The following is a 130,182-nucleotide window of genomic DNA, read 5'->3' on the forward strand; positions in this document are numbered from 1 at the left end:
CACAAGCTAAAAAGGAGGAGAAAGAGAAAGGGAGAAGAAAAGAAGGTAGAAAAAGAAAGTGATTTGCTTCTTTCAAGGATTAAAGAGGAAGCCATGACAGTATCATAAGAGATGATGTACCAGGAGATCCAACACAAAGAATGAAAAGACCCAACAAAGCGCCATGCCCTCCCTCACATATCCACAGACCATTTACCTGACGCCACTGAGCAGCATCCATGCGATCCGGATGAAGCTGAGAGAAGAAGAGGAAGAAAAAACGGCAGCTGCCCCTGGAGAAGGAACGCTTATGGACGGCGGTGGAATCGCGGTGCGGTGGTGCCTCTCATGGCATCGAGAAAGTAAGAATGAGATGGCTGCGGTGAGAGGACGCGAGTCCGCCAAAGCTTACCATTTGTGCGGGCGGTCTTGTCCATTGCTGCCCGTTCGCCGTGTGTGATTCGAGTGCACGAGCGAGACGGCAAGGTGGGGCCGTGACGCAAGTGCGGACGCTGACGTGGTACGTTCCTGCGATGGAGAGCTGTTGTGTGGGGCCGGCGACATGAGTTGTCCACAGACGGGATTCCGCCAAGCGGGGCCCCACTTCTCGTGCCGATGGGAGGAGAATTGCGGGTACAAAACCATCGAGATCTTGCACTCCCTGCCACGTGGCGCACTCCCGTGCCTTGCGATTGGAAGATAGATCAGATGATGCATTTTTGGGCTTTTTGATGAATCAGCTGTTGGTGGCGGGGGAAAGGAGGAGTTTTGACCCGATCGGGATCGGATCGACATGGTCGACGGGTTGGGTTGAGCCGATTTAAGTTATCGGATCGATATTTACGTGGATCCACATCCGATTCGTGGACAGGTTAAAAGTCTCCATCCAATTGATGATCTTATGGGTGCCATTGATTTGAACGAGCTTTATGCTTATGCAGACCGTAGGATGACGTTATGAACATAAAACACGAAAGTTAACTCGTACCGTACGATGACTTTACATCCAAATAACGCCCCCGAAACAGTTCGGGGGGGAAACAATGGCCACCGTTCGAAGCAACAATCAAGTACGCACACGAATCTCAAAGCGGCGTTATCAACTCAAATAGGCAGGATTCGTTTTGTTCGGGCGCTTAACGGTGGTGACGCGAGTCGTGACTGAAGCGGCTGCGAGTGGTCGGCACGGCTATAATTGCTCATTACGATGCCGCTCGATAACATCATGGTCCGAAGGCCCCCCCGGCACCGTGCACCACGAGAGATGCCACGAGTCGGGCCCAGACGAGCATGTGTTGTCTGGTGAAAGCGACGCCCTCGGCTGACAAGCCACGTACTGAACTCCGAGGGTGATCGCAGATGTCGGGTAAAGCGCGAAACGCATACAGTGCGTATCGGATCAAAAGAACAGGAGAACGATTCCGAGTGTCGACCATCCATGTCCGCTGTGCCCTCTTCCTCCCCTCTCTCTCTCCCCGCCTCGTCAAGTCGATCGTTGTGCGTGCACTTTGGCTCCCAAGGCAAGCAAAGAATGGCTGTGGACTCCATGAACACTCCACGATGTCGTCCTGGTGGGATCTGCTGCCGCTGTCAATAGATTTAATATGATACAAAATATTGAAGTGCTCTTGTGATGTTCCTCTTTGTCTTCCACTGGCTTCGTCGTCCTATCATTTTACACTAAACGACAAGCTGCGTTGCTGTGCTTTGATGCTCTCGCTGTTCCCTTTTGTCCGCAGGCAACACAGATAGATGGTTAAGCAGACAATTTGCCTTTCTATTACAGGTGTATGGCTTAAGGCAGCCATTCACTCATCAAATCTAAATGTGTATGTATTGGTTGAGAGACAAGTCTCTTGTGGGAACTATTCGCTGGTCGTTTCCCAGTCTTCTCCACTTGCAGAAAAGGATGGACGGCGGAATTTATTCTCGTGCGCAGAAAGCTGCGGCGCAATGAATGATGACGATCTGAGTTAAGCTGCTGGGTTCTCACATCCGAGACAAGTTTCCACGTTATATGTATTTAATATCTCAAGACAGAACTACTAATTTCGGCAGATTGGTTTTAATTTTCGATTCCCTATGTCTCGAGTGGCCGACGCACAAAAGGATAAAATATAGCTTTTGTTTTACAACAAAAAGAAATACTGATTGATGTCTTTCATTTTTTTTCATTACGGGCAGACCTCACATCGACAAAGTACTCGATGCACAAAACATCACAACAAGGAATAAAATAGAACGTGAAGCTCGAGATTGCAGCCACTATGTGGGGGGCCAGAAAGAGATAGAGACTGTGTGTGTGTGTGTGTATCGGATGGGAGTCTTACCCAATCCCACCTACAAACCTGTCACCCAACATGCCCCTTTTCTCTCTCAAGAAATTGACAGTTTACACTGTTCAGACGAAATGCATTGATCGAACAAGGCTATGACAGAATTCTCTACTCAACCAACAACAAAAGTAAAAGCACATAGGCTAACATGTTAAAAGCATCTGTGTCAGATCTACTAAGAGAATAGTTGACAAAATGGAAAAAGAATGGGCATAAAGGTCAATCTCAGCCCTCTGTCTTCTCTGCAGATGGGAGGCCATAAACGCATTCATTTTTCCCTCACTAAGGCCAGATTAGGTTACCAACGATATCTTCAAATGAAACGAACAGTATGTTTTCTTGGTTGGCGAAGTTGTACCAGAAGACATGAAGTTGGAAGGTGAGACGGTTCAGTCTTCTCTGTCTTCTCTGCAGATGGTAGGCCATGAACGCATTCATTTTTCCCTCACCAAGGCCAGATTAGGTTACAAAAGATATCTTCAAATATTCTTACAACAACAGAATCAAGGTGGAAGCCATGCAGAAAGCCTGAAACGAACAGTAGGTTTTCTTGGTTTGATGAAGTTGGAAGGAGAGAAGGTTCAGTCGTTCAACTTGCAAACTGCCACAAATTTCTGTACTGCATTGTGATACTGGGTTCCCTGTAAAGTGGAGACAACACTGTTAAATAATCTGGGATAAGATGTATAATTTGAAACAATTTGGTTTCTATGAACTGAATATTTGTTAGGGTACCAAGCTGAATCAAATGATTATCACAATTTGTAACAATATGGGCTAAATTATTGAGGGTTTGAAGAGGATAATTTATCCAAAACTAATCAGTCTTTCAGAATATTGAAGTACACAGCTGCAATGATTATAGTGGATATATGGCTTTTCAACTTTGGATTGAAAACTAGGACATGGTCATATCTTGAGAAAAGAAAACATTAGACTGTCCGAAAACAAAGATATCATCAGGCCAGTTTAACATATAACGGAACCAAGACAACAACGTCAGCAAGCAGGTTGAGACATTACCTCCCAGTAGAGTTGTTTGCAGTCAGTGCATTGCCAGAACTCAAGATTTCGGTCAAAAAGGCAGTCAGGAATGACCTGGAATCCCCTAGAAGCTGCAATAGCTTCTTCAATTGTCAGAGGCTTCTGAATGAAGTTTCCGTTGCATTTTGTACATCTTGACATGAGTTGTTCCTCGGAAATTTTCAACTGGAAGGTCTCAATGACCTGTCAGAACTAAACAAATCAAAACTGGCACAGAATGTAATAGTCATAATAATTCTTTTAGTGAACATAAATGTTACGACCATTGACCAGTGTATCTTTTTAGTTCGAGAACATGATTTCCTAGTCGGATTTGTTTTGTAGATCTAATTTTGTGAAAACTACACACATAACCGAGATTGCTTCTTTGAGATGTTATAACTCATTAAACGACACAGGCAAAATAACATAACAAAAAGAACTTTTCTCAAAAGAATCAGGTCTTACTGACTGACACAACGAGAAGATGAAAATGAAAAGGAAAAGGTCAAGTGGCCAAGATGAACCAGAGCACCAATTTGAGGTACTGATCTGAAAGAGAATGGGTTCGGATTTCACTCCTGATACTTAAGATATAAGATATTTAATAATAATAAGTGGAATGAAGTGCATACTGCACCTAATATGGGTGATTTAATGGATATGTTTAATGCTTCATATAAAGTAGCAAAATAGAAATCTAAAAGTTCTAAAAATGACTGAGATGTTGTAGTTGGTTGTTCAAGTGATTTTGGATTCCAAGATGACAGTTAAATTAGTAAACAACTGCATCATTCAATTACACTAAGAGCACATTTATATTACTATAAGTAAACCACTGAAGTGAATTTATAGTCAAAGTGATCTGAGTTCTTGTGTTAATTCACCAAAAATAAGATGCAATTATGAAGTGAAGTTCCAAGAGGCCAAAAAAATTGAAGGTGGTCTTTTGTGCAAAGAGCTCCAGAATCATTTTAGGGGAAATGGGAACAGGAGATTTCGTTATTTCATTTGAATTTTGTAGAGCTCAATTTTGGTGCTTTTCTGAAAACCAAATACTACTTGTGATTGATTGGAAAAAAAATCAGAGCTCACTTCCCCCTTAATTATGTAGTTAGGCTTTTATATAGCTAATTTCACCTTGAGCCTGAACCATGGAAGTCCTAGGTCATCTGAAGTGCATTCCACTAGATATTTTTAGCCTGCAATTTAGTTGATTGTGAAGCCAACCACAGGCTACTAGTTATTTTTGCGGACCATCAAGTAGCTAGCAATGGCAATGAATCAGCAATCAAGATTTGTCGAGAGCAACCTATGATAACCAACTGCGGCTCTACGGATTGTTTACCAATCTAATAACAGATGGTAATACCAACTATGTTAAATGATGAGTGATCACCCTCCAATGTCCTAACAAAGGCGACAATCTGTCAGCAAATGAAATTGGGGTTTACAATGGGCTAACAATTTGCCTGCAATCACTGATAAACTAATATGGTGTGTTGATTGACTAAAAATTGGCTCACTAAAAATGTTGATTGATTAAAGATCCTCAATTGTTTGTCCCTAAAGAAGGGAAAGACAACTATGAGCAATCGCTATGTAGTAAGAGGACTGATTGACAAAATGTGCATGGTCATTGATTAGCAGTTTGTTAGTGATGGCCAGCCTGTAATCTACCAGTGGTCCACAATCATCAAATGGTGCGCTCTACCAGAGGCTAACAATCTAACAGTGGTTTCAATTGTAATCAATGGAATACAACCAATAACAGCAGTTTACAACTCTCAACAAATCCACTGAGCAACCTTCATGCTATCCATGACAACAAGGTAGTGAGTGAACTGGAGATTATCTTAATAAGAGATGTCTGATATATACTGAACAAATATTCCATGCAATTACCTCAAGTAGTTGGTCATTCTTGAGTGAACTCTTCACCTTGTATACTTGATTCCTCACCAAATATTGATATCTCAAAAGCTTGGCATCTCGTGTTAACAGGACCCTTTTCTCTTTGTATGCTTGATTCAGTAGCTGCCTACAGAAAATAGAGGTTGGATAAGAATCATATGTTTCTGTTAAAAAGAATGTGACATACACATGGTTAAGAAGAGGTACTAAAAGTCCAAATGTGTTTTCACAAACTAACCTTGGATCAGGCTTCCTTAAAAAAGGAATAGCAGCATCAATGCCAACACATCGTAGATGTTTTGCTAACCCCTCTATCTATGGATCCAAAACTGTATCTAGTTAGATTTAGTAGAATTTCCAAAATGCACATGATAAATTAAAGAAAATACACAATCAAATAACACTAACAAAAGCCTGAGTGATGCATGAAAAATAGGTCAAATATAGAAAGTAAACACGAAAGTTTTGGATAAATGTTTATACTAATTGTGCTAAAAAATAGTATAAAAACATATAAGAAAATATATATAGACCATCTGTTAAAGATCAAGAAAGCAATTAATAAGAAAATATAAGTTTTCAGGACAATATCATAAGGACCTAGTACTGGACTTCCCGCTATATTTGTTGAATTCATATGTGATCCAATTTTAGATCAAGCTCTGATTTGAAAGCCAAATGTGATTATATAATTTATATGCATCTTATGTAAACCATCATTAAATACAGTTCTAAATTCATCTGATAGTGAATACATTATTTCATGATACTCGACATACCATACATTCTTTCGTTGTCTCCTACGAAACAAGCTTCATAATATTATTCCTTGTTTATACTGTAAAATTGGTTAATTTAGTAAAGTAATCTCTAGTAGCAATCTTTAGGAGGCCTATTCTTTCAAATTGGAGAATACTCCAACAGCAATTGGTTGCTTCCAAATCATGACCAACCAATTTTAAACAATATGACTTGATCCGATCCAATCCAATAGTTGAATTACAAGTTCATTATCTAGGTGAAAATCAAACCTTCATTTTGGAAGCCTGAAGTTTGTAAAAATCAAAGTTATAGTTTATATAACCTGAACCGAGCAAATCCAATTATAGTCAAACTTCATAATGTTAGTTCAGATTTCAGGCCCTGACTATCATGATTTTATTCTAACATTATGCTTTTGGATACTATCTTGCAACCATTAGATTTAAGATTCAAATGTAAATGAAGGTGGTACTAATAGTAAAATTAACAATCCACAAACCAAAGAATATTTGACTGAATTGGTTCATAATTGACTAAATTTTGATCGGATTGAGGTCAATCTGGATCTTATCAATCTAGAATGAGCAAGATTCTGCTTAGGAAAGTAAATGCTTATTTTAGCATTGTTAGGGTGAAATCAGTTCATAATCAGGTATATAGAATAATACAACTATTAGTTTGAGTTTTTAGTTAAAAATCTGATAAATGTAATTTTGAGGTCATGAATTAACAAGCACACATTCGTCGAATACAGTGATGCCTATTTTGGGCAGTATTTCAGGTGGGCAAGCCTTGATACAAATGATAAGAATCTTAATTCATGACCTAGATGACTATAATTCAACTCGCAAAAATAAGCTCTCTGCTTGTAGGGGTAGGACTGTGTGCCTGCCTAACTTTTCTGTCACTTGTCAGCTTTAGCCCCCTTTTGAATTAGTTCTATGGCCTGAACTTTTGAATATCAAACCCCCAATCTTGATGCATGCTAAATGATTCAACACCTCAACTGATGCTGAAGAGAGATCCCATATTAGACGGAAGCCTTATGTACTAGGCTCACTTTAGGGATGTCTATTTTCCCTAATGACATAAAAAGTAATAAGAACACACGAGAAAGCCTCACTACAAAGTCAATGACCATAAGCAATCAAAACTAGCAGCAGCGATACAAATATTAAGCAGTGCACAAAGAAAAGTCTCATACCATCACATCACATAAAAACTTTGGGCTTCCATCCCCACCGAAGGATACATCCCATGGTGGAGGGCCTTGCCAATCTTCATCACAAGTCAATTTCTCTTTGTTCTTTGCATTTCCAGATGACTGCTTTTTCTCTTTTCGTCTTGAGGTCCGAGGTATTTTGTCTGATTCCTTCAACATAATTTTTTCGCCATGTCTCCTGACATTGTTCGAGAGACAATCATCAAGCTGAAATATATATATCAACAAGAAGGCCATAAGGTGGGTATAACTGCAAAATGTCTCAAAAGAGAAAATTTTAAAATCACGTGATCTGACCATATCAGATGATTCACAACATTCAGTAAACAATTTGTTGGAGCCTGATTCTGGGATGATTTCCTTTTCTATAACAGTGGCAATGAAATTCTGTCCAGGAGGACTAGGTTGTGATTTGGCTGCTGCTACAATCATTCAAAGTTAACAAAAGAAATTGAACAGCATTTCAAAGGATCTGTTCTGCAAGAAAATTTAAGAAATAAAAATCCTAACTAATCATTATCTAGCAAAAAATCTAGTGATAAGACCCAAAAGACTTTTATAAGATAGAAAATTACCATGAAAATAAAATGAATCAGAAAGATTATATGAAGGTAGGAAATCCTGATAGAGTTGTCATGCTAGATATAACTTACAAAATTACAGCTAAGAATTTCAGTATCATATAATCATGACATGCTACCATCGTACAAGATAGCAGGTGCCAAGGCATGTGTTCTCCCAATTATTACACCTGGGACTCAACAAGTGTGTTCACATAATTCCAGTATGATATGACCAGGGCAACTAAGCATTCCTTTAAAGAGGCGTCCAATTACAGAAGGCTCTGCAAATGAAAATAGAAGACTGGTGGGATGCAATAATTGCTTAGAACAAAAGTCAGATCTAGCAATGGGAAAACATCATGTGATGAGATTAAAGGCTACCAAAATTTTGTAGCTATTGGTATTGGTGAAGTTGGCTCAACCCAAGCAGAAGGCTTGATAAAGACTATAAAGTGAATTTGAGGTCTCCAAAGAGACTTGTTTTTAGGGTACTGAAATCAGTGGCTATTATAATAAGTCCAATACTTTAATAATTTTAGTACCGATTATTTCTTGAATCGATCATCATGAGGCAGGATAATAACCTCATGCAATTGTCCATCAGCTCTTAATGATCTTAACTTTCACTTTCATGTTAAAATATAACCGTTGAACCTCATGAACTACGGGATTTATAACACACCAGAAGTCCATTCGTATAGGCTATTCTATTGACCATAAGAGAAGGCCAGTGAAAAATTAGAAAAAGAAGGCAGAAGCACTTCAAGAATATTCCCGTCACCACTGTCACTTTTACATCTATTTTCTTTGTTCTTTTTTCTTTTCTGTTCTTATCAGCATCAAAAGATTTTTTTTCTAAATACCTATTTGATTAAGGCAGTCACCGCAAATATAAGAGAGAGTATATTTTGTATCAATATCCTGAATTTGGCTTTGCTACTATACTTGTGAGCTGTGAAATGAATGTCAGCTTAGTGAATTTGGGGAATAGAGAGGCAAAAGAATGATGGCTAAACCAATATCACTAGCTCAGAAGACACTAGGCTAAGCCATAGGCATTGATACACAAGACTGCTAAGTCCCCAGACTTCTAAAACTTGTCACATAACCAACAAAAAAAATTGATATGGAAAATTTCGTCATTGTCCATCACACCACAAGTTCAACAAAAAGAATGTACTATGGAAATTTGATCAGGACATATACATATAATAATAGTTCCAAGCTTACAGAGTATATACCTTTGGTGATTATTTTTTGCTGGAAGACATCAAATATTTCAAGCAAGTAATACGCATCAGCTGCAGCATATAATATCTGCTGTTCACTTAGAGGACGGCATGACCAGTCACTGCATTGGAGTTCCTGTAGAAAGAAATTGTTGAGCAATAACTCCAGGTGATGTTTGAAGTCCAATATAGAAAATTATATGATGCTTCAGGTCATTTTTAAATTCTACTTTAGTCAACTCATACAAAATGAAGAATAGAAAAGGATATACAAAATAGGAAGGGTACTTGCAGACATGGAAGAACACATGATATGGAGCGATTTGTGGTATTTTGATGGAGTACTAAGGCCTTTAATGAAAGCCAACGAAAGCCACTATCCATTAGATATATTACATATTAACATGAAAAAGAAATCCAGAAGTCTATAAGAAACCTCATGCAACAACCAACCTTTGATAAAGAGACATTAAGAACTTCCTTGCAGATAGCTGCTAAGCTTTTAGTATCCTTTGGATGTTTTTTACCCATGGTTGGATTCTTTAGGTGATGGTAAATGCTGGTGATATCCATAAAAGGCTCCACCTGTCCCAGAAAGACATAGTTATCATTTCAAAGAAGTGAGAACCATTAAATTAACATTAAAGAAAAGGTCCCAGATTCAAAGAAAGACTAGCATTACAAACTTCAACATTCCATTGTAGTTCCTACTTGTAGGCCACCAATTATATAAGAACCTAAAACAAACATTCCATATCTTTCCCAATTGACACTGTTGTCATCATTTTCCATAGATCAATAAGTCCATCGAAAAAATTCGAATTGATCAGAGACTGTAACTTCACATATGGGGAGAAAGGCAAGCCTGCTGAGAGTGCCACCGACGACCTAAGCAAACCCTTATACTGTTCTCAATCTTATTTAAAGGATCTTGTGGTGATTGTAGATAGATCTCCTTTAACTTCATGCTGTCCGCTGCATGTAAAATGGAAAGATGACCAAAAAGACGGCCGTGCATCCAATAATCCGCACAATGTTTGGCCCAATTTTCAATATATATCGAAATTAAAAGTCCTAAAACAATGCAACGCCAAAGAGCACAACGTGTACAGAGTATGCGGAGGAAGATTACTCTATCGAAGCCAGGATCGCATCCGTTGGCGGAGAAGGTGGAGGAGAGGTATACGAGATCCTGTTTGAACTTAAAACCAAGCTTGATTACCGACGACGACTCGAACATATCCCTTAGCGGATCCCACAGGGCAACGAGCGGGACGGAGAGTAGGTCCACCAAGAAAACCGGCGAGTCTCCGACCACCGGATCCGACGGGCGCCGACGGACACGGCAGGCGATTTGGAGGAGGGACACGGTGGGGAACGACCGAGCGGGGAGGTCGGCGGTGGGGGCGGAGTCCCCGCCGCCGACGGTGTCCTGGTGGTGGAGCCGGATGGTCCGGTTGGGCTTCCACTCGGCGTCGAGGCCGACGACGGGGGAGCTGCGGAGGGCCCAGCAGAGGAGCGAAAACTCGGGCGAGTCCGCGGCCGCCACCATGTGGATCTCCATCATCGGCGGAGGCGGTCGCTCGGGTTGGATCGGCTCCATCGCGTCCGGACCGGATCGTGTCGTGTTAATGGCGCCGGGCTCTTATCTACGACCCAGCTCGGGTCGGAAGAAGTTGGTGGGACCACCACATGATTAATTGGTTGTTACTTAACCCAGTCGGTCCATTAAAGCCCAAAAAGTATTGGGCTGGTGACACCAACGTCATGTGTGGTCCAATCTATTATATTACATATTGGATCTCTTAAATCTTTGAGATGCATGATGATTCAATCAAAATCTTGATCATTGTATCAAGTTATCTGATACAAAGAATGAGATCTAATGGAGGATTTGTCAGAAGGTTACTGGAAATTGCCACGTAAGTGCAGAGTTCAGCTTCAGTCACCAACTTTTTCCCTATGTGAACGTTCGTACGTTTGAGTAATCAAACATAGTTTATTGGAAAACAAATCATCGGCGTGGTAGTAGTCATTACTTCGATAGGACTGATGACAAGGCTTGGCATGTACTCTCTCAGGCTCTATGCTGTCCAGATATCTAATCGTCTACGTCAAGTAATCCCACGACAAGTCCATCAGCTCAAGATTTGAAAGTTCCAATCTTGCCATCATCTGGAAAGAAACAAAAAACCTGTGAAGGATATGTTTGGTGTTAAGATACCACAGAAGCAGTTCAAAATGGTACAACAAACTCACCTAAATACTTGATGATAAGCTTCACATTCCTAAGATCCAGTTCACCTACTGGGAGAGCTAACGTCGTAGGAACACGAAGAAGTTGGAGAACCGGTCAACAAGTCACTACTTTGACTTTGACTTGTGTTTTGGTCACATAATGCGAGCGTTTGAAGCTTACCCACGCGAACAAGTTGTCTTTTATTAATCTACCCCTCCTTTTCTATATATATATATATATATATATATAATCTCTTCTTGTGTCAAAAGTTAGACTGACAAAATTTTTGTTATTGTCATTAAGGCCGAACCACGAGCCGGAAAGGTAGAGACTCAATCTTATGGAGGAATGACATCCTCTAAGACATCCATATCCGAGCACCTGGTAAGCACCAAACGTTTCTCGAGAATCATAACCAATAGCTTCAAGCTTCCGTCTGACTTTTCTAAGAATTGCCGTGGAATCAGTAAGAGTTTACACGGCACAAACTTCTAGGTTTTCATCTCCTATTTATTAGAACCCAATTAAATGCGTGTGGGTGTCCACTCTCAAAATGGCCTCATTGTTTAGGAGATCCTGGGGGAACGATCCTGGATAAGGTTCCTCATCTCAGATCGATGTACTTACTGTTCATTGCACCTCCATATCTTTTCTTTCTTCCTCCGCTTCTGGATCTGTCTTACAGTCTTATAATACCCGACACAAATCTCTCTCTCTCTCTCTCTCTCTCTCTCTCTCTCTCTCTCACTCATACATGCAGAAGAAGAAACGGAAGAGATCAACAGGTCCTTAGAAAATGAAAGGACTACTAGGGGACGGCAATAACTTGTAAACGAAGACTCAACGTAACGAGTGAACGAGGGAATCATGCATGTGGGCAGCAACATGCCCACGTACTGTGGTTCGACAAGCTCTACAAATTACTGGCTTCAATTCTTGGCTATTGCTAAATCCCCGAATCTTACAATAGTGCTGGTCACAGTCATTACCAACATGAAATGCTCGTCTCCATTATGCATAAATACATTTTTCTCCATTATATTCTGCCACCAACTTTGCTCTTGAGTGGCATAATCATCATGTACTGTGTATTAAGTCCAAATGTAGGAGGTTTATTTGTTATTATTCGAACCGTGCAAGGATGTTTCAGGATATGCACTAAGAAAGATGAAGCTTTGAACGAAGTGTGAGGAAGCGAGGAAGGTGCGATGTTGCATCAGATGGGACTTTGTGTGGAAAAGAGGCACGACGTTTACCCAACAATAGTTGATTAGACCGGGAGACAAGGAAATGGACCGGAAAGATCGAATGATACTTTGACCGTGGAATCAAAGTCAATGGAACACCTAATTATGCGTGCCTCCCGTGATTTCTCTTTTGTCTGGAAAAATCATAAGATGAGAACCCAAATAAAATCATAGGACTCTTAAAATTGATAGAAGATAAGATTTCTCCAACTATTTGAGAAAATCTTCCTATTTTGTTGAGAAAAAATTTTTATTATGTGAAAATTTTTTCTTCTAATTTATATAAATAGAAGAGAGAACATGATAATGTATTGAAGCATTTTTATTTTTTCAATAAAACTTCTTCAATAATTATTCTTATCGAAGTTTCGTTTTTGTATTTAACCAACGACTAACGTCGTTGACAAAAGTGAAGCTTCACCCTTGTCTTCGGCGACCAACGTCGTCAGTATAGCCACATTCGTAAGAGGCTCTACGAAACATTTTTATTTCTTCAATAAAACTTCTTCAATAATTATTCTTTATCTTCTATTATTTTTATCAAAATTTATTAATATATGATCAAATTGATAGAAAAACATATTTAATTATATATTTAATTGCTAAATAATTCAAAAGAGATTTGTAACTACCCAAGAAACACCCAATTGGCTCTTTCACCACCGACCCAAAATAGTACCAAAGCGTCACGACCACCGACGCCTTTTCCGTCGCTCGTGATCTCATATTCTCGCCATCGATCTGCTAACGGACGGCGATCCGCGTTCACTCAAGTCGTCCGAAGGCCCCCACAATGATGTAATAACACCAGCTCGGATGCCGCGTGAGCCGTTTGAGTTACGTTGTCTCGGAAACGACCGATGCCGTGGTGGGGGCCATATATCGAACGGTGGATATGCGTCGTCGATTGGGGCAAATAGAGTGAGCCAATAGAATAGCTAAAAAGAAGAAGTTATTTTCCGTGATATGATAATAATATTCTGAACGTTATTTTTGTGCAATGAAAAGTTCCCATTATAATTAACTTTCATGAAGTCAAACGCGTTGACTCCGTGCCAACCTTCCCCAGTCGTGCACTGACGGCGGACCCACCATCCCCAGATGGGAAAATAAGGGCTTGGAGACTGGTCCTGTTATAATTTCCGCGTGTTCTTCAAGCTAAATATCTTACGACCGCCCATTGACGAACGGTGTTCGGAAGTCAACACCACGTGGACTTTTTTCTTCCCTCCTAAAATATTCAGAGAGAATGCACGGGTGGTGCGAGAGGACGAGTGATTTGAGATCCACGCATGATCTTGATGAACGTTGTCGAGGTGTATATCATACGCTAGCAAAGAGAGAGAGAGAGAGAGAGAGAGAGAGAGAGAGAGAGAGAGAGAGCGAGAGAGAGAGAAATCATTGATTTAAAAGAATGTATATAATCGAATAATTTACCAAAGAAAAATCCAAGTTTTGGACCTTTACAAGAGAAATATGGGAACATCCCTTTAATGTAAATATTATGTTTGTCTCCTCATCGGTCCACACCATGGCTGACCTCTTCCTCTATCTCTTCCTTCTTGGTTGATGATGCCGGTTGCACTCGTGTCCTCCCCCCTTTTGTTTGATCATACTTGCTCTTTCTCCTTTTTCCTCTTTTCTCTCTCATCCATTAACAATCTCAACTCTAACCTCAGTATCACAACCTTCAACTTCCACTACTAACCCATTCCCCTCTTCCTTGTAGTAAAAATATTAATTACAAAAAATATTTCTAGATAAATTAGCAAAAAAAATCCTATTGGATTAAAACTCAAAACCTAATATTTTTTAATAAAATAATTATATATTTATTAACATAGTTTATGTTATTGATATGTTCTTGGGTATCGATTGATTAACGATATGATACATATCAAATTGTACTGATATATATTGATAAATTGATATGTATCACTCAGTATCATTCTCTTGTCGTATTGGTATATATTGCTCGTATCAAACGATATATTATAATACAATAAACCTTGCTTATTAATAAACTCTTAAATTCATGTTTATACTAAGATACTTAGTTAATGCTCTTCAAATATATTCATCCCCTTTAAAATATTAGGAAGAGGGATCGAATTCTAAGCAGTTTGTGAAGATTCGACTATAAAATATAAATATAAAATATGATTTCGAATGTCAAACTTCCTCTCTCCACTAAGTCCATTTCTAAAGTTTAGATTAAACGTTAGAGGATCACATCGAGTGCCCCATTCGACAGTCATGGTCGAGGAAACATTCCTCCATAATGCTAAAGCAACTGTCATATGCGTTAAAGGCATCATATCGAGCATTAAAAGATTCCTCGCTCAGATCGATCGGGATCAGAGTGTTCATCGTTGATGTAGTTATCGTGTGCTCCGTATCAAAGCAAACATTCCTCCTATCAGCCACTAAAGTTTGTCATGCAAAAGGTTTACTCCATAATGCTCATTTTAATGGAATTATGAGGGCATTCCGTTGGTTTTAATCGTACAAAGCTAATGATAATATGGTAGACACTAAGGATAATTATTCTAATATTATCAACGGGATAAGTATTAGCCTTATCGAAAGTTTCAATGGTCAGAACTCAACCTGCATGTTAAAAGGTCATTTAAATGATGCTCAATATACTAATCATAAACTGATTGGTTAGTCAATAACACACTTAGCATATTAGTACAATTATATAATAACTAGTTTCACTCCATACTCTTTCCTGTAGTGAATAGTTGTCATGTGTAGAGGGATAAGAAGAACACAACTTTGAGTTAGACCTGAAATGATGTTTTCGGTAAGATATGACTCTACAATCCTTGGTAGAAGCTCTTACTATTTGTATTTGACTGTGATAAGAAACTTGGGTAATCGTTAAATAATTAAGACATCACCCGAGATGATAAACATGTAATCATGTGAATGATTATTCTATGCTTTGTTGACAATAACTTAAATCTAGATTAAAGCAACATAGTGAATCTTATAAAGACACTTCATCCAACGGATCTTATAAACATTGAGCAGCATCTTTCATTTTGTTTGTTTAGAAATTTTGAGCTTTGTGTTGTTACAACTTTGATTTTAAAAACGAAAACCTCGATTTTTTTTTACTTTCTATTTTTTATTTTTCTTACTTTTAAATCTATTTCCTTGCCCTTCTTTAATTACGTGTTATTTTTTGTCAATCAATTTAGATTCTTAAATTGGATTTATGGTTTGCAATTACATCTTAGCAATTATACTTATTATTTTTCTAAAGAAATGATATATATATAAAGAAGATTTGTCGTTTGCTTTACATAATGTTAGCGCAGGATTATTCGAGATGTTTTTTAGGTGAAAACGTCGAACTCCTTATGTATCACCTACACAAAGATCAAGATCAAAAGAGATTTTTCGATCAAATCCTTTTAACGCTCAAGTTAGTAACTCAAGATTTATGAGTATGAACGTGAATAGTCAGAGGAAGTCTCCTAATCAAATGAAATCCTCACAAAGATAAACTTTTATACTTGATCATAGAGAGCATGAAGGAAGTTTGTGATTATTTTTATCCTCATATGTAACGAGAAAGAAGCTTACGATTGTCTTTCTTATATATAAAAAAAAGTTTAATCTTATCCTTATGTTGTCAATGATTAACCGACAATATATCCTTTTTATCACATAACTAAAGATATTATTTTGGACACAACCAAGAATTTATCTCTAAGAAAATATTTTTCAAGATTTTGCACATAACATTCTCAATTCCCTTAACATTTTTGCTGCTGAAAAAGCTACCAACCACATCACGTCGGCAAAGTTACGAGAGGAATGTCAGAAACTACCTTTGGGGAATGGATTCAATCATATGCATGCACGAAGAGACACACTCATTCCTTGGAAGTGGCGTGTAAAATAAAAGGGATCGGACGAGAGTCTCACAACCTCATACATTTTTTTTTTTTTTAATCTTTTATTGATTTCCTTCCCCTTCTTTAATTTCTTGTGTTATTTTTCCTCAATTAATTTAGAAAAATTTCCATTACATTTTGGCCGTTATTATTTGAAATAAGAAGACAAATTGCTGATTGTTTTACGTGGAAAAAGATTAATATTATTTGGATGCAACCGAGAGTAAATCTTCTTCGGGATTTTCCACGTATTATTCTCGGCAAATGGACCCAATTCTCTTTATTCGCTTACGTTGGAACATTACTGCAAAAATAAATAAATAAATAAATAAATAATGCTTACGTTGGAACATTTGTTTGTACGCATCGAGTGGCAATTAAGTTGTTATTCTACCTACGTTTGGTTGATGCCAAAATGCTTCTATATTTAAATTAATCATATTATTATTATTTGTCGACGTACTTTCAAAAGGGTATACCCATAGTCAACGTAGCTAATGCAGGGCGCAAACGTCAAACGAGCCCTAATTCCGCTACCTGCCTCGTTTGACGTGGGCTCGGGGCGTCCGGAATGGGTCTCGTAGAAATGTCGTATTGGCATTCAGCAGGCGATTTCGGTCTTTTGGTCGCGCGCCAGGGGTAGAAACTCATCGACATGTTGGCAGCAAAAGCAGAGGATGGGAGAGAGAGAGCAGAGACGGCGGCGGCGGCGTGAGCAGGAGAGAACGGTGCAATAAAAAGCAGTAGTACTCACGCGGGGAATTGAGAGAACCTGAGAGAGAGAGAGAGAGATAGAGAGAGAGAGAGAGAGGAGCACACAGCCAAAATCCTCGTAGTCTCGCAACTCGAGGTTTGTGGCCTCTGCTTTTTTATTCCAAAGATCGAATTTTTATTGCCGGGGAGCAGAGGCTTTTGCTCTCTCCGTTCTTCGGATTGGACGAGGGACGGAGGGAGGAGAACGGAGTGCTGTGGATTGCCGTGGAAGATTAGCCGCTGCTGATGGGAGTCCAGGTGAGCCTGCTCCTGTTCCATTCTCCACTTTTGGGTCCAGAATTTGTGGTGGATTATTTCTTTTTATTCGTCAGATTCTATTCTTTTTGCCTTCATGAGAAGAAACAAAACTTGTTCGCTTCGTCTGATTTGCTGTTCCTTTTCATCAAAATCGAATTTTGATCCCTGTCGAGATTTGGGCTCGGAGACTCCTTGAATAGCGTCGGAGATCGAGGCCTTCTCGTGGACTTTTCCCCCCTTATTAAACAATTGTTTCCTATTCAAATGCAATCCGACTGCCCTTGGATCGAGGATCGTTTCCTCTGGTTCGACTTGAGACCTGACTTGCAATCCAAGGCAATCCCAATTGCTGTTCTCGTGGAGATTTTGAGTGCTTAGTTTGATCTCTCCTCGTCTCTTTTCCCGGAGAGGAAACTGAGGGGCTTTCTTGCCGACCTGCCAGTGCATTGGAATCCTTTGTTATGCTTTTCCTGAGATGGGTTTCTGTTTGAAGGTTTTGAAGTGGGGAATAATGGCCGAGAGTTGCGTGTTTCAGGAAGAAGAGGAGGATCTGTTCTTCGACTCGCGTGAAGACGTCTCGTCGGTGTTCGACTCGTGTCCTGGCAGCCCCGCAAAGAATGATTCGCTCCCGGAAGAACAATTCACCGGTCCCCAGTTCGAGTTTTGGCTCAAGAGTCCTCACGGCGTGAGGGAACGCCGAGACAAGTTCATGCAATGGATGGGCAAGGATCTCATGAACTGCTCCCTTCCCAGCTCCTCTGGTTTGGATGGACAGGTTCAGATCGACGACGACATCCTGCCAGGGACCAACAGGAGCACGTCAAACTGTTGTGATGCGGGGAACAAGTGTCCGATGTGCAGCTGGTCTAGCCAGGATGCGAGCACATCTTGCAACGAGGCCTTGGAAGAGAACATGGTGTACAGAATCAATAATTTGGATGATGGTGCTGTTTTCACGGTGGATGAGTTGGGAAAAGATGGTAGCTTGAGAAGCCTTCGCAAAGCCGGTTCGAATCAGATGGCAGCGCTCAATGAGCCTGAGAAAAGTTTGGGTCCGTCGTCTTCGATCCCACGGCATATGCAGCAAGAAGATAACACATCAAAGAAATCTGGCAATTCAGTGAGGAGGAAGTGGAAACGGTGGCTACAGAGACTAAGTGCTGTGGCTTGCATTGTAGATAGACATTCCTTTAGAAATGGAATTGCCAAGTCTGGGAGAGTGGAAGTCAGGCAACACAGAAAGCAGTCAAAAGAACTGTCTGCAGTCTACAAGGGGCAAGACATCAAAGCACATGATGGTGCAATCTTGGCCATGAAGTTTAGCCCTGATGGCCGGTATTTAGCTACTGGTGGCGCTGATGGCATTGTACGTGTGTGGCATGCCATGGAATGTGAGAGGAAAGATGAATTTAGCATTCCTGATGATGATCCTTCGTGTTTATACTTCACAGTGAATCATAACGCCGAATTAACTCCTGTTCGAGCTGATAAGGAGAAAAAGCCCAATTCTAAGCGAACAAGGAGAACTGCAGATTCAGCTTGTGTTGTAATTCCTCCTCATGTTTTCCGGTTATCCGAAAAACCAGTGCACGAATTCTGTGGGCATGATGCAGATGTATTGGACCTTTCATGGTCAATGAATCAGGTTCGTGCCTTCTTTAACAGCTCAATTTTATTCTCATACTTCTCACTATTATTTCCAAGTACCGACACTTCTTTTATTTGCATTCAGCTTCTATTGTCATCTTCCAAGGACAAAACTGTTCGCCTATGGCAAGTTGGATCTGATCGCTGCCTCAAAGTTTTCTCCCATACCAACTATGGTTGTTTCTTGTTGTAATGTGCTTATGTTATGGTTTGCCAATCCTTTTTGCTTCAATAATTCTGACGTATTCCTATATTGTCTGATATATAATGCAGTGACATGTGTTCAATTTAATCCCATGAATGAGAATTACTTCGTAAGCGGATCTATAGATGGAAAAATTCGTATCTGGGATGTTTCTGGATGTCAAGTTGTGGATTGGGTTTATATTAGAGAAATAGTCACCGCAATTGGTTACCATCCCAAAGGAAAGGTATGTCAGTTACTTTGTGATTGTTTCTAAGGATCAATGCTTAAGAAAATCCATTTTAAAAAGTGATGTTTTTTTTGGTCCTTGTAGAGACTGGCCATTGGCACCTTGAAAGGCAATTGTCGCTTTTATGATGCGTCGGGTAAGTATAAACATAACAACTCCTATCAAATTTACAAATACATTTGTTTGCATTTTGCACATCATTGCATGAGTGGTTATTGGACCTGCTCTACGGATTCCTTGTCGTAACTTAAGAATTTTTCCCCTTGATGGTTATACTATTGTTCTAAAGGTAGATGAGTACTTCAAAAAAAATCTGTATATCTGCAGATTTTTTTTTTTGAGTAGTTTTTTTGGCAACCTTTACTTACAAGCTATCCTTTTATAGGATCTGCCCAATATGTTTTTATGGTTGCCATCGAAACCATTATCATTGAAAATATTTGTCCAGATGGCCGCACATCTATATTTGGTATAACAACATATCTTCTGAAGATGTCTATGAACCAGAAGATGCAACAGTAAAATCTTACGAAGACAAATATATGAGTTTGGAGCTTTTTCTTTAATATGATCACTCTTGGAGTATTGCAACAGTTTCTTTATGATACCGTAAAATAACTACCATTGATTCTGGAATATATTTCTGTAATTTCTTGCATGGATTGAGCAAATAGAAATTTTTACTCTGGAATAGATTTCTTCTGTAATTTCCTGTGTGGTTTGAAACCTGTGCTAATGCCACCACAGGTGATACATGGAGACACAATTTGTATCTAGCTTTGCATGTGAATAACTTAGTGCTTCCATTTTCTGTTTGACAGATACTCATCTGCAAAGAGAAGCTCAGGTCTTTTTGCAAGGCAAAAAGAAGTCTGGTAACAAGCAGATAACTGGATTTCAGGTAGCTTGCAAGGGATATCGATCTTTCATGATTGGCATATATTTTTATGTGCTTCATGTGATTTCTTTTCTTACTTTGTAATGTGGCTTTGACATCCAGTTTTGCCCAGTGGACCCTAAAAAATTGATGGTCACCTCTGCTGACTCACAAATACAAATTTTTGATGGGACTAATGTGGTCTCCAGATACAAGGGTATGCATTCACCTCATCTTCTTGATCTCATCCATTAATGCTCATCATCCATCTGTCCTCACAGATCTTACTTTGACAATCTTATTTCAGGTTTTTGTGGTGCTGGAAGTCAGATGTATGCATCTTTCACCGCAGACGGGCAGCATATCGTCTCTGCCAGTGATGATTCAAATGTCTATTTCTGGAACCGTGCTAGCCATAACACCTCCACGTCCAACCATGTTAAGAGCACACGGTCTTGCGAGCATTTCTTCTCCAGAAACACTACTATCGCGATACCTTGGCACGGTTTGGAATCCGGTGATCGGATCTCTGTGACCTCTGAGGTTATCCATTCCCAACAAGGTAACAGTGACGAAGCTGGAGTCCCAGAGATCGATTTGAAATGCCACTCAGGAGATTCTTACGGCAACAACGCACTGTATCTTTCGCCTTCTGGTAGTTTCACTCTGAGTCATGAATTCTTCTCAGAGTTTTCGCCAAAGGGATCGGTGACATGGCCCGAGGAGAAACTTCCCTCGAGCTCTGCCGCATCTACCTTGTCCAAAGCCCACCACAAGTTCTTGAAGACATCTTTCCAGAACACCTCCCATGCCTGGGGTCAAGTGATACTGACTGCTGGATGGGATGGATCGATCAGATCCTACCAGAATTATGGTTTGCCAGTGTGCATCGATGACCAGTTTGGCCTTTACACGGCTGGCATCAGTCTCTTCCAGTGGGCATTGCCAACGAATGATCACCGCACCGAAGTTGAGTGACCAGCAAAGATGATGCAGCCGATCCAGTTGGAGACAGACCTACACATATAGAGTTCCATGCTCGGTGCTCCTTCCTTATCGAGCATGGACCCGTGCTGTTAACATGTGCTGGTGGTCCTTGAATGTCTTAGCAGCACCATCATCGAGCCATGGAAGAAGGCCCAGAGAGGTCGAAGATCTTCTGGGTTTGTGCAGTGCAGGTGAGATTTTGAAGTCTCGAGTGTTTCTTTCAGATCCTATGGGTTTCGGAGACATACTGCAAGCAGGTTGTGCCGAAAACCAGGGTAGAAGAAGGAGTCATTGTTGCATGTAGAAATTTGATGTAGTTATTACTCAATTCTTTCATTTATTCAATGTTAGGTGTTCATAGTTTTTGCCCTTCAAAGAGATTGATTTGTTCATGTGGGGGAAGTCATGTTTGCACTTTATGGTTAGATATATTCCTTTACAAATAAGAATCCGCGGACTTGTCAATCTTCCGAATTACTTACTGCCTACATGTAACTTGAGCGGAGAGCTTTGTTTATGGAGTGATTAATTGGACAAGGGGGTCGACTTGATCAATTAAAACATTTCAAATTTTAATCAAATAATTCAAAATTATATATACTATTATTTTGTAAATATCATAATTAATGAAAAATGAATATAAAGAAAAATAAAACTATAATCACATAGACAAGAATGTTTAACTGAAATAAATAAATAAAAAGAGGAAAGATGTAAGAGAGAAATGATTGTAACGAAGAAAAATAGAGAGAGAAAAATGATATATTAGAAAAATTGGTACCCACATTAGGTTTTAATTAATTTACCTGATATATTTTTATTATTGGATAACATAACAGCAAATCACCTTTATTTTTTTAATTTATAAAAAAATAATGTTCTTCTAATTTGTTGAAATTAAAATTGGAAATTCGAATGAGAGAAATATGATCCTGTGGTTGTCCTTCTAGTACATGAATTCTATGAGAATTATTTGGAACACCTAAAAAGATTTTGATTTAGCAGAATCAGTTAATAGTAGAGAGACGATAGGAATGTTTATTGTCCATTTCAAAAGAAAAATAAAAGAAATATTAAAATAACACACTGCACAGACTATTTCTCTTGGCTGAACCGGCTATCATCAGATTCGCAACTGCGATCGGAGAATTAAGAGACAGTAATTATATCCCGCAACTGCGAACTCAGAGAAAAGAGGATGACGCTTACCACCAGTAGTACAAAACTCGAACTAGGAAAAAGAACCAAAGAAGAAAGAAAGTTAAACAGCACCAACAGATCGATTGCTTGCACTTCTTTTCTTACTCGGTGTGGTGTTGGCGTCTCGCTGAGCAATCTGGGAAGCTCCTGCTTCTCCAGCTTTCATTTTGTGTGAAGTAATCCCGTCGTCTGGCTTTGCGCTTCCAAGCTGTGTGTGCAACCAAGTCAGAGGAATAGGCATACATTATTATAACTTTAAAGAACAAGTTCAATTTCACACGCTAAACTAACCAAAGAATATGAGTAACCCAAATTGAAGTGAACCAGAAAAAGAAAGAATAGTGCCTATAAAAAGCAATAGTAAAACAATCATATTGACCAAAGCAAACAATAATGCAAACATATGTCGTTTTATATGCTTTAGTGAGTCCATCTCTGGGATCTCATCGATCATTCAAATGTGTTTCTTTCGAGCAGCAGCAGGCTTATAACGTGTTGGGTGCCAACTCCCATAGATCACACAACATTAGCTAAACCTGATCCAAAATACTCGAAGAAACATGGGCCAGAAACACTAGCTAAACCTGATCCAAAACATTAGCTAAACCTGATGTTGACAATGTGCAAGGTGGGGAGAGGCAAGTCTTCAAACACTCACACCTCTTCTCTCTCTCTCTCTCTCTCTCTCTCTCTCTCTCTTCTCCATGGATCCTTTTTTTGGAGTTGGTACCCAGAATCTGACTTGCATTATGGGGCCTCTACAAATTTAAAGTAAACAATATATTCTGCATTTGTTCCATAAAGAAAATTCTATAGGGTAAGATCTAACTGTGACATCCGGAAGATAAAATTTAGAGGGGGGAATTTGAAATATCAAAAGTATTTAATTAAAAAACCTAAAATTTGGAAATTTATTAAACCAGAGCTTTTCCACCGATTTGGATCTTCCAAGCTACAGCCTGCTGGTTGGCCCACGCTACAGGACAAACCCATTAATTATCAGACAATACAGGTCACGACATGGCCACCGGTAAATCGTGATGTGACTTCATGTCACAGATGTCCTCGTCCCCGGATAACACCGAATAACAGAGTCCTCGGCACCATTGCCACCTCGTCACGTTTTGATTTGGACAATTATATTTTACGGAAAAAAAAAAGAGAGAAAAAGAATGTGCTTTAGATCGACTCAAGAGTCAGGTCCATATACCTCATGTTATCCATGTGTCGACTACTCGAGAAACCAAGTCTCTTACTCCAATTAGATGACGTGAAGCTTTTGAAGGTGACGACGACCATGACCCCGAAGATGTTCTAATATCTGCGGTAGATATCGACGAGTCTTCGTTATCAAGATTATCCATATCTTTTTATAAGCTTGGATAATCTCGAACTAGGAAGAAAGAAAGGCCATAATAGAAATTTGGTGCCCCATACATACTTCTGTACGTGCAACAACACACGAAAGCCTCGACCTAAAATTTCTCAGCTGAATTACCTAACACAATTCGATCTTTTTTCCTACGAGTTTGAAACCAATATTGGCGGTATTTATTAAAAACTTCTAACGATGCTTAATATCTTCGAGGCTTCGATGCTTCGTGTCCACACAAAAAACATAAAAATACAAAAACTTGCCGACAAAAGGTACATGCGGTAGCGTACCACCCCCGACCCCACCGGTTCTCCGCCATACGTGCACCGCATCATGCACAGTCGTGACACGAACCATTTGAAAGCAGCGTTGAAACTAGCAGGACACTTAAAAATCTGCCCAGTACTTGCGGTGTTGGCAACAGAGCCACAATCTGCTTTATGTGTACCTACCTAATCACCTTCCGTCGACGGACTTGGGTCCTCTCCAAACTCGTTCCTTCCTGCCATGACGACGGGTGGAAGACGCGAGTTACGAGATTACACACCCGAGGCTTCACAAGCTTAAAACCCACCGTAAGCCGAGAGGGGCGTCCTCCTAATGGGCAATCCGAGGCACCCACGGTTCCGTACAAGAAATCCATCGAGCACTTTTCATGCAGTATTTTTATCATTTTGTGCCAGGTTTTACGGCATTTTATTGCTTCCTACTCCTGCCACTGCTTCCCGTTCTAGCCTTCCCAGTTGGTGCACCGGGTTGTACCTCACACCAAGCTAATGTGTTGCAGGACCATGAAAGAACTTGAGAACGCTATAAATTAATGCATGTGCCTAAATCGATTTATACAGCAGCATATTAATGGATGAAAGCGTTGTGTAGCTGTTATAACGAGTTTCACTAATCTATGCTTCGACGATCTGTTTTCCGTATGTAACTCATCCATAGAAATGTAAGACTAATAAAAAAAAAAAGAAAGCCAAAGCCAATTCATCTATTTTTAAATCCATCTCCATCTACTCACTTGCCATTTGAAAAACTAGAATTACTGTTATGTCCTTCTCAATTTAATGGTTTATGTTTTCACTCTTATTGTTTCTATGTAAAGAAAAACAACAATAATATTGTATATATATATATATATATATATATATATATATATATATATATATATATATATATATATATATATATAAAGAAAGTAACAACAGTAATGGAAAACTAACAGATGAGAAAAATGATATTATTCAAGAAAACAAATAAGATAGACTGAAACACATACACATGAAATGAAATTTACCTGATCCTTCAGGCACTTGTGCTTTGAGAGAAGTGGTTGTGGCTTCCTTTTCCTGTGACGACTTGTCACGACTGACTCCCCTTCTTCTTCTTCTTCTTCTGAGGAGAAAAAAAGGAAAAAGAGCAAATAAATAAAACGAAGAACGATCACCCACGACCAATTTAAATAATATTAAAAGAGTTAAAAAATAAATTTAATATATTAAAGAGTCCTCATGCTTCTATTTCTTGCGCTATACTGTGCAGCTACCGAACAGGTTAGTGCAACGACTGTAACGGGAAGGAGCAGCAAAATATACGACTTATCCCAACAAACTCCATCCCCAACAACCCTTTCCAATAAAGGCAAGCATCGCAACAACGCCAAAAATATCTAAGGGTAATTTCGTCATTTCATCACCGACAGCGACCATCCTCGTAGACCCGCCCACCGGAAAAATGACGCGATCGCAACACCTCCCATCACCATACCGCAACCACGGAAGCGAAGAACAGGCAGACGTGTGCCCGCGGGGACGATGAGAATGGTCAGAAACCGTACCTGGCTCCTCCGCCTCCACGGCCGTCGTCGCCGATCGCCGTGTCCGGGCCGGCCTGGCGGGCCTCCCAGTGTTGCGGTTTGACTCGGTGGCGCTGTCGGGGAGGAAGCGGTCGAGTGGGAGCGGCGGCGGGAGCCAACCGGAGGCCCCGAGCTTGACGTCGAAGTCCAGGTAGGGGCTAGGGTCGTTGCCGCGGGCGGCGAGCACCCGGCGGACGAAGGACTCCTCTACCCAGTTGAGGAAGGCGGAGTGGCGCTCTTCCGTCCACGACCCGCCGCAGCCGTCCATCATCTCCTCGAGGTCCATAGATCGGACGCCAGAGATTGCAGCTCTCTCTCGCTCGCTCGGGAACTCTTAAGGCGTGGCGGTTGCGCGACTTCTCTTTTAATTTCCGCCCTCGTGCCTCTTAAGGGGGAGAGAGAGAGGAAATATCTAGGAGTATGTTGCCACGTGTCCCAAAGATTTTTTTTTCTTCCTCGTCCATGTGGGACCTCAACGTGGGACGAAGACGACGGCGAACAGAGATAACCTGATTCCCAAAAGTAAAGGAAAAGACGAAGATAAAAAGAGAGACGCATTGGAAGAAATCCAACAAGGAATCGAGGAGAACGAGTCTTGTCACGTCATCAGTGAATCGCGAGCAAGCAGTCTTAATCTCCAACCGAACATTGCAGCATATCATTAATGTTTATGATGGGTAAATGTTCATCATTCTTCGGTAATTTATGATATCACATTTAGTCAGGGTGTTCTTCGCACGAATCTTCACCGTCGTTTTCTGTTGTCACGTGATTCCTTTCGCTGGAGCTGGTGACCATATCAGTGAGCACGCGCGGCATTTGGTTTTGGGTTTGGAACCGTCTGGAATCAGCTACATTCCCACGTCACGTGAGTATTAAGTCAGTTATTGGGCCGAAGAACGCTGATGCCCGTCACAGAAACCCAGAGTTTGTTGGTCCGCCGTCCATTTGAAAGGGCTTCTCCCTCCCGTTCTCTCTCTCTCTCTCTCTCTCGCTGCTTTGTTCGGAGTTCTCTTCTTTTTACCCTCTTTCGATTTTCTCAGTCTTCTTGACCTCTCTGGGGTTCCCAAGATTCTCATTCGTTGATCCATTTCCGTCCCTCCCGATCCTTGAACGACCATCTCCTCGGAGAAACTGGAGGCCCAGAAACGCCGGTTTCTGGAGGAGGACCACTCCTGATCGCCAGCTCAAGCTGATGGAGGAGATATTGTGAGAAGCTAGGATAATGTTATTTCTTATCCTAATTTATCGTTCGGATCTTTTTTTCTAGCTTCCCTTCTCTTTTGGTTCTTGATTGGGTTTGGCGAGTCTGCTTCTTGGATTCTTTTCTTTGTTCGTTGATTCAGTTTTTCTGGGGCTTCTTTGGTTTTGGCTATCGATTTCCATCTTGATCATGAGAGTCTGGTTCAACCAAGAAAAGACGATTTCATCTTGATTATGGTGGGACTTTGATGCAGCCAAGAAGATGCAGCAGCGGGAGGCGAGGACTGCAAGAATTCAAAGAAGGAAGATGACGTGGACCCAAGCGCAGGTGAGCCCAAAAATCTTCGACGGCAAGGAACCTTCGATTTTGTTCTTGATGTTTCCCTAGATCTCTAAACTTCTGCAATGATGAAAAATCATCGTCCTTGAATAGAGAACCTTCCTTTGTTCTTTCAATGGTTGCAGTCAAATTCCAAGAAATTGTTTCTTGATATTCTTGTCAAAGTTTCGTAAATATGTTAAAATAAATAATAAATTGAAGAATAGGATCGAGACACTGGTACAGAAAAATGCTTTGAATTGAAAAAATCTTGAGAAATCGACTCCACAAGCATTTCTTTTTCTACTCCTTTTAATATATATGTCAATCTTGCTAGGTTTCTTGATCATCTTACCAACTGACTGCCATATAAATCTTACATGATCGTCCTATGATTCTAAACACATATCTTATGCATTTACCCTATCATTAGAAATTGACTCCACGAGTATTTCTTTGTCTACTCCTGTTATCAGATGAATATATATGAAAATATTGCTAGGTTTCTTGATCATCATACCAGGAGACTGCCATATAAATCTTACATGATTGTCCTATGATTCTGTATACATATCTGCATTTACTCTATTTGTAAAAATTCATATTTTTATTTCCCCTGAAGTGCATAAAAGAGATTCCAATGCTAAGAATGTTTCTGTAAATTATTTCTTACGTTGATGTGCATGTATGATTTTTCTTACTTGTGCCATAATCACACTTTTTAATTTAAAGTATTGGTTGATATTATCCTTCTATAAAAGAAATATGTGTTATTACACGAGAAAACAACTAGTTAAATTCCTAAATAGTGCAAGTGCTTTATCCATGTTATCCATGTTACCACAGCATTTGATTAATAATCTGTTGATGTTGATAGGAAGAGGGGATAGAGATATAAAACAGAGGAAAGAGTAGGACAAGCTTTCAATCTTCTATATTTCTCTCAAGAAAAACACTTTTACAATTTCAGAAACTCTATTTTTTACTCATGACCCAACATATGGGGTTTATATAGTCCCCAAATTTTACTCATGACCCAACATATGGGGTTTATATAGTCCACAAAGATACATTATATTAATTGTATTCAAGATGAATCATTCTCTTTCAAGAAACCCTTTCAAGAACCAATAACCAATTTGACTTATCCTTCTATAGACTTCTAATCCATTTTTTCTTCTTGATGTAATGATTCTCCCACTTGATGCAATGAACCTTTTTTATGACACTTGAAAAAGTTTAATTCCAACATTCTCCCATCTTAAACTTGTTCCATCCAGCATGCCAAGTTTTCTTCGAAGTTGTTGAAATATTTCAAATTTAAGAGGCTTTGTGAGTATATCAGCCACTTGTTCACTTGTCTTGACATGATGTATCTCCACTTCTTTATTTTTGATATGATCTCTTATGAAATGAAATCTTGTATCGATATGCTTTGATCTTTCATGATATACTGGATTCTTGGCTAAGGCAATAGCTGATTTGTTATCAACATAAATCTTGGTTGACTTCTCCTGTAGAATATGAAGCTCTTGGAGTAATCTTCTTAGCCATATTGCATGACAAACACTAGAAGAAGTTGCTATATATTCTGCTTCACAACTTGATAGAGCAACGATTTGTTGCTTTTTTGAAGACCAAGTGAATGTAGCTTCACCAAAATAAAATACAAATCCAGTTGTACTCTTCCGATCATCGTAGCTTCCGGCCCAATCACTGTCACTATATCCAATGAGCTCTAACTTTTTAGATGATGAATAGAACATTCCATACTCAATTGTTCCTTTGATATATCGCAAAATTCTTTTAGCGACATTTAAATGAGATGTCTTTGGAACTTCCATAAATCTACTTATTAAACCAACTCCAAATAGTATATCAGGTCGAGTGCATGTCAAATACCTTAAACATCCAACTAGACTTTTATAATAAGTTGGATTAATGTATGTACCTTCACCTTCCTTGGTCAACTTGGTGCCATATTCAACAGGTGTATCTGTAGGATGACAATTTTCCATAGAAAACTTCTTTAAAACCTCCTTTGCATAATTTTCTTGTGAGATAAAAATTCCTCCTTTATCTTGTATAATTTCGATACCAAGGAAATAACTTATTAAGCCCAAGTCGATCATCTCAAACTCCTTTTTCATAGAGTGCTTAAAATCTATAATCATGGAGCTACTATTGCCCGTAAATATTAAATCATCTACGTACAGGCATACAAACAAGATATCTCCATTAGAGTTAGATTTCGTATAGAGAGCATGTTCATGTGGACATTTAGAAAAATCATTTTGAATAAAATAAGTATCTTTTCGAGAATTCCATGCCCGTGGGGCTTGTTTAAGCCCATAAAGAGCTCTCTTTAACTTGTATACTTTGTCTTCTTGTTCTTGAATAATAAAACCAGGGGGTTGTTGAATATATACCTCTTCTTCAAGAACTCCATTAAGAAATGCTGATTTGATATCCATTTGTAAAATCTTCCATTTCATTTGAGCTGCTAGAGAGATAAGTAATCTTACTGTCTCCAATCGAGCAACTGGCGCAAATACTTCTTCATAATCAATTCCATATTGTTGTTTATATCCCTTCGCAACCAATCTGGCCATGTATTTCTCCACCTCTCATTTTGCATTTCTTTTTGTTTTGAAGATCCACCTAACACCGATAGCTTGGTGGTCTTCTGGAAGTGTAGTAAGCTCCCATGTATTATTTTTGTTAATGGCATGAATCTCTTCATTCATAGCTTGTCGCCATTTTTCATCTCTATAAGCTTCTTCGAAGGTTAATGGATCATATCCAGCAAAAAGACAAAATAAAGAAAGTTCATCATTGTTAGTATCAATCCTTCGAGTCACATCATATAGGTCCTGAATATGTATTATCCTTCTTATAATTAGACTTCTTGAATCATGTAACCTAGCTGATCTAGGTGATGATTCCGGCAAAGTCACTTCGGTGCTTGCTTGTATTATATCATCTTCTTATGAAACTACAGCATTCTTATGCTGCTCATCACTTTTCCAGTTCCAAATATGTTGTTCATCAAACTCAACATCTCTTGACATCACAACTTTATTTGTGATAGGATTGTAGAGTTTGTAACCACTGGAATTCTCCGGATAACCTAGCAAAATGCATTTTTGACTTTTATCCTCCAATTTTGTTATCTTCTCTTATGGTATCTTAGCAAATGCAACACTTCCAAAAATCCTCAAATGATCAACTCTTGGTTTTTGTAAGCTCCATGCTTCTTCTAGTGTAACATTACCAATTCGCTTTGTCGGAAACCTGTTAAGCAAATAAACTACACAAGCAACAGCATCACCCCAAAATTCTTTTGAAATTTTTCTTTCCTTTAACATACATCGGACCATATTAAGGATAGTCCTATTTTTTCTTTCCGAAACACCATTTTGTTGAGGTGTGTATGGCATGGTGAATTGATGTAGAATTCCATTATTTCTACAAAAACTTTTAAATTCATTTGATATATATTCACCACCTCTATCTGTTCTTAAACATTTAATCTTACAACAACTTTGTCTTTCAACCAAATCCTTAAATTCTTTGAATTTGCTTAAAACTTCTTTCTTTTCTTTTAACATGTAAACCCAAGTTTTGCCACTATGATCATTAGTAAATGTAAGAAAATACTTGCTTCCTCCAAGTGTTATTGGATTGATAGGGCCACAAACATCTGAGTGCACCAGATCGAGTTGATGCCATGCTCTTTTTGTTCTTCTCACTTTGAAAGACTTTCTTTCTTGTTTACCCATGACACATACTTCACATAGTTTTGCTGGGCGATCAATTTTTGGCATTCCTATCACCATATTATACTTTTCTAGAAGTTTCAAAGCCTCAAAATTTAAATGAGCATATCTAAGATACCAAAGTGTAGAAATATCCTCAATATCAGCTTTAAAACAATTTGATTGATCAAAAATACTCAAATGTAGAGGAAACATTCTATTCCTTGCCATTTTCATATGTGATATCAATGTTTTATTCTTGTCACGAATTGAGAGAGCCCTATCTTTCATCTCAATTTCATAACCTTTTTCAAGTAATTGTCCCAAGCTTAGAATATTATTTTTCATATCAGGAACATAATAAACATCTGAAATGCATAATTCCTTGCCATTATTAAGTTCAAGGAGAATTTTACCTTTGCCTCTTACTGGTCTTTGAGACAAATCACTAAATGTAATATTCCCAGAATAATTTGTATCCATTTCTGAAAATAGCTCTTTGATGCCACACATATGATTTGAGGCTCCTGTAACTAGATACCATGTCATAGACTAGTCATTTTTCAAATTTTCATAACTCATTAGCAAAACTTGATTTTCCTTCTTTTCTTCCTCAACAAAATTTGCCTTATCACCTTGATTGTTAGGATTATAATAACATTCATAAGAGTAATGTCCATACCTTTTGCAAACATAGCATTGCATTTCAGACCTTTTAGAGTTTCTGCCACGTCCTCGACCGTAACCTCGGCCTCTTTGGCTATAATTTTCTCCAACATCTTCACTGTTTGGAGATTCTTAATTGGTCTGATTTCTGCCTCCTCTTCCTCTTTGTCCTCGTCCTCTTCCTCTTTGAGAATTTGATTCTCTTTTATTTTCAAGAGCAAACTTAGCTTGTAGTGCTTGCTCCATAGTTTTCTCTTCTCCTCTTTTTGTAATCCTTTGTTCATGAACTTGAAGGGAACCCATAAGTTCTTCTAAAGAAATTTTTTCCAAATCTTTAGATTCTTCAATCGCAACAACAATAAAATCAAATTTCGGATCTAGAGATCTCAATATTTTTTTTATTACTCTCTGATCATTTACTTGTTCACCATTTCGTCTCATTTAATGAACAATAGAAATGATTTTTGAGAAGTAATCAGAAATAGTTTCAGAAGTACCTTGTTGTAGTTTTTCAAACTCGGCTCGTAAAACTTGTAGACGAAGTTTCTTTACCTTATTAACACCACCAAATGCTTTTTGAAGCATTTCCCAAGCCTCCTTTGAAGTATTTGCTGGAGCGATGATCTCGAACATTGTATCATCAAGGCCTTGGTAGATTGTGAACAAAGCCTTTTTCTCCTTCTTCCTTCTTTCTTTGAGTTGTTTTCTTCCTTCTGCATTCATTGCTCCTTCTTCTGCTGGACTTGGTTCAGCAAATCCATCTTCTATAAACTCTCATACATCTTGGGAGCCTAGAAGAACCTTCATTTGGATGCATCATATGTCATAATTTTCTTTTGTCAATCTGGGGATCTGGAGTTGGATGACACTTGAGGAAGAGGTCATAGCTTAACCTATGCTCTGATACCAAATGTTGATGTTGATATGAAGAGAGGATAGAGATATCAAATAGAGGAAGAGTATGACAAGCTTTCAATCTTCTATATTTCTCTCAAGAAAAACACTTTTACAATTTCAGAAACTCTATTTTTTACTCATGACCCAACATATGGGGTTTATATAGTCCCCAAAGATACATTATATTAATTGTATTCAAGATGAATCATTCTCTTTCAAGAAACCCTTTCAATAACCAATAATCAATTTGACTTATTCTTCTATAGGCTTCTAATCCATTTTTTCTTTTTGATGTAATGATTCTCCCAATTGATGCAATGAACATTTTTTATGACACTTGAACAAGTTTAATTCCAACATAATCTTTTAAGAAGTACCACAGATTCAAATTGTATTAATGGTCTATTATTTTTCTCAAGGATAGTTTTATACTTTTATGTACATCATCTGGAAATGAATTTACAAAAGATTTTGTTGAATAGCAATGCTTCCTAGTGTTCCTTAAAAAGCATTTTAACCATTCCTCACAATTTGAGTAATTATATAGTTAAAATTCAATCAGTCCTTTGGTCTACTTGTATAAAAGTTTAAACAAAGATCTGGATGTTTAGGCAGTAGTTAACATGGATAGTCGATTTATGAATGAACAATTTTGATATGTTCAATCCATGAAATACTTGTTGGTTGTATAACCAATATGTAATATGAAGAGAAACAATGAATGTGAATTATGTAATCAGAATGCCAGCAGATTGGGAAATTTCACTTATTCAATAAACCCCAAGTACTTGTTAAATGGGTGCAGCCTTGTCATGAGGAACCACTGTTAATACCATAATAATGAAACTATCAAGTAGGCAATTACTTCATTCGCCAATTCTTGATCAATGATAGTGCAGAAGTCTGTTGTTAGTGGTGGCCAATCTGGATTTGTTATAGAAATCATGAAAATTGTAATCATTTGAAGACATTTCAGGTTCACTGTAAATTGTATGCTCCCTCAATATACGTCAACACTTACAGAAGATGAGATGGGTTATAGATGGATTGGAACTTGTAGTCTCTTGACTTTGTGCCTTTGATCAGTCCATCAGATATCTGGTTAGTACAGTCAACATGTGGGAAATATAGTCAAATTATCTCCATGAGTATCTGTTGTCCGAGATAATCTCTGTTATGTTCATTCTAATATTTCTTTAATTGCATGTTCATTTGGAGAAAGATGTTTAATTTTTTAGGGAAATTTAAATGAAATGAGATTATTTTGCTTTATATTAATAATAAGGTGCTTGGTCTCAGGTGGACTTCTATTGTTTACTGTTCTGATTAGGGGGGCTACCATCCTGCTTCGGTTGAATCAAACGAAAGGCTCGGTCAAGCTTCGCGTGAGTTGCTCATTGTCATTTAGTTTTTTCTTTTCATATTTGATTATTGATAATATCCAATATTGCCATTCAGAGACTGATCTGCTCAACTTTGAACTTCTTTGATGTCGGACGGTGTATTGGCATTCAATGTTGGGCATTTTTACTATTTACGCTTGTCTTTTTAATATATCAATGAATTGGATCTGTCGTCTGCTTTATTTATTTGCATGAAAAATTAAAAAGTGATGAGCTGCCTAGCCCAGTAGCTAACACGAAGGATCGTCGACCCGTTTCAGCGATCTGGTCGGATCGATACATATCGATGTATCATATGTTGGTTTACTGGTACGTGTTGGTGTTCCAGAGAGGAAGAAAAAGGGGGAGAAAAGGAAGAAGGAAAAAGAAAGAGTTGTGAAGGAGAGATAAATAAGTGGGGAGAAATGGGTGGACTAGTGGTTTATTTCTTTTTATATATGATTTAACCCGTGCCATAACGGCAACATGAGAAGTGGGTCACAAGCCCTAATCGGGGGTGGCACCACACAATGTTATATTTATTTTAGGGTTTGTTTCTATTTATATATGATGTGGATCGGACTGCCCAAAACGAGAGAAGTGATGGAAACCAGGGTGTTCAAACCGAGTAAAATAAAATAGTCTAAATCGATTTGAATCTACCAATTCAAAATCAATTAATTCAGTTCAGTTAATCGATTTATAATTTTAAATAATTTAAAAAATATATATATTTCAAATGAACTGATTCCAATTCAATTCAATTGAATCGAAGATATGATAAAATTTGCTAAATTAAGTCTTGGTTGGTAAAATTAGGTTTAGAATAATGAAGTTTAATATCCTTTTAAATTAAGATTGATTTGATTCAATTCGAATCGTTTAATAAAATCAAATAAGTGTATCCCAAATTAAAATTATTTATAGCGTGAAGCATAGATTCAATTTAAATAACCTTATCCCAAAGATTAAAAATACTAAATATATGTGAATGTGAAATCAAAAGTCCATCGGTGTTTGTATCATTTTGGGTAGACCTATAAACGAATCACCCGCTATCGGATAGTTCCGTTGCTAGCCTCGTATCGAATGATACGAGGTTATATCGGGTAATAACGATCGATTTCGATCATCATCGCTCGTAACCGGGCGGTATCAACCTGGTTGCGACCTGGCTATGGCGAGGGAAGAAGAAGCATTGAGAGAAAAGAGAGAGAAGGCACTCGAAGAAGAGGAAGAATCGGGAAAACCTCGACGATCCCAATCTAGGGGTAACAAAGAGGTGACAACTTAGCTTCTTCTTTGTTGCGTTCTTTTGCTGAAGGTGGGAGACGCCTATAGTCTTTGTCTTGTTCTTCGTCGAATGTCGGGGATGTATGTGGCCTTTGACGTTTTCGTTGAACGTCACAAATGAGGAGAAGACTATGTTCTTTTTCTCGTCTGACACGATAAGGAGAAGAAAAGGAGGCGATGTCACTGAGATAGTATACGTCTTCTTTTTTTAAAATATTTTTTATATATTTTTATATTATATATAGACATACCAAGTGATACATGTCTTGACGTATTGCTCGATATGCCCGTACTACGTGTACCGTATTGAGCAAAGCTCGATATGTCGATACAATATGAAAATATAACGATGGCCCTTGGTTAACACAACCTATTTAAATGGATCTAAGTTATCAAATTTATCATATGAAGCCACTAGAGGTGCAAGTATTTTTGTAATAATTTCATTTAGCAAATCATGTGCAATAATAAGGTAACTAATAGCCACAATCATTTTGCGGACCATGACCCAACAAGAGATGATATAGGGTTATCCTTAGTGTTTATGAGGTAATAATTCATAACTTTTGTTTTTGTTGGATGCTTGTTTGGACTTCACAACGTCTCCGTTATAACATCGTCTTGTTGTTTCTTGTATACACTTGGTGGCTTCTCATAACAAAATCTTACTTTTGTTATCAGAGATCTATTGACCCATAATCAAGCAAGCTTATGCCGTCTACGAAGATAATTAAAGAGAAATTACCAAGAAAAAAAATATATATATAAAATAAAATAAAGCAAGAAGCACCTCATTGCATATTTATCTATCATCAGACAAAACTTCAAACTTGCCAAAAATTAACAACCAGTTCAATAGGGACAATAAAGAAAATAGGTTCACCATCTACAGGTAATAAATAATAGTACATGTATTCATGGTGAGCAAAGGTAAAAAGCTTTCACTGTTTGAGAAAGTAAACTTACTGCAGCTACATCACCAATATATGTCTGTCCAAATCAGGACGTCGCTGAGATGTTTTCATCTTAACCGCAGGTGCCAGGTGCAATTAGCACAGTCCAAAAAGTTCAGGTCTTGAGAGACTAAAATAAATGCTTCATGATGATAAAATGATATAACAACAATATAGTTTAGAATTCAACATGAAGTCTCTCACCTGTAGATATAACAACAAAACCAAGACAAGTTACATGCATCATCATCATATCAACGAAATCACCGTTCTGATGAACAGTCTTCTAAGGTCTCTGCAAGAGAAAAACAATAGTTTATGACAGTGCATAAAATGTGGAGGAAGCCAAACTAATAACTAATAGGGAAAGAGAAATGAACATATCTGAGAATGGTCCATTAATGCATGCCGTACTGTGCCTTTGCGTGATATCAGTACAAAAGAAGCACTGAAGATTGATTGTCAGCATTACATTTCGGGTGTCAACCATAACTCCAACAACCAAAACCAAAGCAGCAACATAAAAGAATCAAGAAAACAGAAGCTCATCTGAAGTGGTTCACCGGACTCTACGTGTTCAAGAACGTCGCCGGCGTAGATTATATCCGAGTCGACGACAGCCGAACATCCAATAATCCAACCCTTCGAAGGTACTCCCGAGGTATCCGAATCTTTACCTGAAAGCCACTCCGAGAGGCGCTTCAAGAACAAAAGCGGAAGCAGCAGCATCAAAATGATAGCACACCGAAAGGGAGATCAAGAACCAAAAGGAAAGCCGCGACGCGACGTCAAGGAATCAAGAAAACAAAAGCATCGCAGAAAGGTACCGGGCTGAAAGCATTCAAGAACGAAGTCGGTGAGGAGATAGCACCCAAGTCGGCGCCAACCGAGTCCCGGAGCTCGATGGAGATCCATCGAGAGGAGGCAGGAGATGAGCTTACGTAGATCATTGCCGCTGCAGAAGAAGAAAGGATCCCATCTGCGGATACGAGACGGCGCGGAGAAGACAACATGCTCGAAGAAATGCTTTGGGCCCCTGGAGCGGCCGCGTAGATGAAACGAATTCTTGGATGGAGCAGAATAAATACTGCCGTGAACGGGACCCGGTTTGGTTCTCCTAATCAAGTCCGTACCCAACAAATCCCGAGTCATTAGCCCATCAAATGAGGCTTGTTCGGTCGAAGACCTCATCTTAACCCGAAGTATTTTTATTCAGCAGACTTTACGCTGCACCACACGAAGAAAACTCAAATCCATGGATTGATCGAATCAAATCGAGCATAGTTCGTTCGTTCTTGCACATCTCAAGCCCGATAAATCTGAGGAAGCATGAACCATTGAAAGTATATACGTAGTATAAATGTGTTTAGTGAAACGGCACGACGTGGGCAGAGACCCCTCTCACCGAAGGGTTCCTACATCAAAGGTTCGCCATCTCAAAGCATGATGAGTGCAGATCATGTGTCTGAATAAATTATATGGAGAGAGGATTTGAACTCTTTATGTGAAGGGGACAGATAATAGAGCAACATTTCCCGAGTCCAACAGGAGCATCAGGCTTATGAACAACATTTTCATGTTGGGCAACAATTTTTTTGTATGCTACATATGTCCACCAACATAGGCCACAAATTACAATAGTCCATGAGGAGGCCTACCACCACCAGCAGCAGAAGCAGTAAAAGTTCGCTCACGTCGTGATCTCTTTACACATAATAATCACATCTTTTAGGTGGCCAGAGGATCTACACCTCCTCCGTTCCGTGGTGGTTGCTTTTTAATATGTTGAACTTGCAGAGTGGGCATGTAGCATTTATACGCAGCCATTTATCTATGCAGCTGCAATGGAAATGGTGACCACAAGGCAGTTCACGCAGCTCCACACCATCGTCATACGGAGACAGGCAAATGCAGCATTCCTGCAGGTAAGAAAGACACATATGATTGCAAGTAAACTAGATTTGGTTGCTTCGAGTTCATGGAAGGTGATAAAAAGGACAATAAAATCTATCAGATCAACATACAGGGAATAACCCTGTTAACATTTAGCAATAAAAAAGAAAAAGGCAGATAACAAACAAACAGGTCCATGAGTTGATTCATTTGTCGGTATGCTCAGTCTGACAAAAATGAACCTTTTTCATGCCACTTTGATATCTAGTTAGCTTTGGGATGGCTAGAATCTGCTTTAAAATGATATTGATTTGGAGATAGGCAATTGAGTCAAAGTGAATTTTGTCCTGAACTGAAGATTGTAAAAAACATGAGATTCTCAAAAAATTTCCAACAGCTGCCTCGTTGCTGGAAAGATCTGATGTTGCATAGCAAAATGAAACGAAACCTATCTTGGTTAAAGCATCTATACTAGCATCTTTCAATAACAATTATAAGCATCTACATTGAATCGGTGGTGACATCTTTCCTATTCATTGAATTACACTGAGAGAGCTAGGTCATCTGGAAAAAATTGCTCTGCCTGTTCAGTAAATATCAAGCTCCCTATCGCCTTGCAACTTTTTTTCCTGTCAAGCCCAGTGAAAAGTTACTCATGAAAAATTAGATTGCTCAAGCACAATTGGACTCGTGCATACTGATATGACTTCATCAAACATTACACTGGAAGATCTTATGTTGATTGTTTTCTATAAAATGCATTAAGCAGATTACCATCTTAGCCATGGAGAACTCATGTGGAATCTCTATAAAGGCTGAGCACGTTTTCATTAAAGTGTCAATTATCTGTGACCAGAAAGCCATCAACTAGAAGCCCACCTTGCACTAGAAAGAAAAGTATAAAAATACTCTGGTCAAGTGGTGAAAGGCACAATTGTTTCATTAAAAGGGTTAGACTGCCATGGGAGTAATGGTAGAGAAGAAGAATTAATTTAAAACAAATAAACTTACAACCAAAGAAGATAACCTCAAAAAGTAAGAAAAACCAAATCAACATGAAAATTAGATATAAAACTGATTTTCTTCAACGCCTTGACATGAGGGAAGAGGGATAACACAGTGGTTTAGAAAAACAAGGGGACATAAAAGCAATCTTCATAGATGGACCAAATGATGTTTAAGACTAGATATGGACCAAATGATGTTCAAGATCTTTAAATTTAGACTAAGTATAAAACCAGGTAGTGGGCTTCGTTTGATAAATAGATTATCAATATATTTAACAGATCTCCACCAGGAAGCCATCATTTGGCACTTACAACTCCAATCATGCCTTTAAGTGATTTAGAGAAAATTTTCTTGCTTACTGTTCCTGGGTGTCTGCCTATGATCATACCACGCAAGACAACAGTGACATGTAAAGATCCATAAAAGGAAAATAAAATTAAACACAAACTAAAGCCTAAAGAGAAAAACAAGAACTAAAGCTTAAAGATAAGTCAAACTGAAAAGCTTACAGCATCCTCGGCTGAAAGAGTGTGCTCCACGGGTGGATCACTGCCACACTCTATCATGATTCCACCAAAAGGTCCGGATATCTCAAGTTTTTCAGGATCTCCAACCTTATGAAATTTGTACTTTGAAAGTTGGTGTATATCTTCTTCAGACGCTCCTTCCTGCTTAAATGGTGAAATGAATGCATCACATACTTGATATTATACAAATCATAGATAGAAGTCCCATATGACTGCAATATATGACATGCCAACCCATAAGATTCAAGCACTGCATTGACAGAAAGCAACAGCATGCATTAAGTACCATGGCACAAACTGCACAAGTGGCCAGCCAAAATAGACGCCATGTGACATACTAACCCTTGATGCAAGCTCTTACCATGTCTTATTAGGATCCAGTAAAAGAAATATTTCCAGACATTCAAAAATAACTAAAGAACCCACTTATACCATGAATGAAGAGAGAAGACCTACATTTAACCAACAAATTTCAATGCACATAAATGTGAAATATCTGTGATAATTTAACCAAAATGAACAGATAGAAGTACAAAGGTTTTAAGCAAAAGGTCACTATAAAGCAAAATATTGTCCTTAGCAAATCAGATTAATGAAATGAAACTAAAAATACCAGAGTTCAGCTAGCATAATATAAACAAATACATTATCATCAAAGGAAGTACTAGATAGGGTTGGTATTCTAAAAGATCAGCTCAGGTGTGTACAATTGCATAAACTCATATAAATTTATTTCCCATATTTTAGCTAGAGAAAAGTTTATACATCTTTGATAAGCACCCTCTTACACACCGCTGTTGATAACAATTGCATCAACTTCAAGAGCAAAATGTCAGACAAAACGTTACTCAAGTTAGTAATACTCCATATAAAAAGATCAACCCAGAAGAAAATTACCAAAAAAGATTTACCAAGTTGTGACATGGAATGATTGTTTTCTCAACCCTTATCTGGAAAGAATATAAAACCCAGTCTAGCGAATTGCTTCAAATATCAAAATAATCAAGAAAAGAAGGAATAGCTACAGGATAACAACATGACATGGATATACTAACACTTGAGGTGGCATACCTGGTCTGCAACAGCATATAAAATGGCAATGATGCATGGCAGACAGCAGCAAACAGCAATACCGACCACACAAGCCAAAGCAACACAGAAAACAACAAAGAACACATCAAACGCCAGAAAGACTATGCACAGCCTGCAAAAAAAGAAAGGTTCAAACTTAATTCTGGAGTTCATCATGGTTCAAACTTTACTATGCAACAAAATACTTGATCTATATCTTAGTCAAACCAGTAAAGTTGGGGTGCATCATGGGTCAATTCTTGGCCTCCGGCAGATACCCAGTAAAATCCAATGATCCACCATATGAATGAGAACATAGTGTTTGCAGACTCCAGATGCTTTACAACACTGCCAAAAAAGGGAACAGATGAAAAAAGGTAGAAACTTGGTATCCATGATAAATAAAGGTAGAAACTTTAGTAATCTTATGTTCCTATAGTATACAAAGGGTATTATATAGAGAAAAGAGGAAAAAAAAAAAATAAACCTACACAGAGATCAACACATAATTATTTATAAACATGGTCATGGCCCTTTCCAGAATTATGGCATCTTAATACAGAAGAAATTTTGCACCATGCATACAAGTAAAATGTTGATTAAAGATAAATTTCACAATGTGACTAGATATGTAAAAATCATGAAGTCTATAATCGGTGGTTCATATACATAAAGTCCTTTTAAACTAAAATGGCCCATTTGCAGCAGTTGTATTTAATAGAAAGGTATGGCTACAAAGAAGCAAATATATATAGTATATTTTATTGCCTCTGAAGTTTATGTTAAAGGAAGCAACAACAGAAAGAAAAACATACAAAGACAGCCAGTTCAAGAGGTCCTAACCACTTTGGAGATAATAATATGATTTGAACCATCACACATCTTAAATGTAACAGAAGTTTCAATAAAGGATCTCCGTCCATAATTGGCATGTTCATAGGATCTGTGATGGGTAACACAAGCCAAAAAGAAACAAGACGACCTGTCAGTATTCCCTCAATGCAGCACAAACTGTATGCCAATCCTGTGCCTGTACAGTTCAACACTTGTCAAAGTCCGAATAAAAACCTAGCCCACAGACACGTAAGATTAACCCCAGGAACATTTTTAAATAATTATACTTGACAAAAGAACTCGTGCGTCATCCATTTAAATAACCCCCAAATCCAAAGTATACAGTATATTGATAAAGCAATCACTACTAATGTTACAATTTATCTCCCTGGCCAGTACTTCTCTAGTTCAAGGATGTGAAAAACCCTCCCAAAGAGAATTGGAAGAGAAAAAGGAAGGTTGTATAGCTGAAAATTTTGGAGAAACTGCAAATGAGATAATTGAAGTGTCCCTTACAAGATTTATTCGAAGGATATTATTGCTGAGCTCTAAATTATTAGAGAAAGAACAAGAAAAACCATGTCTCCTTAATTTGTTTCTATTGTTGAATGCGCTCAATCAGGGGTTTTCGGCTGATCACTGCTCGTCAAAGGTTTAAGAGAGGTCACCAACCCTTCTCCTCAACCTGGTAGGACTTGGTGAACTATTTTGCGAGTAGGGTAAAGGAACCCTTTCAGTCACAGGAAAAGGGTTGCCGGACCAGATAGTTGGCTGCACATGTCTGTTGAGCCTTGCTTAATGAGAAACCATGGCCACTGGGCTTCTAATGCTGCTGCTTTTGTATATACTGCCTGTTAGATTTCTCAAAGTTAATTTTTGTAAAGAAGAAGAAATACCAAACATGCCCTTAACTTTTACATTTAAATTTGATACAGTCACAAGTCAACCCTTCTCCTTTCTAATAACTTCCTTTTCTTTCACTATGCTCTAATCACCAAACATCAAACATCAAAGCAATCAGCATTGTTTATGATATTATTTTCTTTCTAGATAATCTGCTGATTTCAAACAATTACCAGCAGACTTTTATATGCTTCCATTTATAAATAATTAGGTGTAATCCTGATAGAGATCAAATGAGGCCTATAGATGTTGTCATTAGGTGATATGAGTTAAATATGATTAGTGGTGTATGGAGGAAGGTCGCAAGACTTCAATAAAAATAATGATAATAATAAAAACCTTAATGCTCTTGAATTAACGAGAGATATTGCATTACACAAGGGACAATGGTGAAAAAAAATCCATGCGGCCAGGCCAAATGGTTTGGTATGGCTTATTATTCGTATTGTTATGAACAGAAATCCCAGAAAAAGGGTGGTTGATATTTGTTAACTTTTTTCTAAACAGAGACCGGGAGAATGCATGGTTTTCCCCCATTGTTATCGGAAACAAAAGCTCTTCTGCATACATGGATTATCTCCTTTACCATAGAAGTCCATTCCATTTTCCAGATATTTAAGTAGGGTATGGCATCATTCTCATTCAGTTATTTTTTTCAGATCAAATATTATATCTCATAGCCCAGGATAATTGCTACATTGAATAGGAACATCATGCATTCAGAGATCAACAGAGAACTATTGTGACAAATAGTAAATCTACATGCATGTGAATATCAAGAAGAGGAACGAGCAACAGCGGAATTTTGTTAGTGTTGTAAAAGATGACTAGTAGAATGCAGGATAACAAAATCCTTACCCATTACTATCTTCGTCTTGGTGCTGCGCATCATCCGCAGATTCACCGATCTCCCTTGGTGAATTCGAGCCCGAGCTCCTCCCACTACTGCCCTCTTCCACGTCCAGAATATCCTCCTCGGTCGGGTGCCTCCGCCGGTACTCGATGCACACACAGACCATATGCAGCAGGCACTGGAACGCGTATCCCACGATCCACAATCGAAGAGGCATCGACGGCGTCTCATCACGGCTCAAGATCAGCACGCCGACAGCGACCCCCACGAAGGCCAGGTTCCACAGGATATCGAGGAACACGACGGGCTTAGAATAGGCCCAGTCGTTCTGCCGCTCCTCCAGATGCTCCGCCGCCGTCTCCCGCACCATCATCGACGGCTCCCTCATCATCCGCCGGCCGCTCGCCCGGCGGAGGAACCAAGCGGCACTGCGGAGGCTGGGGCCTCGCCCGGACCGGCCCGCGCCGCCGAGGAGCGGGGCCGGGTCTATGCTGCCTTCCCCGCCCGGGCTCGGAGGCCTCGTCGTCGTCGTCGTCGTCGACATCCCCAATATCGAAGATCTGAAATCGGATGCAACTCTCGTCCTTGCGCCGACCCTAATCGATCCTATCGCTTCCGATCGTGGCGATCCCCAAACGAAGATCCTCGACGAGGAAACCCTTGGTGTGACGGAATCGGAGCCACTTTTCGTCGTCTCTTGATGAATCCCCACAAACGATGATGAGGGCGGGGCCAAACGCGTACAGTCTCGACGCGTAACCGCGTCAGTTTGCATGTGCTACCTCTAACGGTGTAAATTTGTCACACGGTACTCTTTTAAATCTTGGAAACCTCTCTTATAATTAATTCTAAAAAGTATCAATAATTAATTAATAATGCAGAATGATCTTTAAATTATTTATGTAGATATATTATACTTCTAACAGTCATCAATAATAATTAACCACGTAGAAAGATCTTTGAACTATCTCAGGGGAAGTCAAGACATGGAAATAAATAACAGGATTAAGTCTAAATGACCTAAAATATATGATTAACTCGCTCATTAATTTCATTGGATTTGAATCACTTGTCAAAAAATTTTGAAGTTAAATAAATTAACAATAATATCTATAAGACTTTTATATATTAATCTAATATTAAAAACTATACCAAGGAAGAACAAATTCTTTCAATTCTAGGATAAGACAGAGACGCTCTTCCAAAGGATTCTGTCTACCTACCGTCTCCATTAAGCTGGCCCGAGCGAAAAAGATATCCATCAAGCACCAGAAATCATACACATCTTTTCTGATTTCCACCTCTGACCAGCAGACAAATGTATGCCCGTGGATGTCAATCCCATTCTGATTCCTTCTCTAACGCAGACGAAACCTTTCCCAGCATCCATTACCCGAAAGATATCATTAACAAAGGCGAAAGGTCCACTCCTCCGTGCGTAGACTTTGTGAAGTTGTTCAATCAGTGCTCCAGTTTATGATGATTTCAATCCTCCCATCATCTGTCCTCTCGACACCTCACGGCACGAGAATATCTCTTTTTGATCTCCGTGGCCAGCTTGCACTACTCCTTCCCTCTATAAACCCTACCGGCTCCGAAGCAGGAGCCACAAACTTGTCTGCACCTTCTCATTTAGAAGCTTGCAGCTTTCTTCGAGTTCTTTCGATCTCGCTGACACGATGACCAAAACGTTGGGTCCACTCGCAGTGGGGAGAGTGATAGGAGATGTGTTGGATTCCTTCGTCCCTGAAATGAAGCTGGAGGTTGCTTACGGTCATAACAAGCAAGTCTACAATGGCCATGAGCTCATGCCTTCTGCGGTGTGTGGAAGACCCCGGGTTGAGATCGGTGGTGATGACATGAGGAGCTTTTATACGCTTGTACGTAACGTATGATTCTATCAACTTTGATCAGGCGAAACGGTCAAATATATGGAGTTAATTTATAAGAGCATTCGTAGGTTTTGACAGACCCAGACGCTCCGAGCCCCAGTGACCCTCACTCGCGAGAACATCTCCACTGGTTAGCATGCAGCGTAACATTTCTATTACGGTCTGTAAAGTTGGTATTCGGTGCATAAACAATCTGGGTTTGGTTTCTTCAGGATTGTTACTGACATTCCCGGCACGACTAATGCATCGTTTGGTGAGTAGTAGGACTCGAACACATTCTTCCGATGCTCATCTTTTCATGGTTGATGCAAGTGATGAAGTGCCGGTTAGTGTGGACGATGCAGGTAGAGAGATAGTTAGCTACGAGGCACCGAAGCCTTCCATCGGCATCCACAGGTACGTGTTCGTCCTCTTCAAGCAGAAAGGGAGGCGAACGGTGTGCGTGCCGCCGGCTTCGAGAGACCACTTCAACACGCGAAGCTTCTCCGAGGAAAGCGGCCTCGGACTGCCTGTGGCTGCGGTCTACTTCAACGCACAAAGAGAAACAGCTGCAAGAAGAAGATGAATCGTGATTGTGATGATCAGCCACGAGTTTCATCTATGGAAGCGTTCTTACCATGAAGAAATGAGCAAGAAAATTATATGTAACATTATTATCTTAGTGGTAAGTTTGTTTGAATAAGTATGTCCAATGCTTGTTAAATCAGACAATTATAGCTAATAAAGAACTTATCAAGATTCTGATAACTCTTTTTTGAGGAAACAAAACACCTTCGATGAGTATATAAGTTTCCATTGAAATGTAGATTAATTCCACAAATTATCATTCATTCTATTCTGTATCCATCGGTCGTCGTGACAAGTCAACGTCATCTCGGCCATGCACCAAAGATTCCCTCGATATTAATAGTGTGCAGCATCTACTTTACCGAGCAGTAATGACCAATAAATCAACGCCATCAACAATCTTTATCACGGGATATAAAGAAAAATAACTTTTGTATATGAATAAAATATTAATCTTTTTAAATATTTTATATATATATATAATCAAACTGTTTAGGATATATTTAATTTAAAATCAACGAATAATCAAATCGATTTAATTTCGAGTCCAATCGAATCGATGATCAGAACGAACTATCAGAGTCTCCCTACGTAAGAGTAATGGGGTTGTCAAGATAACGTCTGGTGCCAGTAGGACGTGACCTCTGAGTAAGGCTTGACAGGAAATGGTGTGAGGATTGTGGCTGGCGATAGGAGGTGCGTTTGGCAAGGAAAAGATGCAGAGGGTGACTACAAGATCGATTAGTTGCTCGGTGATGTGTATGGTCTAATGTAACATTGTCTTTCGTTGGATTGAGATGCACTGATGTGGAAGAGATGTCATCATCACCACATGACGTTTACGACGTTGATATATATATGCAGGTGATGTTGTCTCTGTCAACATCCAAATCTAATAACTAGAAGAAATCCACCATTTTCTCAAACAAATAATAACTTGGAGCAGTTTAGTTACCATGTAATCATTTCAAACAATTCAATCGAATATGACTTTTAGGTTAAAATTGTACCAATAAAATGTAAGTAGAATATTCATCTACGCCCCCAAAACATTAATAGAGTGAGCCACTTTATTATTGAAATATTACTATTTGTATTTCCCATTTTATGATTTTACAATTTTATAAATTTTTAAAAATATTTTTAACTATCATTTTATAAATAATTATAAAAATATATATATATTTTCCCTCCTACTCATCTTCCTTTTTCTCGTCGTCCTTCTCCTCCTCTTCTCTTTCCCCTTCTTTTTATTATATGTTTATTGTCTTTAAAGTTTTTCATGAACAACATAATGTTGATAACATCAGAATGATGAGCATTAGTAAATACTATTTTGATCCTTAATTACAAAAAGTGTGTCAACCAACTTTTGGTGGTGTCTTTTTCTATATTAGCTGTTCTTGCCATATTTTAAATTTATATGTAAAAGAAATCTAGATTTTAAAGATTAAAATGCTCCTATAGATGAAACTTTACATATTAATTGCTTAATAAAAGTTTTGAGTAAAACAAATTATTATATACTTTTGTTACAAATAGCATTAAACAAGTAAGTTTAATTTATCCACCACATTGGAATGTCTGCATACCTTATTCAGTGTTTAGTATCCTACCACTCATATATTTTTAATTATATGTATTAATATTGTTGGTGCTTCAAAAGAATATCAACATGATCATGACTTAAATATAACTATTATGACAATGAAAACAAAATGGATGGATAAATTATTTTCTCGTTATTCCATTGATTTATCCTCATAGATGGTTTGAGTGATTATTTATATATTTATTATGAAAATTTAGGATTATAAGTTAATATTGGGAAGAAAATTAGAGTGATAAAAAAAATTGGTCATTAACTTAGACTATTATAGTGTATATTTTAATAGACAACAAACTACTTTTAAAACTTCTCCATTTTTGGATTAAGTTAGCAAGAGTAGTATAATTAGTAAGGGAGCAAAATTATTATTGCAAAGATAAACAAAAATTTGAGGAGATTATTAGGCTCAAACTTGGAGCTTAAATTTAGTTTGGTAACAATAAGTATAGAATTTTTAATTCTTCAAAGGTGGATGCCAAAGACAATAACTTTTCTTATTTTGACAATGATAACAAGATAAATATTAGTAATTACAGTAACTATAGAGCAAGTTTTCAATATATGTTTAAGCTCAAACATGTATCAATGATTAGACTAAGATGGAGGAAAAAAAAAAAAAGAGATCAGAACAATGACTACTTATATACCGTATCAACCGAAGGAACAATCGAAACATCCGAAACAAAAAATGATTGAAAATTTTATGATTTTAATTTTTATATAATTTTTTTATTATTAGACTCATTATACACCCATTTTTTAAGCTTACAAATAAAATTATAAAGTTTTTATATTTTAAGTTATTTTTAACTAATATTCTTAAAAAAAATTAATGATTCAAATCGGAATTAAAATCATCAGAATTAGAATTATCGATTCCAATTCTAAATCAAGAACTGGCGATTTTGGAACCTTATGACTTAGAATATCTAATCATTTTCAATCTCTATTATTTTCGATTTTGGAACATTATTATTTTCGATCTTGAATTCAAGTGATCAGCAAAATAATCAGCTTATCATGTTACATAGCTGATTATTTTCGATCTCTATTGAGATATTTAAGTTGATTAAAAATCTTGAGACACAAAATGTACTCATAAGAATAAATCCTCTAATTAAATTTTAATTTTAATACATCAAAAAGTTTGAATTTAATTTAAAACCCTTATCAAGTAGATAGACACATCTAAATACAGCAGTTTATTTATCCTGAATTGTAGACTACCGATTATGTTTTTCATGTATACCATAGAATTCTTAGATCAAATATGTAGCATGGCCTGTGTGAGATGCATGTCACATAGTCATGGAAATGAATCAAGGAGGAAGAAGAGTATGACTTCCTTACCATCGCCAACATTTATTGAACTTGCTACAACTCAACCATCTCGTTCTTAGATGAAACCCAATACTCGTGAAGCAAGCGTACAACATAGTCTTCCACACACGAAACAAAAGCCACACGACAACATCAATTGAATAACGCAGCAGGCGGTGGAGCGACGGCATTTAGAGACAGAGTCAATGCCCGAACCACCACCATCGCTCGGTGCTAGGGATCTTTGTTCGCGCGGTTCGTTCTTGACTCAACCCATGCCATGGCACTCTCCCCTACACTGCTGCTTCGTCAAGGCTCGCAGTTGAGCGCCGCCTTTATCTTTTGGACGGTGCAGGAGATTAGGTTGTTGACGGTCTCCACCGACTCCACCGTCAGCTTCGCAGTTGGCTGGCTGTTCACTAGGATCTGGAACGCCACGGTCAGCAGAGAGCCACCGGCCTTGCGCGCTCCACCGACGCTGCCGCTGGGTAGGCCGTCCGGGAGGACAGCGAAGCCGGAGGGAAGGAGAGCGACGTAGGCGGAGTCACCGCCGCTCATGACGAGGTGAATGGCCGGGATGTCCACCGGCGCGTACACCACCAGCGACCCCGACGCGTCCGTGCACGTCTCCTGCAGTATCAGCATGCTGCTCTGATTCGCGTTCATGGCCTGCAGATACAACTCAAATGCTGAGGCGCCACATTGCTTCAAGAAGCAGCAATGCAACCACATAATGATAAAAGTATGGATTGAGCATGAGGGAAGGTTACTATGATGTCAGGGGTGAAGAAGAAAGGACAGCTATGAGCCAGTCATGCTTCTCATGTCAAGTCTAATGTCACTAGTACGTTTGTACGCTGAGGAGAAGGAAGAGCTATGGAAGTGAGGTAAAAAGATACTCACGCTGGCTCGGAGGAGGGAGACGGCGTTGCCGGTGTTCTGGCCCTTAGCGATGTGGGCCATCTCCTGCATGGGCCCGCCGTTGGAGAGGATGTCCCACTGGCTGCGGAGCTGCTCGTTGCGGAGGAAGTCGAACAGGCGCTGCGGTGAAACTGGGAGCCACACCGAGGTGGCGGCGCTGAGCACCACCCCCGGCGGTTCCCCGGGGTCGGCCACGCTCTGCCTCGTCATCACCCGCACGTCCTCCCCGATGTTGATCCCGCCGCCAAGCTTTTTCCACTCGCGGGCCGACGACGCGCAGACGCCGGCGCAGAAGTTGTCGGTCATCCGCTGCGCCAGCTTCAGCATGCTCCTCCGTCCGCTCGGCGTTATCGCTGTCATGGCAATACGACCATTTCTGCTGTAAACAACTATTGCACTTATACGTGTTCGTTCTTCGCCAAGAAGCTTACCGGTGTTGTCATCAGGAGGGAGGGAGGAGGACACGAGGATGGCGAGAGACTGGCACTGGCGTTGGAGCGAGGCCACCCAGCGGCGGGCACCGAGGGCCAACCCGGAGAGCAGCAGCGGGCGGTACAGCGGCGGGACTGCCGCCTCGTCGTACTCGGCATGCTCCACCCATGTGACCTGCGCACCAACGTCGTCGTTAGTTCATTGAATCTCCCTTCTCTCTCTCTCTCTCTCTGCTAGGACGACGCTACAGTGCACGTTGTCACTAGGAGACACAGTTCACTCATCCGTATGCAAGCTTGATACTGCACACGACTTGGGCTCTGATGGACGCCAAAAGCTTTGACTATGAGGACCAGTGACTGCATCGATCCAAAACACATGAACAGAAGCAGTATATACTACTGAACCCTCTTAAGAATAGGCATCGAGCTATTGCACAGGTGTTAGCTTAGATGACTAATTAAAGCTAAGACCTGGAATAGAAATGGGATTAGAAACAGCAGACTCCTTGCGACTAAACCAATCTAGATGTAAACTAAGTCAACGTAATCCATGTTCGAAGAAAGCGACGCACAGCTCACGAGGGACGCGACATTTTAATGTTTATTTGCAGGAGATGAGGACAGGAAGAGAAGAGACTTCCATGTCCTGACTAAACAATACATACTGTGATCGAAAGACATGGGCGAACCCGGCGGCGGAGCCCCAACTTAGGGCTTTGAGAGCCCGGAGAGAGAGGCGAGATAGGTTGCATAAACAAGACAGCAGGCAATCTTAGGGTGACGCTCTCGATGGGGAAGAAGAAGCATCTAAACCTCTAAAGAAAGACGCACGAGAAGTCAGCGTGGGGAGACGTGCAACTCCAATGGAAATGCACGAAACGGAACGAAGTGGGGAAGGACAGTGATCAATTACCTTAGAATAGCCAGTAGGCGTATCTTGCACCACACATCCGGAAGGAAGCCTGCGGCATTGCGTCTTAGCTGGTGAGGCAGATGGGGTGCCTCTAATTCCGTCTATGGAGACGTCAACTATGGCCCAAGCGCCCTCAGTCAACTGCTTGCAGAACCTAAGGAAACAGACTTCTCGAACAGGAACCAAGGGAGACAGAACTTGGAGCTCCGCATGCATCTGGTGGCACCGAAAGCAACAGGCATCAGATTCGGTATAGATGAATGAATCAATAGCTCATGAGTGATGCTTGGACTCACAAGCTGGAGTGCACCATTGTTAGTCCCACCCAGGCCGCTGGAGATCACGTCCGCAGGGCTCGCTCTTGCGATCACAGACGGGAACATGTCTGCCCATCGAGCCTGCTCATGAATCAGACGTGAATTCATAAGAACCTTGATGGATTCCAATACAGTGCCTGTAACGCAAATAGATAAACGCTTACAGCATCCATGAGAGTGTCAACAAGGGAAGAGCTGTTGATGATGACCACCCCGGTCTCCCTCGTGGCCTCGGAAACGAAGCCGGTGGGCCTGGGGCCGATGCACCGGGAGAAGCACCGGTCGTATTCGACGTGGTTCAGGGTTTCTCTGCCGGCGTCCAAGCTCGGAATCCACAGGGGCTCCTCCAACTGGGCCATCTTCACCAACTCGTCCATGGCTACGAGTGCAAGCTCCAAGAACACGAACCTGTCCGGCGATTTGTCCACGCCGCCTACGGCCCGCGAGGGAGTAATGACGGTGTCCAGAGGGCTTGATGCCCCAGAAGGGAGATCAGTCAGCGGAGGCAACGTCGCGGCGGCCACCGTGCCGACGGAGGCAAAACCATTCGTTCCGACCGCGAGCTCCAGCGACGAGTTCGGCAACGGGAGAGGGAGCGAGCCGGCCAAGGCGGAGACGGGCTTTCCGAGAAATTTCCCGGCGAGGGCGCGGACGCGGTCGAGGTCGTCTTTGAGGCGAGCGTTATCGATTCTCAGGTGCTGCTCCTCGAGGGAGATCTCGCTGAGTACCGCCGGGCCACCACAGTTGCAGCACATGGGGTTCCTCATGGCCTCTCTGATGGATAGGTTCTCCGCTCGAAGCTTGTCGTTCTCTTGCCTTAGGATCATGTTCTCGTGCCGTTCCATCTGGGTCTGGTTTCCACGATTTGCAAGCACGTGAGAGATAAAGATCGAACTTTTAGGGGAGGGATGGCCTCAGGAAGAACAAACACCTTCATCTGCGTTCGTCTGTTCTGGAACCAAAACTTGACCTGGCGAACCTCCAAGCAAAGCCGGTTGCTGAGCTCCATCCTTTGTTTCTCGTCGGGGTGAGGGCACTCCTTGAAAAGACTAGAAACAGGGGGTCAAAATGTACTTTTCCTTCGGGCGATGCGAGTAGAATCAAAAGGTACGAGCTCGACGCAGATGGATCCCTTACGCTTCCAGTTCCTGGATCTGCTGAGGGGTGTGGCGGTGGTATCTCTTCTTCTTCCGAGGGTTTTCTTGCTCCAAATCGTCTCCAGATCCGCCTTCCAAGTTATCGCTCCCCGATCTGCTCCCGTTCTCATCTTCCTTGCTCCGACGAGCAGAATCCAGCTGCCCTCCACCGCCGCCAACCACCGGGGCCAAGTTCCGAACTCCGTGCGCGTCCAAATTCGTTTGCTGCGGAAAGTAACCCAAACAAGTATACCAAAACCGCTCCAAGAACGTGTGGGAGAAGGAAAGAAGAAATGGTGGGTTACCAGGGCGAGGGAGAGACCAGGAGAGCTGAACATGGACTTGTGGAGCGAGGACGAAAGAAGGCGCGGGTGGGAGACGGCGCCGGCAGGGTTGCCGAACGGCATGTCGCCTACGAGACGAGCGCCGCCGCCAGAGCCGCCGTCGTACAAACTCCCAAAACTCATCAAAGATCCCTTGGTTGTTCTTCTCAACGTCGCTTCGTTCTCCTTCGAAGACGCCTTCTTTTCCTCCGAGTAGCAGTGACGGCAGTGGCAGATCTACCGAGTGCACTCGCCTCCCACACGATTCTTCTCGATTCCGCAAGGACATGCAGCAGCACCTCGAGGGGATCGAGCCGAAATCTAACGAAAAATGAAAGAAACGGAAGAGAAAAATGGGGAAAACACACTAAGAAAGCAAAGAGCAGAAGGGAGAGATCTGAAGCAGAGGCGAGAGGAGGCAAAAGCATCAGCTGTGGGATGAACAAAAGCCTTCAACACCCTCTCTCCCTGTCCCAAAGTCAAGGGAGAAAGACAGAGACGTAAGCCAAGCAAGAAACGCTAGCGCCTCGTTCTCTGTCCCGCTCCCTGTTCCTCGCCTAACCTCTCGAACCCCATAACCCCAGCGTACCCCCTCCAACATATAAAAAGCAAGAGAAAGGGAAGCCACAGAGCCCGAGCTTTCCTCCCCCCTTCTCTCTACTTCTGTTGCATGGCTCTGAACTCTTTTTAGTAGCTAAGCACAAAGATCGAACCTTTAGAAGCTCAGAGACCGTGGGAGATGGAGTACAGTGGGCGAGGCGAAGGCAGGCGGGAAGATCTTTATACGCGGCCGCTTCGAGGCTGCAGAAATCAAACAAAAAGGTGATCTTTTTAGAAAGATCGGGAAAGGGAGAGCTCAGTACAGAGAGAAAGAACAGGGTCGGTTGGCCAAAAAAAAAAAAGGAAGAACAGGGTTGGTTGACTGTCCCGTCCGTCTTTCTCGTAAAAGCTAAAGCTAAAGTCCACACCGTATCACCTTCAAGATGGAAATTTTCCTCATTGTAAAACAAAAAGGAGAAATTTTCCACCAAAATATTAAGTTATCGATTTGAATCAGAGATATCAAAATAAAAAAATGCATATTTCTGTGCTAAAATTAAAGTATAATTAGAATATTCATATATACAAATTTAAAATATAATATTTATGTACTTATATCTAATTTTTTTTACTTGATACAAAAATAAATTATAATATTAATATATAAAATAAAAAGTATCATATTATTAAGAATTTAAAAAGTTAGATGATATATACTAAATTTGATTTATCATTTATTGTATATTAAATTTTATATTTATATTAGTGTATTGTTACCTATATGTGAGCGAGACATGTATACCATTTAATATAATAAAAATATATTTTAAAAAAATATAAATTAAATGTATTATGTAATTTATTAAACCTAATTTTTATGTTAAAGTTGCATACAATATTATATATATATATATATATTCATATATAAAGCAAAAAAAAGAAATGGTATTTATTAACTCTAATTCATCATTTATTAGACGCGAGCTTATACGTTGAATTTGACGTTCAAGTTCTTAGAGACTGAAAGAGTCAGCTGATACATATTAGCAATGATCCATAATTCATGAAACCTATGTTTCTAAGTTGAGTTTATATTCATTATTATTCATCAATTTTAAAAGCAGATTTGTGATTGTTGTTCACTGATCTATAAAATATCATTAAAATTTGCAGAAATATGCAAGAAATCTCCTCTCACTTTCTACGTTTGAGCTAAGAAAACGAGAGTTCAAAAGCTGACAGAAAAGGCAGGGCCAACAGTGTCTCCCACAAATCTCTTTGTCTTCTTCCTTCCGCCGCTTCTTCACAGGCGTCCCCGACTCGAACAAAGCATCCAACAGCGGAAGACAGGAACACCAAAACAAAATAGAAAGGAAAAGTTGGAGGAGGACATCTCCTGCACTCTCCCTCCTCGTAAAAAGAGCAGATGCAGAGAGAGATATTCGTCGGCCGTCTGATCTGAATCAGACGAGCGAGATGTGGGGATGGGGTACTCGACGGAGGAATTGAAGGCAGAGGCGAAGGTTGGCGGGGAAGTGGGATTCTAGTAATAAATTAGTGGGCCGGGGAGTGGGGGCGAGATCCACCGTTGGGGCTTCCGATCAAGCGTGAGGATTGTCGTGGCATAGGTGGTCGCTGGGTGGCAGCTTGCCGTCATTAAATGGCCTCCACCAATATTTCATGTGGTTCATCACTCATGCATCTTTCCAGCATCAATGTGCTGTTTTCTTTATTATTATTATTATTGTTATTATTATTATTATATGAAATTATTTAAATACGAAAATAAAATATTCAAGAAGGGTAATTGATCTTGTGATTTCAAGTATATAATAATTATTAAAGGGATCGATCTTGTGATCCTAATAAACCCATGCGTGGAACAATAATCTCAAAAATACATTTAATTAGAGTGTAGTAAAAAATAGAAACCCATTTATATATTTAGAAAAATGGAGATGAAAGAAAAATTAGAAAAGACACGTTTTAAACTGGTGGACTAATCAATACAGATGTGGGCACAATTATCACTCTATGAATGTGATATTATTGATCACCTTTTTGTCTGATATGAATCAAAGATCTGAAATCAATCCATATGCATTTCACCCTCTTGGAAAGTAGATTCAAACAGGCCTCTTGTGATACTGCAAATTATTATCCGACAATTGTGTCCATACTTTGAGAGGTATATATATACACAGACAGAGAGAGAGAAAGAGAGAGAGAGAGAGAGAGAGAGAGAGAAGACTAAGACTAGTGTTATGTTGACTATTGTTATCAACAGCCTTATCATGATGATGATGATGATGGAGTACATTTTGATTGATATGCATGGACAAGATAAAGACGAGGACGATGATATAGGAGCTACTTAGCAATCATGCATCATTATCATCATCATCATCTTCTCATGCTTGAGCAAAAACTTTTCTCTCTTAAGAAAATTTAACGTTTGATGCTCATTTCATGTGATTGTGTCATGGAATGATTCCAAAAAAAATCTAAATTGGCATGAACGTGAAATTTAGCTCTTTTCTAACTTTTTGTTTTATTTTTTTGTCTCAAGTTATCAACCAAGCACTCTGACAGAAAAGAAAACATGAAGATTCGAAAGTAGATGTCAAACACAATAAAGACAAGCAAACCAATGTGTCTATTGTGAAGCATGATCGTCAGGGTGGTGTCCGCTTTGTCTTCTTTGGTCACGTACTATTTTAACTCTTGCCAAAACCTTGACGTTGGATATTGAATCGAAAGTTATTTTCAGATAAGGAATTGATTTAAAAGTTTAGTTCAAATGATGTCTTTGTCTTACTTATATATATATATATATATATATATATATATATATATATATATATATATATATATATATATATATATATATATATATATATATATATATATCCTTTGATGTAAGATATTATTTTTTTCAAATGTAATTAGGTTACAACTTGGGATGTCTTAAAGGCTAAAAATGAGATACTAATAAATTCTTCTTAAAAAAAAAAAGAGAATACTTGTATTATGGATCTCACTGTGGTTATCAATTTGCATGGAAAGAATCATAAGGTCATTTTGTTAAACCAATAATCAGAATGTCTTAGAAAAAAAAAATCAGAATAAACAATCGAAAGCAGCATTAATGGTGATCTTCACATAAGCCAGAGAAATGTTTTTATACCCACTTAATCCAACACTTACTAATATTTGATCTAATGATAATATACCAAACTCAAGTTATTAATTTTAAACCTCATTCACTTAAAAGAAAGACTAAGAATTTTTGTCTCAAGATAATATTAAGCCATGGTTAGTGATAAAACATAGTAGGAATTTTACTAGTTACTTAACTGATTAGAAAAGGATGTAATACATGCTTAAAACTTGACACGTAAATTAAACTTTAATGTGTGCTATAAGCCCAAATAAAAAACTGAGTATTGTATGAATGACCAAAGCCAATTTTCTAAAGATTATCCATATATATATATATATATATATATATATATATATATATATGTATATATATAATCTTTTGATTGATTTTGGGATAGATTTGAATAGGGAGGTGTATCCAAGTTGGATTCAGATACCTATATGTACGGTTGGATTTGGGTTCAAGTACCCTACTAAATGTCAGGTAGGAATGACTTTATGATAAATTATAGCAAAAAATGATAATAAACATGTTAGGATTATATTATGGTAGTTTTGAAAAAGTTTAAATAGGTTTAGAGATAATTTTTCTATTTATACTTGAGTTATATTCCATCAGAAATTCAATATAGAAATCTTTTATTTCGACAATTGGTAATCCTAAAATCATAAAAAAATAGATAAAATAATGCTAAACATATCATAATTATGTTATGATAGTTTTCGGGAAATTTGAATAGTTTTAAAGATAATTTTTTTATTTATACTTGTGTTATGTTCCGATTATGCTCAAGTTACAATTAATCATAAATTCAATATAGAATTTTCATATTTTGACAATTAATGACCATAAAATTAGAGAAAATAAGCAAAAGTGATACTAAATGTATAGGTTATCTTTATCAAATACACTTCAATTTAATTCATTTAGTTAAACATATTACTTGACTGGAACGTAAGGGTGCTAAACTTTCTAATATGTTTTGTAATATATATATATATATATATATATATATATGTTTGAATTTCTTATTGTTTATTATCCCCTAAACTTTGGATATAATATTTATTATTTATAATCTTTATTTTTGTAGGTATATATAGAATAACATCAGTATGTAGATTCCTCCTGGCGGTAAGAAGGCATATCATAATTTAAAGATTTATATTAATCATTATTAAATTATATGTAACTAATTAAATTTTTTACCAGTGTAAAGTCGAGGAAGCATGAAACACCCGTTCCTTCTTCATCTCCTCCACCATCTTGTCCTTCCTTAGTTACCACTAAATCTCATCATAATACATAATTAGTGGTCATTGTTACATCCATCAATTTAGACATTTTCTTTATAAATCAAGTATTAGGAGTTAGAGGGCATATGAATTTTATTTTCTCTAGGGTGTCATTATCATGTTCTTAGGAGAATATCTTTTTGTCATCTAGTTGATATTCCTAATATTTTTACTTATCAATTTACTTTATATAGTAATTTGAATCATTTGAACGATGGATCTATTTTTATGTTTGGTGGTATCCCAATTGAGTTTAACTTGAGTGATATTACTCTAATTTTGAGGATTCCTAATTATTGAAAACTCATAGATATTGAAGCAATAGCTTAATGTTAACTCATATTCCCAATTAATTTTTGATTAGTTTAAATAATAATTTAATAAATCTAGATTAATATACAATAATTACATAAAAAAAAATAAGGAGGGGAGAGGGGGTTAGTTAGAAGGCTCACGTCAGAGTGTAAGAGTCGAAAACAAAATATATCAAGAGTTAGTCCTAGACAAGATATAATCAAGGAGTTCCATCAATTATATTTTCTGAGTCAATACATCACATAAGTTTTGAGAATAGAAAATATTTTTTTTTCTAAATAATCCTTAACATAACTTAAAATGATCTCATGCTTTTGGCCTTACATAGTAAAATGATGGTTGAATAAATGATGCTATAGAAGAGGTGACGCATAGAGTGGTGTTGATTGATGGGGGGCTACGTTAATGATAATCGATGGCTAATGTTGTAATCCTTTTGGTTGTGGCGACAGTCTATCCCTTGAATAGATAGGACATCTATCCCTTAAAGACTCTCTTCTCATTTAGTTTCTTCGTTCGTGAATATAGGCTCTCAACTCTTAATTCATTAATTAACTCTAAAATATGATATTTATAATACTTTTGTAAAGATAGATATCGTTTGGATGAGTATCACATGCTTTTTTTCTAGAAGAGAAATAGGTAGAGATCTATAGTGTCATATACCTCTTTCTATAAGAATGATGGATAGAGATCCAAATGATTAGAACAAGTGTCTACCCTTATACTAATATCATATATCCAGTTTTAGAACATAGGAAGTTAGAGATGAATAGGATGAAGACATATGTCCACTTTAAGATCCTCTATCATGTGTACTTTAAGATAGATATGTGCATGACATCTCTTTTGATGACTTATGCAAGCTCATGCTTAAAGCCCAATACAAATATATCTTATATACAAATTCTATTATAACATAATAAAATGTAAAAAAATATATAGGAAGAATCATCTATGTACATTTAGGTCAATATAGTTTCGATTTAGTGATTCAAAACTTTCTATTTCTTCTAATATTATTGTTATCTAATGATGTGATGATGCGATTGAGGCTGATGATAAATGAGTATTTTTGTCGAAACGATGAAAAAGAGAAGTTTATATGTAAAAATTAATTATGGAGGTATCATTATATAATGTTTTTAAGATAAAATACTAAAAAAAAAAATACTGAAAATTACTCATACTTTAAGATGATCATTGATTTTTTTTTTTTCTATTGAAATGGGTGGACAGATCATATTTTCTCCAGGAAAGGTTATTCCCCAGTGACCACAAAGAAAAGCTTCTTCGTTAGATTTGTTTTCTTTCCATTCGAATGCCAAAGAATGTGACTGCAAGGAAAGCTGCTTCATGGTTGAACCCATAAAAAAGACAAGTGTTATTTATTGAAGACACAGCTTTAGGAAGAAGAAGAAGCAAAGAATCATTTTAGACCTCATTAAAATTCATTGATTCTACTACTGAAGACACCAACCCAACTCTTGAATCCCTCGCCTTGACACAAATATAACGCACCTTCTTCTCATTGCTGTCTCTCTTCTCAGCGAAGCTTTTAATTTTTAGAGTGTTCTCTTTGTTATTAGCCCCTGGCCAATTGGAACGGCGGTTGCGGCCATGTCCGACGCCGACGTCCAGAGGGGCGCCGCCTCCGCCGGTGGGAAGACCATGGGACGTGCCGCCTACTCGTACCGAATCCCGGGTAATTACCCATCGCCGTTCTACTATGACCCCGGAGCCTTGGCGGGGCGGGAGTGGACGTCGTGGATCGTGCCCACGATCGTGGTCGCGAACGTCGCCGTGTTCGTGGGCATTATGTGCGTCAACGACTGTTCTGGCCACCGGAACCCCTACGGCTCCTGCGTCGCCGGGTTCCTCCGCCGCTTCTCCTTCCAGCCCCTCCGCGAGAACCCCTCCTTGGGGCCCTCGTCTTCGACGTAACGTCACCGTCCCATCTTGGTGTGACTCTTTTCTTGTCAAATCTGACATAAAGTTGCGATCTTTAGTGCTCTGGCTGCTCATAAGTGATATATCCGGGAAGGAAGAGGGTGGCATAACAAGATAAAAGCATCATATTTCTACACTTTTTTTTACCAAAAATTTCTTTAGGAAATCACCGAAATTTGATTTTTAGAGTCTCTTTTGAGAAAATTAGCTGCTTTTTAGTGTCTAAATATGCCCTGTTGTTTAATGCAAGACACTTTATGAGAAAGAAGTATTTGTCAAGTAGATTTTTCTTTCAATTCCCGCTAAGTTTGCTGTCAATGCCTGCTTGTTTGCAATACTGCTTGCTTATTTCAAAGAAGTCATTTTTCTATGGTTAGATTCTGGTCTACAGTGTGAGACCACGAGCTAAAGAGGCCTCTAATGACTTATGAGAACATTTTGCCGGGTCATATTTGCATAGGACAAACAATTTAGTTGTGGCAATAATCAGGCTGCTGAAATTTGCTATCTTGAGAAGTATGAACAGATTAGCCTAACCTTTTATTAGGTTGATCTAAGTCCTCTTTCTCATTTTCTGATCCTTGCTCCGCAAAGAGTGTGCAATCGAATGATGCTTATTATTCACGAAGCAGATGTCTTTTGTGCCTTTGATATAATTAGGCACATAAGTTTATCCTCTAATGGTGGTATCTTACACATGGATCTTGTTCTTGTTTTAATTGCCAGACTGCAGAAGTTGGGTGCTCTAGAATGGGATAAGGTGGTACAATTTTAAACAAAAACGTTGCTTTTATCGTACGAAGTTTTCGAAAAGTGTTTAAATCGTGAAAAGTTTATCGCACTTTACCGCTGCACTAATTCACCCCCCCCCTCTTAGTGCCGCTCCGATCCTAACAATTGGTATCAGAGCAAGGCTCACTCTCATATTTGGTTTAATACCCAAGAGAGATGGCTTACTCCGGCATGCATGAGGGACACTCTATCACACGTCCACCCATGTTTAATGGGTCGGATTACACGTATTGGAAGACCCGTATGAGGATCTTCCTCATTTCCATGGATTTCGAGCTTTGGACTATTATCGAAAACGGATTTCAAAAATCATCTCTTCCGATGAGCGAATGGAATGAATCGGAGAAGAAGGTTTTTGCCTTAAACGCAAAGGCTATGAATGCCTTGTTTTATGCATTAGATAAAAATGAGTTTAATCGTGTTTCAATTTGTGATTCGGCTTTTGATATTTGGAGAACTCTTGAGGTCACTCATGAAGGCACTAGCCGAGTGAAAGAGTCCAAAATCAACATCCTTGTGCACTCTTATGAACTTTTCCGAATGAAACCAAGTGAGTCCATCGGAGACATGTACACCCGTTTCATGGATGTCATCAATGGACTCAAAGCTCTTGGTAAAGATTTTTCTAACTTTGAACTAGTAAACAAAATCTTAAGATCTCTTCCTAAAAGTTGGGATCCAAAAGTTATGGCCATTCAAGAGGCCAAGGACCTCAAAACATTCCCTCTTGAAGAACTTATTGGGTCTCTAATGACCTACGAAATGACATGTCAAGCTCATGACGAGCTCGAGAACCCCCTTCCAAAGAACAGGAAGGATATGACACTTACATCACAAGAAGACCACTTGAAAGGAACATCAAGTGATGAGGACAGTGACAATGAAATTGCACTTTTGACTCAAAAATTTAAAAAATATTTAAGAAAGAACAAATTTAAAAATAATACAAAAAATAAAGTTAAACAAAAGAAGGACCAAGTGATTTGCTATGAGTGTAAAAAACCGGGACACTACAAGAACGATTGTCCTCAAGCCAAAAAGAGAACATCAAAGAAGAAGGCGCTCAAGGCAACGTGGGATGATTCAAGCGTGTCCGAAGAAGAGGAGTCCAACACCGAGCAAGTTGCTCATTACGCGCTAATGGCTTTAGGAGAAGAGGTATGTGATTTATTTAATGAAGATTTATTTTTTGAAGAACTCTCTATCGCTTTTCATGAATTATTTGATGAATGTAGAACTATTAGCAAGAAGTTAAGTATCTTAAAGAAAGAGCATACTTTGCTACAAGATAAGTTTGATAGTCTTCAAACTCCTCCATGCTCTAAGTGTGAGCATTTAGAAGCAATAAAAAATGAAAATTTGCTTCTTAAAGAAACCTTAAACAAGTTTAAGGTTGGTAGCAAAGGATTAGATATGATCCTTGCACACAAGGGTCACGTCGCAAATAGAAATGAAATTGGATTTGTAAAAGGATTACATCAAAATCCTACCACTTTCATAAAAGGACCTACATTACATGTTTCCTCTTATATGAAATGCAACTTCTGTTGCAAATCCGGACATATTGCCTACAAATGCCCATTTAGGAAAATTAGTTCACAAAAATTAATATGGGTTCCTAAAGGAACTATAAAGGATTCAATAATAAATAACAAAGTTAGTGGATCAATTTTTGAGGCACCCAAAATCAAATGGGTACCTAAAAGTCATCCTCTTTTGTAGACAAACCCACAAGCTAGGAGCAAGAGATGGTATCTCGATAGTAGATGCTCAAGACATATGACTGGAGATCCATCTCATTTCTCTATGCTCACTAGCAAAGAAAAGGGTACGTCACCTTCGGAGACAACAACAAAGGCAAAATCATTGGCAAGGGAACTATTGATAACAAATTTAGTTTTTCCATTGATGATGTTTTACTAGTTGATGGATTGAAACATAATCTCTTAAGTATTAGTCAACTATGCGATAAAGTTTATATCGTTAGATTCGAATCAAATATGTGTATTATCGAAAAACCAAACAATAACTTGACTATGATTGCATTAAAACAAAATAATGTCTACACCATCAACCTTGATGAACTAAGTAATGAAATGTGCTTCTCCGCTCTAAATGATGATGCTTGGCTTTGGCATAGGAGATTAGGTCATGCAAGTATGAAACTAATATCTAAGATCTCATCTAGAGAATTAGTACGAGGGATTCCAAATATGAAGTTTACTAAGGATAAAGTATGTGATGCATGTCAACTAGGTAAACAAATAAAAACTAGTTTCAAACCAAAAAATCAAATTAGCACCACTAGACCACTACAATTGATCCATTTGGACTTATTCGGACCAATTGACACAACAAGTCTAGGAGGAAGCAAATATGCATTTGTAATTGTGGATGACTATACTAGGTACACTTGGACCTATTTCTTAGTCCACAAAAGTGATTGCTTCAAGTGCTTCTTAAAATTTTGTAAACTCACAAGGGCTTCATGATTTTATCAATTCGGAGTGATCACGATAGCGAATTTCAAAACCGTGATTTCCAAAATCTTTGTGAAGTTAATTGATACAATCACAACTTCTCCACTCCAAGGAATCCCCAACAAAATGGAGTAGTTAAAAGAAAAAATAGAAACCTACAAGAAATAACAAGAACTATATTAAATGAACATAGTTTACCTAAGTATTTTTGGGCCGAAGCCATAAATACGGCTTGCTACATCATGAATAGAGTCCTAATAAGACCATCCTTATCAAAAACTCCCTATGAATTATGGAATAACAAAAAACCAAATATTTCCTATTTTAAAGTTTTCGGTTGTAAATGCTTCATTTTGAATGAAAAGGATGCCTTAGGAAAATTTGATGCTAAATCCGATGAAGGCATCTTTCTTGGTTACTCTTCCGTTTCTAAGGCTTTTCGGGTTTTTAACAAAAGAACCTTAGTAATAGAAGAGTCTATTCATGTAGTTTTTAATGAAAATTTTAATTTAAAGAAAAATGATTTTGATGATGATCTTGGTTTTGATAATTTGAATTTAAATGAATCCCCTCCTCAAAATAGCAACTTGGATGCACCTTCTTCCGAAAATTCCTTACATAAGGAATGGAAGTATATAGATGCTCATCCAAAGGAGCTAATTATAGGGGATACATCAAAAGGGGTTCAAACTCGTTCCTATTTCAAGAATTTTTGTGCTAACGCCGCCTTCCTTTCTCAAATCGAACCTAAATACATTGACGAGGCCATAAAAGATGATTTTTGGGTTATTGCAATGCAAGAGGAATTGAATCAATTTGAGAGGAATAAGGTATGGAAGCTTGTTCCTAGACCTAGTGACCATTTAGTCATTGGTACTAAATGGGTCTTTAGAAACAAGCAAGACGAAAATGGTATCGTGGTTAGAAACAAGGCTAGATTAGTGGCCAAAGGTTTCAACCAAGAAGAATGTATCGATTACGAAGAAACCTTTGCTCCCGTGGCTCGATTAGAAGCCATAAAGATGCTCCTTGCCTATGCTAGTAGTAATAATTTTAAACTATTTCAAATGGATGTCAAAAGTGCCTTCTTGAATGGTTTTATTTCCGAAGAAGTATATGTCGAACAACCTCCCGGATTTGAAAATTCTCTTCTTCCTAATCATGTATTCAAATTAACTAAGGCACTCTATGGCTTGAAACAAGCTCCTAGAGCTTGGTATGAAAGACTTAGTTCCTTTCTTATTTTAAATAATTTTACCAAAGGCAAGGTTGATACTACATTGTTTATTAAACATTTTGAAAATAATTTTCTTATTGTGCAAATTTATGTTGACGATATTATTTTTGGCTCTTCGGATGAATCACTATGTGAATCATTTGCCAAATGTATGAGTCATGAATTTGAAATGAGTTTAATGGGTGAATTAACTTTCTTTTTAGGATTACAAAACAAACAACTTAGTGATGATATATTTCTTAACCAATCTAAATATACATTAGAACTATTAAAACGATTTAACATGGATAATTCAAAAGCAATAAACACCCAGTACTGCGACTAAGCTAGATATGGATGAAAATAGTGAAAATTTCGATCAAAAAACATATAGGGGAATGATAGGTAGTCTACTCTACCTCACCGCGACTAGACTGGATATTATGTTTAGTGTAGGACTTTACGCTAGGTTTCAATCAAATCCTAAATTATCTCATCTTAAAAGTGTTAAAAGAATATTTAGGTATCTTAAAGGAACTCCAAATTTAGGATTGTGGTATCCAAAATCTGAAAATTTCGATTTAATAGCTTATGCAGATGCCGATTTTGGCGGATGCAGGATGGATAGAAAAAGTAAATCCGGAACATACCAATTTTTAGGATATGCATTTGTTTCTTGGACTTCTAAGAAACAAAATTCAGTTACACTATCTACGGCGGAAGCCGAATACATTGCTGCAAGTGCATGCTGTGCACAAGTTGTTTGGATGAAAAATACATTAGAAGACTATGAAATTCACTTTAAAAACATTCCCATAAAATGTGATAATACTAGCGCCATATGTCTTACTAAAAATCCAATTCAGCACTCTAGAACTAAGCACATCGACGTTAGGCATCACTTCATACGCGATCATGTCCTTAACAATGATGTTGTTCTATAATTCATTGACACAAAGCATCAATTAGCAGATATATTTACAAAAGCCTTGAATGAAGACCAATTTGAATTCATTAGAAGGGAATTAGGTATGTTAAATTGTCCCTAAACAATAAACTTGTTTGAATGGATTTTTCGTAAAGTTTTTCATCTTCTCTCCGTTCCTCGGTGAATCTAATCCTTCTCCTTCAATTCTAAATGACATGTTAAATTATCTTATCCTACCTTGAGTCAAACACCGCTCCAATCTGCTCAAGATTAATGATTTTATGATATTTTATGAATCTCGAAATTGATTTTTTTTTTATTATGAGTTTCAAGTTGATAATTTGAATTTGAATGAGTTTGTATTCGAATTATGATCTTGACTTATTGAAGTTACTACTTGAAATTTTTTTTTATCCCAATCTCTTCCTTGTACATCTACAATTTCTGTTATTTATAGAAAGAAGAGATTCGATAATATGGATAAATGCTGAATTTTCCTTTAAGATGAACTCTGCGTAAATATTTTAGCATACTTAATTTTGAATGATAAAATCTTTGTATGACAAACTATGTGCTTCAAGTCTCATTCCTTTTTTGTTGATGACAAAGGGGGAGAAAAGTGATGACTTGTATCATTTTAATAGGATGACTTATATGAATTGCAAAAGCTTTTCAAAATCTTTGAGAATATGCCTTGCAAAATCTTTGAGAATATGCCTTGCAAAATCTTTGAGAAAAGTGATCGATCGATGAATGTCTTATATGCCTTGCAAAATCTTTGAGAATATCGCAAGATCGATTGATCATATTGAAAGCATGTCTAACATGTATATCACGAAATTCATATTGAAAATCTTTATCTCCTGTCGTAGTAAAAATTGTCTCTTATCATTCGACTTGAAAAGGATTTTCATCGAAGTTTCGCATTTACTTATGCTCAATGAGAATAACGATAAGTTCTACGGTTAGAACTTATCGGTTTATGCTTGGATTCAATGGGATAGAATTCAAGTGTTTTTACCTTCTCATAATATGGCATGTAGATAGGGGGAGTTATGTTTAACTCCGTCATCAATTGATTGTCATCATCAAAAAGGGGGAGATTGTTGAATCTCGGATTTTGATGATAAAATCAATTGATGGGTTAATTGATCTAATCCATATTATTGAGTTAAGTGTGTAGGAGTAACTACGATAACCAGAAAACACAAAGCAAGAATACCGGAGTCAAGTTCGATGGACGTTTAAGAGTCCGAAGAATCGTCGGAGATGCTGCCAGAACCAACCGAGAAGAAATCGGGAACCTGTCGGAATTTTTGGAAGTTCGCCGAAGAGATCGTCGGAGGTTCACGGAGATCACCGAGAAGGCTCGGCTACTCGTTAAAGTCATCACAAGTTCGGGAGCTTGCTGGGAGTCTGTCGGAAGAAGTTCGTCGGAAAGCTCGCCGGAATAAGACTCGACGTTCCCGGTTGAAAACTTGCTTAGGATTTGTTTTGTTATGTAGTTCACTTGTAATTAGGATTAAGATTAAGAGATAATCCTATATCCTGGTTAGGGGCCAACTGGGCCCAAAATTAGACTTGGTTTGGGCTAAATTTGAAGCCCAACAAGTAGACCGAAGGGTCTGGCGGTGGCACCGCCAGACTGGGCGATTGCACCACCCAGCACTGTCAGTGTCTGACACTGACAGGCGGTGGCACCGCCAGCATCGGGAACTCAAAGAGAATTCAAATTTTGGAGCCCAAATTTGAATCCTCTTGAGGCCTATAAATACCCCTCAAATCTCATCTGAGATTATAACTTTTTGAGCAGCAAGTGTTTGAGAGAAAGGCCTTAGAAAAGTCTTAGCTAGTCTTTTTTTCAATTTGCTAGTGTTCACCTTATTCTTTCTTGCTGAAAATCTGTAAGAGAGTGAACCGCTTGTAAAAAGTTGTAAGATGGGTATTCACCCTTCCATTTCAAGAGATTTGCTAGTGGAAGGTGGGAGCCTCATCGAAGAGGGGCCTCGCAAGTGGATGTAGGTCATTTGACCGAACCACTGTAAAATCGGCGTGATCTCTGGTTTGCATTTACTTATTGTCATTTACATTACTGCAAACCATTTGCACTTTAATGCTATACTGCTTTGTCTCCGTCTTACTTATCCCTTCAAGTTAAAACGCAATCGAAACAATTTTAAACAAAAACGTTGCTTTTATCGTACGAAGTTTCTGAAAAGTGTTTAAATCGTGAAAAGTTTATCGCACTTTACCGCTGCACTAATTCACCCCCCCCCCCCCTCTTAGTGCCGCTCCGATCCTAACAGGTTGCAGTCTCGTTATCATCATTGTCTGATTCTGACATCACCAAATTATGGCATATGCATTTAGGTCATGTGAGTGAAAAATGTTTGAGCATATTGAGCAAAAGGAGTCTACTTTGTGGACAGAGTACTGGGCCACTGGATTTTTATGAACATTGCATTTTTAGAAAGCAGAAAAGAGTCAGCTTCAATTCTCCGGCAATTCACAAAATGAAAGGTACTCTTGACTATATTCATTCAGACTTTTGGGGTACAGCTCATGTTCAGTCTAAGGGTGGTGCCAGGTATATGTTGACTTTCACTGACGATTATTCCAGGAAAGTTTGGGTTTATTTTTTGAAGCATAAAAATGATGTTTTTCTAACCTTTAAACAATAGAAGGCTTTGATTGAGAAGCAGACAGGTAAACATATTAAGCGGCTTCGAACAAATGATGACATGGAATTTTGTGAAGGTGACTTTGATGAATTTTGCAAAAATAAAGGAATCATTTGGCATCGCACTGTTAGGATGACGCCTCAACAAAATGGTGTGGCCGAACGTATGAACAGAACACTTTTGGAGAGAGTAAGGTGTATGATCTCAAATGCAGGGTTGACAAAGGACTTTTGGGCAGAGGCGATTAATATGACCTATTACATTGTCAACCGCGCTCCGTCTGTAGCACTTAACTTTAAAACTCAGGAGGAAGTTTGGTCAGGTACTCCCGCTGATTACTCTGATTTAAAAATTTTTGGGTGTCCAACATACATGCATGTAAATGAAGGAAAATTAGAGTTTCGAGCGAAAAAGTGTATTTTCCTTGGGTATGCTTATGGGGTGAAAGGATACAGATTATGGTGTTCTGATCCTAAATCCCCAAAATTTGTAATCAGTAGAGATGTTACTTTTGATGAATCGTCTATGTTATCTTCTAAAGAAGAATCTACTAGTTGTACAAATGATAGTGCGCAGAAGCTGGTGGAGCTTGAGATTGGTAGTTCAGAGTCTTTTAAGTTGAACTCTTCTACTCAAAGAATGCCAGTAGATAGTCCGAGTCTACTGACGCAGATGATCCAGAGGAAGAGCAATATTTCATAGCCAAGGATAGGCCACGGAGAGATATTCAACCACCACAAAGATATCCAAATTTGGTTACATATGCTTTGTCTGTTGCAGAAGAAACAAGTGAAGTTGGTGAGCCTACTTCCTACTCAGATGCAGTTTCTTGTGATAATTCCGCTAAGTGGTTGATTGTGATGAATGAAGAAATAGAATCTCTCCATCGTAATAGAACTTGGGATCTTGTGAAGCCGCTTTCGGGTAAGAAAATTGTTGGATGCAAATGTGACACTATTGCTGAGGGAAAGGTCCTTGTTAAGAAAATTCATAAGAAGGACAATCCAGTTGATATGCTTACAAAGCCTCTTTCGGTTTACAAGTTCAAGCAGTGCTGGGACTTGGTTGGTGTTCATTGTTAGTGATTGCCCGTTGGGGCTTTTTTGAAGAAGGTGGAGCAAGTTTTGTTGGAACATGCCAAGGTGGAGATTTGTTAGTTTGGCAAGTCCCATAGTCCCACATCGGAAAAATTAGGCTTGTTATCTCCTATTGAAACTATAAATAAGGGTCTGGGTTTTGAAGTTAGATGCACCACAAGAAAAACCTAAGTGTTTGCTTTGGGTTTAAGTTCACACTCAGTTAAATAGTTTGGGCTTATAGTTTGGGTTTTTCTTGTTTAATAGATTCGGGTGTTTTATGGCCTAGGAACATCTTCCTAAGGCATTTGTAATAGTCCCTCTTTTATAGTAGTGATTTGCTCCTTCGTCCGTGGATGTAGGTCAATTGATCGAACCACGTAAATCTGGTGTTCTTGTCGTTTTTATTTTTTTCGTTTTATTGTCTTTGTTGGATTGTCAAAATTACCCTTTGGTAAATTTCCTGGGGCTAGCTCTAACACAATGCTCTGTCAGAACTAATCACAAACTGGACCATTTATACAAACAAGGTACAAGTGTTGTTATCGAGCTTATTATTCCCTTAGAAGTTATATGTTACATGGTTTTATTTCATCATCTTTTTTGTAGGCTTCTTCTCTGTTCACTCTGTTGGTCATCATCATGTTCAACTTGGCTGTTGGAATACTGCCACATGTTGATAATTATTCCCACATTGGAGGATTTTTGACAGGTTTTCTCCTTGGCTCTGTATTGTTGATCCAGCCTCAGTTTGGTTGGTTGGAAGGCCACAATCTGCCTCCTACAGACCGGGTTAAATCAAAACACATGGCATATCAGTATATATTATGGGTGATGTCACTGATTTTGCTAGGAATTGGGTAAGCATTGCCGGACTAGAACTTTACTGATTTGGGTTTCTGTGCATGTCACAGATTTTATGATTGTTACCTTGCTTTTGTTTTATCATTCTCCTTATGGAACATACCTTAGTTATTTCCAAGTGTAACTTGGAACACAGTACTTGCTACTAGGTTCTGTTCCCATTTTATGAGAAATTGTACATTTATGGATGGATTTGATGTTTCTGGGAAAGAATTTAGTTAGATGTCCTTATCACATGATTTTTGACAAGCCATTCAATATGTTTTACTTGCCACACATGCAAACCCAATTTCTAGTGACTTAGATTATTCTAGAGAGAATTATGGACATTAAAGATTATGATTTAACCACAGAAAATATCACATTAGTTATATCCATGGAACTATCCACTTGCATCCTACTATAGATTTTCCAGAAGCTAAGTCAACCAAATCCCATGTTTGAGTATTGACAAGTGCTTCAAGTTTTTCATTCATAGCCTTTTGCCAATAAGGATTAGTGGAAGCCTCATGAAAAGAACAAGGTTAGAGTAGCAAGAACATAGTAACAATGAAAAATTTTTAAACAAGTAAAGGGTTCACATATTGTTTTAGAATGATGAAGAATAATGGTATAAGGATTTGTGTCTAATGTGTCAGAACTAACAACCATATCAAAAGCAAGGTATGCAATACCGTACTGTACCAGTGTTTCGAGGTTGGCTCGGTATGGTACGGTACCGGTGTACCGACCGGTACACCGCTCGGTACGCCCTGGTGTACCAAATAATTTTATATATTTTTCTTCATACTATAGTACTGTAGCACTGCTGCAGTGCAACACTGTAGCGGTCCATGTACCGGTATGCCGTCGGACCGGTATGTATCGCCCGTACCGGGCAATACCATTCGGTACTGTATACCATGATCAAAAGTATCAAAAACAACCATAGTTAGACTATCAGATTGAGCATACAAAGGAAAAAGATCACATGAGATATTTATGAATAGTGGATCTCACTAGGGATAGACACATTAGAGAAAGACATTCAAAAACATTTTATGTTCCCAAAAGATCGCATGACGGGAGATGCGAAGACGTTTAAAAATAGGGTCATAACATCTATACCTTTTATGTTCAATTCCATATCCCAGAAAACAATATAATCGTGAATGAGATTGTAACTTATTATGCTCATGAGGTTGCAGAAGGACAAAACAAGCACAACCAAAAATTTTGAAGATTGAGTAATTAGGGGTTTTACTAAAAGTCACTCATATGATGATTGTTGAACAATAACAAAAGATGGATTACGATTTATTGCATATACAAATGTAAGAGTTGCTTCACCCCAAAAGGTCTCTGAGCAGAAATAGAAAAAAGCATAGCACGGACAAAGTCTAAAATGTGTCTAAGCTTTCATTCTGCTCGTCCATCTTGTTGAGATGTTCTTGGACATGAATATTTTGAAATAGTTCCATGTTGATGAAGAAGAGAACGCAACTCTCTAGATTTATATTCTTAGGCGTTGTCAGACCAAAGAATTTTAATGGTGTGAGAAAATAGAGTTTGAATCATTTTGGAAAAGTATATATATGTATATATGTATATATTTATATATGTATATATATATATATATGTATATATACATATATACATATATATATATAGCTCACATTGGTTATGCATCAAATAAATCCATGTAAAGCGAGAAATCATTAACAAAAATGACAAGATAATGAGATCCACCCATAGTAGGTATAGGTGATAGACCCCAAACATCAGAATGAACTAAACCAAAAGGTTTGGAAGCAATGGAAGCACTAATAGAAAATGGAAGAGCCATTTGTTTTGCCATCTGACATGACCTGCATTGAAAATAATGAGAAGAAACTGGTCCTAATTGACCACTGGTGACTAAAGGTCATAATCGAGAAAGTGAAGTATGGCCTAATCGAGAATGCCACAAATCCAATGGTATGGGTTTCATAGTTTCTGAGTGGATGCAGCATATGCAGAAGGAATATGAAGTTTAAGTGAGGAAGAATAGACATCTAACTTAACGGCCTGTTCCAATGATCTGACGGGTTTGTTGATCCTACACAATGCAGCTAGTAGAAGAAAAATGAACATCAAATCACAGGTCACAAAATTGAAAAATTGATAATAAATTTAATGAAAGTTCAGGGACAAGATATGTATCAGAAATTGTCAGATTTGAAGTAAAAATTGAGCCAATATGACCTGAAGTGTTGACCTATTAGCGGTGTGAACCTTAGGGATATTGGATGTAGGAGTTTTAAAAGGGAATTTTGAAGAATCTGATTTCATCTGATTTGAATATGCAGAATCAAGAAGCCAAATAGTATTACGTGACATGTCAGAAGCTGTAGAGGCAGAATGAATTGATGCACGCGATAGAACTTGGTTGACTATGGCTTCAACATCTGTGGCAGTAAGTTTTAGGCTGATGGATGAAGACTCATTAGTTGTAACTACAGAAATCTTTTTAGCAAGTTTAGGACAATTTTGAATCATATGTCCAATCTGACAACAATATCTACAAACTGGCTTTTTATACTCTGTATTCTGAGAATAATTTGTTTGGTTTGCTTGCTTTGAGAGGTATGATTGTGTCTTATATTTGAATGGTGCTATAGCAGTTGCAAGAACTGTCTCATTTGGAATAGGTTGACGAGCATGCAATGTGGTTCTTGTTTCTTCAGATATGACTTCTGAAAGGACAACATCTAAGAAAGGAAGTGCCTTATGATAAAGCAAAGAGGCCCGAACATGCTCAAAATCATCAGTTAAAGCCATTAGAAACTGATTTAATCTTAATCTATTACAATATGTACCAAATAGTGTAGCATCATTTTTGCATTGCCATTGAGGCTCAAACAAAGCAAGTTGATTCCAAAAAAACACCATTTGAGAATAAAACTCATTAACAGACTGACCTGGGGATTGTTTCATATGATGTAGACTGGTGAGGATCTGATATTGTTGAGCTAGATCTCCTGAAGCATAGCGAATAGATAAAAATTCCCAAAGATCTTTTGCAGTACCGAAACGACCAAATGACATATTAATGGATGCAATTGAAGTATTCATGATCCATGTAATAATCTTGTGGTTGTCACTGTCCCATTCCTTAAGACAATCCTCCAATGCTTTTGGGGATTCTGAATTATCTTTAACTAGTGATTGAACACCACCAGTAACATAGCGCTAAAGTTTTCATCATTTCAAAAAACTATGGATAGCTTGGGCCCAATGAATGTAATTAGTTCCATTTAAAATAATGGAAATAGGTTGAGAAATATCTAATTGCGCCATATCAAAAGAAGAAAATCAGGTAGAATTAGAATTACTAGAAGTGATTACCATATGGAATTTGGCAATGAAGATGAGTTTGGAAATTTACGAACTCATCAAGTCCAAATAAAATTTTAGGCACTTCACAGGGGTTAAGGTAATGGGACTGTGTAAAAATAGATACCTTATTGCTTTGAACTTTGAGACGAGATGGATTATAAAATAAGCTAGGGGAAGTTTGGATGTCTTTGATGCTAGTGTGTTTAATTCATAAGCATACTCCTGCTTTCAGTTGATTTCCTTTTCAATCACTTTCTTATACAGAAAGCAACTTTACATTTCAAGTGTCCTTATGAGGTGCAAAGTATGGATATAAAGGAAATAGGAGTTAGAGAGGTACAGAGAAATGGACATTGCTGCCAAGACATTCTGCCAGAGTTGGCATTTGCAATGATAGAGTGGCATTTGTAACGATAGATATCTCTTAACTGAGGGTCCGTAGGAATATTTTCTGGGATTTCTTTAGTTGGATATTCTTGCAAGTTATCCAGGATGCATTTATGATAACCTTTTTAAGTGCTATAGATTTTGCTGTTGATTCGAATTCTATAAATAGCAGTGATACTCTTGAATGATGTTAAACAATATAAAAAGCCTCTGATAATTTTTTTTTAGTTCTATAGTTTTTGCTGTTGATTTGAATTTTATAAATGACAATCATATTTCGGGATGATGTTTAAGAAAAGAAAGGAAAAGAAAGCCTTATATTAAAGGGCACATCCTACTTTAGAAGCATTTTCTTACATGATAAAATGGAATTGAAATCAAATGATGGGAGAAGGCACTCATGCATTAAATTCTCAATCTTGCTTCCAGTTATCTGCTTATATCTATGCATGGGAAAATTAAGGTTACAACTCATTGCCCATTTGATTCCTAAAATCAAAGGTTAAATTTTAGCAACTTCATCTTTTGCTCATAGAATCAGATTGATATGTAACTGAAAGATGCCTTTGCGAATACTTTTTTATATTTGTGTTTCTCTTGAGAACCACAAAGATAAAATTGTCACTGATTACATCAGTCGACATTTTTATTGTTTTCAGATTGGTTGTTGGCTTGGTAATGCTATTTCGAGGAGTCAATGGGAATGGGAATGATCATTGCCACTGGTGTCACTATTTGAGTTGCGTACCGACATCTCGGTGGAGCTGCAGAAATCGAAGAACGAAGAAGTTAGCCACTTGGGTTTTTCTTTTTCTTCAGAACACATTGGATATATGCGTGCTCGAGTGACATGTTACATTCCGCCTACCTGTAGGTTCGCAGCAAGCAGATTGAGATAGATCACTGGGTGTTGGGAGTGATAGACCACATGTTTATACCATCATATGGGAGGTGGATGTAATTTTATGGTCTACAATTCTTTCAATATATTCCCATGTGCATATTGTCTTGTATGCGTGTGGAAGCAAGTTCTTACAATTCTGATATCCAGGAAAATCTATGATCAGGTGTTTGACTTCATAAACATGCATTAACATGCTTACTATGCCGTCATAATACTTAATAGTCGAAAGATGAAGATTAACATGTTTTTCCTGTCACAATATGATCGATGAGAAAAAATGAGGGTTCCATCTTTGATATGGATCGAGTACTTCATCAGATGGTACACCTGTCTGAAAACAAGTTTGATGCGTGCAGGAAAACAAACCCTTGCAGTTGGAGAAAAAAGAATAGAAATGAGCGAAACTTGAATTGCTACTTGGTTCATCTTACAATGCGGAACATAAACAATATGTAAATGGAGCTAATTGCATCTCCTAACATCATTACTCGAATAGCTACATTTGCTTCTCCCCTCCCTGATGCACAAAAATGAAAATTTAAGGGAAAAACCGATCATCTTTAGCATGTCAACTGGAGGTTGCAGGCAACGTCCAAAATGTTTTGGTTGCCACCAGAATCTTCTCGCCGGCACGCGATTCTGGCTCACTCTCGTGCACATGGACAGTCCACCGGATTGCACGAGCTATGTGTGCGGCCTTATCTATGACTTCTGGTGAGTCTCTCACCACAGCAGTTCCTTCTGGACGTAACATGCGATCCATCTCCACCATCAAATCAACCAAGCTACACCTGTGGCAAGTGAACCCGGTCATGACAATTTAATTAGTCTAGGATCCCAAAAACTTTTATTGAGACTCAGATTCTATAATTTCTGATGGTTGACTTTGAAGAACTTCTAAATGCAAGAAGACTCGAGTAATTGTTTAGAAATCCTCTGTGACATCATGTTGGAAATTGGAAAAATGAACGACAAAAACTAAGGCATGTTGCTTGGCTGCTTCTGACATTGTAAATGATACTTGAAAAGAACCAAAGAATGACCTTGCTTGCCATCGATCATCATCCTTAATATTGAATGATCATATCAATTTCATGGAAAAGCACAAACAAACAAGATGAACTCTTTAACACAACATGGTATTTTATTATTCACCTTTATATGGATGCTTTGTATCGTACATTATGTGCAACCAAACTTTGAAATGCACAAGTCTAAATTGCAATTGTCATGGTGGTTTAGGCAGACGGATGGAATGCAAAACTAAAGCAAAAAGAATGAGATAATGGTAAGACTATCACTACTCTATCAGAGACTTTAAATAAGGGTATCAATCCTTCATCAAGTCCGATGTGGATATGAATCCACTTTTGGCTGAATCCACTCCCTTGAAAAAACTGATAGAGAAATGTATGAGTAGGGTTATGCAAGTTGCCTGTTTATACATTAAAGATAGGTTTCAAAAATATGTGATATAAGTGCAGCCACATTTATTCTCAACAATGGGACAGATGTTAAAATTCCAATTCGAATGACTTTATAGTATGAGCATTCAGAAAAGTAAACACAGATAGTTGGATTAGATTTGGTGCTATCAAACTTCATGTGTAGACTTATGATGTGGAACAGTGAAGATTATGGTTGATATCGAGTATTGAGTAGTTAAATGAATAGAGAAAAATATCCATATATACGACCAAAAAATATTTATGTTTTTGTTTCCTTTTCAAGTTCATCAAATCCAAATATCTGAATCCAGCTCCAAATTTATCATTCCACTTTGCATTCATAATTCCAATCTGAATTCATATATTATGTTATCAAATTGGAATATTTCAAAAACCTATCTACTTGAAATGCCATCTGTTACAGGGCCATTGTGAGCAGATTTTATCCCATTAGCTTTCACCCCTACTGACAAGCATATGGAGTAAAGCTCATAGATGGTTAGTTATAGAATTAAACCTATAGTAGCTGAGTCTTTCAGTAACTGATATTAAATGTCAAACAAAAAAAAATGGTATTTCATGTCCACCAACTTCTTCATATTGATTGTTACCAACGCTTAGACAATCAAATTCCACATACCTGTTCTTGCCTGAAGTATCTCTTATCAAAGAGTTAATTCCAGCCACATGAATGAGATCATAGGTTCTTGGGTAAGTGGAGAAAGCTTCACACCTAGCACCACAAACAAATCACCATTATGTCTAGATATTAGAGTGCTTCATATGTTGCCAAAACTATAAATATATATAATAGAAGCATAACTCTAAATCAACAAATCCAATAAAGATAAACAACGATCAACTGGAAGAAACACTTTCTACATCACCAAATATATAGGATAAGCATGTTCCCCCAAAAAGTACTGCCAGCAAAACAAATTATAGAGTTTGGTCGGGCCTGAGGATTCTATCATGTAAACAAAGTTAATTCAAGTAAAGTGATATTAAAACTAAATTAGATGTATGTCATAAGTATGTCTGTAATAAGTAATACCAACTACGATAAGATTAAGAGTAGAGATATCTTACCAATCATGATATACTCCAACAAGACCTCTGTCATAAATAATACCAAGAGTTAATGGCTTTCTAGCGGGGACAACATTCATGACCCAGACCGGCTCAGAACTTAGAGATGCTGCAAAGCCTCCAAAGAAAGCATTCATGTCCATAACATTGCGTATCTGTGGAGACCCTAGCTTCACACCAAGTGATTTCTTATAGTATGCAACTCGTCTTGCCCAGCGCCTTGTGTCAGCGTCAAATACGTCAATTCCATTTTTCATTAATGAGACCCTTGCAGGTGGCTTTGACAGCCTCTTTGGCCATTTAGGAATGGCTCCAATAGATGTTTCTGATGAAAGGGGGACTTTACTGACACACTTTTTTAACTTAACATACCTACAAAAAAAGTTCAACACTAATGAGTAATATGTAACCTATCATTTAAAGGTGGCCAATGGCAGGTAAATATATATGAAGAAATTCATAAAGTTTACCATGCTTCGTTCGGGTCATCATTATCACTGCACTGATCAAGCCTAAAATTGCCTAGGTTAGGGAGACAAGAAGCACCAGAAGGCTTCTTCCAGATTGCAGTATTACCATCTACAGCAATAAGTTCATAACATAACGCATGAGCCATGGCCTGAAGATCAGCCCACTCCTTGTCCTGTTTAGCCCATTGCACGGGTGGACCTGATATTACTAGGTATCCTTCTGGTCGAAGCAAACGATCCACTTCGATAAGATAAGTTCCATCTGCATTTCATTGATTATGTTAGAACTTTGATGAACAAGAACTCCAAAATGTGGATCCAAGCACTTGACAGAACATCTATAGCCACAAGAAATCTCACTATGGGCAGTAAAGGGAATCAAACACCGTGAACAATGAACAAGGTCAAATGAGTATGCAGGGAATGGCAGTCGCCGAGTGCCCAGCATGGCAACAAATGCAGGCACCCCTCGTTCTAATGCAAACTGTATCTGGGATTTATGCGAGTCCCTTGGAGCAAATGAAATGGTCATGATATTCTCCTTAAGGAGGAAACCACCAAAGCTCGCCACCTACATGGATAAGGATACTATATATCTTAATTTAAATTACAAGAGAAAAGAACAAAACATGCATGGAAAGAAGCTTCATAACCTCAATAGCAATAGATCTCTTACCCCACATCCCATGTCCAAAGCCGTCCTTACAAGGCCTTTGTTTATAGGGATAAATTGCCCAAGCTTTGCAATATACTGTTCAGCCCCATCAGGGAACATAGTGCCACCACCTGGAAAAATAAAATATGGGCCTTCTTCCTTCATCCAACCCTGATGGCCTTTCCTCTCTGCAATTTTGTCATATGGCATGTTATCATGCCATATCTGCACAGGAAGTAGTACACTTATAACAAGTTTATTCAATTAACAATAATAAAATAAGAAAGTGATGCTAATTACAAATAGTATACGAGGTTAACACGAATGATGCTGGGCTATTACTTGCTAGGGTTTCTTAAGGATGAACAAACCGATTGGTATGGGACTTCTTAGCGAATGCTGAATTGTGAGTAATTACGCCAGAAAAAAATTGAATTTCCAGCAGTTGCATGAAGATAGCAACAAGTAATCAGCAACATATCGGGATTACAAGTTCATTGAATTCATGTATGAAGTCGTTGCTATGAGAACTAAAAGAAAATTTCTAACAAACTTCATTGCAACTCTAGTTGTTTCCATCACAAAGGTGGTTTCTTGAATGTATATAAGCGCATATAGGCACATAGAGAACTATCCTACAATTCCTCACTCGAGATCTAATCCTTCGAGCTCTGTTTGATAGCCGCTCCACTGGATGAAAATAAGAGCGGAATGGATTTACTACATATGCCCTCAATTACCAGATCCAAAACTACTGCATGACCAACATGAAATGCAACAGATTGGAGGGAGCAGAAGCGAAGGGCGGAAGGCACCTTGTGGAGGCTCTCGGGCCACGAGACGGGAATCCGGTACCCCTTGGGCGGAGGGACGAGGCAGAGCGGCATCTCCTCCGGCGGCGGGCAGTGGCGCTCGCGGTAGAAGTTCATCTCCCTGCTCAACTGGCTGTTCCGGCGGGGGTCCTCGCACGGCATGTTGTCCACCTCCTCAGCCGAGCAGGCGTCGATGACGACGGTTCGACCGGCGGCGGAGGCGGCGGAGGAAGGAGGGTCGAGGAGGGCGAGGATGCGCTGCCGCTGGCGGGGATCGTCGGTGGAGGAGCGGGCGAGGGCGCGACGGCCTGAGGCGGCGAGGGAGTCGCCGAGGGAGGTGAATACAAGGACGAAGAAGACGAGCACGGCGGCGAAGAAGGCGGCGGAGACGAGGTCGAGAAGCGTCCACTGCCGGCCCCCCGGCCCGCGACGCCCCGGCGGTAGGTTCACGTGTCCCATCGCCCTCACCGGATCGGGTCGGATCCGATCAAGCCCAACGGAAAAGCAACAGGGGAACCCAAGATCTGCTGAAAGATCGGATCGCTTCCCCCTCTCTCCCTCCCACTCCTTGTCGGTATAAAGCAATTCTAGAGAGAGAGAGAGAGAGATCTCACCGAGTGAGATGTGAGCGAGTGAGAAATCCTCCTAATAACTCCGCGTCTGCCTCCCTGAGAGAGAGAGAGAGAGAGAGAGAGAGAGAGAGGTGCTGGTAAGATGGCACTAGTGGAGAGTGGGATGGGAAGAGAGGAACGAAGTGGGGTGGTTCATTACCGACTTGGGGTGCTCAAAGACCGCCTTCAGGTACCTCTGCAGCGATCCGACATGCCTCAGTGAGACACGTTTATATATTTTATTACAAATAAGTCATATAATACGATACTGTCTATATTTAAAATAATGTTTTTTTTAGAACATAGAATATATAGTTTCTCTCTAATCATATATAGTTATAGTTAATATTACTTATTATTCATAAATATTTTTTTAATATATTTAAAAATATAATAATAACTTGATATTACTTATAATAGATATATCATAATAATATATGTTTCTAATATATAAAATTATTAAAACGGATAGTAACTTACCCTCTATTTTAGTGGATCTAATATTTTTGATAATTGTACTGATTTTTTATTTCTTTATATCGAAAAAAAGATTGTCTTAAATCCGAATATTATCAATTTATGTTAATATAAATAATTTAGTTTATAAAAAATTTGATAATTTATCTTTTATAAAAAAAATAAAAATATTTATTTCTTATAATATGATATGATTTGTGGCTCTTTCTTAACACAGAAGTGAGATATCTGCATTACTTAACCAATTGCTCCTAATCTACAATAATAGACATTAAATGTTGTCAAAATATAGATGAGATATAAACCTTGCTGGCTATTCCACTAATCAACTCTAACCCATTATAACAGAATCCAATTGATCAAAATAAGAATTATAATCCATGCAATAACTGACTTGATTTGATGATTTTAAAAAGTAGATTTAGCTTTATTCCCATTGACTCAGTTACTTCCAAAGCAACAAATAATTTTATCCATAGATTATTCATCTTTGCTGTCTTCAAGGATCATTGATTATCCTTTCCTTAACAATGTATATAGTAATTATAAGTATTTGGATGGAATTAGTCTATCACACTCGATCATATAATTGAAGATAATGAGTTCCATCGGATTAAGAGCTCTGATTTTTAGAGTATTTCTCTTGCGTCCGCACCGATTATGATAAAAAAATATTAATATCATCGTTACTTTACGTCATAAAAAATGAGTAAATGAATGAGTATATACATAGACGATCGTTGATCATACAGAGTTACACCTAACAAGTTTTCGACATCGCCCGAAAAAGAGCATTAGAAGAAGATGTATGCATGAGGAGAATCATTGTTGTTTTAAAAATGTCATTTATGTTCTAACACATATTTATCTCATATGAGAAGATGAATAAATTTACTTAATTCTTAATGCTATATAAGAAGCTTATCAAATTTGTTTGCATCACAGTGTCTGTGAGGATGTACATTAAATTGGACTGCTGCTGCAAGGAAGGCACCACTAAATGATGTCACAAAAAATACAAGGCTTCTTTCTGTGTCTTGAGATGGTCATATGTTGCTGGTGACAGATGTTTCATGTTGAAACATCTATCACCCCATCTATCATTTGTTTGGAAGTATATTTTAGATGTGGATTGACTTTCCATGTACATTTTTAAAATAATTTAATTATTAATATTTTTTCAGATCATATAATAACATTGACATTTCAGTATTATAGGTTGCCTAATAATTTTTTTAATTGTTAAAGATCCCTGTGACATTATCTAAAATTATAATATTACCAACATGATATATGATTATCACTTCTATGATGTGAAATTTTATTTATTTATTTATTTATTTATATTATTTCTAGACCATATGAAAATTTTTGTAACATTACATTACATTTATTTATTATTTTACTTATTTAAATAAAAAAAATATATGTATTCACTTTTGAATAAATACAAACAATATCAAAAGGGTAAATTTATTACATAATATTCAATAAACTTTTGAAATATAATTTTACTAAACAATACTCACATAAATACACATTTACAAACATAATTTTAATATATTATTAATCAAATAATCAAAATATTTCATAACTGTACATTCACTCAAATCTTTTTCCTCGAATGTATATTAAAAATATAAATATATTTTCAAACCGTAATCGAATCTATCAATGTTCAACGCCACCTCCAATCAACTATAACCTAATGAAGATTAAGATATTTTGTAATTAATATTTGTCTCTTCTCACTATCACAGTCCTTAAACACACTGATTTTTAGATCACTGACATGCACAAAAATGTTCTTGCACAAACTTAAAAATGCAACCACATGGCATTGATATTTAGGTCGATCTGTTCACTCTAAAAGAAATAAGAAATACATCGTGGTGTTTTGCTTTGATCAAAGTAGATCAATTGATGAATAATCGAACATGAAATTTTTGAACTCATCTTTCATGTATATATAACATTATATATAATGGAATTCTCTTTCTAGCTTCTACAGGTGATCACAGGACTTCAAATGGGCCGTGACAGCCTTTTCGGCTCGGCCCAAATGGCAAATGGTTCAGCCCGATGGACATATCGATCAATAACATCACCTTATTAATTTTTTTATTTGATATAGATATAATATCCTTATTAATTTTTATTTTAATTATGTGACACTATGAAATAAAATAAGTCGATAACACTCTTTTGATATTTAAAATAAAATAAAAGAATAAAATATAATTATCGATGTTCAGTTAAAAGTTTAATTTCGTGGTTGATGGTCTTTCATACGAAGAGTCGTTCAAATCATCGGCTGTGATGTTGTAGTTGCCCCTCACATAATATTGATACATACGTTTGAACGGAGATCGAGTGTCGATCAGGCACTGATGGGATGTCCGAATGCCCACACCTTATCTCGTTGATATCATGTAGAAACATAAGCATTGGGTTCGAGTTTGTCGGCGTGACTTGAGTCAACCGTTGACCGAGAATTATTGTGTAGGTGGTGGTGAGTCATCTACTTCTTCCACGTAGCGGCGTCTAAAGCCCACAAGGAAGGAATGGTTGATTGAACATGTGCTGCAAAGCGTTTGTTTGACGGTAGAATCTTTCTTTGCCTTGTCGGCAGAGTATGTGGTGCTCACGAATTGACCATTTTAGGTCCTTCATTCGCGCTTGTTCTCATGGTGTGCCACACATGCGCTGGTCAAAGTCTTAATTTAATCTTCAATACGACAAAGACATCAAACGAACAAAAACAAAAAACCAATAGATGCACATGCTTTACTCAATTGGGCATAATTCAAATAAATTTGGACACAAAGAATTGCATGTTTTAGACTCCAATATTCCAGGAGACAAATATTTTTAATTGGAACAGTAAAAAACTGAAGTTGTGAGGAAATGACCTCATTTTTTTTTTTAATTTTAACACGTATAAGTAGAATTAGTAAGATTGAACTGTAAGCTTGTCTTGATTAAACGATTACTTATCTCAGAAACTTAACATATTGGTAATTGTCCAATATAATTACCCTTTTGTTTTAAGTGTGAGTCACAAAAATAAGATTAGGTTAACTAATATTAAAGTTTTGACCTCTCAATTTATAAGTAGCACCGTTATATTAATATTTTAGGTATAAAAATTATTAAATAAAATTTTTAAATCTCAACCATCGATAAGTTTGGATACATTACTATCATATCAATGCCTTAGGTAAGATTTGTCTTATTGGTTCAAACTAGCATGTTAGTCGGTTGATGGTATGATATGTTGTTGGAAAATCTATGGAGATATCACATGCACAACGAAAGAACAAAAAAAAATCTTTAAATTTCCAAAGATGTGTTCGTCGTCGTACGAATATTGTTGCACAAAATCCGCAAAACTTAAAACTACGTATATGAAAGATTGTGCTACCTAAGGAGATCATATATCCTTAAATCTTTACTGATCTCTAGGAGATGGTGAAGGAGGTCAATCGTCCTCCCCTCTAGTGGTGATCCACACAATAGGGCTGCGACGATACTCCTCAAATCTCCAGGCCTATTATCTGAGGAGGAGAAGGAGAGGAAAATAGGAGATGATAATCCAAAAATGCTTTAGCCTATGAACCATTGGTTCCCTCCAATTTATAGAGGTCCTTTGTCAATTTAACTCTAATGGATCCTACTCTATTGGGTATTGGATCTCCATCCAACTATCTAAGCATATTTAATTAGTGGATCTCTATCTAATAACCTCTTATTGACTCTTAATGAATCTCATCCATAAGATCCAATAATTCAGGAGCTTATTGGATATCCAATAAGATAGGGGCTCCGATGGATATCTCATATTTGAACCTCTACTCATCGCAATGCCTACCATATGTGTGTGACCCTCTAGGCCCAATATCGAACTGGCTATGAGTCATACCTATCAGAACTCCTTCTGGCTCAGTAAATTATTATCTTCATAATAAGTCACTCAACTCATCGACTACAAACGTACTATGCCACTACGTTACAATCCCCAAACAATACAGAGGAATCTAATCTATTGGACCTGTCTGTCCTCAGAGATCGTATACTGGGCATGGTGCTGTCAGATCCATACGGTTTCTACTCGAGTCTCGCTCTAATCGGGTTCTCCCGGAGAACTTTTTCTTTCTCAATCTGAATGACCATGGCCAGGGATTTGTCTGAGCAAGAACACATTGGATATTCCTCTCATGACACCGAGAGTGGATGATCCTCTATCGATACTTAATAGTCCTCGTAAGGTTGGCTACTACTCCCGAAGACTGACTGTGCTAGATCTGGAACTTCCAGATCTATAAGTCCGATATTAAAGAGTGGAGTACTTATATAGGACATATTTAGTATCTCAAGTCTAAGGACTCGATGCATCACTAGGACTACAGAATCATTGTCTAACAATAAGACATCATCAACCATCCAGCATTCCATAAGCAGATCAATCAATGAACTCATTCCCAAATGAACACTTGTACTGTATCCATAGTGTCCCCACACGAGCAACTATGAGACCAATTGCATATATCATATAGATGGGTATATAGCACACCAGTCTATTTGGTTATCTCGATGTCCCTCTCGAGTAACCTATAACTGGGATTATTTAGGATCTGTGTTTAAAAACGAATCGGTCTTATTATCGTGATCGCATCACGATATGATTCCCATTGCACAGATCCATGGATATCACAATATATTCAAGTAACAAGCAATATAAAGTGATAAAATATCAAATAATAATAAGCAAAAAGACTACGTGTTAAGTCACACGTGTCATCACTTAAGTGATTGGCTTGCATTGTCTTAGTGTGTCGTGTATTAGCATAGTGGGGTGTGCCAATGGTACAGAAAAAAAGTGTCAAAAATTATTTTAAAATTATATATATATATATAAAAAAAACTTAGACTAAGATTTTTAAGTTAAAATAAATATAAATTTCATATATTTTTATAAAAAATACTATAAATTATAAAAAATAGTGACATATTTTTTTGAACTTTAAGAAACAACCTTATAACATGTTTCAATCTATTCTTTCATTCATATTAAATTATTTAAAAATTAATTTAAATTATTAGATTAAGGTTAAACTTTAATGTTCAAATAAATCTAAGTAAATGAGGGGTAGAAAGAGTTTAAAAACCCTTAGATCTGATTCAAATGATTAAAGGGACCATTTCAATTCAATAAACTATAACCTTTAACTATTAACGGTATAGGTCGATAATAGTCAGATTTCGATTATTCTACTTGATACATATCTCAAATAGTCTGATACAATGTCCCATATTATGAATTACATAGTACAGGATAATTCACGTATTGATCTCCTATCGAACTAGTATATATTATCTTATATAAGTCATTTTATATAGGTCAACACGACAAATCTTGATCTTAAATATCAAAATTTATTAAATAAGATTTTGAACCATTATTTTGTTGAATCTCAGATTTTGATGATAAAACCAATTGATAAGTATTTATAATTTAATCTAAGTTTTGAGTGATGTAGGATGCTTTAAGGAGAGACAATTAAAGCAAGAAGAATCATGTTGGGCCAGAGGAAAACGTGTTAAAAGATTGGACGTCGGGCCGGAGGATCGGTCGGCATATCGATTGAAGGATTCGAGCCATAGATTCGGGTATCGGGCCAAGAAGAGCGGATATTGCACTAAGAATATCGGAGTTGTGGAGGTCAATTGGGCAATAGACCGCAAGAGAGGACGAAGCGCCGAAGAATCGGACGAAGCGTCGATGGGCCAATGACATACCAGACAACATGATTCATGCTTAGTAATAATTATCTAGATCGAAGTGTGTTTTTATGTGTGCAGTATTAACTATGATAGTAAGGCATAAAGTAAAATGAAGTCTCGGAGAAAAGAACGCGATTTCGTTGGGAGTTCGAGAGTTCGTTGGAAGTTCTGTCGGAATCAACCGAGAAGTCCAGGAGCTTACCAAAGAAGCTCATCGGAACTCGCCAAGAAGATCATCGTGAAGTCCAGGAGCTTGCCGGGAGTCCGTCGGAACATTGTCGAGAGATCGTCGGAAGCTCGCCAGAAGCTCGCCAGAAGAAATCGGACTTATCTTGCTTAGAATATATCTTAGGAATCATAGTTAGTACATAATTAGAGTTATGATTGAGAGGTAATCCCATCAACTCTGTTATAGGCCAATTGGGTCCGAAGTTGGGCTGGTTTGAACTGGATTTAAGGCCCAATTAGGGTGCTGAAACCATGGCCGGCAGTGGCACCACCAGGGCTGGCGGTGGCACCGCTTGGGGAACAACACCCCAGGATTCCTAGGTGGTGGTACCGCCCAATATCAGATCCTATGGTGGTAGTACCGCCCAAGAACGGCGGTGGTACCGTCAGTACCCAGGAAACCTAGGATGAGACCTTTTTAGGCTTCAAGTTTGAATCAACTTGAAGCTTATAAATATCATTCTCATCCCTAGTTAAGATACAGAAGCACAGAGAATTTAAAAAGGGAAAAACGCTATAGAAATCTCTTATGAGAATCCTCCTATAGTCTAAGTGTTAGAATTCTGTTTAGAGAGGAGTGTATGTGCTTGTAAGGGTTGTCTCCTAAATCCGGTACAAGGAGAAAAGGAGTGTAAGAATGAGGTTAATCTTCGCCTATTAAAGGAAGATCGATAGTGGATGCCAGTGGCCTTGACGGAAGAGGAATCAGTGGAGTGAATATAGGTCATGATGATCGAACCACTCTAAAATTCATTTTACTTTGAGCAATTTATCTTTACTACAAACCACTTTACCTCCTTACTTGCTTTACTTTCAATACATTCTTGTTTTGCTTTCGAAGTTAAGCATTTCTGAAATCGGTTTTATCGTAGGAAGAGATTTTTCGGAACCGATTTGAAGACGTATTTTACGGCTACACTAATTCACTCCTCTCTTAGTGCGGACTCATTCCTAACACATTCTTCAATAAAATTGATTAAAAATAAATTATTATTAAATTAGTCTTTTAAGTATGAATAGAAAATTTTATCTAACCAGATTTTGAACCTCGTAAGTGCAAATTAATTACCTTCGTAAGTAATATGATTGTGTTATTCGAAAAAGAACGTCCTATAAATACTACTAATGTTGAAGAGAGATGTTTGAAACTTTTTTTCTTGATTGGCATGTGATTATGGTATCCACATATCGATATTGGTAGATGGAGTTCTTAACTTAAAAATTGAGAGCAGGAAGAGTCAAAGTACCAAAAGCCACATGCAACCTATCAACAGAAGGTGAGGAACTATTAAATGCAGATGAGCTGGCAGATGAGATGGCTTCCAGCGAACTTAGTCTGCATCAGCAGGTCTATGTCCTTTCAGAGTCAAGTAAAAGGATTTAAAAGCTTGAATCATGTGCAATAAATAAATTAATGGGTAATTTACCAAAAAGCTTCTAGCATTAAATTTTTATCAGATGATGTTGCAATATTTGATTTTTATAAAAAAATATATATTTATAAATTTTAAATAATATTATTAAATCAAATTATTTCAAGCAAAAGATCCATCATTTTGGATTGGTTTGGTCTCAGAGATTCATATCAGATCATTTTAAATTAAGTTGGTTCGATCGTAATGGATTGGGTAAGACTTTGTTGAATCTATAAGCACATGTAGTATAATTGGAGGATAACTAAGGTATTTTCATCAAATTCATTCAAACTTATTGAATATAACCTAAGTAGTATATTATTCTAAGATATTGAATAAATTTTCAAAAAGGATATTATGATTGAATCGATGATTGAATATAACATATTAAATTTTCATCAAATATATCTAAACTTTTTTGGAACTACTAGGATGAGATGATAATATGTTTAGTATCATTTTTTTTACTTTTTATAATTTTAAGATTAATTGTTTAAATAGAATATTTTTGAGTCGAGCCTACGGTTGAGTATAACTCTTTGAATTAAAAAAAAAAAATCCAAACTTCTCTTGAGCTACTATCGTGTGATGCTAATATATTTATTACCATATTTTATGAATTTAGGGTGATTAATTTTTGAAATATAATTTTTTTGTTAAATTTATGATAGAGTATAACTATTTGAATTTTCACTACCTCTCTTAAGGATTCATCTCCTTAATCCTTCCACTACCAAGCAAGATGAAAAATAAGGAAAGCTTGGAGAATATGAGTCCTCTCCCAAAGATGAGAAATAATTTTATTTTATTTTATTTTTACACATAAAATAAATTATAATATTTATTTTTAGAGAGAGAGAGGAAGGTGGATGAGAGAGAGAGAAAGGCTAGAGGAGGAAATTATGGGAGAGGAAGAGGAGGTGGTGGAATGGGAGGAGGAGGCCGAGTGGAAGCGGAGGCGATGAGGATAATTTGAGAATAAGGATAGCAAGGTAATTTAGAAAAAAAAATCTAAAACTTAATAAAAATAAATCGAATGTTTAGATTTTTATTAAATTATCCGGCTAAAATAACCCAAAGTCAAGTGCTCATGATAAAAATCAAATATAAGGGTATGATAGGATAAAACTCTATCATTAAAGCTTTTCTAATAAATTATCCTAAATTAATTGAAAATATTTATCTAATTAATTTTATTTTTAGGTGGCATGAGGGTTAGATTGCCTAAAAGGGAGACCAAAAAAAGAGACTGATGTGGACTAGGAACAAATCTAGTGCCATCTACCTCTTCTTCATATGTTTTCTTTCATTTACTAATTGATCATGAGGTTATGCTTAAGTTAACTATTAAGATATCGATATCTTAAAAAAATTATTATGTGATCAATTATTCCAAAAGATTAAACTTTTAGGTAAAAAATATAATATATTTACAAATCATAATATCCACACATTATGTACAAATAGGTCCACTAATATCATCTTAAGGTTTAATTAGGTGATCAATAATTCTAAAAACTAATTTTTTTAAATGACTCAATATATTTATAAGTCTGAAAACTTTCTAATCCTAGTCCATATCAACTAGATTGTCATAAGTAATTCTGCTACCTGAAAGAAAATCCATAAAATCTACAACTAAATTCAGATGAATATATTTACGGTTATGAGGGTTTATTTGAGATTATGGTGAGCAGAGGGTGGCATTAGAAAACTTTTAATCTTATAGTAGTGTGTTGCATCTAATCACTGACAAGAGGATACATATAATTATGTAGGAATATATATAAATAGAGCTTCAATTTAAATAGGTTTCATTCTTTAGTACTATTTTCTTAAGTATTGGGTACCAATTCTCCCAAGTTAAGTTACACAAGGACTAAACATGTGCTTCACCCACTTACCATTTACACAAGGACTAAGTTACACAAGGACTATATATATATATATATATATATATATATATATATATATATATATATATATATATATATATATATATATATATAAGGAGATAAAATACATGGTGCACTAGAAGTTTATAGATGATTCCAGATATTCCAAATACAGGTTATGGATAAAATTTAAATCTTTTGCATTCTTCATTTCACAATTAAATATTTTCTTGATTTTTTTTCTCATTTTTATCTGAATATTTTTCCTAAAACACTGTTGGCAATGATAACATACTAATAGATCAAAGCGAGCAGTAGAATCCATGTCAGTCCCACAGAAATCTTTTCACGAATCATAACGAGATCGTTGGCAGCAAATTCTGCAAGTAAAAAGCTTCAGAGACGGTACATCGCATGTGTGCCTCACTCTCTGGCACGTGAAACGAGTTTGGAGGCATGGCAAGGAGACAGGAGAGCGAGGACGCCTCTCTCTCTCTCTCTCTCTCTCTCTCTCTCTCTACGGTAAGACTTGTAGGTCACCATCTTCCTGATAACAACAAGCCCCCCTTCACCAACCAACGAAGGAGACCAGAGCGATAAATTCCAAATCCCCTCTCTCTCGACACTGAGACTCGAAGGCTCACCGTCTTCCTGAGAGCAACAAGACACTCCTTCCATGGCCACCAACCAACCAAGGAGACCGTAGAGCAACCTTCCAAATCCCGGCCATGCCCACGCTGCGCCCCAACAACTGAAGCCTAGCATTGCACGTTCTGCTGCTCCTTCCCACCGGAGACGAATCGATGAGGACAATCTCCACATCCGGACGCTCCCACCGCCCACCCCATCCCTCTCTACTCACGGTTAATGTATTCCAAATGCATTTTGGCACCGAGCTTAGGAGTGGTTTCAGCTCAAAACCTAATCACCTTCGACCATCCACATGGCTTCACCAGTTCCGTTTGTCACCTTGTGGTGTTGCGGGAGCGATGGCGGTGCAGCGAGCGCCTGAATCTGGTCCAATCGATCGTGGGTTACGTGCGGATAATGCCATATACAAAACCTGGGAGAACGTGGCGTTCGCTCGGTTTGATGCCTCCTCGGTCATGGAGAGAGCGTTGCATGGCCGGCACTCACCACCCACCGACACCATTCCGCCCTCCGACGAGGCCCTACCAACTGTTCTCTGATATGGTTTCTCGGAGAAACACAACACCTGATTGAAAAGTTTGAGATGTCCACTTCCCACCTTCAGACCTTTCAAGACTTCATAATTAGAATTGATCGATCTCCAATCAAACCTTAGGGCTTGATGATGACGATTCTGATACAAAGCATCCATGCAAACAGATCCAAAGATGAACTATAGACAAAGCCAACTTCATCAAGGATCCATGAGACAGCCGATTGAAGCCATGTCACGTTAGATCAACAATATGGAGTAGACATAGACAAAAAAAACAACAGTGGAAGAGGTTCTCGCCATGGCACAGATTGCTTTCATTAAACAGGAACAGTAGTAGTCAAGAGAAAGCCAACACGAGCTTCAAATTTCCTTACAAGACAAAAGAGCTGAACAAAAAACAAGGAAATTTACCACATAACATGGAAGAACACCAAATTGCACATTCTGCTCAACAGCATCAAATCCTAAGAGGCATCCCTAATCTATCCAACCTGCCTGAGCCAGGATAAGCCTTGTTGGTGAACTTGGCATGCAGAGACGACGACCTCTGAGCTGCTACTGCCCCCGAGGACCTCTTCAGTGATCCAGACTTCTCATACTCCGGCCTCTGCTTCGGTGCGCTATGCGACCTCAGTTTCGCCGTCGAAGACTGCGTGTTCGCCATGTAGTTGGGGAAGTCTGCGAACCCACTGAACAAGCTCTGAGAGCCCTCGCCATTCGAGGGCGTGAAGGGGCCTTTGGTTGCGCTGCCACGCCGTGACGACGATGAGTAGTACTGCGGGCTTCCGCAGAAGCCCACTACCTGGAGCGGGAACCGCAGGGAGCTCAGACATTGCTGCTGCATGTTGACGGAGGATGGGCTGGGAATGGATTGTTGGGCAGCTGTGGAATCCTTTGATGGTGAATCCTGCACGGTGGTGAAGCTCCGGCTGTTGTAATCCGAGGTCAAGGTGGAGCATGAGTACTGATGATGGTTACTCCTCTTGTGACTGAACTGTGGCTTTCCTGGATCTACTTCCAGGATCTTAGTATTCTTCTCATCGTCGATCGATGCAAAGCTTCCTGTCTTCCTTTCAACTTCTCGACCGTCCCAGCACCTCTCCTCCACCCACCGATCCAGCCAGTTCCATGCAGCAGTATCGGGTCTGTCATCTGCTCCAGCATGCTTTGAAGAATTCCTCTGCACATAAGGGAAGCATGAAGTGATAGGTTGATTACTCTGCATCACTAGGTTTCCAGAGATTTAACTGGGATTACCTTGAGAGCACAAGACCCAGCAGATTTCGTGGCACTCGATCGAACCGCTTGCTCATATTTCTCTGGAGTAGGAGGACCCTGAACGCGATATGATTTGCACATACAAATTATAAATAGAACGAAATTGCAAGAACAGAGGTCAGAGAAATGAGATCTAAAGCTTACAGCACGCATGCGGTTGCCTCTCTCAGACCCGTCCCTCTCCGAGCGCAAGGCTCGGCATGCCCGGGCTCGAGCCTGCACTCTCACCAGTGCTTGCATGCATCGCAGCGTCTCTGCAGCCTGTTTCCTAACAATGTTGCCTCTGACCAGTGCCTGTAGCTTCACCAGCCCCCTTAACGCTCTCAGTGCTCTCCTTGCCTTCAAGAAACACGAATGAATCAATCATGATCCATATGAATTATACATCAAATTCCGAGTATAATGGAAAGTCGATAGAACAAGTTGTCTTCCTCAGAATTCATCGCGTCAAATGTCCATTCTAACACGAGAAAGACCAGTTGTTTCTGCAGGCGTTTCATTGGCAGTGAACAGAAACACAAGCACACAACACAAACTACTATAGAATGGGAGCGAAAAGGGTACAAATCTATGGATCTAAGCTCATCTCTAGCTATCACCACTACGAGATGCTATCATTAATGCCTTGGCTAAGGCGACAGGCATCATCGTCAGCAAGTCCCATCTTCATCTGAGAACCAGGAGATATTCCTCTGCGACGACGGCATCAATGAGCCAACCGAACCGCAAGGGATAGGACAAGAGGTCCAAAGAAAGCAAAGGGAAATAGAAGGTCAAAAGAGTTCCCTGGTAAAGACAACAAGGAAATAGGAAGACAGACGTAAAGAGGCTCTGATCTGCGAAAAGGTTGCACCCTTGAGGTGACAGGAGCCATTACCAAACCAGCTTCGCGGCGCAAAGCTTGAGCCATGGGCTATAGCATGCAAGAATCCAAATGCTTGTTTACTGCGCCAATCACGGACGCCAGACGCAAAAATGAAGAGAATAAGATCGGGGAAAAAACTATTCTTTTTCTGCAGATTCACATCAAAATTTCAACTTTTTAGTGTATACGGTCGAGAAAGGGGAAGAGCAGAGAAAGCCAACCAGGTAACCCCGGAAAGTAGACTGGATCTTTACGGCCGCCGACTCCTCCCGTTTCCCGCCCACGAGGCCCACAACGGTCCGCCCGCTGCTCGTCAGCCTCACCACCACGGCAGCCGCCTGCGCCGCGGCCACCGCTGCCTCCGCCACCGCCGCGGTCGCCGCAGCCACCGCGATGGCCCGCTTGCTCTGCTCCTCCTCGTCCACCACCAGCGCGGCCGTGCCGCACGGCCTCATAAGCTCCCTGTACGACCCCTTCCTCTCCTCGGACGGCGCCGGAGACGGCGGCCGAGGGTGCTCACCCCTCCGCAGCGGCGAAAGCTGCCGCTCCTTCTCCCGGGGCGACTTCCCGAAGCCCCACTTCCTCTTCTCCTTGATCCCCGCCGAGTGCTCGCCTGGGTTCGCCTTCTTCCCGCCCAGGAGCCCCCGGATCCACCTCGCGGCGCGCCCCATGTGTTCACCGCTCCTCCGCCTGCGGTGACGCGAGCCGTCCTGTTACGGTCCCCATTTGCCTATAATTCAAGAAAAGAACCAACATAAAACGGAAATCCCAATCCCAAACGCAGAAGAGAAGGGAAGATATCGAAGCGGCGGAGGAGAAAGATAAGAGAGTCGAGTAGGGGGTTCGCGACACCATGGCCTCTCATTTATATCATTTACTCCGTTACCGTTGTCATGTACCAAAAAAAATGAATGTTCCATGGAGAAGGAATTCTCACACAAAAGTACCAAAACGCCCCAACAGCCACTGCTTATTTTCGCCCACCGCATACGTCATACCACTGACCGCTGCTTCCACGACAGGCTACCCAGGTAGGTTCACGTGGGCAAGACGGAACTGCAGGTCGATGACAGCGCGTTCCTCAGCCGTCTGATCGCGATCTGCAGTCCGACTCCACACCGATCGGATCCCCTTCTTGTTTCGTTTTCGTTTATTGCGTACTTCCTTCTGCTGGTCACAGCAGCAGGCAGTTTTGGTGGTGACAGAAGGAGGGAGAGGGAGGGGGGATGGGGGAAGGCGTGGGTGGCAGATCATGCGTTTGTCTTGGCCTCGTCGTCGGACGCTCGGCACGAAGCTTTGGGATGTGAGCATCGACGGTGATGGGACGGCGTGGAGAAGGTTGCATTGATAGCTTATGTCTATACGGTAGGGGAGAAAATAATCATATGTTCCCTGTTCTTATATTTCCTTATTCGAGTACATAAGTGGGATTAGCAGATACAAGATACTGCAATCTCATGGTTCACTTCATTGTTCTGAAGAAGCTACATACAAGTACAGGAGGAAAACAAGTCTTTGCTGATTTGCCTGCCACATTATCCTCTGGAGTTGATGGTGCTCAGAAAAGGCCTATGCAGCCTGTCATTTTTATCTGTATAGGTCAGAACGAATCACCAATTTGTATATTTCTGCATGAAGAGAAACATCATAGACACTTCTATGCTGATTAATTCTTGAGATAAAGTCTGCTCACACTTACAGGATTTTTCCTCCATGCCTCTCTTCCCAGCTTGCATCATGAAGACCGTCTCCAGTGCCTGCAAATATTCCATGCTGTTTCACCACTGCTCATAAATGTAGGTGAGCTTGTCAGTCAAAGAGCCACTAGTTGCAACTTACTGGTGCTTCTTCTTTGGCTTCGCATTTCCTTCTTGGGAAGCTTCGTGCTCACTGTCACTGCATGAATGGCTTCGAGAGAACACCCTCAAAGCCTGTTCAGTTTAGCTATCTTACAGACAATTAAGGAAAGAGAAGCATAACATGAAGCAGCCGATTCAACGAACGCGTACGAGGTTTGAGACAGATGATGCGAGCTGTGGGCGTTGGCACCAATGAACTCTCTTTAACACTCTCGGTTTGTCCCGCACTTGATCTCCGCGGCCTTCCATCGTCTCCGAGTACTTGGCATTGAGCACCGCAGCATCACTTGAGACTGCAATGACACCTACAAAGGAGCCGTCTTCGTACAATGGAGTCTTGGTCACCATCGCCGTAAGCATCTCCCCTGACTTCTTCTTAAGTGCGAGTTGACCTGACCACGGTTGACCTCTGTTCAATTGTTCCATGACCTTTCCAAGGTGCGGATTGCTTCCTTCTTGAATCAGCAGATCCCCAACCCTTTTCCCGAGTGCTTCATGGTCCTTCCATCCATATAGGTTTTCTGCTGATTGATTCCTGCACAAGAAGAAGATAATATTCAGGTTCTTTGTCATGTGAAGTCCTGTGTGAGAATTATATGTACAGCCCTGCTTTCATTAAATGAACTAAAATAGAAGCATACTTTGTGGCTAAAGCTTTGGAAATCGACCAAAGAACAAATAATAAACACTACAATTAAAAGAACAGTAAGCTAAAGAGAAGGGCTAAGGCTGGGGGTGGTGGGGGGGCAGAGAGAGAGAGAGAAGCTGCAGTAGACCAGAAGATGATCTCGCCAGTGTCCGGGCGGTAGATGTGAAGGGCGTGGCCGATGTGTTTGAGCACGCTGCGGTAGGGGCCGTGGGCGAAGCGGCCGGGAATGGTGCTGCCAACCTCGCCACCTCCACGTCCTCTCCGACTCGTCCCAGGGCCAAGGTCATGAGCTTGCTGCTTTCTCCCTTTCCCCAGGATCAACTGCAGTTGCTCCCTTAGCCTCGCCTGGCTCACCTCCAAGTCCCGGAACCTCGTCACCAGATCCTCCAACGAGCCGCCCATCGGATCAGCCTGCGGCACTTCCTCGCTAGTGCTGCAGGTGAACTTGATGAGGTTGCCTCACCTAAAAGGAGGTGGAGACGTGATCGCTGCCCACCACCGGCTCTGCTGCTTTCCCGTGCCATCTGTCTTTGCTTATTTGGAGGACACCAAGTCTTGCTATGATCCCGGATTTAGCATCGAAGCAATCAATGCTCTTCAGCCACAAACTCATCAATGAAGCGTATCTCAACAGTCATAAACCTAAACCAATTAAAGAATCGTTCCTTGCCACTGCTAATCTCATTCCGCCTGTTTTCCGTGATGATGTATGCTTGACGACCTCGTGATGTTTCCTTTGACTTCTGCTGGTGCGCGTGACACAGTGCAGCAAACCCATTTATCCAATATCGAAGGCTTCAACTTTTTCTTCAAAAATAGAAAAAAAAATTCATTACAAGCTCACACGTGAACTTCAATATCAGATTTATTAATTATATAATAATAAATTTAATCAACTTAAATATCTCAATAGAGATCGAAGATTCCAAATGTTATTCGATTATTTTTATATTTAAATAGTAATCTAATGATAGTATATCTGCTCACTTATTTATTAAGAAACAAAGTTTCAAAATCTCATCCAACAAATTAGACTCTTCTACAATTAAGTTGAGAGTTAAAATCCTGGGCCTTTAATTTTTGCTTTAAGAAAGAAATAAACATACAAGGGAGATCTTGTAAATAATAATAATAATAATAATAATAATAATAATAATGATAATGTTCCTTCTGTTGAAAATAAGTTATTTGGAGTATACAAAATTTCAAAAAAAGTTATTTGGAATATAAAAAATTTAAGTTTGGAAAGAAGCGAAGATGCAAATAAAGGAGTGTGTGACATAAAAAAGATATACTGTGCTCTTGATTTATTTGGTAGATTTACATATGTTGAAAAGAACAAAAAATCCAGATTTAGGTAAGAGATTAAACAGCGATTGATCTTTTTTCTTCTTGGACATGGGAAAAGAATGTGGAATCATGTTTAAATCTTGTGAGATTATATATATATATATATATATATAATCATGTTTTCTTGATTGTTCTTTTGATATCATCCTCTTTCCCTATAAATTTCATCAAATGTGATTCTCTCCTTGTGATTTTTTATAGTACAACATGAAAAAACAATCTATATGGTGATATCCTAACGACTAAGGCATAATGTAATAGATAAAAGGTCGAATCGTATAATTGCCAATCCATATGTAATGTTTGAATATAAGGAATAAAAAAGAAAAACACCGACAACATTACCCTAATTAAGATTTGTGTGGGAATATTAGGTTCTCCATCCTCTCCCACACAATCTCCATTATATATATAATTTAATATATATAATCTATTAGGATAATTTATCAAAAAACTCTAACAATGAGATTTTACCATATGAGCCCCCCAAGCTGATTTTTATCAATGGGTACACTTTTTTTTTCTTATAAAATACCGTAAATATTCTTGAAATCGAGTTGAGCTATTTAATAAAATGGGATAGGACCAATCCAAGGGCTGGTTCGGTCTAACTAGGTTTGTGATCCGGGTCAAATCCTATGAAGTGAATTGGGACATGTTCAAATCTAGGGGGTTATATGAGGGTTATATCTGTTGAATCTCGGATTTTGATGATAAAATCAATTGATGAATTAATTGATCTAATCCATATTATTGAAGTTAAGTGTGCAGGATTAACTATGATAGCCTGAAAACATAAAGCAAGGATACCGGAGTCAAGTTCGATGGACGCTTGAGAGTCCGAAGATTCATTAGAGATGCTGCCAGAATCAACCAAGAAGAAATTGAAGACTTGTTGGAACTTTCGGAAGTCTGCCGAAGAGATTGTCGAGGTTCGCGGAGATCAACGAGAATGCTCGGCTACTCGTTGAATTTGTCACAAGATTGGGAGCCTGTTGGAAGTCCGCCAGAAGAAATCCGAGGGCATATTGGAAGTTCGCTTGAAGATCGCCGGAAAGCTCGCCGGAACAAGACTCGACATTTGCCGATTAAAAACTTGCTTAGGATTATGTTTTTAGTTACGTAATATGTAATTAGGGTTAGGATTAAGGGATAATCCTATATCCTGGTTAGGGGTCAATTGGGCCCGAATTTAATCTGGTTTGGGCCGAACTTGAAGCCCAACCAGTGATCCATAAGGACTGGCGGTGGAACCGTCGGTCTGGGCGGTGGCACTACCCAGAGCCCGAAGGGTCGGGTGGTGGCATCGCCAGACTAGACGGTGGCACCACCTAGCACCCGAGATCAGGCGGTGACACAGCTACCGACAGGCGATGACACCGCTAGTACACTGTCAGTGTCAGACACTGATAGACAGTGGCACCACTAGCCTCGAAAACCCAAGAGAATTCAAAATTTGGAGCCCAAATTTAAATCCTCTTGAGACCTATAAATACCCCTCAATTCTTGAACACAACTTTTGCAAAATAATATATTGAGATAAGAGCTTTAGCAAGTCTTGTTTTCAAATTGCTTGAGTGTTCACCTCCTTCCTTCTTGTTGAAAAAAAAATTGTAAGAGTGTGAACCACTTATAAAGGTTGTAAGAGGGGTATTAGTCCTTCCCCTTCAAAGTGATTTGTTAGTGGAAGTTGGGAGCCTCATTGAAGAAGGCTTCGCATGTGGATATAGGTCATTTGACCGAACCACTTTAAATTGACATGTTCATTGAATCTGTAAGTACTTACCTTTCTGCAATCGTTATCTACATAGCAGCGAGTTTCCGGTTCTTACTTTACTCAAGTTACTATCAAAGCTAAATCTCTCTGCATTTTACGGAATTATTTTCAAACTTACAAGTTTTAATCCGCTGCACTAATTCACCCCCCCCTCTTAGTGCCGTTCCGATCCTAACAATTGGTATCAGAGCGAGGCTCACTCTCATATTTGGTTTAATACCCAAGAGAGATGGCTTACTCCGGCATGCATGAGGGTCATTCTATCACACGTCCACCTATGTTTAATGGTTCGGATTACACATATTGGAAGACTCGTATGAGGATCTTCCTCATTTCCACGAATTTCGAGCTTTGGACTATTGTCGAAAATGGATTTCAAAAATCTTCTCTTCCGATGAGCGAATGGAATGAATCGGAGAAGAAGGTTTTTGCTTTAAACACAAAGGCTATGAATGCCTTGTTTTGTGCACTAGACAAAAACGAATTTAATCGTGTTTCAATTTGTGATTCGGCTTTTGATATTTGGAGAACTCTTGAGGCCACTCATAAAAGCACTAGCCGAGTGAAAGAGTCCAAAATTAATATTCTTATGCACTCTTACGAACTTTTTCGAATGAAACCAAGTAAGTCCATTAGAGACATGCACACCCGTTTCACGGATGTCATCAATGGACTCAAAGCTTTTAGTAAATATTTTTCTAACTTTGAACTAGTAGCTAAAATCTTAAGATCCCTTCCAAAAAGTTGGGATTCAAAAGTTACGGCCATTTAAGAGGCCAAGGACCTTAAAACATTCCATCTTAAAGAACTTATTGGGTCTCTAATGACCTACGAAATGACGTGTCAAGCTCATGATGAGCTAGAGAACCCCCTTCCAAAGAACAGGAAGAATATGACACTCACATCACAAGAAGATCACTTGAAAGGAACATCAAGTGATGAGGATAGTGACAATGACATTGCATTTTAACTCAAAAATTTAAAAAATTTATAAGAAAGAACAAATTTAAAAATAATACCATAAATAGACTTGAACATAAAAAGGACCATGTGATATGTTACGAATGCAAGAAGCCAGGGTATTTCAAAAATGAATGCCCCCAAGCCAAGAAGAAGCAACCGAAGAAGAAGAAAGCTCTAAAAGCAACTTTGGACGATTCAAGTGATTCCGAAAGTGAAGATACTAGCAACAAAGAGGAGACAAACTTCGTGCTAATGACTTTGGGAGAAGAGGTATGTGATTTAATTAATGAAGATTTATCTTTTGAAGAACTCTCTATCGCTTTTCATGAATTATTTGATGAATGTATAACTATTAGTAAGAAGTTAAAAATCTTAAAGAAAGAGCATGTCTTACTACAAAATAAGTTTGATAGTCTTCAAACTCCTCCATGCTCTAAGTGTGAGCATTTAGAAGCAATAAAAAATAAAAATTTGCTACTTAAAGAGACCTTAAACAAGTTTAAGGTCGGTAGCAAAGGATTAGACATGATCTTTACAAACAAGGGTCACGTCGCAAATAAAAGTGGAATTGGATTTATAAAAGGATCACATCAAAATCCTACCACTTTCATTAAAGGGCCTACATTGCATGTTTCATCTTATATGAAATGTAACTTTTATTGCAAATCCGGACATGTTGCCTACAAATGTCTATTTAGGAAAATTAGTCCACATAAATTAATATGGGTTCCTAAAGGAACTATAAATAATTCAATAATGAATAACAAAATTGGTGGATCAATTTTTAAGGCACCCAAAATCAAATGGGTATCTAAAAAACATCCTCTTTTGTAGACAAACCCACACAAGCTAGGAGCAAGAGATGGTATCTCGATAGTGGATGCTCAAGACATATGACTGGAGATCCATCTTATTTCCCTATGCTCACTAGCAAAAAAGAAGGGTACGTCACCTTCGGAGACAACAACAAAGGCAAAATCATTGGCAAGGGAATCATAGGTAACAAATTAAGTTTTTCTATTGATGATGTATTACCAGTTGATGGATTGAAACATAATCTCTTGAGTATTAGTCAATTATGCGATAAATGTTATATCGTTAGATTTGAATCAAATGTGTGCATTATTGAAAAACCAAATAATAACATGTCAATGATTGCTTTAAAGCAAAATAATGTCTACACCATGAACTAAGTAATGAAATGTGCTTCTTTGCCTTAAATGATGATGCTTAGCTTTGGCATAGGAGATTAGGTCATGCAAGTATGAAACTAATATCTAAGATCTCATCTAAAGAATTAGTACGAGGGATTCCAAATATGAAGTTTGTTAAGGACAAAGTATGTGATGCATGTCAACTAAGTAAACAAATAAAAACTAGTTTCAAACCAAAAAATCAAATTAGCACCACTAGACCATTACAATTGATCTATTTGGACTTATTTGGACCAATTGACACAACAAGTCTAGGAGAAAGCAAATATGCTTTTGTAATTGTGGATGACTATATTAGATACACTTGGACCTATATCTTAGTTCACAAAAGTGATTGTTTCAAGTGTTTCTCTAAATTTTGTAAACTCATTCAAAACGAAAAAGGCTTCATGATTTCATCAATTCGGAGTGATCACGGTGGCGAATTTTAAAACCGTGATTTCCAAAGTTTTTGTGAAGTTAATGGATATAATCACAACTTCTCCACTCTAAGAAATCCTCAACAAAATGGAGTAGTTGAAAGAAAAAATAGAAACCTACAAGAAATGGCAAGAACTATGTTAAATGAACATAGTCTACCCAAGTATTTTTGGGCCGAAGCTATGAATACGACTTGCTATATCATGAATAGGGTTCTAATAAGACCGTCTCTATCAAAAACTCCCTATAAATTATGGAATAACAAAAAACCAAATGTTTCTTATTTTAAAATTTTCGGTTGCAAATGCTTTATTTTGAATGAAAAGGATGCCTTGGGAAAATTTGATGCTAAATCCGATGGAGACATCTTTCTTGGTTACTCTTCCGTTTCTAAGGCTTTTCGTGTTTTTAACAAAAGAACCTTAGTTATAGAAGAGTCTATTCATGTGGTTTTTAATAAAATTTTTTAGTTAAAGAAAAATGATTTTTCTGATGATCTAAGCTTTGATTATTTGAATTTAAAGGAACCCCCTCCTCAAAATAGCAACTTAGATGCATCTTCTTTTGAAATTTCCTTACCCGGAAGTATGTAAATGCTTATCCAAAAGAACAAATTATAGGAGATACATCTTAAGGGGTTCAAACTCATTCTTCTTTCAAGAATTTTTGTGCTAACGCTACCTTCCTTTCTCAAATCGAACCTAAATGCATTGATGAGGCCTTAAAAGATGATTTTTGGGACATTGCAATGTAAGAGGAATTAAACCAATTTAAGAGGAATGAGATATGGAAGCTTGTTCCTAGACCTAGTGACCATTTAGTCATTGGTACTAAATGGGTCTTTAGAAACAAGCAAGACGAATGCGGTATCATGGTTAGAAACAAGGCTAGATTAGTAGCCAAAGGTTTCAACCAAGAAGAAGATATTGACTACGAAGAAACCTTCACTCCTGTGGCAAGATTAGAAGCCATTAGGATGCTCCTTGCCTATGCTAGTAGTAATGATTTTAAACTATTTCAAATTGATGTCAAAAGTGCCTTCTTGGATGGTTTTATTTCCGAAGAAGTATATGTCGAACAACCTCCTAGATTTGAAAATTCTCTTCTTCCTAATCATGTATTCAAATTGACTAAGGCTCTATATTGCTTGAAACAAGCTCCTAGAGCTTTATATGAAAGACTTAGTTCTTTTCTTATTTTAAATAATTTTACCAAAGGCAAGGTTGATACTACATTGTTTATCAAACACTTTGAAAATAATTTTCTTATTGTGCAAATTTATGTTGACGATATTATTTTTGGTTTTTCGGATGAATCACTATATGAATCATTTGCCAAATGTATGAGTCATGAATTTAAAATGAGTTTAATGGATGAATTAACTTTCTTTTTAGGATTACAAATCAAACAACTTAGTGATGATATATTTCTTAATCAATCTAAATATACATTAGAATTGTTAAAACGATTTAACATGGATAATTCAAAAGCGATAAAAACCTCTATGAGTACTTCGACTTAGTTAGATATAGATAAAAATAGTGAAAATTTCGATAAAAAAATATATAGGGGAATGATAGGTAGTCTACTCTACCTCACCGCGACTAGACCGAATATCATGTTTAGTGTAGGACTTTGCGTTAGATTTCAATCTAATCCTAAATTATCTCATCTTAAGAATGTTAAAAGAATATTTAGATATCTTAAAGGAACTCCAAATTTAGGATTGTGGTATCCAAAAATCTGATAAATTCGATTTAATAGCTTATGCAGATGTCGATTTTGGCGGATGTAGGATAGATAGAAAAAGTACATCCAGAACATGTCAATTTTTAGGACATGCACTTGTTTCTTGGACTTCCAAGAAATAAAATTCAGTTGCACTATCTACGGCGGAAGCCGAATACATTGCTGCAAGTGCATGTTGTACACAAATTATTTGGAAGAAAAATACATTAGAAGACTATGAAATTCACTTGAAAAATATCCCCATAAAATGTGATAATACAAGTGCCATATATCTTACCAAAAATCCAATTCAACACTCTAGAACTAAGTATATCGATATTAGGCATCATTTCATACACGATTATGTCCTTAATAATAATGTCGTTCTAGAATTTATTGACACAAAGCATCAATTAGTAGACATTTTTACAAAAGCCTTAAATGAAGACCAATTTGAATTCATTAGAAGGGAACTAGGCATGTTAAATTGTCCCTGAAAATAAGCTTATTTGAATGTATCATCCTTTTTTCATTCTTTTGTGGATTTGATTTCATCATTCTCTTTCGATTCCAAATGACATATTAAAGTACAACCCAATATCTTAACCTATCTTGAGTCAAACACCTCTGAAAAACAAAAGGGGGGAAGAAAATTTTTTTTTTCTTCTCTTCCGCGGCATGCCAACGGTGGCATCGCCAGAACCGATGGTAGCACCGCTTGTTTTGGCGGTGGCACCGCCCAAGAGCCCCTTTATAAGCCGAATGGTTAGGGCCGGTGGTGACACCGCCCCCAACCCATGAGAAACTGGCTCAAGCTCTCCCACAACCTCTCTAAACCCTCATGACAACCTTTAGAAGCCTTGGAGAGGGATTCTTGTTGGTCCAAGCTCTCCATCTTCCAAGAAATTCTCCATAAGGTAAAATCTAAAATCTTTCCTTCCTCTTCTCATTATTTTGTCTACTCTTTATAGTTTCATATTTTTGATCTATCATCTTGTCTAGATAATGGCTCCTAAGAGATAAAAAAGGAAAATAGTTGAAGGAGATTCATATAACCAAGATCTTTTTAGATCCAAAGAAGTAACTCTTAGGTTTCCAAATTTTAAAACAAGATGTATCCATAAGGGTAAACACGTTGATATCAATGAACTAGGAAACCTAGAACCCATTAGGTGGTTTGCACATCTAGATGCCCTACCTCTCCTGCAAATAAATGAACCAATTTATCCTAGGTTAGTTAGGCTATTTTATGCAAACTTATGTGTGGATAACGATAGCCTAAGTACTTACCTTCTAGGAACACAAATTAGAATTTTTTATAGTATTATTTGTGAACTAATTGGAATCACTGAAAAAGATAGGGGCTGTTATTTTAGAGGTAAATGGGTTGTCAATATAATCGGAGTAACATACTCTAAAGCCGTCGAAACTATTTTTGCAAATCCGAACCTCGGCATAATACCTAAGAGTTGCGAGCACTTACTGTCCTTTAACTCTAAAATTCTTCATCATATCATAACAAGCATACTCTTCCCTAAGCAATTTCATCTTGATGAAATGAGTCAAATAGAGATAAGCACCATGTATTGGATTATGACTGGTCAACATAACTGTTTTGGATACTCAATCTGGCAACACATGTAGGATATTATAGCTAAAGACACTATATTGCCATATGGGGGTTTAATCACTCGATTTCTACTTGCCCATGACATTTGTATCCCACCCGATGAAGAAACAATTCAAAGTGATCGATATAACATTATCAATAGAAATCTACTAAAAAGTCTTAAGTGCACATTTAGCAACGATATATGGGTTAGGCAACCTAGAAGGACTGATCCAATTCTCCCACCGGTAGAACACCTCGAAACACCAATTCTTTGGGGAAATGAATCTCCTCCTTCTAGTCCCTTTGACGCAGCACCTTCAGCTCCTGTTTCATCCTCTGAAGAACTCATTATAACAGAATTGTATCAGATCAAATCACAACAAGATCAACTTAAATCATAGCAAGAGCAAATTCAAATCTAGCAAATTGAAATTTTAAAAGAACTACGACAAATAAATCAAAAAATAGATGTCATGTATCAACACTATAGATTACCTCCTAAGGATTAATCGATGTACCTTCTTATTCTCTTCTAATTACTCTTAATGTCAAGTTAGAAGTTTGTCATCTTTTGAACGAAAACTGAACCTTCTTTTGAGATGTATTTTTAAATTCCGGATAAATGCTGATTTATTCTGGATGAATGCTAAATTTTATTTTAAGATGAATTCTGGATAAATATTTTTAGCGAGATTAATTTTGAATGATGAATTTTGTATGATTAATCTTAATGCTGAATTCTTTTTCTAATGGTTTTATGATCACAGTTTGTGTGCTTCAAGTCTCATCTCCTTTTTGTCGATGACAAAGGGGGAGAAGTGATGACTTGTACTATTTCGATAGCATAACTTAATGAAAATGTCTTATGCGCATTGATAGCATGACTTATATGAATTGTAAAAGCTTGTGTAATACAAATGTCTTATATGCCTTGTAAAATCTTTGAGTATATCACAAGTTCTTAGATTGGTTGATCATATGAAATCATGCCTCATATTTATATTATGAAATTCATATTAAAATTTTTTATCTCTCGTCATAGTGAAAATTGTCACTTATCATTTGACTTGAAAATGATTTTCATAGTTGGAAATTATGAGAAATACGAAGTTTCGTATTTACTCATGCTTAATGAGAATAACGATAAGTTCAACGGTTAGAACTTATCAGTTTATGCTTGAATTCAAAGGGATGGAATTCAAATATTTTTATCTTCTCATAATATGACATATAGATAGGGGGAGTTATGTTTAACTCTGTCATCAATTGATTGTCATCATAAAAAAGGGGGAGATTGTTGAATCTCGGATTTTGATAATGAAATCAATTGATGGGTTAATTGATCTAATCTATATTATTAAAGTTAAGTGTATAGGATTAACTACGATAGCCTAAAAATATAAAGCAAGGATACCAGAGTCAAGTTTGATAGACGTTTGAGAGTCCGAAGATTCGTCGGAGATGCTGCCAGAACCAACCAAGAAGAAATCGGAGACTTGTCAGAACTTTCGGAAGTCCGCCGAAGAGATCGTTAGAGGTTCACAGAGATCACCGAGAAGGCTCGGCTACTAGTTGAATTCGTCACAAGATCGGGAGCCTACTAGGAGTCCGCCGGAAGAAATCCGAGGGCATATCGGAAGTCCACCTGAAGATCGTCGGAAAGCTCGCCGGAACAAGACTCGACATTTGCCGGTTAAAAACTTGCTTAGGATTATGTTTTTAGTTACGTAGTATGTAATTAGGGTTAGGATTAAGGGATAATCCTATATCCTGGTTAGGGGCCAATTGGGCCTGAATGTGATCTAGTTTGGGCTGAATTTGAAGCCCAACCAATGATCCGTAAGGACGGACGGTGGCACCGCCCAGCACCCGAGATCCGACGGTGGCACAACCACCGATAGGCGGTGACACCGTGAGTACATTGTTAGTGTCAGACACTGATAGGCGATAGCACCGCCACTAACAAGCGGTGACATCGCCACTAACAGGCTGTCACGGACTTAGCTGGTTTTGCCTAAGTCGTGCGACACCCTTGCGTGTCCGTCCACAAAGGTCAGCCTCCCCGAAGCCTCCCATTATCCCTTAGGACCACCAAAAGAGAGAACGGGTTAGAGAGAACGCCTCAATAGGGATCCACAGGCAAACATCTCCGAAAAACACTTCATAGACAATGCAAATTACAAACATACTTTACAAGCTCTGAACAGTGGCACAACAAAGGGTAAAATGGTCCATTACAGATCAAAAATCTCTCGCACGTGTCCACATGACACAACCTTTATTTACAAGCCTAAAGAGGCCACCAACCCAACTAAAATGGGACTATTAAGCCTTCGGCCGCCCCTTTACATGTTGTACAAGGCATGAACATGCCAAAAGACACGGACATACATAAGCATTACATCAAACACCTTGTTTAGAAGTTTGTCTGTGACATTCTCCCCCACTTATTCTTTCGACGTCCTCGTTGAAGCCTTTGTCGACACTGCAACTCCTCGCCTTTGCTGAGTCTTCAATATTCTTCTCTAGCTACAATGCACCTCTTGGCTCTTTGCTGCTCTCCGCTGCTTTTTTTTAGTAGTCGAACCTTTGATCAGCCATGCTGCTTCAACTCATCAATGGCTCTGACTCTGGTGTGGGGTTGGTTGAGTTGTGTTGATCCTTGTTGATTCCTGCGGATCCCCCAGATAAAGGAAAAGACCATCCTTACTGCGCCAGTCTCTCAAATGCCTCATGCTGCTTTAATTGGGTGGATGCTTATTGGAGCTTTAACGAGCATCATCTCGCAAACTTCTGAAGTTTTGGGTCCCTCCTCCACAAAATTTGCTCATTGACTCTTCTTTCACTTAGTTGTCATATCCAAGTAAGTTCGCATCACTTCCACTTTCGATTGACATTTTGTTGGGAAATGAAGCGGATAATCTACTCTCAGTAGCACTGATCACTGTTGGTGAGGATTTGACAATTATTGTCTTTCATTATCTTCGAAGGGTCTTTGAACTTATGCAGAGCTCCTCTGCTGGATAGATAAGAGAATTGGGGTACTCGTTTTCGCCCATTCTCTTGAGAGTTGAGAAGGCAAAGGTTACTTGACTTCGCCCGCCTCCTTGAGGTTGTACTCCATGCATCAAGCTGGTTACTGGTCTTCGCCTGCTCTTTGCTCACACTTCTGAAGCACTTGAAGTGTTTGCACTCCTTGCATTGAGTTAGCTACTGTGATTCACCTTCTCAATGCCAAACTTCTGGAATGAGAGAAGTTTTCACCCCGACTTGGAGTAATTCTCTTATAGGTTTGGTCGCCTCTGGGATTGTACCGTCTTCTCCATCAACCCTGCTGCCTACTCCACTGAGTAGCAAAGGTACAGCACCGCATACTGCTTGCTTCGTTCCTTGGTTATGCACTATTGCATGACCCGAAGTACTTCACTTTCGGCTATCTTGATGAGAAGCACATTGACACCGGTCTTACGAAGTTCTTCGGCCTTTGCCCTTCAGCCTTGTCTCAGTACTTGGAGATTGCCTCTGCATTCTCGACCTCCTCGGCCCCTTTCACGACCAAGCGCTCTCCCTCCATGAGAGCCAGGGATCAATGACTTTCACGGAAGTCCCGCCTCTGTGGTACCATGGCGCTGCCATGCCCATGGCCCTACTATCCGTTGCCTCGCATCTGCATCCTTTTTCTTCACGATCAGTAGATATGTCTCCATGGCACTCCTCTGAGTCCACCTCCATTCTAATTGATGCTTGATTTTGGGTAGCTAAGTCCCTCTGGACTCGTCATCGCTTCCTCGGCCCTTTCGACCCCTTGCTTCAACACCTCTGTGTTCTCCAAGCAGTCTGTTTGGTCGATGGAAAGACAGACTGCAACTCCCATGCATGGCCTCTGCCATCACGTTGTAGGGTTTGCACCGATTCTGTTCTCCTTAGCTTCCTTGGTAGTAACGTTCGCTTACTTGGCCTTGTCCTCTGAATTGCCGGGCTCCCTTAAGCGAATATGAGCTCTGGAGTAGTCCAACTCTCCAGCTGCTTCGATCATACCTCTGCATGATCAAGTTCCTCCCATGGAACTCACTGGTACTTGCATTCAAACTTTTCCCTTAGTGGAACCCATCCCCCATATGCTGATGACCAAGGTTTTCATCCGATGCAAAATTCGATGCACGCACGAAAGACCCGCCTCTGCGGTACTATGGCCTTCACTCCTTAAATCCATAGCCCTTCTTGTCGTCGTATTGTTCACCGAAGTGGAGCTCCCAGTAGCTCCCGATCATACCTCCATATGATCTAGTCCCTCCCGGGACTAAGTCGTGTGTATCGCATTGCCACGAACTGTTCCACCACGATCCGCTGCACCATGTCGCCTCCTGGTGACATCTCCATTGCATTCTGATCCTTGTGGAATAAACTCGAATTGTGAACCCTCCATGTGTGGCCTCTGCCAATATATCGCAGGGTCTCCTCCACCTTCGATTTTGTTCGCTCCTTTGGCAATTGACCTTCATCCACTCACTCTTAGGTCACACCTAGATGAAGCACCGCTCTAGGACAGTCCGTTGCCTAGTAGCTCCCGAAGTCCACCGACTTCATTGTAATTTATGCACCATTGTTTGGATCCTAGGCCTCTGCCCCTACCAGCACAATCTCCGCTACACACCGCTTCCTTCATGGCAACTTGAATGACAACACTGTGGCATATTCTTCAAGAGTACCTACCTCTGCATCCTCTTGCTCCGTGCTAAGGCTTTCTGAACCCAACTTCGCCTTCGCAAATTGAGTCACCTTAGTTCCTCCATCAAATGCTCCTCCGAGATTTGGTGCATGTGCCCAGAAGCTCCCTTCGTCTTTGGCACCATGCAAGATGAGTCCGCTCCGTTAGAATGAAGGACCCATGGAACAACATGATCCTACTCTTGCCTTTATAAGAGTTCATGTCCTTGACCTCTATCTAAGGAAAGCACTGTGCCTCTGCTCCATGTTCCAACTTCTATGTTGGCTCCCTTTATGCAGCTTGGGTACTTCGCCAAGTTACACCCAAGTTGCTCCACTCCTCGTTTTTGCATTGAGTCGATGGTGGCCCTCGCGCCCACCATTCCACGGGTCGTATCCTTCACATGCCGAAGAGAAAGTTTCAATGCTCCATGGCGCCGAGTTTCGGTCGCCTTGGGATGGCCGCGAATATTCTATCGTCCGCATATAAGCCCATGCATGAGTACCAAATTCTTCGAGTTAGCAATTCCCCTCACCTCTGTGAGCTTTGCATAACTCTTTTGGTCGTTGAGCAACTCATTCCACCTTGGATGGTCTCATCCTTTACCAAGCGCCTCGCTTGCCTTGAGCACCATCAAGTATAGTTGTCAACGTTGAGCCATAGCTCAAACTCAGCCATCCCAACCTTTGTGCGCTCCACATTCTTCCAAGCTTTCTTGTTCTCGTGGTGCCTCTTGCGCGAAGGGTTGGCCATTCCTCTAAATGCCAATGTTAGATGCCTGCTCTTCTGAGCGACTCCTTTTCCCTACATCTTCATGCCCGTTTTCCCCCAAACGGTCGCGCGTGTGCTGACTGCCCTCAACGCAGCTCCGCTAGGTCCCCCACATTTGCATGATAAGTGTTTCTATGAGTGCTTGTCCCGCTCTGATACCATCTGTCACGGACTTAGCTGGTTTTGCCTACGTCGTGCGGTACCCTTGCGTGTCCGTCCGCAAAGGTCAGCCTCCCCGAAGCCTCCCATTGTCCCTTAGGACCACCAAAAGAGAGAACGAGTTAGAGAGAACGCCTCAATCGGGATCCACAAGCAAACATCTCTGTAAAACACTTCATAGACAATGCAAATTACAAACAAACTTTACAAGCTCTAAACAGTGGCACAACAAAGGGTAAAATGGTCCATTACAGATCGAAAATCTCTTGCACGTGTCCACATGACACAACCTTTATTTACAAGCCTAAAGAGGCCACCAACCAAACTAAAATGGGACTATTAAGCCTTCGGCCGCCCCTTTACATGTTGTACAAGGCATGAACATGCCAAAAGACACAGACATACATACATAAGCATTACATCAAACACCTTGTTTAGAAGTTTGTCCGTGACAAGACGGTGGCATCGCCAACCTCGGACACCCAAGAGAATTCAAAATTTGGAGCCCAAATTTAAATCCTCTTGGGGCCTATAAATATCCCTCAATTCTCAGTAGAGAACATAATTTTTGCAAAACAATAGATTGATATAAGAGCCTTAGCAAAGTCTTAGCAAGTCTTGTTTTCAAATTGCTTAAGTGTTCATCTCCTTCCTTCTTGTTGAAATTTTTTTTTGTAAGAGTGTGAACCACTTGTAAAGGTTGTAAGAGGAGTATTAGTCCTTTTCCTTCAAAGTGATTTGCTAGTGGAAGTTGGGAGCCTCATTGAAGAAGGCTTCGCAAGTGGATGTAGGTCATTTGACCGAACCACTTTAAATTAGCGTGTTCATTGAATCTGTAAGTATTTACCTTTCTGCAATCGTTATCTACAAAGCAGCGAGTTTCTGGTTCTTACTTTACTCAAGTTACTATCAAAGCTAAATCTCTCTGCATTTCACGGAATCATTTATGAACTTACAAGTTTTTATCCGCTGCACTAATTCAACCCCCTAGTGCCGTTCTAATCCTAACAATATCGAACGAGTGTAACCCTAGTGTCGGCGACAATGGCTAGCAATCCTCTCCTATTCTCTTCTTCTCTTTGATGACGAATGACAATGACATTCTCCTCTTTCCGACGGCAACATCCTCCCCTCTCTAACATTGGCTTCTCTGTAACAACTTCACAACGGCATCACTAAGCGACAAAAATCTCATCTCCTTTTTGGATACAAACGATAACATTTCATCAACGGTGGCATCACATCATCGAGCACAAAAATAAGCTTTATATTAAAGAAAAAAATATCTTTATATTATCTTATATATTGCAACAACCATAAGATTTTTTTCATTTATATGGAGAATATTCAATATGAATTTTGAATGTATTGTTCATTTGTGTTACTAATTGAAGAATGCAATAGGTGATGAGAATATTACAATAATGTAGATTCCAGAAGTCATGTAATTTTTACTAATTACTAATCATGATTTGTTACATTGCTTGCTAAATTTTTAATTTCCTTACTTCTCACTATAACCTTAGCTTGGCTTGTGTTCTTCCAAGCATTTTCGTGCTAATGTAAATGTTTACCTGTGGTTTGTCATCGAAAGTTAAAAAGTGTTTCACCCTTCAATGAGTAGATATGGTGGATATCAGCTTTAATTTGTTATATTTCCTTGTAGATTTTCTAGTGCTGATTAGAATGGTGTTGGCATATGTTCTTGCAAGCATGTTTACCTCTGCGATTTGGAATTGGAAGGTATTGTTTATTCTTTTATATGTTACAAAAATCTCTTGCCAATCTTGTAACGCAAATACACATGTTTCATAAGTACTTTGATGACCGAAAATTAGTCATTGATGTGATTTATTGATAAAATAATCCTTAAGAAATATTTATATTTAAATTTATATTAATTATTTGTTCTGATTATTATCTAATAATTTATGTTATAATTTGTTCTTCCATAAACTTTGGATATAATGTCACATATTCATGACATTTAATTCTGTATATAAATAGAATGATGTCATTATGTAGATGCTTTCAAACTTATATGTGAGAAAGTAGATCAAATGGCTACTATATGAAATATATATCATAACTTAAATAATTTATTTTAATCATTAGGCGTGTAAACGATACATGCAATGCGAGAAAAAGAAAGAGAGGAAGGGAGGACATCATGATAGCCGATGAGATTTTTCCCAAATACATGAGAAAATATCACTACTCAGTTAAGAAAAATCATCTTTTTCTATATATATAAATCTCGTTGCTTAATTAAGAAAAATCTTCTCTTTCTATCTGTATAAATAAACATTATATCAAACTAATTACATTATGGTTTTACCTTTACAATTCATTCGATCACATCAGGTCGGAGCAGGTGACCGGGGAAAGCTTGCACGCTGCAGGAATTCGAGAGACGATGTTGAGCGTGTCGCAGAGGGAGACTCGATCGACGCCCTTCATAGCAGTACAGCATTCGTCACTCGACGCGCCATGGGAACCAGGAACGGCGTAGGAAGCGCACGTTGCGAGTCCGACAAGTGCCGCCGAGCAGTTCTTCGCAGGCTGAGACCGTGCCGGTTGAGGCCGTGCAAGCATGAGGACCACAAGCAAGAGCACAGTGGCGGCTAACCCCAAGACTGGCTTGCTCGCTGCCATTGCAGTTTGTTCAAGAACTGTCACACCAGTTTGGGCTCTCGACTGCGATATATATAGAAGTTCGTGGAGTGTTGCATCGCGTGATTCACCTGTCAATGATCATTGCAGAAGTGCGATGAAAGTGTCTCTGATACTAGCCAACCTCAGGCAGGAGTGTGATGCAGGTCTCCATCTTAGCATACCTAAGAATGCCGACTTTTTTATCAGTATGAGTTCTCGCTGCCCTTAGAAATTAAGGAGCAAAATGAAAAAAAATATATTAGAAGAAATTAGGAGTATTCCGATTATCTATAGTCCTTTAAATTAATCCAAAATTACCTATTTATATTAATAAAAAAATAAAGTATAAATTTTTTTAAACAATAAAAAATATATCATATCCTAAGAAATCTTCTCACTCTCATCTATTTATTTTAAACTAAATTTTAATCTTTTATTTTTATTTAATTTTAATTATTTAAATTAATCTTATCACATCCCCTTAATTCAAAATAATTGTAACTTGAAGTTGCCGAAAAAAATTAAAATTTTCTTTCGCCAAAACTTTTGTAAAGGTATTGACTTTCGATGTTACAATAATTCATTTGTATTTCTTCTTTATCAACCGGTTCACAAATGAAATGATGTTGAACTTTGATGTGTTTGATGCGCTTATGGAAAATAGGATTTTTTGTCATTGCAATAATAGACTTGTTGTTGTAATAGATTTTAGTCGGTTTATTTTATTTTTCTTAGAGATCTACTAAAATTCTTTGAAGCCAAATTATTTGGCATGTTGTACTTGTAACCATAATATATTCCATCTCAAAGCTTGAGAAAGCAACATATTCTTTTTATACTTGATCATCAAATTGAATTGTTATAGATATGACATCCACTTCATATGTCGTGTTTGCAATAATTTGAATTGTATATAAAGATATTGAAGTGGTGTCGATGGTCGTCTCTCTCCCTGAGAGATACACGCACTAATATTTGATTGCATGATATAGCATGAGTAATTCTTTGTCATAAATAAGATAATTCTTTTGAGACCCTTCGAACATTTTAGAGTAGTACACCATGGATCGACCATCTTACATCAAAACAATCCCCACTATGTCTCTCGACGCATCCACCACTAACTCAAATGGATGTTTTAAATGTCTTTGTTAAACAAATTGTATGGTTTAGTGGTGTAAGAAGATCGTGAGAGCCCTAAGAATACTTTACGAGAAACAAAATAGAGAGAGTCAACTCATCTCATTTTGGCAATCGATGAAGTCCCAAGCAAAACTCAAATGAGAAAAGATCCTCGTAGCACCCCAAATAAGTGAGACATTATAGTATGTTAATGATTGTTTCTTACTTTAGTAGGTGTTAGTTTGTTCTGACTCTTCCCATTGCGTAGGATGATTTGTGAAGAGATCTTGATGCGTGAAATGCAACATTAACGATCGATAGTTCACGTCGATGAAAATAAACGACATCTTCATGAGATTATTTTCTTGCTTAAGTTGTATTTCGACAATTTAAGATCTATTATTATCATATATGATATCCTTTCAATTATTGTTAAAGGTTAATCACGCTAAACATGAGTTGCATAATGTATTTATCAGGCAACTTTACAGGTATTAACGTGGTCACTCATTTTTTTGCTTGATCAACTTTGTTACAAGTTCTAATACGCATCAGATGTGTCGTTGTTAATCATCCTTTTGAAAGTTAAAACCAAGCATGGGATGTTGACCGGTTAAATAGGGAAAACCTCTTTTGATGACATGCTGAAGGAACATAATAATACGAGAGACGCTGAGGGTTCTGCAATAGGCAGAGAAGGTAGATCTTCTCGGACCTGGAACTATCATTTATTTCAAGGTTCACCGTACCGTATCGTACCGGCGTTTCGACCCGGGCTTGGTACCGGTACGGTACGGTATACCGCTCGGTACACCCAGGCCGGTACGGTACGGAGCGGAGCGGTCCGCGTACCGCTGGCCTGTCGGATCGGTACGTACCGCCCGTACCGGGCGGTACAATCCGGTACGGCAAACCTTGATTTATTTACACTGGTTATACTCATGCCTAATGTTCACCCAGCACCATTGTCCTCATGCTGCTTCTGTTATGACATTGGGTGTGATACCACTTGAAGCTTACACGGTCGAAAAGGGACATAATTTGGATGCTGATTCGACTGGTTCGACATATGATTTATTTCTTTTTCACCTCCCTTTCTATATGAATCTCCAGTAGAGTATGTTGGGTTGAAGGAGTAAGAAAATAATAAGAAACAATACTATGATGTAATTAAAAAAAATTCTTTTGATCATATAGTGATTAAACAAGAGGTTAGACATAAAATACTTATAAGATATTTCAAGTACACATACCTCTCTTGCTTCATGAACTATGATACTATTTATAGGACCTAGTGGTAACTACCTCACTCCATCATATCACCCATGATTGAGTTTGGTATAGGAACTACCATATAACTACTAGATCATAAGTCACTACTTAGAATATGCCTTTAACTATCTAGAACGTGACAACTACCTAGATAACTACTATGAATCAATTATCAACACTCTCCCTTGATTCATAGGTATAAACACCGATTTGAGATATAAAATAAACATGCTTCTGAATTGGAAGCGATTTAGTGAGGATATCCACGACTTGTTCACCTGTTCCACAATACTTTATTACTATAGCTCCACTTGCTACAAAATCCCGGATGAAATGATAATGTATCTCTATATGTTTCGTTCTTCCATAAAATGTTGGATTTTTCATTATTGCAATTATGGCTTTGTTGTCACAAAATATTTTCGTTACTTCTTTTTGCTCTTAATGAATATCTTCAAAAAGTCTTCTAGGCCATATTATTTCGCAAGCTGCTAATGTTGTAGTTACATATTCTACTTTCGATGTTGATAACACAATTGTTACTTACTTTGTTGAACTTCAAGATATAGCTCCTGATCCGAGGTTAAAAAATATTGCTTGAAGTACTCTTTTTATCATCTAAAGCTTCTACCCAATCACTATTAGTGAAACCAAATAATTTACATTTGAAATTATAAGAATACCTAATGTCATAATCTGTAGTTCCAGCAACATAATGCAGAATTCTTTTAACAGTTCTGAGATGATCTTTGCTGGGGCTATATATAAACCTGGATACTACACCAACGAAGAAGGTAATATCTGATAGAGTATGAGTTAGATAAATAAAACCTCCAACCAAACTTTTGTAGTATCTTGCATTTGTCAAACATATACTATCATCATGTTTCAATTTCACATTTACATTCATAGGTGTTACTATAGCTTTACAATTAATTATGTTAGATTTTCTGAGTAAGTCTATTGTATATCTTCTTTGTGAAAAAAAAATTTAATCCGATCCTTGCTTCACTTCTAACTCAAGAAAATAATGCACTTAGATTTGACATTTCAAACTTATTTGTTATACATTTTTTAAATTCTACTACAAAGTTATATGAACCCATATATATAATATCAACATAAAGGCAAACCATTATAATATTATATTCATCTTCCTTCTTCAGATAAAGAGTAGGTTTATTATTGCTCCTCTTAAATCTATTTTGATGAAAATAATAATTAATTTTACTATATTATACTCTTGGAGCTTGTTTAAGCTGAACTTTCTTTAGCTTATATACCTTTTCTTCATATTCTTCAACCAAAAAATATTTAGGTTGAGTAACAAAAACCACTTCATGTAAATCTCCATTTAAAAACATAGATTTCACATTAAATTGATAAACAAGCCAAGTAAAGTGAGCAGCTAAAGCCAAGAAGATTCTCACAGTTTTAAGAGAAAAAGTATCATTAAAATCAATACCCTGTTATTGTGAATATCCTTTTGTTACAAGTCGAGCCTTATGCTTTTGGATACTTCAATCTACATTAAACTTTACTTTGAATACTTATTTTAATCCAATAGCTTTATTTTCTTTTGGTAGATCTATTAGCTCCTAGATTTCATTATTCTCAAATTATTTGATTTCCTCCTTCATTGTTTTTCACCATTCCTTTTTTTTAACTGCTTCCTCAAAAGTTATGATTTGAAATAAATGAAGCAAATGTTGAGTCATAAATTTCTATTTGTAGTCTGATTTTTTCTAAAGGGGTTTCATATGAGGAATCAGAATTTCAACTACTACTAGGTGAGGTTGACGATGAACTTATTGGTGTAGGATCTATCACTTAATTCTATGAAGTGTCTAGTTATGTTGGAATCTGAATTTGTGTTCCACTTTCATTGATCTCCCAATTTCAACTTGTCTTTTCATCAAACACAACATTTCTGTTAATAATAACTTTGCCACTAATAGGATTATACAATCGATATGCTTTGGATTGTAAGGAATAACCAATTAAGATGTATTTTTTAGATTTTTCATCAAACTTGTGAAGGTTTTATGAATTACCAAAGCATAAGCAATACAAAAAAAAATTCTTAGATACCTTACACTTGGTTTCATACTATACCAAGTCTCAAAACGAGTTTGATTCATAACAACCTTTATTGGTGAAATATTCAATAAATAAACTATTGTTACAACTACTTTTGCCAAAACTGATTTGGAATGTATTTTCATTTATGCAAACTTTTTATCATTTTAACGACAGTTCAATTCTTACATTCAACTATACTATTTTGCTTTAGTGTATATAGTATTGTTAATTCTCTATAAATACCATTGTTTTCACAAAAAAAATTAAACTCATTAGATAAATATTTACCACATCTATCTATGAATACATCTACCACTTTGCCTTTCTATAAGTACCTTGAATTTCTTTTAAATTATCAAATATTTTAGATTTCAGTTTCATAAAATATACCCAACTCATACGACTATAATTATTAGTAAATAATAGAAAATATTAATTTTTATCAAATAATTTTGTATTCATAGGTCTACCTAAGTCAGCATGAATTAATTCAAGACAATTAGAAGCTCTCCACGCTTTTCCAACAAGAAATATTTTTTTTACTTTATTTGTCATAAATGTATCCTTTACAAACACCAAGCGTATTGATTTTGGGTAGTCCAAAAATCTTTTTTTTTTTTATTTAACATCCTTAAACCTTTAATATTAAGGTGTTCATATTTTAAATGTCACAAATTAGACTAATTTTTTTAAGTTTCAATAAGAGCATGATTTTCAATATTTGAAACATTAAGTAGAAACATCTTGTTTTGCATCATACAAACATTTACCGTAATTAATTAGGCTATATTTTTTTTTATCTTTAATAGTGCATGAACCATCATCAAATATAACTTAATATCCATCATTTATCAATTGTCCAACACTCAATAAGTTATATGATTAACTTGGAACAAAAAAAATATTATTAAGGTATTTTACCTTCCCTTGACTTGTCTTCACATTAATTGTTCATTTCCCCTCCACTTGAATTTGCTTGTTATCATCAGCTCTAACTTTCAAGAGTTTCATTACTATCTCTAAACATTGATCTTATGCCTAATATATGATTAGAATATACATTATCCAAAAATCAAATATCATTTGAGATATCATTAACCTGAGTAAAAAATAATTTATTATTTTCTTCATTTTCCTTGCTTGCTTTTCTCTTTTCTAACAATTTGCCTCCTTGTGACCAAACCTTTTATAATAGTGACATTGAATTCTACTTTTATAATTTTTTTATTATAATTTGATTGCTTTTATTCATCAAGCCCATCTAAGTGTCATCTTCCTCTTCCTCTTCTATTTCCTCTATCACAATATCCTCCTTTGCCACGTCCTCTTCCTATTGATTTTTTATCTTCTTTTGAAGTAGAACACCTGAAATATATTTTCTTCACTTTTTTAAGTAACATATTTAACCTTGCTTCATATGCTTACGAGAAACCCATTAGTTCATCTAATAAAAATGTAGATAAATCTTTTGACTTCTCAAGTGCGGCAAAAACATATCAAATTTCGGAGTTAAACTTCTCAAAAATTTTTGCAATAATTATATGATCATGAAGATATTCATTATAAAATTTCATTTGACTAATGATTTCAATCACTCGAGAAAGAAAATTTTGTACTGATTCATTGCTTTTAATGAACAAAATTTCAAACTCACGACGAAGGGTTTGAAGTTTTACCGTAATAACCCTTGATAAGTCTTGAAATTCATTTTGAATCAACTAAGCTTGCTTTGAGGTTGACGCCACTGCAACTCTTGAGAAGATTATCTCATTGAAAGCTATAATACCTAGTTCAAACTGAAACTTAGCTCTGATACCACAAAATAATGGAGATGGAGGAGCAAGGAAACGATAAAAGCATAATACTGCGATGTAATTAAAAAGAATCATTTCGATTAAAAAAATCGATGTAGTATTTAAACAAGAGATAAGACATAGAACACTTACAAGATATTCCATAAGTACACATACCTCTCTTGCTTCGTAAACTATGATTATATTTATAGAACCTAATAGTAACTACCTCACTTCATCATGTCACCCATGATTGAGTTAAGTATAGGAATTATCCTATAATTACTACATCATGAGTCACTAATTATATAACTACTTAAAACTTGAGAATTACCTAGATAATTACTGTGAATTCTCAATAGAGTACAGTACACCAAAAATGTCAAGTCAGCAGCAATCGCTCATTTGTCCTTCACCATTCGCATATGGTTATAATTAAGCGCTGCAACAGGAAGAAGCCTATCAACTGTGTTTGTTGAAGAATGCGATGAGGCCGTCGTAGACGAGCTGCTTGGCATTCACCGCCATCACGAAGTCCATATGTGCGTACTCCTTCACCAGCTGAGCCACGAGCTTGTCGGCGTCATGGTTGCTGAGATCGTTCAACAGCAGCTGCACGTCCTTCACGTCCGACAGCATGTCCCCGCCGCCGTAGCTGAGCAGCAGCGGCAGGTCGTGTGTAATGTTGGACATGTGGTATTCGGGTGGGCTGCTCTTCCCATACGCAGCCATGTTGGCCATACTGCTCTCGTAGTCGTACTTTGCTATCACTCCACGTCTGAATGCTGTTAGTACTCAAAGAAAGGTATACATACTCCCTTGTGAGAAAGAACCCTAAGTAGCTAAATTACATGATATTTTAGATTTGTATCAGACTGACTGACTCTGTGAAAAATGGACGAGTGTCCTCACAGATGTAGGCTCGAGTTCATACTTCAAGAAGATGTCAACAGTGGAGTAATTAAGGCAGCAGTTTGGCCCTACATCCAAAGCGAGTGTGTGTGCAGAATAAGGAAGGAAAAGTCAATACATATGTAAATTAATTGAAGACTACAATAAATAAATAAATAAATAATATATATATATGATGAAAGTCAAATCAAACTTATGTTGCGGAATATTATCACCGGAATAATTTGTCCGTACCTGTGAGTGATGCCATAAAGTCGTAGCAGTTCACCTCCGGCATAGCGCAGACGGACTCCAAAAACTGGGTTCCAACTGGCCTGTTTATCCATTAGGAACGCACTTGAATTAGAAGAGCTTTTACGATAACATCACTCAATATATGGTCGGTCATGTTGATAAGGCCTCTGATGATTTTGTCAGCACATTTCTTCTGACAACAAGAGGGATATGTCAGTTTACGTACCCTTTAGGATGAAATTCTGCCACTCCAAGCGCTCCCAACATCTGCAAGAAAAAGCAAGAAAGCTATGACACAGCACTGGACGTAGGTAAATTAGAAGAAGATAATGATCTAGCTCCCTTGATGAGAAAAATCAGTGCTGTGAAATGGTAGAGTGTTGTGAACTCGTTCTTACTTCTCCTGAGAATGCGCTGGCTGCAGCTGCTCCGATTGGAGTTGCCATGTAAGTCAGATAGGCCACCGGACTCAAAAGGGCAGCTGACTTGATCATGTTCACCAGCTTCCCTTCAGAGAATGCTGATAGAGCTGTCAGAGTTCCCTGTAGCATCCAACGCCACACAGTTATAAAAATGTTGTTGTAGTAGCAGTGGTAGTAGTAGAACATGAACATACAAGGATGATATGTTTGGCATTAAAGTAATTCAAAGAAAGGTCTCCTACCATGGAGTGACCAACGTAGTGCAGCTTCTGCCCAGTTTTCTGGAATACAAAGCCCACAGTAGCAGGCAAATCATAGCTGGCCAACTCATCCCATGACCACGCCCAATAAGCCTGCGAGACAACAAAAGGTTGATGCTAATTATACCAACGACCTGCTCAGGACTTCATAAGCAGCAATGTAGAGAAGATGACTAACCGGGTTTGATGCATCGAGAGACTCATGGCGACGGCTCCACCTGGTGCCCCTGCCGTGTGTAATCCATACATCGAATCCGTTGTCTGCAAGTACGAAAGCCAGTGATTGTTGAGGTGGATTCAGTAGCCACGTCAACCCGTCCTGCCATCGCCCATCAATCGTCAATCATCATATCATCATAAGAGGAATGACGAAGAAGACAGCGTACTGTGCATGCATGCATGGCAACACATGCAGATTGCTCAAGGAAACGTACCATGAGGAGTCCATGTTGCAGCAGCACGGGCTGCCTCTTCCCCGGGCTGCCGCCTCCTCTTCCTTGTGGGATCCTGTGCATGGTCAGTATGTACCCATCTTGCGTCTTCACCTGCAAGGGACGCAGCAAGCTTCAACCACTCATGCCATGCCCGCATCAATCATCAATCCATCCACATTTATCTGCACTCGGCTACCTCATATTCTTGGCACTCGTAACCCTGAGGGCTCACGACGGCGGTGCACACCCCATCATTTCTAGCTTCGAGGCTTTGCAGCAGCTGCCGGTGTCCTCGAGCTCCGGCCAGCTCGCAATGGAAGCCCATGGAGAGGACGAAGGTGATGACGAGAAGCCAGCTGTGGAATGCCATGTTGGAGGTAAGCGAAGGATGATATCGCCTCCTTCACAAGGATTGGCCTTCTTATAGGGAGGAGGATGAGACCTCGTTCATGGCCTTCTAAAAGGGTGGAGGAGAAGGAAGGAAATGGAGAGGATGATCTGTTTAAGGCAGTTGAAGGGTGGTGATACGTGATTCTCGCTACGTGTTAACAGCTCTCAAAATGCTAGTTTTTAGATTGATTAAAGAGCATCTATTTATTTTTTTTTTAATTAATAAAAAATTATCGTATCCTAATAAATGTTTTCACCTATATCTATTTATTTTAATCTAAATTTTAATCTTTTATTTGATCTAATTATAACTATCTGAATTAATCTTTTCATACCCCCTTAATTTAAAATAGTTATAAGTTGAAGTTGTAATAAAAGATATAAAATTATTCTTTTACCAAAGCTTTTATAAAGATATCGACAAGTTGATCTTAAGTACTATAATAGTTCATTTAAATTTCTGAACTAGAAATGACTTTGTGAGAATATTCGTAACTTATTCACCTGTTCCATACTTCATTGCAATGACTCCACTTATTACAAAATTCTGGATGAAATGATAGTGCATCTCTATATGCTTCGTTTTACTAAAAAATATTAGATTTTTCGTCATTGTAATTGTGACTTTGTTGTCACAAAATATTTCTATTACTTCTTTTTGTTCTTGATGAAGATCTTCAAAGAGTCTTCTAGACTATATTACTTAGTAAGCAACTGATGTTGCAGCTACATATTTTGCTTTCGATGTTGATAACACAATTGTTGCTTACTTTTTTTGAACTTCAAGATATAGATCATGATCCGAGGTTAAAAATATTGTTTGAAATACTCTTTCTATCATCTAAAGCTCCTACTTAATCACTATAAGTGAAACCAAATAATTTATATTTAAAATTATGAGAATACCAAATGCCAGTTCCAGTAATATAACGTAGAATTTTTTTAACAATTCCGATATGATATTTTCTTGGGCTATGCATAAACCTAGATACTACACTAACAAAGAAGGTAATATCTGGTCGAGTATGAGTTAGATAAATGAAATCTCCAAACAAACTTTTATAGTATCTTGCATTTATCAAACATATACAATTTTTTAGTTTTAATTTTTTATTTACATTCATCGGTGTTATTGTAGCTTTGTAATTAATTATGTTAGATTTTCTGAGTAGATCCATTGCATATCTTCTTTGTGAAATAAAAATTTAATCTAATCCTTGTTTCACTTCTAACCCAAGAAAATAATGCAGTTGACCTATATCTGACATTTCAAACTAATTTATCATACATTTTTAAAATTCTACTATAAAAGAGTTAGATTAACCCATATATATAATATCATCAATATAAAGATAAACCATTATAATATTATGTTCACTTTCCTTCTTCAAATCAAGAGCAGGTTTATTATTGCTCCTCTTAAATATATTTTAATGAAAATAATAATTAATTTTACTATACTCTACTCTTGGAACTTATTTAAGCTCACAAAGGACTTTCTTTAGCTTATATACCTTTTCTTGATGATCTTTAATAAAAAAATATTTAGGTTGAGTAACAAAATTTTTTTCATGTAAATCTCTATTTAAAAATATAGATTTCATATCAAATTGATAAACAAGCTAAGCCAAGTGAGCAACTAAAGCCAATAAGATTCTCACGATTTCGAGAGAAAAAGTATCATCAAAATTAATACCTTGTTGTTGTGAATATCCTTTTGCTATAAACCGAGCCTTATGCTTTTGAATACTTCCATCTATATTAAACTTTATTTTGAACACCCATTTTAATCAATAGCTTTCTTTTCTTGCGGTGGATCCATTAGCTCCTAGGTTTCATTCTTCTCAATTGATTTGATTTCTTCCTTACTTTTCACCATTCCTTTTTTTTCAATGGTTTCCTTAAAAGTCATAGGATCTTAAATAAATAAAGCAAATATTGAGTCATAAATTTTTTTAGTGATATGATTTTTCCTGAAGGGGTTTTATTTGAGAAATCAGAATTTGAACTGCTACTAGGTGAGGTTGACGTTAACTTGTTGGAATAGGATCTGTCACTTGATTCTTTAGAGTTTTTAATTCTGTTGGAATCTGAATTTGTGTTCCACTTTCATTGATCTTCAAATTCCAACTTGCTTTTTCATCAAACACAAAATTATGTTAATAATAAGTTTACCACTAATAGGATTATATAATCAATATGCTTTAGATTATAAGAAATAAACAATTAAGATGCATTTTTTTGTTTTTTTAGCAAGCTTGTGATGGTTTTGTGAATTTACCAAATGCCTTATACTTGGTTTTATATTATACCAAGCCTCAAAAGGAGTTTGATTCATAACAGTCATTGTTGGTGAAATATTCAACAAATAAACTGTTATTGCAACTACATTTGCCCAAAACTAATTTGGAATGTGTTTTCTTTTAAGCAAGCTTCTTTATCATTTCAACAACAGTTTGATTCTTATGTTCAACTACACTATTTTACTCTAGTGTATATGGTGCTATTTATTCTCTATAATACTATTTTTTCATAAAAAGAATTAAACTTATTAGATAAAAATTCACCACATCTATTTGTCTGAAGTATATTTATATATCTATCACTTTCTCTTTCTACAAGTGCCTTGAATTTTTAAAAATTATCAAATGTTTCATATTTCAATTTCATAATATACCCAACTCATGTGGCTATAATCATCAGTAAACAATAGAAAATATAAAATATTGACTACCACCAAATGATTTTATATTAATAGGTCCACATAAGTCAGCATGAATTAATTCAAGATAATTAGATGCTCTCCATGATTTTTCAACAGGAAATAAATTTTTACTTTATTTACCATAAATGCATTCTTCACATATATCAAGTGTATTAATTTTAGGCAATCCGAAAACTATTTCTATTTTACTTAACAATCTTAAATCCTTAATGTTAAGGTGTCCAAATCTTAAATGAAATAAATTAGATTCATTCTTTTGAGTTGCAACAAGAGCATGCTTTTCAATATTTGAAATATCAAGTAGAAACATCTTATTTTGTGTCATGCAAATATTTATCATAATCAGACCATATTTTTTATCTTTAATAGTGCATGAACCATCATCAAATATAATTAAATTTTCATCATTTATCAGTTGTCCAACACTCAATAAGTTATGTGATAAACTAGGAACAAAGAAAATATTATCAATGTATTTTACCTTCTCTTGACTTGTCTTCACCTTAATTATTCATTTCTCTTCTACTTAGATTTGCTTGTTATATCCGAATCTAACTTTCAACTGATGAGTTTCATCAATATCTCTAAACATTGATCTTATGTCTGATATATGATTAGAACTTCTACTATTCAAAAATCAAATATCATTTAAGATATCATTAACTTGTGAATGAGTAAAAAATAACTTACTATTTTCTTCATTTTCTTCTACATAACTTGCTTGCTTTTCTTTTTTCCAACAATTTTCCTTTATGTGACCAAACCTTTTACAATAATGATATTGAATTCCACTCTTGTAATTTTTTTTATCATAATTTGATTGATTTTAGTCATGATGCCCATCTAAGTATCCTCTTCCTTTTCCTCTTTCATTTCTTCTACTATGAAATCCTCCTTTGCTACGTCCTCTTCCTATTGATTTTTTATCTTCTTTTGAAATAAAAGATCTGAAATATTTTTTCTTCACTTTTTTCAAGTGATATGTTCAACATTGCTTCACATGCTTACAAGGAACCCATTTATTCAAATGAAAATATAGATAAATCTTTGGACTCCTCAATTACGGCAACAACATGATCAAATTTCTGTGTTAAACTTCTTAAAACTTTTGTACCAATTATATGATCATGAAGATATTCACCATAAGATTTCATTTGTCTAACAATTTCAATCACTTAGAGAAAGAAAATTTTGCACCGATTCATTGCTTTTCATGAACAAAATTTCAAACTCATGATGAAGGGTTTGAAATATTATCGTAATCATACTTGATGAGTCTTGAAATTTATTTTGAAATATCAACCAAGCTTTCTTTGAGGTTAATGCTACTGCAATTCTTGAGAAGATTGTCTCATTGAAAGCTATAATGCCTCGTTCAAACTAAAACTTAGCTCTGATACCATAAAATATTGGAGATGAAGGAGCAAGGAAACGATAAAAGCATAATATTACGATGCAATTAAAAAGAAAAAAATCGATGTAGTATTTAAACAAGAGGTAAGACATAAAACACTTACAAGATATTTCAAGTACACATACCTCTCTTGCTTCATAAACTATGGTCATATTTATATAACCTTGTAGTAACTACCTCACTTCATCATGTCACCCATGAGTTAGGTATAGGAACTACCCTATAACTAATCCAAAATTAGGAGTATTCCGATGATCTATAGTCCTTTAAATTAATCCATAATTACCTATTTATATTAATAAAAAAATAAAGTATAAATTTTTTAAACAATAAAAAAATCTATCATATCCTAAGAAATCTTCTCACTCTCATCTATTTATTTTAATCTAAATTTTAATCTTTTATTTTTATTTAGTTTTAATTATTTAAATTAATCTTATTACATCTCCTTAATTCAAAATAGTTGTAACTTGAAGTTGTCTTCGAAAAAACTAAAATTTTCTTTCGTCAAAACTTTTGTAAAGGTATTGACTTTCGATGTTACAGTAGTTCATTTGTATTTCTTCTGTATCAACCAGTTCACAAATGAAATGATGTTGAACTTTGATGTGTTTAATGCGCCAATGGAAAATAGGATTTTTTGTCATTGCAATAATAGACTTATTATTATAATAGATTTTAGTTGGTTTACTTTATTTTTCTTAGAGATCTACTAAAATTCTTTGAAGCCAAATTATTTAGCATGTTGTACTTGTAGCCACAATATATTCCATCTCAAACCTTAAGAAAGTAACACATTCTTTTTATACTTGATCACCAGGTTGAATTGTTATAGATATGACATCCACTTCATACGTCGTGTTTGCGATCATTTGAATTGTATATAAAGGTATTGAAGTGGTGTCGATGGTTGTCTCTCTCCCTGAGAAATACACGCACTAATATTTGATTGCATGATGTAGCATGAGTAATTCTTTGTCATAAATAAGATAATTCTTTTGAGATCCTCAGAATATTTTAGATTGATACACCATGGATCGACCATCTTACATCAAAACAATCCCCACTGTCTCTTGACACATCCACCACCAACTCAAATGGATGTTGTAAATGTACAAATTGCATGGTTTAGTGGTGTAAGAAGATCATGAGAGCCCTAAGAATACTTTATGAGAAACAAAATAGAGAGAGTCAACTCATCTCATTTTGGCAATTGATGAATTCCCAAGCAAAACTCAAATGGGAAAAGATCCTCGTAGAACCCCAAATTAGTTTGTTCTTACTCTTCCCATTGCGAAGGATGATTTGTGAAGAGATCTTGATGCGTGAAATGCAACATTAACGATCGATAGTTCACGTCGATGAAAATAAACGACATCTTCATGAGATTATTTTCTTGCTTAAGTTGTATTTCGACAATTTAAGATCTATTATTATTATATATGATATCCTTTCAATTATTGTTAAAGGTTAATCACGCTAAACATGAGTTGCATAATGTATTTATCAGGCAACTTTACAGGTATTAACGTGGTCACTCATTTTTTGCTTAATCAACTTTGTTACAAGTTCTAATACGCATCAGATGTGTCGTTGTTAATCATCCTTTTGAAAGTTAAAACCAAGCATGGGATGTTGGCCGGTTAAATAGGGAAAACCTCTTTGATGACATGCTAAAGGAACATAATAATACGTGAGACGCTGAGGGTTCTGCAATAGGCGGACAAGGTAGATCTCCTCGGACCTGGAACTATCATTTATTTACGCTGTGGTTATAGTCATGCCTAATGTTCACCCAGCACCGTTGTCCTCATGCTGCTTCAGTTTTGACATTGGGTGTGATACCACTTGAAGCTGACATTGTCGAAAAGGGACATAGTTTGGATGCTGATTCGACTGGTTCAACGTATGATTTATTTGATATATGATTTATTTCTCTTTCACCTACCTTTGTATAAAGTATGTTGGGATGAAGGAGCAAGAAAATAATAAGAACAGAATACTATGATGTAATTAAAAAAATCTTTTCGATCAAAAAAATTAATATTGTATTTAAACAAGAGGTTAGACATAAAACACTTATAAAATATTTCAAGTACACATACCTCTCTTGCTTCATGAACTATGGTCATATTTATAGAACTTAGTGGTAACTACCACCCTCCATCATATCACCCATGATTGAGTTTGGCATAGGAACTACCATACGACGACTAGATCATAGGTCACTACTTAGAATATACCTATAACTATCTAGAATATGACAACTACCTATATAACTATTATGAATCAATTATCAATACTCCCCTTTGATTCATAGTTACATACATCGATTTGAGACATGAAATAAATATGCTTATGAACCGGAAGCAATTTAGTGACGATATCCACAACTTGTACATATGTTCCACAACACTTTATTACTATAGCTCCACTTGTTACAAAATCTCGGATGAAATGATAGTGTATCTCTATATATTTCGCTCTTCCATAAAATATTAAAATTTTTTATTATTGTAATTATGGCTTTGTTGTCATAAAATATTTCCGTTACTTCTTTTTGCTCTTAATGAATATCTTTAAAAAGTCTTCTAGGCCATATTATTTGGTAGGTTGCTGATGTAGCTACATATTCTACTTTCAATATCGATAACACAATTGTTACTTATTTTTTTGAACTTTAAGATATAGTTCGAGGTTAAAAAATATTACTTGAAGTACTGTTTCTTTCATCTAAAGCTTCTACCCAATCACTATTAGTGAAACCATATAATTTACATTTGAAATTATAAGAATACTAAATGTCATAATCTGTAGTTCCAGCAATATAACGCAGAATTTTTTTAACAATTCCGAGATGATGTTTGCTTGGGCTATACATAAACCTGGATACTACACTAACAAAGAAGGTAATATCTGGTTGAGTATGAGTTAGATAAATAAAACCTCCAACCAAACTTTTGTAGTATCTTGCATTTGTCAAACATATACTAACTTCAAGTTTCAATTTCTCATTTGCATTCATGGGTGTTACTACAACTTTGCAATTAATTATGTTAGATTTTCTGAGTAAGTCTATTGTATACTTTCTTTGTGAAATAAAAATTTAATCTAATCCTTGCTTCAGTTCTAACTCAAGAAAATAATGCACTTAGATCTGACATTTCAAACTTATTTATCATATATTTTTTAAATTCTACTACAAAAGAATTAGATGAACCCATATATATAATATCATCAACATAAAGGTAAACTATTATAATATTATGTTCACTTTCCTTCTTCAGATAAAGAGTAGGTTTATTATTGCTCCTCTTAAATTTATTTTGATGAAAATAATAATTAATTTTACTATACTATGCTCTTGGAGCTTGTTTAAGCTGAACTTTTTTTAGTTTATATACCTTTTCTTCATGTTCTTCAACCAAAAAACATTTAGGTTGAGTAACAAAAACTTCATGTAAATCTCTATTTAAAAATATAGATTTCACATTAAATTAATAAACAAGCCAAGTCAAGTGAGCAACTAAAGCCAAGAAGGTTCTCACGATTTTAAGAGAAAAAGTATCATCAAAATTAATACCTTGTTATTGTGAATATCCTTTTGCTACAAGTGGAGCCTTATGCTTTTGGATACTTCAATCTACATTAAACTTTATTTTGAATACTCATTTTAATCTAATAGCTTTCTTTTCTTTCGGTAGATCTATTAGTTCCCAGTTTTCATTCTTCTCAAATGATTTAATTTCCTCCATTATTTTTTACCATTCCTCTTTTTTAATTACTTCTTCAAATGTCAGGATTTGAAATAAACGAAGCAAATGTTGAGTCATAAATTTTTGTTAGTGGTCTGATTTTTCCTAGAGGGGTTTCATCTGAGGAATCAGAATTTGAAATGCTATTGGGTGAGGTGGACGATGAACTTGTTGGAGTAGAATCTGTCACTTAATTCTGTGGAGTGTCTAGTTATGTTGGAATCTGAATTTGTGTTCCCCTTTCACTGATCTCCCAATTCCAACTTGCTTTTTTATCAAACACAATATTTTTGTTAATAATAACTTTACCACTAATAGGATTATACAATCGATATGCTTTGGATTGTAAGGAATAATCAATTAAGATATATTTTTTAGATTTTTCATCCAACTTATGATAGTTTTATGAATTTACCAAAGCATAAGCAATACAAAAAAAAATTATTAGATACCTTACACTTGGTTTCATACTATACCAAGCCTCAAAACGAGTTTGATTCATAACAACTTTTGTTGGTGAAATATTCAATAAATAAAC

The 130,182-nt window shown here is 37.8% G+C and overlaps 12 protein-coding genes and 1 long non-coding RNA gene across 25 annotated transcripts in view; 4 read left to right on the plus strand and 9 right to left on the minus strand.

The window, feature by feature from the left end:
- LOC135674305 (dof zinc finger protein 1-like) overlaps positions 1–456 on the minus strand; it is a 2,110-nt gene extending 1,654 nt beyond the window's left edge. For 2 of the 3 annotated variants that reach the window (XR_010513583.1, XM_065184027.1), the window contains exon 1: positions 197–456. Coding sequence is in view for 1 of the 3 variants with exons in the window: in XM_065184027.1 (XP_065040099.1) it covers positions 197–220 (24 nt within the window). In the remaining 2 variants the exon portion in view is untranslated. The other variant, XM_065184028.1, reaches the window with a different exon arrangement.
- A 1,984-nt stretch (positions 457–2,440) lies between these two features.
- On the minus strand, positions 2,441–10,660 carry LOC135674306 (uncharacterized). Of its 3 annotated transcripts, none has more exons than XM_065184030.1 (9): positions 10,161–10,660; positions 9,482–9,613; positions 9,041–9,164; positions 7,534–7,658; positions 7,219–7,443; positions 5,491–5,567; positions 5,244–5,379; positions 3,339–3,542; positions 2,441–2,956 (listed from the first exon to the last, which is right to left on the minus strand). In XM_065184030.1, exons 1-9 carry the CDS (start codon positions 10,629–10,631, stop codon positions 2,897–2,899), a joined length of 1,554 nt encoding a protein of 517 aa, XP_065040102.1. In that variant the 5' UTR covers positions 10,632–10,660; the 3' UTR covers positions 2,441–2,896. The 3 variants fall into 3 exon arrangements, with proteins under 3 accessions (XP_065040102.1, XP_065040104.1, XP_065040103.1); XM_065184032.1 differs by having other exon boundaries at positions 7,534–7,652; positions 10,161–10,659; XM_065184031.1 differs by having other exon boundaries at positions 7,534–7,655; positions 10,161–10,659.
- Positions 10,661–17,053: 6,393 nt separating this feature from the next.
- On the plus strand, positions 17,054–21,848 carry LOC103985710 (uncharacterized). 2 transcript variants are annotated; one of them, XM_009403505.3, is made up of 8 exons: positions 17,054–17,436; positions 17,972–19,081; positions 19,169–19,259; positions 19,357–19,514; positions 19,602–19,653; positions 20,339–20,418; positions 20,518–20,611; positions 20,702–21,848. In XM_009403505.3, exons 1-8 carry the CDS (start codon positions 17,425–17,427, stop codon positions 21,370–21,372), a joined length of 2,268 nt encoding a protein of 755 aa, XP_009401780.2. In that variant the 5' UTR covers positions 17,054–17,424; the 3' UTR covers positions 21,373–21,848. The 2 variants fall into 2 exon arrangements, with proteins under 2 accessions (XP_009401780.2, XP_009401778.2); XM_009403503.3 differs by lacking the exon at positions 17,054–17,436 and having other exon boundaries at positions 17,461–19,081.
- Positions 21,849–22,399: 551 nt separating this feature from the next.
- Positions 22,400–26,194, minus strand: LOC135674307 (uncharacterized). Of its 2 annotated transcripts, none has more exons than XM_065184034.1 (3): positions 25,794–26,194; positions 25,254–25,348; positions 22,400–22,789 (listed from the first exon to the last, which is right to left on the minus strand). In XM_065184034.1, the coding sequence occupies exons 1-3, from the start codon at positions 26,095–26,097 to the stop codon at positions 22,643–22,645; spliced, it is 546 nt and encodes a 181-aa protein (XP_065040106.1). In that variant the 5' UTR covers positions 26,098–26,194; the 3' UTR covers positions 22,400–22,642. The 2 variants fall into 2 exon arrangements, with proteins under 2 accessions (XP_065040106.1, XP_065040105.1); XM_065184033.1 differs by having other exon boundaries at positions 25,254–25,351; positions 25,794–26,191.
- A 510-nt stretch (positions 26,195–26,704) lies between these two features.
- Positions 26,705–34,225, plus strand: LOC135674308 (uncharacterized). Its single transcript, XR_010513584.1, has 3 exons — positions 26,705–27,020; positions 27,269–27,342; positions 33,954–34,225. It is a non-coding gene; the product is annotated as an uncharacterized LOC135674308 (long non-coding RNA).
- A 3,578-nt stretch (positions 34,226–37,803) lies between these two features.
- On the minus strand, positions 37,804–44,162 carry LOC135674309 (E3 ubiquitin-protein ligase At1g63170-like). Of its 2 annotated transcripts, none has more exons than XM_065184035.1 (5): positions 43,377–44,162; positions 41,010–41,129; positions 40,782–40,914; positions 39,693–39,854; positions 37,804–38,201 (listed from the first exon to the last, which is right to left on the minus strand). In XM_065184035.1, the coding sequence occupies exons 1-5, from the start codon at positions 44,144–44,146 to the stop codon at positions 38,028–38,030; spliced, it is 1,359 nt and encodes a 452-aa protein (XP_065040107.1). In that variant the 5' UTR covers positions 44,147–44,162; the 3' UTR covers positions 37,804–38,027. The 2 variants fall into 2 exon arrangements, with proteins under 2 accessions (XP_065040107.1, XP_065040108.1); XM_065184036.1 differs by having other exon boundaries at positions 39,693–39,851; positions 43,377–44,161.
- An 807-nt stretch (positions 44,163–44,969) lies between these two features.
- Positions 44,970–46,004, plus strand: MCN3 (CEN-like protein 1). 2 transcript variants are annotated; one of them, XM_018826427.2, is made up of 4 exons: positions 44,970–45,260; positions 45,332–45,393; positions 45,476–45,516; positions 45,608–46,004. In XM_018826427.2, the coding sequence occupies exons 1-4, from the start codon at positions 45,051–45,053 to the stop codon at positions 45,826–45,828; spliced, it is 534 nt and encodes a 177-aa protein (XP_018681972.2). In that variant the 5' UTR covers positions 44,970–45,050; the 3' UTR covers positions 45,829–46,004. The 2 variants fall into 2 exon arrangements, with proteins under 2 accessions (XP_018681972.2, XP_009401773.2); XM_009403498.2 differs by having other exon boundaries at positions 44,971–45,251.
- A 2,659-nt stretch (positions 46,005–48,663) lies between these two features.
- LOC135674311 (homeobox-leucine zipper protein ROC5-like) lies at positions 48,664–53,727 on the minus strand. 2 transcript variants are annotated; one of them, XM_065184039.1, is made up of 10 exons: positions 53,517–53,727; positions 52,786–53,124; positions 52,482–52,705; positions 52,276–52,393; positions 51,509–52,195; positions 51,324–51,425; positions 51,028–51,243; positions 50,112–50,286; positions 49,663–50,033; positions 48,664–49,428 (listed from the first exon to the last, which is right to left on the minus strand). In XM_065184039.1, the coding sequence occupies exons 2-10, from the start codon at positions 52,945–52,947 to the stop codon at positions 49,069–49,071; spliced, it is 2,415 nt and encodes an 804-aa protein (XP_065040111.1). In that variant the 5' UTR covers positions 52,948–53,124; positions 53,517–53,727; the 3' UTR covers positions 48,664–49,068. The 2 variants fall into 2 exon arrangements, with proteins under 2 accessions (XP_065040111.1, XP_065040110.1); XM_065184038.1 differs by lacking the exon at positions 53,517–53,727 and having other exon boundaries at positions 52,786–53,498.
- Positions 53,728–59,406: 5,679 nt separating this feature from the next.
- LOC135673967 (RHOMBOID-like protein 3) lies at positions 59,407–75,023 on the plus strand. Its single transcript, XM_065183371.1, has 4 exons — positions 59,407–60,056; positions 60,793–60,826; positions 69,849–70,099; positions 74,507–75,023. Exons 1-4 carry the CDS (start codon positions 59,737–59,739, stop codon positions 74,694–74,696), a joined length of 795 nt encoding a protein of 264 aa, XP_065039443.1. The 5' UTR covers positions 59,407–59,736; the 3' UTR covers positions 74,697–75,023.
- A 102-nt stretch (positions 75,024–75,125) lies between these two features.
- Positions 75,126–80,054, minus strand: LOC135674312 (probable pectin methyltransferase QUA3). 2 transcript variants are annotated; one of them, XM_065184042.1, is made up of 8 exons: positions 79,997–80,054; positions 79,229–79,893; positions 78,435–78,638; positions 78,119–78,329; positions 77,759–78,020; positions 77,289–77,660; positions 76,840–76,932; positions 75,126–75,542 (listed from the first exon to the last, which is right to left on the minus strand). In XM_065184042.1, exons 2-8 carry the CDS (start codon positions 79,682–79,684, stop codon positions 75,320–75,322), a joined length of 1,821 nt encoding a protein of 606 aa, XP_065040114.1. In that variant the 5' UTR covers positions 79,685–79,893; positions 79,997–80,054; the 3' UTR covers positions 75,126–75,319. The 2 variants fall into 2 exon arrangements, with proteins under 2 accessions (XP_065040114.1, XP_065040112.1); XM_065184040.1 differs by lacking the exon at positions 79,997–80,054 and having other exon boundaries at positions 79,229–79,987.
- Positions 80,055–91,098: 11,044 nt separating this feature from the next.
- On the minus strand, positions 91,099–93,822 carry LOC135674313 (protein IQ-DOMAIN 22-like). Its single transcript, XM_065184043.1, has 4 exons — positions 93,186–93,822; positions 92,244–92,438; positions 92,079–92,156; positions 91,099–92,001 (listed from the first exon to the last, which is right to left on the minus strand). The coding sequence occupies exons 1-4, from the start codon at positions 93,633–93,635 to the stop codon at positions 91,279–91,281; spliced, it is 1,446 nt and encodes a 481-aa protein (XP_065040115.1). The 5' UTR covers positions 93,636–93,822; the 3' UTR covers positions 91,099–91,278.
- A 503-nt stretch (positions 93,823–94,325) lies between these two features.
- On the minus strand, positions 94,326–95,984 carry LOC103985701 (uncharacterized). 3 transcript variants are annotated; one of them, XM_009403490.3, is made up of 5 exons: positions 95,600–95,984; positions 94,974–95,358; positions 94,804–94,895; positions 94,664–94,721; positions 94,326–94,542 (listed from the first exon to the last, which is right to left on the minus strand). In XM_009403490.3, the coding sequence occupies exons 1-4, from the start codon at positions 95,872–95,874 to the stop codon at positions 94,700–94,702; spliced, it is 774 nt and encodes a 257-aa protein (XP_009401765.2). In that variant the 5' UTR covers positions 95,875–95,984; the 3' UTR covers positions 94,326–94,542; positions 94,664–94,699. The 3 variants fall into 3 exon arrangements, with proteins under 3 accessions (XP_009401765.2, XP_009401768.2, XP_009401766.2); XM_009403493.3 differs by having other exon boundaries at positions 94,326–94,555; XM_009403491.3 differs by having other exon boundaries at positions 94,326–94,592.
- Positions 95,985–119,560: 23,576 nt separating this feature from the next.
- On the minus strand, positions 119,561–121,730 carry LOC135673968 (triacylglycerol lipase 2-like). Its single transcript, XM_065183372.1, has 9 exons — positions 121,557–121,730; positions 121,361–121,471; positions 121,105–121,245; positions 120,909–121,019; positions 120,633–120,786; positions 120,471–120,501; positions 120,245–120,324; positions 119,983–120,078; positions 119,561–119,883 (listed from the first exon to the last, which is right to left on the minus strand). Exons 1-9 carry the CDS (start codon positions 121,728–121,730, stop codon positions 119,561–119,563), a joined length of 1,221 nt encoding a protein of 406 aa, XP_065039444.1.
- Between the last annotated feature and the right edge of the window lie 8,452 nt (positions 121,731–130,182).

Source organism: Musa acuminata, chromosome BXJ1-5 (assembly GCF_036884655.1).
Source record: "Musa acuminata AAA Group cultivar baxijiao chromosome BXJ1-5, Cavendish_Baxijiao_AAA, whole genome shotgun sequence".
Lineage (NCBI taxonomy): Eukaryota > Viridiplantae > Streptophyta > Magnoliopsida > Zingiberales > Musaceae > Musa > Musa acuminata.

Excerpts from the sequence above, each read along its gene's own strand:
- LOC135674306 (XM_065184030.1), bottom strand. The coding sequence starts at position 10,631 with ATGGAGCCGATCCAACCCGAGCGACCGCCTCCGCCGATGATGGAGATC. Across the intron at positions 5,380-5,490 it reads TTAAGGAAGCCTGATCCAAG|GCAGCTACTGAATCAAGCAT; the intron begins GTTAGTTTGTGA and ends TATTTTCTGTAG. Across the intron at positions 2,957-3,338 it reads GCAAACAACTCTACTGGGAG|GGAACCCAGTATCACAATGC; the intron begins GTAATGTCTCAA and ends TCCACTTTACAG.
- LOC103985710 (XM_009403503.3), top strand. The coding sequence starts at position 17,912 with ATGGGTTTCTGTTTGAAGGTTTTGAAGTGGGGAATAATGGCCGAGAGT. Across the intron at positions 19,515-19,601 it reads GTTACCATCCCAAAGGAAAG|AGACTGGCCATTGGCACCTT; the intron begins GTATGTCAGTTA and ends TGGTCCTTGTAG. Across the intron at positions 20,612-20,701 it reads TGTGGTCTCCAGATACAAGG|GTTTTTGTGGTGCTGGAAGT; the intron begins GTATGCATTCAC and ends ATCTTATTTCAG.
- LOC135674307 (XM_065184033.1), bottom strand. The coding sequence starts at position 26,097 with ATGGACCTCGAGGAGATGATGGACGGCTGCGGCGGGTCGTGGACGGAA. Across the intron at positions 25,352-25,793 it reads CGTGGAGGCGGAGGAGCCAG|AAGAAGAAGAAGAAGAAGGG; the intron begins GTACGGTTTCTG and ends TTTTCTCCTCAG. Across the intron at positions 22,790-25,253 it reads ACAAGTGCCTGAAGGATCAG|CTTGGAAGCGCAAAGCCAGA; the intron begins GTAAATTTCATT and ends TTGCACACACAG.
- LOC135674309 (XM_065184035.1), bottom strand. The coding sequence starts at position 44,146 with ATGCAAACTGACGCGGTTACGCGTCGAGACTGTACGCGTTTGGCCCCG. Across the intron at positions 40,915-41,009 it reads GATGCACCCCAACTTTACTG|GCTGTGCATAGTCTTTCTGG; the intron begins GTTTGACTAAGA and ends CTTTTTTTGCAG. Across the intron at positions 38,202-39,692 it reads CTCTTTCAGCCGAGGATGCT|GAATGCTGCATTTGCCTGTC; the intron begins GTAAGCTTTTCA and ends TCTTACCTGCAG.
- MCN3 (XM_018826427.2), top strand. The coding sequence starts at position 45,051 with ATGACCAAAACGTTGGGTCCACTCGCAGTGGGGAGAGTGATAGGAGAT. Across the intron at positions 45,394-45,475 it reads TCGCGAGAACATCTCCACTG|GATTGTTACTGACATTCCCG; the intron begins GTTAGCATGCAG and ends TGGTTTCTTCAG. Across the intron at positions 45,517-45,607 it reads CACGACTAATGCATCGTTTG|GTAGAGAGATAGTTAGCTAC; the intron begins GTGAGTAGTAGG and ends TGGACGATGCAG.
- LOC135674311 (XM_065184039.1), bottom strand. The coding sequence starts at position 52,947 with ATGAGTTTTGGGAGTTTGTACGACGGCGGCTCTGGCGGCGGCGCTCGT. Across the intron at positions 52,706-52,785 it reads CTGGTCTCTCCCTCGCCCTG|CAAACGAATTTGGACGCGCA; the intron begins GTAACCCACCAT and ends TACTTTCCGCAG. Across the intron at positions 52,196-52,275 it reads ACAGACGAACGCAGATGAAG|ACCCAGATGGAACGGCACGA; the intron begins GTGTTTGTTCTT and ends CGTGGAAACCAG.
- LOC135673967 (XM_065183371.1), top strand. The coding sequence starts at position 59,737 with ATGTCCGACGCCGACGTCCAGAGGGGCGCCGCCTCCGCCGGTGGGAAG. Across the intron at positions 60,057-60,792 it reads TTGGGGCCCTCGTCTTCGAC|ACTGCAGAAGTTGGGTGCTC; the intron begins GTAACGTCACCG and ends TTTAATTGCCAG. Across the intron at positions 70,100-74,506 it reads CTGATTTTGCTAGGAATTGG|ATTGGTTGTTGGCTTGGTAA; the intron begins GTAAGCATTGCC and ends TATTGTTTTCAG.
- LOC135674312 (XM_065184042.1), bottom strand. The coding sequence starts at position 79,684 with ATGGGACACGTGAACCTACCGCCGGGGCGTCGCGGGCCGGGGGGCCGG. Across the intron at positions 78,639-79,228 it reads GGCCCGAGAGCCTCCACAAG|ATATGGCATGATAACATGCC; the intron begins GTGCCTTCCGCC and ends CTTCCTGTGCAG. Across the intron at positions 75,543-76,839 it reads GATACTTCAGGCAAGAACAG|GTGTAGCTTGGTTGATTTGA; the intron begins GTATGTGGAATT and ends CACTTGCCACAG.
- LOC135674313 (XM_065184043.1), bottom strand. The coding sequence starts at position 93,635 with ATGGGGCGCGCCGCGAGGTGGATCCGGGGGCTCCTGGGCGGGAAGAAG. Across the intron at positions 92,157-92,243 it reads GAGGCAACCGCATGCGTGCT|GGTCCTCCTACTCCAGAGAA; the intron begins GTAAGCTTTAGA and ends TATCGCGTTCAG. Across the intron at positions 92,002-92,078 it reads CTGGGTCTTGTGCTCTCAAG|AGGAATTCTTCAAAGCATGC; the intron begins GTAATCCCAGTT and ends CCTTATGTGCAG.
- LOC103985701 (XM_009403490.3), bottom strand. The coding sequence starts at position 95,874 with ATGGGCGGCTCGTTGGAGGATCTGGTGACGAGGTTCCGGGACTTGGAG. Across the intron at positions 95,359-95,599 it reads ACTGGCGAGATCATCTTCTG|GAATCAATCAGCAGAAAACC; the intron begins GTCTACTGCAGC and ends CTTCTTGTGCAG. Across the intron at positions 94,896-94,973 it reads CATCATCTGTCTCAAACCTC|GCTTTGAGGGTGTTCTCTCG; the intron begins GTACGCGTTCGT and ends TAAACTGAACAG.
- LOC135673968 (XM_065183372.1), bottom strand. The coding sequence starts at position 121,730 with ATGGCATTCCACAGCTGGCTTCTCGTCATCACCTTCGTCCTCTCCATG. Across the intron at positions 121,020-121,104 it reads CTCTCGATGCATCAAACCCG|GCTTATTGGGCGTGGTCATG; the intron begins GTTAGTCATCTT and ends GTTGTCTCGCAG. Across the intron at positions 120,079-120,244 it reads CTTTATGGCATCACTCACAG|GGCCAAACTGCTGCCTTAAT; the intron begins GTACGGACAAAT and ends CTTTGGATGTAG.